We start from the raw sequence: 125000 nt of genomic DNA on the forward strand, positions 1-125000 counted from the left end.
TTCTGATTTTGGAAGGAAAGATAAGGCAGAAGCACGGGGTCAGGACATTGGAATGGGAGCCTGAACGAAGTCAGATGCTGCTGCTTCTTTGATTAAGGAGGTTATCCACCTTCCATAAAACCAGGAACTCCCAGTGCATCTGCCTCTGTTGGAAATATGGTTTGTCTAACAAAGCCTTTCCTGGGTAATTTGCATTAGCTTGTGCTGGAGTGTTTACCACTAGTGATGTTTCATGACTCAAACAGTGTAGAAGTGCTTTGATTACATGGTAATAAACTATATCTGAATGTCCAAATCAATGCAGGTGTTCAGCCACAGGTTTTGCATCTGGTACAAGAAAAAAAACCACCAAAACACCAGAATAGCATTTAAAAATTTGAGCATTTTATGACAAAATACAGGCTGCCTGAGAACAGCACTGAGATGGTGAGAAAGCAGCTTGCAATACTGGCATCAAACGGTATCAGTGGGACTGGCTGAAAAAGAACCTCCATGTATTTTAAATACATGGAGCATTTGTGCACAGTCCACTGGATTCAAAGGGCTTTTTTCACAGAAGCAGAAGTCACTCTTCTTTTTATTGATCTATCAATAAAATGGGAGACACTTAAACTGATTAGCAAAAGGGAAAAATGTTGGTATTTCCCACACTAAAAATAAATTTTAAAAAGAATTAGCAAAAACATGTGTTTCAAAATATTTTAGACTAATTGGTACATGCTAAAAACCTACTCTGTAGACACTAAAACAGAAACAAATTGCTTGCACTAACAAGTAAATATTCCTCAAATGAAAATTCTCATTCCATGTGTTTGATAAGATCTGAGGAGGAGAGGATTTATATGTCTGTAATGTGAGCCAGCCTGGATTTTGCAAGACTGCAGTTCTGACTGTGGGACAATAAATGAATATTTAGGTATATCTAAAAGTAACTTTGGAAATAGTGACAAGAGAGTTTCTCAGACACTAGGGCAGATCCCATATGAGACATGAGTTTTTAGAGATGGCATCTTAAAGATGAGGAATTCTTCAGTTGCAGCCTGTGGAGTTACTAAAGACCATGTCACACCTCTCACCCTCCATCAAAGAAATTAATGATATCCAATTGCTCCTTAAGTAAAATCTTTATTTTGTTGATGCTTTGGCTGACTTGTTCAGGGTTTTATCCTCTATGTGAGCTGATCTATTTTTTTTTTTTTTTAAGAGAAGGCTTATTTGTACATCAGACAGCCTCAGGTGTGATAGACTCACTGTGTGCAGACATCCCTTCTCTCAGTCCAGCAGAGTCTAGTAGGATCAGAGGTGATGTGCTGGAAGTATGTTCATGTTTGCATTTTCACATTGTGAAATTAATACTTTTGAAAAGTTTCTTAAGTTTCCCATGCTGATTAAGGACTGAACCTTCAGGATTTATTCAGCACTTTTTACATAGCAGTGAGTTGTTACTGGTACATGTGAAATGCCTTTGGTAGCTTGGATTTTTGAGTGTGGAATTTTAGCATATTTTCTTTCTTTAGAGAAATATTGCTTGATTTTTTTTCCCATTCACTTCACATGAGACAACACCAGAACAAGAATGCTACCTGTAAAAGCAGTCAGATCCTCATTCTCCATTCTCCACAAACTCACTGAAAGAAAGGAAAAATACACCCTTACTTACACAAAAGTAGAAAAGAAACCAGAAATCCTTCGGGTACATTTGGCTTAACACAGCATTGCAAAGAGGGACATTATACATTTGGCCTTTATAAAAGCTGAACTATGTAGTTTTGCTGCTTGCTGCTGCACAGAAGTCTCCAAAGAATGCTCAAGGTCTGAAATTCGACTTAGGGAATGGTGAGTTCATTTGTCCCCATTCCTGTTCTAGGATGAAGCAAAATCTTGCTGGTGCAGAACTGGATGTGAACTGAGATAAAACTACCTCTACCTTCTTAAGGTTTGAATTTTGCTCTACAGTCCACATTTTCTAGTCAAGTAGTGACAGGAACAGAGTGAGAAGAAGTATAAGAAAAGGGCAAGGTGAGGAAGAGGAAGGAATGGGGATAAGCATGAAGCTTCCACATTGCTTCAGTTTTAAATTAAACTTGTCATTCCCTGCTTTCTTACCCTCAAGTTTCCCTTGGCCATCCCGAGGCTCTGTGAGTTTATCTGAACCAGGTCTCTGACACAAAGCCCTGGAATGTTAAAGAGGTGTCAGTAGCTCTTTGCTTCTCCCAACTGCCTGCTCAGGGAAGGTCTGCTGGGCCTCCTTCCCCCTGGAACAAAAAGTGATGGATGTGGGCACACAGGCACATGTGTGCAGCCCTCTGCATCCTGCTTTGTCAGCACTTGGCTCCCTAACACAGCTCCTGGTGATCTCAGCCTCCTCCAGGCAACAGCAGTGAAATACCCCACTCATTTTTTTAAACTTACTTGCAAGTACTGTAAGGCAGGAGAAGTTATGGGTGCAACAATAGAGATGAGACGCGAATTTTCTTGTTAGCTCTTTGCAGTATCACAGCTTTGCCCCCCCTCCCCAAAAAAAAAAAAAAAAAAAAAAAAGGAAACTGCAGAACATAAATGAATAAATGAAGAATCTTGATCTCTTATTTAGGGTTGGTTTTCATGTGATACCAAGAAATTGCAAGAGTAAAAAAACTGACACTTAGAGAAGAATCTCTTTTGAGGTAGACACATCAAAATACATTGTGTTCAGTATCATTCTTTTCAGGGCTGCTCCGAGCCTTAGAAGAATTGCCACTTTTGCAGTCAAATCCAAGTAACATCTGCTCTATGCAACCAGTCAATATTGTGGAAAAGTTCAAAGAATGAAGATCATTAGTAGTGTCAGCTTTACAACCAGAAGGTAATGGCATTGAAGTGAGCAAGTATAATACCCAACAATGCCAGGCTCATTAACCAGTGATTTATCATGATGAAAAGACCTGTTTAACCTTTAGTCTTCACATGCTTTCTGTTTTCAACAAAAAGACCTATTATTTCTAGTTGTCAAGAGATAATTTGTGGGTTGTTAAAGGGATGTATTAAATTATAGTTCAAACTATTATGCACAATTACACAAATATTGCTTTTGGAATGGGATGAGTTGATGCTAAAATGATTATTATTTTCCCCTCCTCCTATAATTTTGTTCATCCATTTGGGAAGTGAAATGATGGCATTATATATATTAAGGATAGCACCATGTGATTTTTAGGCAAGTTAAATCAGATTTGATGGGTGCAGCAAGTGACAATGTTGTTTCACAGAAGTAGCAAAATCCACATAAAATATTGTGAGGGTTGTATATACCAGTGCAGAAAGCTCGTTCTCACCTCTGAATAAAGAGGTGCAATGGATTGTCTGTCCCATAAAACTAAGTTTCTTTTAAACCTATGTTGGGTTGTTTAATTAATTAATTTATTTTTTTTGTTGTTGTTTTTAAGAAAGCACTGCTGATTTTAGGCAGCTTTTGGCAGATGCCATGTAACCTTTTCTACGGAAAAGCAGGAAACACAACTTATTCTGAACCCACAATATCTGTGCCTTGCAAGCAATAAGCCTCTTGGAAAATGTCATGGTATCCAAATGTGTGTGAGGCAAACTGTGTGGTGACTTTTGTGATGTAGAAAAACATCCAGTAAGGGTTGGAAAGTCCACGAAACCCATTTTGATCTAATGAGATGATTTGTGGTCTAATTCAGACATGCATTTCAGGTCACTGGGAACATCATATTATCTCCTGTCTAGTTCCACTTTTTTCCCATCCATTTGGTTCTCTGTCTACCCTTGGTATAATGTAAAGTTAAACTGAGAACTGATTTAGTAATTCTCCAGATGTTTTTGTACACAAACAGACTAAACTAAAGCTGCATGAGCAGGTAAAATAGAATGATTGTGGGCTTCCCACCTGTATTTTACACCTACATTTTGAACACCATCCATCCAAAGGTACTGATGTTTCACACACAAATTTGAGAGAAATCGGCATTGAAGAGTTAGTAGGAACAAAATGAGAGGGCTTGACATGGTAGTTGAGGCATCATATGCAATATTGAAAATGAACAATTAGGAAGGATTTTCTAATCTATAACTGTGATTTCTCAGCTGGAGGGCAGCTTGGTAATTTACAGGCAATGGAGTATTTGGGACAGAGTTCTTCAGAAGTAAACACTCAATTGTAATACTTTTGAAACGAGCAGAGATGTGAGATGTTTTCTCTCCCTCCAGCTTTAACACAGACTTTAATCAATTATTGAGAAAATGTCTATGTACACCTTTTAAAATAACAAAGACTCTATAGATCTCTGTAGATCTTCTTTCTCTGCTTGCCTACAATACTAAAATATTGAGCTCTCTTTTCTACTGTGTTTTTGGTGTAAATTTTTAGGCAGGACACTGAGAATGTTTCATTCTTTGTGATGCTGATCCTCATCACATTCTTGATGATCACTTCCAGGTCTGAATAAACATTTGAAGATCTAGCACTGTCTACCAATTTGACTGTAAAATCATCTTGGTTGTCAAGAAAACATTTGAAAGTCTTGCTGCACTTGAGAAAAAGTTTGGACAAAAAATAAGTCATAATGATTTCTTTTAATCCAGTATTTTAGTAGAAGTGCATTTGTTCATATTTCCTGGAGTGCTGATTTTGTTATTCTCCTCAATGTGGTAAAAATCAAATCTTCGTCTTCCTTCTGCAAGGTGACTACCCCAAGCACCCCATGGTGAAGAGGGTGAGGTGAGCCTCCCCTGCTTCTTGTATGTGGTGCTTCACTATGCATTAAATAAATGTTCAGTGAGACAGAAAATGAAAAATAAGACTTGAAGAACCCCACGGTCAGGACACTGGTCTGGGAGAAAAGACACTCCTGGTGCCTTTGGAGCTTTTTGTAGCAGCACCTCAGAGACTTTCCTGAAAGTGGAGGATTGAGTGACCCACACACCAGGCTCTTGAAAGGGGCTGTGGACACACATCAGTCAGGATTTCTCTGCATACATGCTTTCTCTTACTTTTATTTATTTTTAACCTATGCTTCATTCTAAAGCATTTAAACATTTTCCCAAAATGTTTTTTTATATTTCTACAGTTTGTGTTTGATTAGCAAACTGAAAGCCCCCAAGAATCTGAACTGTCTGCTTCCATCAATTAGACTGAAAAGTCTACCACATACATATTTGGGAGGCTCAGGTTCCTACCCAAAAGCAGTGCTTTTACCAGGATTATTTCTCAGTGCTTTCCCAAGAATCTAGTGACAAAGGTGGATCCTTCCCTCTCTAAGCAGCAGTCTCTGATTTCTGCTGTTGCTGCAGATTGGGTTGAGTTCAGGCCTCAAAGAAATTTTATTCCTATAGGAGCAGAGTCTCAGCTTTTATGTCCACTGCTGTCTAATGGGAAGGGCAGAAAGACAGAAGTCTCTGAAGGCAAGAAACAAGAAAAGAAAACTGTTTGTTTTTTTGTTGTGTGTTTTTGTTTTGTTTTGTTTTGGGTTTTTTTAGTTATGAGATTTGAGTGATTTGCTGCAATATTTTCAAAAAAGAAAAGCCTCTCTCTCTCTTTCTCTCTCAGTTTGCAATTTCTCCCGAAATAGAACTTCCAATATGTTTTAGTCTGTGGAAAAAGCCAGCAGGGCAAAATGTGAATATACATAAGCTTGTAATTTTCCTTCAAAGACGTGGGGAAACACCCAGGTCTTGTGTTTGGCTTTCAAAAAATTGTGGATTATGTGTTTGTGAATTCTCACAAGGAGGGGAAAAAAAAACAAAAAAAACCAAAAACAAACGAGAAGGATTTGATAGACTCAGCTTTTGTTTGCAACTATTTGTAGCACTCTAGTGGTGACACCAGGACAGTTTCACAGCTGTGACAAAGACCTGCAGCCCTTGGATTCCATTTTGTGCATCCCTGTTCCGTCTCCTGTGGACCAAACATTTCAGGGTGTGTTGTCTCAGAGACACCTCACGTGCAAGGTCTGTCTCACAACTGGGTGGAAATACTTCCAAATATTCCAAATTTTTCCAAATCCAGTGAAGAAACTTGGTGTGTGGGATCAGAAGCAGCACAGTCCCCGTGGTAGGACTGCTTGGAAACGGGAGTGTATTTGAAGCAATGTCTGGACTTTTCTTTGGGGCTGTCTATGCAGTTAGGTGGACTTCTAATGATTTTGCAGCAGTGAAAAATGGGTATTCTATTCTTATTGGGGAAAAAGAAAAAGTTTAAGAGCTGATTTTATCTGGATTTCAGTCTTACTTGGCCTAACAAACGAAAGCAGTAGCACGAACAGGAGCAAAGGAAAGGGACTGGGAGGCTGGTGACTTCGAAAGACATGCCGAGGGCCCAGAGGCAGCACAGAAACACAGAGCTGGCTCCCCCAGCAGCAGCCTGGCACATCCTGCAGTGCACATCCACGCACATTAAAATGCACTTGCTCTCCGAACGGGCTCTCCCCGCTCCCTCCACCCTGCTCCCCTCCCCGTCCTGCCTCGCCTAACAACAAAAGCTTTCCCACAAAGGAAATTCTTCCTGGTTTGTAAAACAGTTGTGTAAAAGTCGGACTGTAAAGCCACAGCTGAGTGCTTTAATGTGGAACAGTTGGGAGGGTGGGGAAGGGCTGGCAGGTTGGGACAGGACACAGCCATGGTGCCCCTATTCTGTCGGGGCTCGACTTAGTCACACCACCTGCTCCCCCTATTCTTCCCGAGGAAAACCCGGCATGACAGGATGAACAGACGGATGTTTAAGCTCAATACCTTGGACACACTGCACCAGACGGGGCAAGGGAAGCCGAGAAAAGATAAATTGAGTGATCAATAAAGATAAGGGACCCGTTCAGCAGTAAATGGTGGGGACAGAGCAGACAGAACAAGGGGTGAACGTGTGTTAAATAATGCAAGCGTGTCTGTGGGCTCCCCAATATGAGCCTCTCCCAGAGTCAGTGATGCTGTTTGGTACTTGGCTGCAGGGTGAGGAAGGGGAAGAGAGAGGGGGCTGAGTCCAGGGCTGAGTCAGTAACCTATTTGCACCTCCCACCTCTGCCATAGCCAGGAAAGAACAGTGAGGAGCAATGAAGTTCTGATAGAGGACCAGGAGCTGTGCTTTGACAGCTGATTGAGAGTTAACTGAGCCAAAAATGTGGGCTTATTTTAATCAGCTGTCACAGTCAGGAACAATCTTTTGTTCTTTTTGCCTAGTACAGCAAAGGTCTTGATTTCAGTTCCAAACTTCTAATCCCATCTTTTCAAGAAGACCTAAAAATCAACTTGCAGTCACTTCCCATGACAATTGATCTGTTGACAGCTACAAAAGATGCCACTGATATAAATAATCACGCACAGCCCAAATGAGAGTTGGTTTTTAATACGAGCATGTCTCTGGTCATTCTCTAATGACCCAAAAAGGAGGTGCTTTTCTCTGTGAAAGGCTCAGGGTTGATGCAAGTACATTACTGCCATGTAAGTGATGGTGTTTCTTACTGGGCTGCAACTACCCTGTGCTAGCAGCATTCAAGGGAGCAACTACTCTGTGTTTAGCCAGGGGGAAAGGCACAGGGAAGGTGATTCTATGTGTTGTAGGTTTATAACTTTGCCAAGGTGCCCTGTTCTTGTGCTTAGGCCACCAGTATCACCCACTTATCCAGGAAATTGCACTTTAGGTACTACTGGTCATAGAAGGGTCATTCAGTTAGTAGGGATCTACAACAATCCTGCAGTCCAACACCCTAAGAATCAGCAAGCAAGGTGTTCACTGGACGGGACCTTTTTGCACTCTCAGCTCTCACATTGTGGTCCAAAACTCAAGGAATAATCCCCAGTCCAAGGAATAAACCCCAGCCCGTTAAGGTGATCAACCTTCTTTTCTGCTCGTTGTTGTCCCACTGTGATTACGGACATTGTAATTCTGTTTAAATAGATAACTACCTTATGGCATTAAATTGGTTTTCCTATTACAGAGGTCCCATGGCCTATGTATAGCTCCCATCCTTTCCATTATTTTGTTTGTATATCTGTTATTTAATGCCAAAATCATGATGTTGTAGAATAAATAGCAAAATGCTGGGAGTTTTTCAGGTGTCATTCACCAAAATGTCCCAGGGTGTGAGAGCTGAATCACAGTGGTACAATGGGTCAAACAAAAATCTGTTTCCATGTTATAAAGGTATTTTAAAGTTTATTCCTTTTCACTGGCAGAATAAAATGCAGATCCCTACAATACACTGTTAGGTAGGCAAAAGGGACAGGGAGATAAAGTCAATTCAAACAATTTAATCAGCCTTGGAGACTTGGTGATGGCTTGTAAATGCAGCTGAGCCTCAGCTGTTCTCTCAAGTGCCATCCTGAAGTGACACTTAGATATTTGTTTTGGAGCTGAAACGTTTCTCGCTGAGTATCCTCCACAGCTGATCCTTTGCAGCTGTGGGGACTTGGGAATCCATTTCCTGAGGGGAGAGGGGCCAGCACAGCTGCCTGGAGACAACTGTTGGGGCCGGGTGGTTCCCATCCTTGGGAAGGTGGGGGTGTCCCCTACAAACCACCCCAGCACTTCAGGACAGCCAGTCCCAGGTAGCAAGTGACAGGACAAGAGGAAAGGGCCACAGGTGGCACCAAGGGAGGCTGAATTTGGCTATAAGGAAACATCTTTGGCTAGGAAACATCACTGAAAGGGTTGTCAAGCCTTGGTACACAGGCTGTCCAGGGAAGTGGTGGAGTCATCAACTCTGAAAGTGCTCAAAAAAATAAGTTGGACTTGGGGACATTGTTCCATGGTGGGCTTGGCAGTGGAGGCTTAATGGTTGGATTCAATGATCTTAGAGAGCTTTGCCATCCTAACTGATTCTGGGATTCACAAACACCCCCACAAGTCTGGGGCAGTTCAGGTTAGCCCAAACTGGGAGCACTCCTGTGCTCCAGGCAGTGCTGTTGCAGCCTTTCTCTGGTGGCCACCTCAGGTGACACAGGTTCCAATGAGACCTTGCTGCTTAAAAGATTCCCATTAGGAGGATCCCTTTATTTTTTCTGCACGCTGTTTTTACTGATCACAAGAATTCCAATATAAAGGTGAAAAATTGAGCCAATCTGGGTAATGAGCTCTCTGCCCATTTTAGATGTGAGCCACAGGCTCTTTAGGGACACCTGGTTACATGCAATATGGAAAGCTGGATAAATGTTTGGCATTAGTCCAACAACTGTGAGAGTCAGTGTTTCTGGACCAACATCCAGATATTTTTTTTAGTATTTCCCCCTAAATGAGACAGTGAAGCTTTTTTTTTTTAAGGTGTTTCTTAACTGCACAGGATCCCAGGGCTCAGTTGTGCTTTGGAGAGTAGCCTAGGCTGGATTTTGTAATAGTGTTTCCCCTGGTTTTTCTGGGGTTGGTGATGGAGGGAGAAGGTACAAAACAAAGTAGGCCTAACAGAAAGAACAGCTTCTTGCAGTGTTGTTAACACCCCCTGCCATGTCACAGTGGTGTCGGGCGTGGGATGGTGATGTTGACTAGAAACAAAATAAACTGTCAAAGGTGGCAGAAACTAAAAATTACTAGCAAATATTTTAGTGCAAAATGTTTCCACTTTAAAAGGTGAGTTCAGTCTTCATACACAAAGGTTTGAAGTGAGGAGAAGGACAACCCACTGCCCTCATTCTGTACTTCATTCTCTCATTATTCACGAGCAACAGAATAGACAAAGAGGTGGCAGCTCTGTGAGAGTCCCCAGTTTATGAACTGCACCCTGTTAAGCTTAAGCATGCAATGAGGATGTTTTTGGTCACAGCAGTGATGTTGAGATGTCTGTATGTGTGCTAAATAAAAGTGACAGGAGAAGGTTCTGTGCAGACAGTACATTGACAGCACTGGGATGAAAAACACTGTTTTATTAGCATCTTATCCTTGTAGATACAGAGGGATTTCAGCAGCAGGCAACTGCTGTCTGCTCTGTGCAAAAAGAACTTAGTCTAACCACATACCCACAAACTCCATAAAACAGATCTCTGCTTTGCTAATTACCTCAATACATTCTCGGATTAATGGTTTTTATCTGTGGGATTATCATTCATGACGAGGCTGGCAATAAAGCTGCTTATTTTTATGAGCTATTTTATAAATCTAACTCCAAGAACAGCATGACCCATTAGTGTTGGTACATCAGCTAAATGTGTGTGCAGCACCATAAGATGATTCAAACAACTGGGAGCATTATTATGTGCTCTGGAATTTACCACAGTGCAGCCAGAGCATGATTCACTTGGCACCTTCTCCTACAGCTTAGTACAGTCATTTTAGAAAACTGTTGGTCTTTCTTCATAGAGAGTCAGCTCCATAGTAAGATGCATCCCATGAAGAAAGTGTGTGATCAACAACAACAGCAATAATCATCATCATCCACTCCAAAGATATTGTGAATTCTTAACTAAAACATGTTGGATTGAAGAGGTGCTGAACTCCCTTCACTTTGGGGATCAAAACCACCTTTGGTTTCCCCAAAGGTAATTTAAATTAATTTAAATTTGTTTCTCGAATTTGTTTCTCAAATTCCATGAAGTGTGTGTTCTGGATTTCAGTTTTTATTTTCTGGAAAGGCACATCCACAGCAAGGCCTGAGGGATTTCCTCCAGTGAGAGGACAACAAGACCCTTCTGTCATCTACAAAGAATGTTCTGTTGTTTGATTTGTTTCTGAAGTTGTCAGGCACTTTCATATTTCTCTTTCTCAATCTCTCACAGCCTGCTGATTTAATTCCTCTCCCTACTACCTCACAGACAGCAGCCCAGCTGGAAGGGGCCTTAAAAGATCCAGTTATTCCAACTGAAGGAAAGGGAACCTAGTGGGAACCCAGTGTTTCATGTTCTGCAGTATAATCAGCTGTAATATAAGAGGTTATGCCACACCACTCAGAGATAAATAATACCAGGTGGGATTTGGTGGGAAACACTTGCTAAAAACACGGGTGGTTATTTCATACTCTCTCCTTTTTGTCTAATCCAACAGAACATATTAACAACCTCATGTTCTGACTAGCTTGTTTACAACATCACTTCTCTTGCATGAAGCTATTTGGACAGTAATTTGCAGTAAGTGGTGAAAACATACCTGTGTGCTTGCTCTTTTATGAAGAAATAATATGGTCATTTTTAGATAAAAGCCCCAAAGGAATTTGATGATTTCCTAAATTATTTCTTACTTCAGTATAGGAACATCAGTCTGGAAGGGCTAACTTGAACCACAGAATCTGGCTGTCAAAGGAAACCTGTTCTCATTTTGCAGCAGACACATGACGGGTCTGACCCTCCAGCATTGCACCTAAAGCCCAACTAACTCACAAAGTATTTCCTTTTTCAGTGCCCATTCTTTCCTGGCAGAAAATCCATTCTTTGGGCCTATGTTATAATCTCCAACACAAAAATAATCTGAACTAAAAGCATCCTATTCTTGTGGGGAATGAGAGCCTGGGAGCTTCTGCTGCCTCCTTCCCTTCTGAAGATGACTTGAGATGATTTCACCAGCTGAGGCTCATGCAGAGCCTGAGGGAGCTGTTGAAAAGAGCACAGAGCACATAAGGAGCTGTTGAAACACCCAGAGTTCACCTCAGAACAGCCTCATTCCTCTTTGCCTCTTGTCCTGGTTGAACCTGAGAGTCTGGAAATGATAGACAAACCTGTGCAACCATCCCAGTTTCATTAATCATCCACAGAGGATCTGATTTCCCAGAGCCACGAGCTTAGGCCAGGTGTTCTAAGCAGCATCACCCTGCAAACCAAGCTGGTGCTGTCAGAGCTGCTGCAGAGGGCTCAGCTCCTGCAGGAAGGAGGGAAATAACAGAGGAAACACAGGAATTTGTCACCAGGAGAGGAAAGTGGTTGATTACACAAGCTGGTGGTACCTTGTGCAGCTTCCTGAAATGCCCACAAGGACAATCATAGTCTGAATTCTCTGTTCTTGGCAGGGATGAGTGGCTGCCACAAATGAGAAGCAGGTAAAGACATGGGGAATTGCTTGTTTTTTAAAACAGGGAGGGGATGGGGCACTCTCTGGACGTCTTCTAGGGTACTTAGATGAGGTCACTTCTTAAATATTTGTTTTTAGTAGGGGAAAAACAGGACCACAATTTTTGTAGATTTTTATTTGGTCTCCTGGCTGCTATCAACACTGTTTTAAATGAGAAACTGACAGAGCAGGAGTCCTTGTTTAAGCAGGAATATTGTAAATTATGTGGTTGTCACCCACTGGAGGTCAGTGAGGGCAGAAACTCAACTCCTTGGACTCCTTTAATCTTCAGCTGTCAGCCCCAGCTCACACCATCCAGTTTTCAGGAGTGTTTGAAGCCAAGGGTTCAGCTGAGCTCTGGGAACAGGGGGCTCTGCAGTTTCTGTGTTATGCTGTCACCCAAAGGTGATGGAGTCAATGCAAGCCCAGTTTGTGTCACCTTCCAGACAACCCCTCCTGTGCAGTTAGGCTCATGGTTTGTGCCTGTCCTGGTCTCCTGATGGCCTGAAGGAAAGGGGCTGCAAAGCTTTCCTGAAGGAAAGAAGCTGCTTTGGCTGTGTGTGCTCTCATGCCCTTGAGCTGCCTCACCTGGTCAGCTCACCAGCCTGGACAATACAGGGGTGGATGGAGTTGAGGAGGAAATGTTGGTCTGTCCAGAATTTAAACATTCTCCTTTACATCCATTTAAAAAGATAGTGTTGCTTTATGAAATTCAGGCAATACACGCTCACAGAGTCATCCCAGTAAACACTGATTTGCATGGAATCAGTGATACAGACTGAATCCCTATCTAGTAAATAGGTCCTGTGTCATTACAGTCCCATGCTGATAAAATTATTCCAGTAAGGAAATAAATCCTGGAGTAACACAGGGACGGATCACACATTATCTTCAATGCTGTATTGCTACTGTCCATTTATTGGTTCTAAAGTTTAGCCATAAATATCAGAATGCTTTCAGATTTCACACAACTCTAACTAAAGGAATGTTCAGTTTCTCTTATCCAAAGAAACAACTGCCATTGTTTAGGATAAAAACGTAAAGTAAGAAGGTGGTATAAAACAAGCTATCAAATTTCAGGGAAGTGTAATTAACAGAATGATGATATTCAGTTTTGGGGATGAAAATACTTTTTAAAAAGAGAAAGGATATGCTGCTTTGTGGGTCATCATTTTGAATAGCCCCATCTTTCCTGTGCCCCACAGCTTCATTCACATCCTAATTTTTCCAAGTTTTAGCTATCCTGAAGGAAAGAAAGCATCCTCCAAATCATTGTGGAAATGACGTGGCCACGTTAAATGTCTGAATTGTCTAAATAATGTCTGTTGATGATGTCTATTGCATGCAACTTGTCCCAGCCTGTCCCTGCCACCAGGTTTCCCAGAATTATTTAGGGTGCTTTCTTCCTGTTGTGGCTGAAGGTGCATTATTGGCACTATGAGAGAGACAGGCTTGGAATTTTTTGTTTTGTTTTGTGGTTTGTTTTGTTGTTGTTTCGTTTTGGGTTTTTTTTTCCTTTTTTTTTTTTTTTTTTTTTTTTTTTTTCCCCACATCATCAGTCACACAAAGTGATTACTCCAGCTGTACAAATAATGTAGGAAATGGATTTTTTTTTTTTTTTTGGGTGTTAGAACTATTGCAAGCCCAGCAAACAATCCCAACAATCGCTTCTTAACTCAGTGAAATTTCAAGCCATTCAGAGTTCACTTGTAAGGAGCTCACGGCTTCTTTGATGACGGCGGGTTTGTTAAGCCCGAATGTGGGAGAAACTAATAAAATAATAAAAAGGCTCCAGCCAGAGGTGTTTATAGATTTCAATTATCTCTCGGGGCTGGGCCGGGCAGGATTGCGCTGCCCTCAAGTAGCACTTGAGGCCGGGCCGTGTTTCATGGTGTCTGTCCCTGCGCTCTCTCCTTTGTGGCCGAGCCCTCGGTGCGGGCAGCGCACGGAGCTGCCGGGGGCTCCCCCACACAAAGCCCCGCGCCTCACAAAAGCCGAGCCAAAATTGAGTCTCTAGCACCCAGCTCCTGGGCAAACAGGCTAAACCTTAATGGATCCCGCTGCTGCTCCTCCCATCCAATTACCGCGATCCGGTGTGGGGAGAATATGGCGACGCCGGTTCACACAAAACTCTGACGCTCTTAATCCCTTCCATACATATAAACCTCACACTCATTCAGCGCCGTGGCTTCATTACCGAGCCACCCAGGCCGCAGCGTTGGAATGGACCCACCGGCTGCAAAAAAAACCCCCTGCCTCCTCCTCCAGGCCTTTAATCAGCTAATGAGGGCTATGCAAATGAGCAGCTTATGGGATTACGCCTTGTCTGACAGCAGCGCTAATACAGGTGTTAGTAAACTGCTCATTAGGCGCCGCCTCATTTGGGCCCATTCAGGCCGGGATTGTGGCGGCAGCCCCGCCGTTTGTGCTGGTGTTTGTGGCTCGGCAGGACATCGAATAGGGCTGTGGTGGGTCCGGGCAAAACCCCTGGCTGCTCGATATGAAGTTAATAAATCCTGTTGGTTTGGTTCTTTAGCCGTACACAAGGAGCCAGGGCTGATGTGGGGGTTTCTCCTCTCCGCCTCAGCTGCCTGGGAAATCGGCGCGGGGAGGGCAAAGGGGAGGTTTCATTGACAGTTGCTTAACATTGATATGAACTTCCCACATGCTTTTGGATAAAATGGAAAGCAGAGAAATATGATTAACCTGTATTTTCCCTTGGACACAAGCAGCCAACGCTCCCTTCCATGAAAGAACATGGAGCCCAGAAATACACAGTGAGAACAAAACATGCCGTGTCTGGGGATGAGCTGTCTCTCTGGGGGTTTGGCCATTTCAGTGCCCCATGTACATCTTTCTGCTGTTTAATTTTTCTTATCCAGTGATATTTCTTTAAAGAGTTTCTTCACCATGCAAACAATTCTGCGCTGCAGGGTGTTTACTGACCAGCTCAGTGGAGAGACACCAGTAAAGCATTCACAGAGCAGAGCCCACAATGTGAACACTCTGTCAGCTGCAACCCCTGCTGCTTGTTTGTCTAAAAATCTCCAAAAATACGCTCAAAAATATGTAAACAGCAAATATTCCAGGCACATAAACAAAAGTGCCAAGCCTGTAGCAATTTTCATTATTTCTCAAGAGGCCTTTGGTGGAAACTAAGATAAGGACTGGCAAACAATTTCAAAGATCTCCACTTTATGAACGATGAGATACAGAAACATAGCTGCTTCTGCCTGGCAAGGACACAGAACACAGTAGAAATCTACAAGGACATCATCTGATGAGTGCCAAAATTGATTAGAAGATGCCCAATGAATTACAGATTTTACCTCTTCCAGTCAGCAGAGGAAAGGTTGTATTTTAGAGTCAATCTCTGAGATTTTGCCAAAAAAAGATGTGGTGTTGTGGGGGTTTCTTTTTATTACAATAGTAATACCTCCCCAACTGCACTATTCTTCATTTAAATGCTATTTAAAATTGAAGGGCCTCATTAAAGTATTGAGATGTTCTAGTAAAAGTTAGAAATTCAGGGGCACAGGTAGCTTTTAATGAGTTCTAAGGTTGGATTTCATCTTTCAATCGATTAAGTTGGAATTGTCATCTTCTACATTGGGAGTTTCAAACAAAGGTTTAAAGGGCAAAGTATTCAAAAGTGAGTCCACGAATGTCAACAAGCAAAGCCTCTTAGGTTTAATGCCCACGTATCCATTGTCCTGTGTTTGCTCTGGCTGACCCTGACTAAATGTGTATCTTTAGGGCAAAGTTCTGTGCCGAGCTTTTCTTGTGCCTTTCGCTTTCAGATGTCTCAAAACCAAGTAGGGGTCCAAAATTTGAAAATTCAGATCAATGATCGACCTCTTAACCTCTAGGTAAAGTGAGGCTGGCTCATCTGCCCATTCATCACCTGTATTAAGGTTGCCTGAGGCGTTCTGTGGACATTTCCTGTCCACCTTTTGGCTTGGGATAACCTGCTGCTGTGTGTAACCAATTTGCCTGTGACACACGAAATCCTACACGAGCTAAAAAGCACTGGGATGAGGAAAAGCCAGATAAAATGGAATGGTTGGAATGGAGCATGTATTTCTAGTTTGTTTGTCATTCTGTCACCCTGCTCTTTGCCTGCCTCTCAAATAACCTGCAGGATAGGATCAGGAGAATGTGGATTGTATTGATTAGGCCCAGTGGAGTCCTGATGATGGAATGTTGTTGTGCTATTTACAGATAACAAAAGGATCACTTTTATTTATCCTTATGCTTTGTCATAAGGATAAGCATGTTGTTGCTCTGGATACTGAGAAGGTGAGGAAAGTTTAGCAAGTCTGGACCTGTTCAAAATCCCAGAAGCCAGAATCCCTGAACGTTCACAACAAACATAGATCCTAAAAAAAGATTAAGAAATCCTTTAGAACAATGGAAAAAAATTCTTATAATATTTCAGTTATCAGCAGCACCTTGCACTGTTTTGGTTGAGAGCTGACAAGGTGAAGGATATTAAATTTATGAAATGCATCATACCTAAGTCAAAAGACATGGTAGGAAAAAAAGCCTACTTGCACTTGGACAGACCATATCAGAAATAGTGTTGAAACAGTAAAGAAAAATGTGATTAGTTACCAGCACTGGTAGTATATAGGTGTATGTGCTGGTTTAGCACAGAAGTGATTTTTTAAATGGAAGTTACAGCAAAATGTTGATAGCTTGATTGACTAATTATAGAGTTGGAAACATTAGGGGAAAAAGAAAAAATAATTCCCATGAGTACTCGAAGTACTATACTAATTTTAAGAAACAAAAATTAGCAAACATAAAACCACTACAGTATAGAAGAAAGACCTCGCCCCTGATAAATCACAGCTGTACTAATTACCAAAGGAGAGGAACACAGCCTTGCCCTTAATGGGTTGCAGCTGTGACTAATAAAGGTGTGATAAAAGGGGTGGGTTGGCTGGTCAGAGGGAGGAGATGCTGGGGGGACCTGGAGGGAGAGGAATGAGCTTGAGGAAGGGGATACTGAAGGAGTGATCCTGGAGGACTGGGAAAAACAGGAGGGAGAATCACTGCTGTGAGGTCAATCTGGGGCTGCAATCACAGTCTGTTGTTGGAACCTGCAGTCACAGTCTCACACCAATCCCTGCAGTCACAGTCTGGCTGGGTAAAAGCTGCAGTCACAGTCTCACACCAATCCCTGCAGTCACAGTCTGGCTGGGTAAAAGCTGCAGTCACAGTCTCACACCTATCCCTGCAGTCACAGTCTGGCTGGGTAAAAGCTGCAGTCACAGTCTCACACCTATCCCTGCAGTCAGAGTTCAGCAGGGAATAACCATCAGTCAGAGGCTGCAAGGGAAACCCACAGCAGGAGCTGCTGCAGCAGAGTCAGGGAATGGTTGGAGTCAGGTTGGCTGAGCTGCAAAAAGGAATAAACCCAGGACTCTTTTCATGCTGTGATAAACAAGAAGTCTGTTTCTTGTTTTTCTACCCTCTAACAAGAGGGCTGCTGCAACAGCAGTAGTTGCCACAAGTGGGAACAAAAAGTTGTTTCTAAGAGTGTAGTTACACAATAATTTTTCTCTATATTTCTTTTTATCTCTTGCTTTTATTTTTTTCTTTAACACTGGATGATTACTTCTGGCACCTTGAGGAGACTGCATGCTGCATCCAAGAAAAAGGTTGCACCTTCATTGGTCAAGAAAGTATAACAATGCAGGGTTCAAAAATGAATGTGTGTGTGTGTGAAAAAGTGCCTAGGCTCCAGTGGAGAGAAACACACTGGCTGTGGGAATGAATACATGCTGAAGGATGAAAGAATGACAGTAAATATTAAATGAGAAGTTAATTAAATTAAGAATTCACTTGTGCTGGTTTCCACTGGATGTGACAGAACTAGCTGCCAGGTGATGTGTTGTCAGCAGTGCACTCAGGCAGCTGCCAGCCTTGCACACCAGAAGGGTAAATCTCAGAGGCTGGAGGAGACAGGAATATCTGCCTTCACTTCTGTCTAGGAACTATCAGCCCCTAACACCAGTTTAATTTCCCAGGTATTGTCCATTTCTCTCTTGAAAATGAATCCTTCAAATGCTAGGCATCCTTGGCTTCCACACAGGCTGTAATCCAAGGGCCAGTGATACTGCAACTTCAAGCATTCCACTTGAATCTGCTTTATTGAAATGCTCTTTGAAATCTCCTTCTTTGGCACTAAAATGGAAATACAATTATATGGATTCATTACAATTTTAAAGAGCGTCCTCTTCTAGATTTCAGGAAAATAGGTTTTTCAGCCTGGTATTTTACTTACTGTTTTTGTCAATAAAAGTTGAGAGTCTGGGGAATCATACACCTGTTTTGAGGAACTCACTGTAAAACGTTTATTTCCCATTTATGCAGGCTAAATAATAATTAAAACCAAACACAAACTGCCCTTGTAAACAGGACACAGAATGTTTTATGAATCAGACTCCCTAAGATTTTCAGGTGCTGGGATATATCTACAGCTGCAAGAAATCTAGCCTAGTAGAGTAATATAATCTGGGACCTATCTACATGTAAGTAATTTTAAAATTACTTCATGGGAACAAATATATTCCTAGAAAAGGGAATCCATTTTTGCCCTCCTTTACTATGAAGATAGTCCTTCACTGTGCTAAACAGAATTGATTATTCCCAGCCTGTCAGAACTATTGCTAAGAATGTTGTGGGACCATCAGCAAGGAATTCTATGCTGCTTAAAGAAATCCTGTGTTCTGCTCACTAAGACAGTAAAATAGTCCTGATGAGAAGAGATGCCTAATCAAGATAGCCTTGGAGATCCAGATTATGAATTTAGCCTGAGTCAACTGAGTTTTGTCCTGGGTTGTGTCTTGTAGTGTGGCCCATAAGCAGGTGGCAGAGAAACCTTCTGTATTTGCATCCATCTCACTGTGCCTTGGCCTCTCTCAATGTTGTGGCTTCTTTTTCAAGCAAGTTTCCATATCTGGCTGCAGCACCTATATTGGGTGAATTTGTTCTACATGATAATTTTCTATTACAAAAGGTTTTTATGGCATCTGTCTGGAATATAGCATTTTCTTCCCAGTGGCATGCAGAGGGCAGGTATATACCAAGCATTTCACTTTTCCCAGTGGATGATATCTGGTCTCTTGGGACAACTCTATTATCAGAAAGATCAGCTGTCAAAACCAGCTTATTCCCCATCCAGGGAAAGCAAATACAGCTTCTTTCTTAGGCACTTCTGAATCCTAAATTGTTTGCAACTTTTTCTGGAAAGAATTGTCAGTTCTCTCACTGCTAAATGGGATCACAAAATGGGGAGGAAAAAATGCACCACAAAAAGTAAGTTTGTTAAAATTCACGCTTAAGGAGTTATTTGCAAATGCAAAAAGATGTGAGAAAATTGCATCCAAAAGTTACCTTCAGAAAATCCTGAGGTCAAACAGCCTTAATGCTACTCCTTGTGTATCTTTACAATGAGAATTTTAAGCGGATTCCTCCTGCATGGCAGTACATGGGGTTAAAGGTTAACAACTGACCAATTCCTTGGACAAGGTGTTATTCAAAATCAGGTACTTAAGACATTTGCTAGAGGACTTAGCCATTATGGCTGTTTGGAATCAGTGCATTTTCCAGCAGGGAAAGTATTTAGGAGAACAAAAAGAGTGCAGAGACAGGGAATTCCAGAAAGCCTGTCACCATATAAACTAAAAACCACCATTTGAAGCTGAGTTCTCTTCAGAAAAATCTGACAGTATCCAAATAGGTTGTATGGGAATCATGGTCACCAGAAAGAGATGAGAGCATTCTCCACAAATACTTAAGCCTGGCTCTATTTAAGCTCTGTTTTCAATGTACACACGAGTTTTCTCTTCCCATGTTACTCTCCTTTGATGTAGTTATGCCTCTCAAGATCTGCCTGACTTCTTTTTTTTTAAGAGCTTGTAAAGCAGTAATTTTACAGTCAGGTCTGAATCAAAGGCAAAAGCTGTTGGAGGTCTCTGATCTAGCAATGTTCAGAGCAATATCTCATCAGGGATTGGAGTTTTCTTGGGGGAATCATGAAATAATAAAAAAATGTCAAAGCTGTGTTGTCCTGTTTTGGAGAGGAGTTTATAATGTAGGTGGCCAGAGATACTCTTACTGTTTGAGCAATGAGTACAGCTGTTGGATCTCATTTTGATCTGGGTTGCATGGTTTCTGCTCTAATTTTTGGGTTTTGTCCCTGGATCTTTTCTGGTTTTGAGAAGTTGGCTGTTACGGACAGCACAGCTGTTCCCTTTGTTGGATGTGAAGAAGTCCACAGTGGTTTGGAAAGGGGTTTAGGGAAGAAAAGAAGGTGCTCACACAGCCTGAAAGGACCAGTGCAGCTCTCAGGACTAAAACTCTGTGTGTGTGTAAAAGCAAATATGCTTTTTAGAACTTCGTTTACAGAAGTGTCACTGTTGGATTTCACAGCTGTCACGAGGGGGAAGATGTTCATTCCACCTTGCACTAAAACACTGGTTTGATTCAGGACATCAAACAGCTGCTGTGCTGCTGTTGCAATGTGGCTTTTCCATGGCACAGCCTCGTGGTGTGTAATAAAACAGCTTTTAGCCACCAGGCAATGGTGAGGTTTAAATCAAAGGCATCATGCTTGTAAGGAAGAATAGGAAGTGTTATACATAGATATATTTTGGAGAATGCAATACTGTGTAGCAATGCAACACAAATATTTTGAAGAGCTGAATTTAGAGATGGGTTCTTTAACGTGCTTGCTTTAACATACACATTCATAATCAGAATAATTCTAAAACCCCAATCAAAACAGCTGTGTCCCTAAAAAGAATATAAGAAGACTTGAGCTTTGAGCATGATTCAAAGACCAAGCAAAAAAATGATAGCCTTGTATAGTTTTCAAAATATTTTAATTTTTTTTTTTTTAATCTCAGACCCTTCTCACTGTGGAAATAAATTTCTCAATGCACATTTCAATGAGATTCTTTTAACCTGCTTATCTCTTCTGACTGCAGACATGAAAAAAGTTATTAAGATCTGCTGAGGTGTCTTTTTCTGCCTTGGCTAGCCCTGACACCTCAACAGTAAAGGGGGCGGCTCGGTAGCAGGGTGAACCTCACCGACCCTGTGAGTTCTTGCTTGGTTGAAGGAGTGAAGCAACGACGGCAGGAAAAAAGAGGAGGCTGTTCTGGGTTAACTGCTGGCTTTATTCATCAGGGTATCTGCCCCAGCAGACACCCCTCAGCAGAAGCAGCGGGGGAAAAACGAGGGAAAAGAATCTCCCTTTGAACCCTCCCAATGCAGCACCTTTTATTGGGGGGAGGAACTCAGGGATGGGTCTAACTGGGGACAAATCAGGGCCAAAGGGGCATGGCTCTCTGGATAAATGACATACATAGTAACAAATTAATAACTCAGGTGGGGAGACAGCTGAAGTCTTGTCCAATCACTTGGGGTTTTTCATGGAACTTTCCAGACTTTTGGGAGAGACCCCAAAGTGACAGACAAGGCCCAGGGGCTGGATAACTTCTGATTGACATAGAACTGGGGTTGGGGTGAAACCAATGAGGGTGGAACATGGATGGGGCAAACCATTATAACTTATAAAAATGAACTTAATACAAGGAACAAATACATACATAAAACTGATAAAACCAAACCCACACCACTACAAAGATCCTAGCCTTGGCTATGACATTTAGGAGCTGGTATTGTCTCTCTGGATATTTGTCAGTAGCCTTTTGTTCCATCCGATCTTGAAATGCATTTTGAAAAGAATAATGCCAAAAATGCTAGAGTGATTGGTTAAGAGAATGTATTCATGGGAGCATGTGAAATGGTGTTTAGCTTCATTTGCTCAAAACTATTTTGAAGAACAGCATATTAATCAAAGAAAGAGAAAGAAAAAAAAGCAGAAATGTAATCTATCCGAAGTCAGTGATGTAGAGATCTATCTCAAATTAGTGCTGAGGCCAGGAACAATAGTTGGATTTTACAATCTGTAACTTAACTCCTTGTCTAAACAGTTAGTAATGGTGCTGAATAAGATGAGTGTGCCCAGTCTAACCAAACACAGCAGAACAAGTAGGGGGAATGCATGTGGAGAAAAGATAAAAAGAACCTTCATTTAACAAGTATAAATGTTTTTAACCTATGAAATAGGACCCAGGTCCAGCTTCCCAAACTCAAATGACAATTTGGACTCCATCATGTAAAACCTTTTTATTTACTGTTGTAATGACTCGTCATTTGGTTGATATTTATCTTGCTTTTCTATGGAATGATTTCTAAAGAACAACCACATGTAGGATCAGGAATTAGAAACAGAGTTTTTAAATCTCTTTTTACTTCTTGAGTTGGGCAGATAATTTGGTGGGAATTGGGGCTGGCAGTAAAGCCTGGCAAGATCAGGTTAACCAGAATTTCTTCCAAAATGTAGCTGAGACTGTAAAAGATGTGTTTTTCATCTGTTGCTGCAGATGAATGCTCCTGGGTTGATGGTTTTGCTGTTGGCTCCAAAGAGCTAATGTGTGGGAATGATTTTTACTCAAGTGCTACTCTTCCAGCCTAACCAAGGTTTTAGCTAAAGCAAATTACAGCAATTGTGGTGATTTCTTAGAGGAGAACAGCTCACTCCACGAAAAGCAGGATTTGGCCACTTTTATCTGTCATGCAGTACATTCTGTTTTCCAATGAGACAGCAAGTTGTGGGGCTGGAGAGTGTGGCAGGAGAAGTGAAATGGTTTGTTTACCAAGGGAATGATGCCTCCCACTGCCAGCTGCAGGGAAGAGGGAGGTAACACATCCAGCCCTCAAATGTGTTAGATTATCTGGGTGTGTATCATCTGAACACCTTTTCCACTGATGGAATGGGTGCCTTCCCAGATGAACCTCTCCTTGCTTTTGTGTATTTGTTGTCATGGATAAGCAAGGCAGAAACAATTTACTATGTGGAGAACACAAACTAAAAAAACCCCAAGAATTATGCCCCTGTTTTCATCCGAGTGAGACTTGGATATCACTTCCCTCAGGAGGAACCGCTGGGGTTCTAATTGTGTGAATATCCAAGGTTTAGCTCTCCTTCAGCTTACCCATGCAGCCACTCCTTTATGTTTCAAGAGTGAGCAGGAGGATGTGTGGTCTGTGCTGCCCCAGCTCTGTCAGGGCAGCTTTGTCCTCACCTCACTGAGATGTCTGTGGTTCTGAGGCACCGAAAGTGACCTTTCTCTCACTCTGGCACTTCAGTCTGAACAACACACGAAGAGCAGCCCTACAGCCACTTTGCAGGGATGGTTTAGGCATTATTGTAGCTGTGGAGGCAACACACCCAGCCTAAATATCAAAACCAGGCAGATGGGGAATTTTATTTGACCTACAGATGCTTCCATGACATCTTCTGAACTCCCACTGCTGTTTTAAAGGGCTTATATACCTTAAAATGTTGAGTAATAGACCAGATCCTACTACTTTGGTCATTGGCTTCAAAAGACCTGTTGTGAGAAGAAATGGGAGACATTGCTTGTGGAGCTAAGGCCAAATTCTGAAATAGCTGGGCCAGGTTCCACACAACCCGTGCATGTTCTCCCTCTACAGTCTAGTGATGACCTTGATCAGTCTGGGCTTTCCTCTGAGCCCTTAGAATATTGTCTTTGTCCAGAGAATGAAGTATTTCCAACTGTGCTTATTATCAATACCATAATAAAGCATTTATTTAAATGTTTTAACAACATTTATCCTTTTGAGAAAGTGCCTTAATTTTTTTTTATTGGAAGAAGTAAAATAATTAAGGCAAAGTCAGTTTTCACCAGTTGGGTCTGGCAGGTATTTTGCCTACTTTTCCCATTGTTTTTACACATTATGAGAGGTATTAAATCAAGTCAAGAATTTGGTTTTTTTTCCTCATTCAGCCCCCTGACACAGCTACAAAAATTGTGTATTCTTTACTGCTTTCTAAGAAGATTACTAAGCCAGCTGACCCAAACAGTAGTGGGACCAATTAGACATAATTCAAAATTAATAACCACTACGATGATAAAAAAATCAAAAGATTGATTCTTTTGATGGGGAGAATCATTTTAATTAATTTAATCCTTGTTGAAAGATCAGCTGTGCACAGTCCTGCTCACCAGTGGGGCCCATTTGTCCCTGTCTGTCCCTGTCACCTAAAGCCAGTGAATATGATCAGTAGCCAGCACTTAGGGGACAATAAGAAACAGATTGTACTGTCAGGCTTCATTAAAGATCATCATTAGTATTCCAATTTGGAAACAGTCAATCTATCCTAACCTTTTACCAATTCTTTTCAGCCGCTTTTGTGAAGTTTGGTTCAGCTGCTAAACGTAAAAAAAACGCTGCAGAGGCTTTTTTAAAACAACAAGTTGGGTCTGGCTGATGCCTGTCAGGCTGCAGCTTAGGGACAAAGCTCGGGGGAAATACGGGTTATGCAACCAGGCTCTAAATGATATCATGTGCAGCTGCTTATGATCAGAGCATTTATGGAGCAATGAAACTTCCCTCAACTCGGAGCTTAACAATGCTGAATGGAAATGAAATGGATATGGGCACTCTCTTTCATCCCACTGCCGAGGGGTTTTGTGGTCCCAGGGGTGTTTTTGCAGAGCTGGCTGGCCAGGGCTCTCAGTGGGCTGCTGGGGGCATTTGGAGCATGTTGATGAGGGAGAGGGAATTTCAGGTTTGTTTGCAGTTCACTTTATCTTTTCCACCGAGGTCAGATTGCTTTGTTTGTTTGTTCATTCTTCATCCTGGTGGCTGGGAAAAAAAAATGATGGAGAAATGGATTCTAGGATTTAGAGGCATATTTCTGTATGGTCATCCTTTTATCTCAGCCACATCCTATGGCCATGCAGGGGATGCAGCTGGAAACTTAGTTCTCAAAACAGTTTGTCTGCCATGCAGTGAGCTCATTACTTTAATATTCTTGACATTTATGATTTGCTAACCTTTCCAGTTGTCCAGCCGTCTTCCTGAAGATATTTCAGGAATGCTCTGCCTGGAATACCAAAAGAAATGTACAATCCTGTCCTTTTGAATGACCTCCTTATAAGAGTGTTTTTTTAAAAAAGAAACAAGTTTTTTGTTTTTCAATGTGTTCTTTTGTATCAGAAGGAGTTTCACAGAGATCGCAAATGAAATCAGAATTAAACCAGTAAAATAAAGGAAAATAATAGATTTAACATTTCTTCTCACAGTAAAAAAAAAGAACAACTGTCTCTCCAAATTTGACCACGAATTAAACATGTTGTTATTACTGTAACAGAATGACCAAAAAAATCCCAACCAAAAGTACAAAGTACTTTTTCTTTTCAGATGCTTTTGTGTAGTTTGGTTCAGCTGGTCTCTGTAAAAGCTTAAATACTTTCCTATAGTTTAGTACTCTAACTTCTGAATACTTTTTACAATTCAATAACCCTCTTGGAAACAATCATTTGCAATAACTGGTTGCTCATTGCATAGCCATGAAGATTTCTGCTATTGAAATCCATGAATAAGTGGAGTTTTCTATAACAAAAATGATCATAATATATGTAGGTACTTCATAAGGATGATCCAGCCCAAAATCTAATTTTCAAGTGTTTTCCAAAACTAAGCAAGTATAGAGAAAACATGTTTTTTTCACCACAAAAGAATAGAAAATCCCTTAGTAAATAATTGCAGCTGAAACCAATGTTAATGAAGATTCTCTGAGAACTTGATAACATTTTCTTTAGTTTTATGCTCACTATCTGGGAAAAAAAAAATATTCAGACCTCATTATTTTTCTCTAAGAAAATAGAAAACCTAATTTGCTGAAAAAAATATTATAGTGCTGTAGCTGAATTTCAAATGGTTTGGTGAATGCTTTCTGCTGTGTAGAAGCTCTTGCATTATTTTTTTTTGCTTTGACAAGATGGTTTTATTCCAAGTTCCAAGCCAATTATACGTCTTACAGGTTAGAGCTTATTTATTGCAATGTTATTAGTTGTGTAAGTGGCTACACAGATTATATTAACCAGCAACATATATTGCTAATTGGTGAATAACATGAATATTGAGAGGAATGTAGATTGAAATTTCTAGCATCTCAATGAAGTGTGTCAGTCTCTCAGACTACTTACATCCTGGTGGTCCTTTTGTTCTAAAATTTGTTTATAATTTTCCAGTGACTGCTTTGATTATTTTGTCAGTTTTGCCCATGACAAGACTGTCAAAAAAGGAGAAGCAGAGGGAGCTGTTCCATAATTTTATATCAGTGCAACTGAGTTCCAATGATTGCAGATATAGTCAGTGACTTCTACAATTTCTGTATAACTCCCAGGAACAAATTCACCTGCCAAAAGGATCAAAGAGAAAAAGACCAGGAAATGCCACAAAAAATTGGGAATTGATGTTTCCCAGTTCAGAACTATTCCAGCCCCAAACCTTCTCTGCTGCAGCAGATTGGGTGAGATCTTGTGTGCTGTGCAGGGAATGTGGTGCTGCTGGGAAAATCTCATGTGGCTGCATGTTCTCAGTGGTTCTCAGCCCTGTGCTGGGATCCACACCTGAGCTTCTGCACAGGGCAAGAGCCTGGTGAGAGTCAGCATCCTGCTATCAGAGAGCTGGCTGTGCTTCAACGTGTTGTGGGGGGAAGGAAGTGTGTAAAAAACCAAATTATTGCACAAAACAGGGCCCCCTTTAACTGCACCAAACTGCTCATTTGCTTCAGTGATTATTTTGTTTTTGTGGCATTAGTCATTCACTTGTCAAAATGCCTTTGCACGAGGGGATCTGGTTGGAAGAACCCCTGTGAAATGAATACACTGAAACAGAACGTGACAGTGGAAATCCATTCCACAGAGGAAATTTGAATAAAGAGGCTGTGGCCCATCAGAAGGAATCCAAACAAATCTGCCAGAGTTAGCAGGTAATTTTTTTTTTTCCTTGAGGTGTAGCTGACTTGACGGTTTTGATGCCTTTGAGTGCAGCAGCTTGTGTATGTGTGGTGCAGATAAATGCAACAGCAACCTCGTTTATTTTAATCTTAAAAATCTTAAACCCCATCTACTACTCCCACTTTTTCCTCCCCTCCTTCTCCTTCCCTTCTTTCCCTTCCCCTCCTTTCTTCCCCTTTTCTTTTCCTTCCCCACGCCCGCCTCCTTTCTTTGGCAGTACAGATTTGCTGCTCGTGTAAATGGGGGGGAGGAGAATTTCCTTTTAGAAGTCGAGCTACAGGTGGGTTGCCGAGTGTAATCTCGAAGGAAAGATGAGGAACTCCTTGAACTGGAACTGGAGGGCTCGGGCTGAGCTTTGCCCAAGACCATCCGCCCCGGAGATATTCGAATCCAAGCTGGGGCTGCGCTGCCCTCCTGCGTTCACAGCGGAAAAGGGAAAAGTTTACGTTTCGTGAAACATCCCCGGGACGGAGGAAGCGCCTCCTTTAATGCCGAAGAAACAAGAAACACACATGATTCCTGTGCCCGCCTATTGAGAAGAGCACAGAACCAACCGGATTTATTGTGGCCGATCAGAGCAGATTCCGCTCTGGGGCTCACCCAGAACGTACAGAAAAGGTGGACAGCCCCAACCACTTGGAGGGTCTTTTCCAGCTGTGTGTTACTTCTCTAAACATTGTGGGAGTTTTGCAGGATGCTCTGCTTTTACAGGCAGCCAGTTCAGGCTGCAGGGAGGTCTTGTGTAAAGACTTGAGCAGTTCTGAAGGACACCTTGGAGCTGTTCAGATCCCAAAGCCACCACTGACAACACATCGAGCACTAAAAGGCTCCTAACACAGATGGAGGTGTCTCAGTTATTTCCTATGGCCTCCCCACACGCTGGGTTTGGCAGCTCATAAATTTCTGGGAAGCAGGAAAGAAGGGCTCACGACAGGGCCAGGATGTCCAGCACAAAGATGTTCAACACAAAGATGTGCACACAGCTGTGAGCTGCTGGAGCTGGCACAAACCACCCCAGGGCTGAACCAGGGCACTCCACAGCACTGGCTGGGCCAAGCACAGGGACAGGGGACAGCCCAGAGCCTGGCACTGAGCTGCTGGGTGGCACAGGGTGTCCCTGGGTCATGGCTGGGTGGGCTGGCTGCATGGGGGAGTTCCAGCAGCCCCTTGGAGAAGCACAGGATGGTTTGTGATGGATGGGACCTTCAGGGCATCAGCTGTTCCAGCCCCCCAGCCACAGGCAGGAACACTTTTCACTAGAACAGGTTGCTCCAAGCCCCATCCAGCTTGGTCTTGAAAGTTTCCAGGGATGTTTCTGGGCAACCTGTGCCAGCGTTTGACTATCCTCATTGTAAAAAACGTTTTCCTTATATCCCTTTTCCTTTAAACCCACTCCCCTTCCCCTCCCTCATCCTGCTTGCAGCAGAGTGGGTTTGCAGGCTCCTGGAGAGGTGATAGATGTGAGTGCTCCTGGCCCCCAGCTCCACACCAGCCTGGCAGCTCCATCCAACAGCTGGGCTAGAAATAAAACGGTTCCTGAGTTTTAGAGAAGCAGGCTCTAGAGCAATATTTAATGAAAGCCTAGGAATAAGAGGGAGAGCAGCTCATTTTAAAATGAGTCAGTGTGCTTAAAAAGAATCAGAGTGGCCTGCAAGAGCAATTAGGTATAATGGGAAAATCTGCGTCAATATACAGAAAGTTACACTGGCACAGGTTGCCCCAGAGAAGCTGTGGCTGGAAGGCCAGGCTGGACAGGGCTTGGAGCAAGCAGGTCTAGAGAAAGGTGTCCCTGCCCATGGAAGGAGGGATTAGAACCAGATGAGAGTTCAGGTTCCTTCCAAGCCAAAGCATTCTGTGATTCTGTGATTCTGTGAGAGCTGTTGCCTGTTACAGAGTGCTTTATACAAATCAGAGGTTCCCTGAAGGGTTACTCACTCACTCATTTGAGGTCCTCAACCCATATATTGTGGGTTATGCTGCTGTATTTTGATAATATCTCTTCAAAATGAGTTGGTTTTCTGAGGGCAAGAAGTGACACCTGCAGCAAACAGAACAGAAACAAAGCATGCAGGCTAGGAAAGCAGGAAACCAAACACAATTTTATCCACTGTGGCTGACAAGAGATAACCAGGACAGCTCCTGGGGGGGACAGATTTGGGATAACACAGCAAAGTATTAGTTCAGTGGGGTTGCACCAAGTTTACTGTAATGGTAACATAAAAGTGGCAATTGACATTTTTTGAAGACAGACCCTTTCATGTTTTTGCAATCACAGCTTTTTTTCTGGGGACTGAAAGTGAAAATAATATTGATAGAAGAATCATTTATTGTCAGGTTTTTCTGAACATGGAAGCTGGAAGTCAAAATAAACCACAGAGACTCAATCTTAATTTTAACTGAACTACTGTGCAATCAGATGAATTTGGAAATTGGCTGTTGGCTCAAATTCTACCCTGGATCTGGATCTAGACTTCTAGTCTCCTGCTTCTCTGACAGTTATTCAGTTCTGGGGCTTTGAAGTTCAGAAGACAGAATTTCAGCATGCAAATACGGTCATTAAAGAAACCAAGTTACTAATACCCAAACCCGTGCCTGATCAATTAATAGCAAAACTGCACAACTCTTGTCTCCAGCCAGCTCTGAACGTTGCCAGAGAAATGAAACAGTGGTTTGGAGAACTTGAGCAAAGCAGGAAATCTCCTTGCTTCTCTTGTAACTTGGACAGCAGCTGCTGGAGCATCTGCCTCAGCTTTCAGCTGTAGGATTTGGGTTCCAGTTACAGTAAACAAGTTGGGTGACCTCAGTTTGGTAAAAATGCATGAGATCACTAATGCTCAGTCTGCAGAGGCAGGCAACTCATAGCACCAAGTGAAATTCCTTTAGAGGAATTACTCTAAATTGTGATGATTTGTAATGATTCACGGGGATTATTCCCGTGGGGAAGAGCTCTTTGACAACAGCACGCTCAATGTGACAGCAGAAAAATATGATGTTTGCAGGGTTTCTTAGGAGCAGATCAATGAACAGAAGTGAGAAGATGCTGAAATTCTTACATCTACACACAATAAGTTTGGTCTTTCTGTATTTAAAGGGGCCTTATAAGAAAGATAGGGACAGGCTTTTTTGCTGGGGCCCGTAGTGAGAGGACAAAGCATGACGGTTTTAAATTAAAAGAGGGCAGGTTGAGACTAGGTAAAAGGAAGAAATGTTTTGTGATGGGGATGGTGAATGCTGGAACAGGCTGCCCAGAGAGGCTGTAGATGCCCCATCCCTGGAAACATCAAGGCCAGGTTGGATGGGGCCCTGAGCAACCTGGTCTAGTTGAAGATGTTCCCGCTCATTACAGACAGGTTTGACTGGATGATCTTTGGAGATCCTTTCTAACCCAAACCATTCTATCATTGGAAGATCAAGGGGTTTATAATCCAGATCACATTTAGTCTGGTACCCTGGATTCACTATCTGCACCACACTTGTGGTTTGAAGCAGTCTTGATGCCTTAAGTTTGAGCTTTCCTGTATTTCAGACTCTGTGCTGCCCAGGGGTGCAGTTCTGAGCTCACAGTCAGTGTCACTCAGCTCTGCACAGAGCAGGGACACAAAACAAATCCTTTTCCTGCTGAACACCAAGAACAACTTTCAGGCCCAAAAGCACAAACAAGGGTGGGCTGGAGGGAGGAACAAGAAGGATGGGACCTCACAGCCTGAAGCTGGAATTGGACAATTAAACCCCAATATGCAAATGGACCAAAACTTATAGAAATGTGAGACCTCATGACCATTTTGTGACCATTTTGGGTCTACCTTGGGTGTAGCCCTGTCCAGGCTCTGTCCTGCCCAAGGTGTACCCTAAAGGCCTTTCAATAAATCCCTACTTTATTCTCCAGCTCTGTGCAGTCTGTTCCAGGTCAGCCTTCCCAAGCCATCAGTATCAACAAGCAGTTCAGAGCCTCAGTTCAGCTGCAGAGGAAATCTGGTTGCCCCTGGAGTGGAGACTCCGCCTTACTCTCTAATGAAAAGAATCCAGTGTGCATCCACCAAAAGGGGTCTGCAGGTCCAAATGCCAAATCAGAAATGGGATCACTTCAAACCTCCAGTGCTGCTCCAACACAAAACAAAATGCTTTGATACATGAAGCCAGTACAGTCCTGACATACAGCTGAGGTTGTAACCTTGCACTAAGATAGGTTAGACAGAAAAAGTGTATCTTCTGCTTTCCTGAATTGTTTCATTCATTTACTAGTTCTTCCTATGAAAAGGATTAAAAGTAAAACATTGAGGAACTTTCAAGACAAGTAGTCTGAGCAGGAACTGAAAATCTTTCTGTCCGTGATAAATAAAAGAGTGGAGTTTCACGCTGACCTGGACAGACTCCTGTCCATACCTAAGCTGGCTTGCAGAGACTGCTGCAGTCTGGGCATACCCAGAGCCCACAGAGCAAGAGCTCTTCCCAATTTCCAGTCCTTACCACTACTTTATGATGAAAAAGAGTGTTTCCCACTGGGCTGTCAAAGAAAATGGTTCCGGTTTTATTCCCTGTATGTTTTCAGATGTTCAAATAACCTTTACGGAGTGCCTAGGTAACGATTAGGTATCAATGGCATTTCCCCCCTGTTATTACACAAAAATAATTCCATGAACAAGGACTCAACACTTTTTCTGCTTCAAACAGTGCAGGCTATTGCACAGTACATCTGCAGATACAATTAAAATTTCAATATAAAAATAACTCCATGATAGTTGCTGTGCAGAACAGCCAGCCTGACACAAAGTATGTGTTGCTTTATCCTAGAATTCAAGAGCAGTAGAGTTCTTCAGATCTTCAATCAACAATTGTTTTCTAAAGTTACCATCAGTGCCTTAGAAGGTTTGGAGAGGAATTGTAATCCACAGTAAATACTTACTTGAGTGAGTATTGATTTTAGTATTGTTTCCTGTTAATTCCTATTGTTAAAAATACAAAATTGAAATACATTCTTCAACATTTATACCTCTTTTTTACCACTGGCAAATGCAACAGGGTCATGCACATTAGCCAAATAGAGAGTGACAAACAGGTGCTGCTTTATTTAGGTTGGCAGAAAGTAACATGTCCCATTTAAAATGTCTGAGATTTAATAGGTCAACCTCTTTTGAAAATGATGAGTAGGTGTTTTGGGTTTTGTTTTTTGTCATTATGTTCCACTGTTTTGATGAGTATTTTTGATAAGATAGATATTTGTCCTGGCAGAAAAAATTGCTGAAAGAAGAGTTTGAGAAGAGCCTGTAAAACACCTGAGCTTATATGGAAGAATAATTTGAAACAGCCACTGAACAGCTATTTTAACAGTACTGTCCAAGTAGATATGCCTGCAGTAATTGTACTGAGTTTTGGAAGTCACTGATTTGAAATGTTTCTTCTGAGACTTCACATCTACAGTCTGTTTCAGAACTGGACCCTGTTCTCAAGGCTGATGACTTAGGAAATCTATGTTTTGTTTCAATAACCTTCCAGAGGATTTTATCAGCTGAAATTACTTCTCCCCTTCTACTTAAAACACAGTTTGGGTATGTTAAGTCCCTGCACAAAGAGCATAAAGTGTGTGTTAGTTCATTTTCACTTTTAGTTAACTCCTTCAAGTTATCAACAAGAACTTCTCAACTGTGTGGGACTGAAGAGTCAAGACCGCCCATTTCAAGACTTGTTTCAGGCAGGGGATGTGCAGCATTGCTGAGGCATCAGCTTCTCCATAGCCCTTCCCTCCTTGTTATTGCAGAGGGAGCACATCTACAGGAGCAGCTCTGCAGGGGTAAGGAGAGTAAAACCCAGACTAAAATCCAGACTTGCAAAGCCAGCTCAGGAGTCAGCATTGTGTGCCTGGCTGCTTCAGAGGCTCAGTGTGTGCCTGGGCACTGAGAATTTCAGGCTTTCTGTGCTGACAGGCACTGACCCCCAAGCAAACACTGCATTGGATCTGAGGGCATGGAAAAAGCTCCCAAAATTGAGTGACAGCACTGGGATTGTGGGTGTGGAGTGTGAATAGAAGTGTGTGATATCACAGGGTGGAAAACTTAAGAGTTTAAGAATTTAGAATATAGTAATAGATATATAAAGCAAGAGGGAGGTTTTAGGACAGAGGCCAGTCCTTCCTTTTCACCTTCTCCTCCATGGGTCTGGGTGGTGTTTTGTAATTGGATAGAAAAGGCCACATTGTGGGCCCTGGGTGGTTGGTTATTGGGTTAAAAGTCAAAATAATTGAGGTGTCATTTCTTAATTGGACATTTCCTCCTTAAAAGGCCTTGTAGAGAGAGGGATAAGGCTCCATTTTTAGTTTGTTAGCTTGAAGTGCTGTAGAACTCACAGCTTGTGAGACTGTGATGTGGATAAGAATTAATAAACGTCTGAGTCCATTTAGTCCCAACTCTGGCAAAAAAAAGATAAAATGCAACAAGTCCCTATCAACACTGCTTGTCTGCCTTAACCTTGAGTTATACTGCACCACCTAAGCAAAAAGTGCCACTGTATTTGAATTACAATGTATAATTTGAATTATACATTATAATTCATTGTATTGAATTCTACTGCACCATCTAAGCAAAGTGCCATTGGATCACCAGCTCCCATAACCAACATCTCCAGGGCAGAGGCAGGCAGACAGTGAGAGAGGATGAGTAAATCCCAGAGGACTGAACTGTGTTTGTTATGCTGTTCCCTTGTGCCTCACAGGAGATCTGTCTGTGAGCCACCATGCAAACACAGGTATCCCCCCAGCCTGTATCTGTGCCTTGGAGGTGAATTCAGCATGGTTCAACAGCTGCTTTGTTGGCATTTTATGTACTGGAAATCAGAGAAGTTTGCTCCTCTCACTCCTTAGTGCCCCAGCCCACAGACTAAGCAAGAATTTACCATAGTGCTGTAAAAAGAAAAGGGAAGGCTCAGGAGCTCTTGTGTTCCTAAATTTCAAACTGATGGATTGAAACTGGAGGAGCCAGTCAATGTGCTGAGGGTTTGGTGGCAGAGGTTTGCTCATGTTTAAACTGTGAAACTTCAGCATTTCCAAATGTCTGCTTAAAGGCAACATTAAAGACAACAGAGCTCTTTTGCTTTTGTGCCTTTGCTTACCAGCTACAATGTGCCATAACAGAGCGTGAGGGTTGGGAGGAGAGAGCTGAAATTTAGCAGCTTAAAAAAAAAAAAAAAAAAATACACCAAAAAGCCCAACCCAAGCGTTTTTAATCAGCTTGAGGCCTGAGTGGATTTGTGCAATGGTTTGGGATTACCAGGCCATTGATTGCTCATAAAACAATATTTAGCTTTGTGTGGTGAACAGCACTGGAGAAAGGTGTGGGCACCTTGTCAAGCAGGGGCCATTGAGGAGGGATGATGGGTGAAGTGTGGGGCTCTGAGTGGCAGCGTGGGTGCCCGGCCCTCAAGGAGAGCTTGTCACTTGTTCCTGAGGCTGCTGAAAGGAAGGACGCCGGCCCCTGATGGCTGGGCTGGTATTGAGGCAGGTTGGCTGACTAATCAGATTGGAGCAGTCCCATGGCATTTATGTCACTCGAATTTCCATCAAACAATCGCAGACGACAGCACTCTATTAAGAAGAGGCTGATCCAGAACTAAAGCTAAATAAATTAGGGTCTCAGTTTAATCAAATTATCCCTCTGCTGGCCTTGGATTAACCGAGGGAGACAGCGTCAGTCCGGGCACTTCTCATTGGCTGGTTTGTTTCTTCTTTTTTTAAAGAAGCTGCTACAAAGAATGGGAGATTTAACACACAGCTACTACTCATAATACCTCAAACAAGCACCTTTTAAAGAAACAGGAATTAATATTTATCAGGAAAATTTGCAGTTTGACTGAAGGATATTTCCATTTTTATGTTAGGAAGGGTTTTTTTTTCTGTGAAAATGAGGCTAAAATTTGTCAACAAAAATCTAGACTGAGAGAACGTGAAACAAGCTGGCACAGAAATGGAAACACTAGTTAGGTGTAATTAGCCTAATGCTACCTAATGAGTCCTAATGCTGGACCCATAATATTTTAGTTTACCTGCTCGAAAAATGCTTTGATTGCACGTTTAGATTTTGCTATTGTTTACTTACATTTTTTGTGCAGGGTAAAAAATTCTTTTTCATCCTCCCTACATTCTTTACACCTCTGGGTATAAAAATCTTTGAGGTATCCAAATTGTGTCTGAGAAAATCATTTTCCCAAGCTGCCTTATATCTTCTCCTGCAACGTTTTCACTACAAGCTTGCAGCAAGAGGAAAATAACACCCCATTCCCCACCTCCCACCTCCCAAATAAAAACCAAAACCAAAGACCCAACAACCCAAAACCTGCCCCTGCCCAGATGAAAGCTTTGTTTTCCAGCCCAGAGTTTCCTTTGGCAGTCTTTTCCAGCCCCACTCCAGCTCCAGACCTGGGCTTACCTTCTCTCTCAGGCTAAAGCCTAACCCTGCTCTGAGGGTGAGCCCTACAAAGGGTCTTCTGGGCTTTGCCCAGATAAAAAATACCTCAGTCAGTTATCTCAGTATACTGAGGGGAATATGGCCATTTATTAAACTTTTAAACTGACTGAGTCTTTAAATTCAGAACAGCAATTCTGCTTTCAATAATTCCATATTTTCCTTATGATAAGAATAAAAAAAAATCTTTTGGCTGTAGCTCCTTCCCTCTGCATACAAACTGGCACTCACATTTTTCTGATTTATTCTTCATTTAAATCTTTCCAAGCTTTTATTAATTTAAACAGAGTCTAAATTCATCCTTTGGCTGTGAGGGTAATGAAGGGGTAAAGAGCTCCCTGTCATTCCTGGTGTTTAACTTGCAGGGACACCATTCTGCACAAGGTGAGGTTTGTCCTTCTGCTGCACCTCTGCAGCTGAGCTTTCCATTGCTGTGTGAGGTGGGGAAGTGACAGCTGTGCCTATGGAGAGTTTCCATCACTAAATCAAGAAAAGTGCAACAAACTGGGGTGGGAGGACTGAGTAGAAGTGGATTTACTTTTGAGAGTGTCATTCTCTGTACTTAGCAGGCTGGCTTTAGGATCCAAGTAGTGGAAAGGAAAATTTCAGACAGTTTGGGCTTTCTAGATAGGAAATGGTTTTGAAAAATGGTCTTCAGTTTTGAGTTTCATGGTTGTGTGCTGGTGTCTGCTATGTTGGTGGTTAAAATTTTAAAAATACAACTTTGAATACACGACTAAGAAATAATTTGGTTTGTTAATATGAGTTTTTAAAACTCTGCTCTCTCCTTTTTTTGTAATATATTTTACACAGGGTAAAGTCATAGCCATTTAATAATAATTTGTTAAAAATACTTTTTTTTTCCCTGCACAACTTCTATTAACATATTTCTTTGCTTTTGAATTGTGACACAAAAAAGTGACGCAGGTAGAGGATAAAGTTACACATGCTTGGAAATCCAGATGAAACAAAGCCCACAAATGATATGCTGATACCATATTTTGTGTGTGAACACCCTCCCCAGTCTCCCCAATGTTGTGTTTCCAGAACTAGAAAAAAAGTTTGAAACACAGTAAAACCCTCCAGCAAATATTTGAAGTTTCTTCCCCTTGGCTCAGATGATGAAATAGTAATCCATGACATTGTAAATCTTCCTGTACCATGCAAATCCCTTTACAAGGATTAGGAGATGGTAACAAAGGTGATCATATTTCCAGAGGTACCAGTGCAAGTGATCCATTTCTGCTGCAGATTCCATCCAGTCCTCACCCAGCACGTCACACACAGGGGCCCAAACCAACAGGTGCTTTACATTTATTGAGAATCTTAATTCACACAACTGTCAAAAGAAGGCTGGTTCCAAGGCTGTGCAGCACATCCAGCCTGTGCTCTCCGAGGGGACTCCACAATAGCCGAGGGTGTGCAGTGGAGCAAAGACTCTGCAACCAGTGACCCCTCGGGGGCAGGAGGGAGGAGAGCAGAATTTCAGTAAAACACAAAGAAGTTGCTGTTTCTGCTTCTGCTGCCCTCAGCCTGGGTGCTGATGGCAGAGCAGAGCTTGTTCAATCTGCTGCTGCTCCAGCAAGGGTGGAGGGAAACTGTTCTACCCTTCTGCACCACTTCTGTTTCTCTTGGCGGGTTGTTTCCTACTTAGGGGATGGATATAAGGTAGAAGCATCTGGCTTGGCTGGATTTCCTCTGTTCCCTAAGGGAATGCAGCACTTTGCCTTCCTCCCCTCCCCTCCCCTCATTTTCTTAAGTGTTATTTGTGCTTTAATATTGATATGTTACTGTAGGTAATAACCCAAACAGTGACATATTTGCTTTCCATTGCAAGCAAATTGTTCTAAACTAAAACAGATACACAGGTATAAACCACAAATAATTCTGTGGTTTTTCACTCTAATCTGCCCCAAGGGATCTATTAACAAGAACCTGAGTTACCCTTGCCTTAAGGGGTGGGTCATAACATGTTCCATCTCCTATCCTATTGTGCTCTGCATTAATAGTCTTTCTATGCTTGTTTTTCATCCTACTATTGAAATAGACTCTACTAGTTGGCTTTGTTTGGTTTTTTAAGAAACACTATTTTTTTCCAATTATGTGACACATTCCCTGCTTTCAGTTCAAGGGAAGTTTATTTGATGTGAAACAGAATATTTGTCATGTTCTCAAAAATATTTGCTAAGAACATAAACTAAACATGCTGTAGGCCATTGCTTAGGATGAATATGAAGTACTTTTATATTTTATGTGTAATATTTCACATACTTGATCTGTAGTGTGTAACGTTATATATACGTTTTCCACCGTATATACATATGTTTTCCACAAGCTTTTGCCATAGTATACCTTGATTTATGTGCCTTTGAAAAATCTTGGATGACTGAAATGTGAATGTATTTTGTATTTACAGGTGCATTTTTAATAATAATAATTAAAAAACCTTGGTGGTTTTTTTAATGTCAGATGCTGCTAACTGCCCTTGAAATGAGTATAAGAAGTTACCTCAATGGCTAACATTTGGCATGTCTTGCTTTGATGAAACAAAGATTTAAAATATGATTTCCTCCCTGCTGTATTTACCTCATTGTTCTTTATCTCTCAGATCATTTCAATTACAGACTTCTATTTCCATTAATATCTCTCTCTGTGTTTCTGGGAATGAAATACAAATGTTCTAACATGAGTTGCAAACACCTCACCACTTACAAGTTTTATTTTGGCTTCATGGACAGTAGTGGGTCTGGACAAATACACCCTTAACTGTCAAAAAGACCTGTGGCTTTTTTACTATATAGTGCAAAAGTATAATGTGCTCATGGGGGAAGCCATCTTAGTTGGATTAAAATCTGTCTATAATGTGGAAAAATAGCAGTTATTTGAAATGTTATAGACAAAACTCCATGCAAAGTCTGTGTCTTGCAATACTTATGACTCCTCTGTAGATATTACACATAAAAGCCTGGGGACTGTATGATATTTTGTAAATTGTATTTTCCTCTTCAGAAGACAATTATATTTAAGCATTATTTGCAATCATCAATGTGGATAAAACTGCCTGAAGGGATGGGAAGGGAGTGCAGTGACTTCCTGGGCATTTTGGTGTCTAATGTAGGACAACCTAATCCCAGAAAAATCCTGCTTTAGACAGTCTTAATTCCTTCCATCAGTGGGAAGCAGCAGCAGCTCCCCCTCAGTGTTGGGTTAACACAGCCAGAGAAGGTGAGCAGTTGTGTTCACAGCAGCACAGCTCAGAGCACTGATGGGTTCTCATCTCCCCAGGAGTCCCAGCTGAAGGCTCTGAAGGAGACTGTGCAGCTCTGCCTCTCCTCTGTCCTGCACCATCAGCCTCCCACCGTGGATCCCATCTCTCCCAGGGCAGCTGAGGAGCTGAATTCCCCCAGCACAAAGGGCTCCAAAGCTCCATGGCCAGGGACAAGCACCAAGGTAGGATTTCTCCCCTGAGTGGAGTTTTTTTAACATCTTTGAAGGCTTGTCCTGTAAGAGCATCAGACTGAAACTGAGGAGGATTTCAAATTCATTGGAAGATTAGGACAAATTCTGAGGGTAATTCTAAGACTGTTTCTGATGTCAATAAATTGGTTTTTGGGTTGGAAGGAGCTACATTTTACTTAGTAACAAAATTCTGTCACTTGGTAAATGGATTGTGTCTGCACAACAAATCTCCAGTGCAGATGGATTTGCATTTAAAATCAACGAGGGTGTTAATTCATAGGATCATTTACCTGTCAGGCACTGATAGTGAGTTTGTGGTAATAGAGCCCTAAACAGTCATATGGGGTTTGCTTATCATGGCTTCCTTCAGAGGAAAAGAAATTACATAAAAACCATAAAATAATCTGGGACACCCAAATCAAAATTGCCAAAATGGGTCAATGGACTTGACAATAGGCCATAGAGAATATTCCAGGCTTGCAAGATGAGAAGGGCAGTTTCAGAGAAAGTGTGAGGAAAAAAAAAAGATGAAAAGTGTTTTGGGTCAGTAAATTCAAATATTATAATACAGTCAAGATTTACAGTGATTAACATCTGTCCTGGTAATTTCCATCTCCAGTGTTGCATTTTGCTCCTGAATTCAACTGATTCAGTACACAGATCTAGAAAAATTCTGTAATTTCAGTGAAAAGGAATTTTACAGAAGAATGACTGAAGGACACTTCAATGTTCTCCTTTCATCCCAAAACTGAAATAAAAATAGGAATTGCTAACTCATGGCCAATTTGTAATTTGTATATGGCAGCTGTTGGTATTCACTGCTAGTGCATAGGCTGAAGCCAAAAATTAGTCATCTTTCTACATGTAATTAAAATTAAAATACATTTTCAGAAAGCAAAAGATAATTCTAAAACTGGATATCACATTGCTACTCTTAAAATTATGATTGTTGGTTCCTTAATAACAGTTTTACAGGAAGAAATGATCATTCCCAAAAATTCTTCCCCTGGAAAAAAAGCCCTGTATGAATCAGTAGCAGCCCATGCGTGTGACATTTTGGGATTGCAGTTTTGAGAAGGCTGTTTGCCCACGGAAAGGGACCCCAGGGCACAGCAGAGAAGAGACTCCTCTCCCTGAGCAAACAGATCCACAGGGAAATTTCTGTGCAAAGCTCAAACAACAAACAGAAGCCGAGACAGAAATCCCAAGGTGAGGGAAGAATTTATTTATAGACCTGGGAGAAGGGATCAGCAAAGTACTGAATGTTACCAACTGCTGGGGGTGTGGGGGCCTCAGTGTCTGAAGAATGGCCATGGAAAGGTGGAACCTGGGCCTGTCAAACCCCTGAAATGGAACAGGACCAACAGGAAAGGAGGAAACCGACCAGAGGGGTGGATAATAAGTTCCAAAGGAATAGGAGAGGAGTGCCTCTGGCATTTAGGGAAAGAATTCTTAGATAATGTAGTACAAAGTTCCTGTAAAAGGTAGAAAGTTTATAATGGAACTTTCACAGGGTGGATCCCTGAAAAACCCACCCAATATTGGACCCAGGAGGTGAAAAAGAATTGTAAATATGAAAAGGAGACTAAATTTTTCTGGTGCAATAACCCTGGGAAGAATCCGTATAATGGGATCCCAGAAATAGCTGAAATTTGGGAAAACAGGAATAGCCAAAGAAAGGAATCCTGGAAAGCACCAGATGGCTTATTCTGGATATGTGGGCAAAGGGTTATCCAAAACTTCCTCCCCTAGGGAAAGGAAGTTGCACTTTAGGAATTCTACAACCAGGATTTTTCCTGTTGCCACACCAAGACGGGGATAATTTGGGAAAACTGGTATCTGACACCTTCAGAAAGAATCAGAGAGAATAATTGGAGAAATGGGGGATACCAAAAGTGGGGCAATGGAGAGTGGCCACCTGAAGGGACAATACAGACATTTGCTCCAGCCACCTGGGCACAGGATGGGAGTTGGGGGATATCAGAGCCAAATTTATTTGTTAAATGGCATCATCAGGCTCCCAGCAGTTACGAAAATCATAACTAATGAACCAGCCAGGCCATGGAATTAACAGTCAGCCAGCAAAGGCAAACTAGGGCTGCAGTGCTCCCAAATCACTTGGCATTGGACTGTTTGTTAGAGGAGAAAAGGAAAGGTTTGAGGGAAATTTAACACACCTGATTGTTGTCTACACATTGATGTTTCCAGTTTTGCATATAGTCAGAAACATCTAGAAAGTAACCTATGTGCCAGTCCAAAAATGGGACTCTATTATAAATAAAGGATGCTTAGATTTTTGGTTTTTGGATTATCCTGGTGGGAAAAGGCAGACTTTGTAGTGTTATGTGGAATAACAAGTTTAATCCTTTTTCCATGTCTGATCCCACGTCTTATCCAGTTAATTACTTATGTGGTTCAAAATATGCCAACAATGGCAGTGCCCACCCAGAAAAAAAGGCAGAAAATTGTGGTGGTGAGAAAAATGAAAGATGATCAAGACCTAGAGAAGGCATTTAGGATCTATGAAAGATATCAGTATGCCAGAGGTGCAGAGGTTCAGAAGTTGTAGCTCAAGCCAAATACCGTAAGACAAAGGGAAGGAGTTGTTAAAAATGACCCTGTAATGTTGCCTTTCCCATTTGTGTGTTAGTCTTTATTTGTGGTTATTGATTGTGAGTGTAGTGCAATTTATAACCCCCCTTAGCTGCTCACTAACCTATAACCTATATAACCTAATTTCTCATTTTAACTCTGCACCATGTGCACTACCACAGGAATAGCAGTGTGATAACTGCACTGTGTGGGTGTGTACACCTTATACCTTACAGAAATAAACTACCATAGGAATAGCAGTGTGATAACTGCACTGTGTGTGTACACCTTATACCTTACAGAAATAAACTACCATAGGAATAGCAGTGTGATAACTGCACTGTGTGTGTACACCTTATACCTTACAGAAATAAACTACCATAGGAATAGCAGTGTGATAACTGCACTGTGTGTGTACACCTTATACCTTACAGAAATAAACTACCATAGGAATAGCAGTGTGATAACTGCACTGTGTGGGTGTGTACACCTTATACCTTACAGAAATAAACTACCATAGGAATAGCAGTGTGATAACTGCACTGTGTGGGTGTGTACACCTTATACCTTACAGAAATAAACTACCATAGGAATAGCAGTGTGATAACTGCACTGTGTGAGTGTGTACACCTTATACCTTACAGAAATAAACTACCATAGGAATAGCAGTGTGATAACTGCACTGTGTGAGTGTGTACACCTTATACCTTACAGAAATAAACTACCATAGGAATAGCAGTGTGATAACTGCACTGTGTGAGTGTGTACACCTTATACCTTACAGAAACAATAATGTGATGTGTGTATTGTAGTGTAGGCCTTAGTAAGGTATTAATTTCTCTATAGATGGTTTAAGGTTAACTCCCGTACCCGCCGTGTCACAGTCCGGGTTTCGGACCGTGAGAAATTCCAACTGTGGGCCCGTGGGGTTTGAACATAAACCCACAACGTTTGTGTCTATCAATGGAACAATAAAGAGCTGAAAAGGCAAGACAAGGCGATGTGCACGAAGGCACTGGACAGGGTTCTGTGTGCCGGGAACTTTCCTGTCCCGGGCCGGGAAAAGCCGGAACCGGGATCGGGGCCGGGAGTGACATCGGGGGTTATCGGGGCGCGCTGCGCATGCGCGGGGCCCACTCCGCTCTCGGCGCTGCCGCCTTGTGGGCACAGCCGGTACTGCAGCTCCCGGCGCTTCCCGCGGCTCCGCCGGCACCGGGACATGGAGCCGGACCGGGACATGGAGCCGGACCAGGACACGGAGCTGCACCGGCACCGGGACATGGAGCTGCACCGGGACCGGGCCATGGAGCCGGAGCGGGAGCACGGTCCCGACCTGCCGTGCGGGGCTCAGGGCGGGGCCGCTCCCGGCACGAACCGGGGGCGCAGGTGCGGCGCCGGGAGCGGCGACGGCGGAGCCCGGGGGGCGGCGGGGCCGCGCTCGGAGGGGAGCGGGGAATGAACATTTCGGGGGTAAAATGTGAGTTAATGTGCGGGGGAGAGAATGAGCGTTCTGAGGTAAAAGCGAGGCGGTCCGTGGTGGAGGTGGAGGAAGTCCCAGAGGAGACACAATGGATTGTAAAACCCACGTGTGAAATCAGAGCTGTTCCAGCAGCTTTCCTTTCATTCCTGCCCAGGCGTTCTCCTCGTTTTCTGGTTTTCAGGAGGGAACGCAGTTTGGGATGACACGGCTTTGGAGAGCTCGGAGTTTGCCGTGACTGTGCAGAGCTGTCGGTATCTGGAGGCGCTCCCGCTCCTGCAGGAGGATCCCTGGGGAATGTTCTCCGGGGGAATTGAGCTCCTGTGCTGGGCTGGGATCCTGTGCCGGCCCAGGAGGATCCCTGGGGAATGTCCTCCCGGGGAATTCAGGATGGTGCCCAGCACAGGGGTGACATCCAGAGGTGCCGCCACCCCGTCCCTGCTGCCCAGCCCTGGGACCAGCAGGCTGTGACTGTCCCTGTGTTTGCTCTGCCGGGTGAGGGAGCCACCCGTGCCCAGGAGGAAGATGAGGAGCTGTGGCAGGATGGAGACAGCAGCCACCAAAGGCTGGGGGAGGCACAGCTCCAGGTAGGAGACGTTGCCTTCCAAGGAGAGGGACTTGTCTGTCCCTCTGGAATTTGGGGCACGAGGCCAGTGGAATAAAGGCTTTGATTCCATTTTCTTCCTCAGGTTCTCATGTGCCCTCAAAGAGATTTGTGGAATGGTCATTTCAGTGAGTTTGCCCTGGGTCTGAAGGAATGTGAGCCCTGGGGCAGAAATCTCTGCACAGCTCCTGTGTGCCCCCAGGGCTCCTCTGAACAGTCCACGGGCTGGGCCTCCTTGTTCCCTCCTTCTCCAGGCTCTAATGGATCCTTCTTTTCCCAAGGGAGGGAAAAGCCAGCAGGATGTGACCCAGAGGTGATGCTTTAGGAAAGGCCCTCCAGCCTGGGAAGGGGCTTTTGGCTCCAGACACATTTCCAGTCCCCGGGAGCAGCCGGACAATCTCTCACCTCTGGACATGGAAAATCAGCTTTTCATTGTTACAGCACCAGCTCAAGGTAACTATGAAGTGATGTCATGGTTTTTAATGCACATGGAGGAAAGGCACTGGAGCAACCAACACTGCTCCACCTTTATGGACAGCATTCTGGGTTTGGGATCCTGATTTGTGGCTTTGGAATCTCCTCACAGAATCCTCTGAGGCTGAAATAAAGACAAGGAACCTTTGGAGATGGAAAGAGCCAGAGCAAGTTGTTATGGGAAAGGAAAACTAAAGATGGTAAGTGCAAAAACCTTTGTTCTTCCCTCGTCCTGAGCTCTGTCCTCGGGAATGTGTCAGCTCTGGCAGGTTTCTGGAGACACTGGTCTGCTGAGAAGTGGGAAATCCCACTGCCAATTGCAGCCCCTGAGGGAGGGCAAAGAGAGCAGGACGTCAGTCTGGGAGTGTGGGAGAAATAAGGGAGGGCCAAATGTGTGGATCATTCTGTGCCTTAGGGCACCAGGAAGAGCCCCTGAGTGACAAACTGAAGTGTTGTTCCATAGGGAGCCCCTGCACAGGCCCTGGGAATTGGCCTCATCCTGGTTCTCTCCCAGAGCTGGAGGAACAAACATCTCCCAGTGCTGCTGGAGACATTCCTGACTGGACCTGAGCCCCACTGGGCACGTTCCCATTCTCCTGTGGGATGTGGGCCATGACAAGGGAATTGGCTCCAGCAGGGCCTAGGATCAGTGTGGGCTCTGTACAGGGACAACTCCCAAGGCCAGACAGGGAAGGGACCTTCACTCCACTCCCCAAAAGGTGAGAAGGAAAAACACCTTCCTGTAGCTCCTGGAGCTCCTGCAGCTCCTGCACCTCAGGGCCATGAGGGGATGGATAATGCCAGAATCATTCAGACGTTGAGAATAACAGACTTAATGGCATCCCTGGAGCCTGTTTAGGGCAGACTCCACCCCTTGGCCCCTGGTGCAGATGGCCTTGGAAGTGCTGGAGATGCCCAGGGAACATTGATTCGTGTTCCCTGGCTTTGGCAATAAAGTGCTCAGTAAAAATACTAATTGACCTTTTCCAGCAGGGAAATGCTTCAGCAAGAGGTACCAAAAAGAACTGGAGTTCCTGATTTGAAGTCTCCAATTTCAAATCCCCTTTGGATTGTCACCGGTCCAATTTTCATGGACTGGTCACCTTGGCCAGGAGTGTCCAATGCTCCTGGAAATGCACTGGCCCAGGATGTCATTTTCATTTAGGCAGGTAAAGCCCTTCTGGGTGACCCCCAGTCCCTGGAAGGACTGGACTGGGCTCCCAGGGCACTAATTCCAGGTATTCTATTTTTGGGAGAAGCACAGGAGCCTTTCCCTTGCCCAGAGGAGCATCCAGTGCCTCCCTTGGTCCACAAATCCCCAGGATGGAAAACAAAATAACAGGAATATGGAAATTCCCCCCACTGGGAGTTGATGGTGCTCTGGATTACATTTTGGATTTATAATGTTAAAGGGGGGGTGTGGAGGGGTTTTTGTCCCTCTCTCCTGTTCATTATTGTACTCACTGCTCTTATTGCTCTCACTGTTAATGACATCTTGTCATTGATATGAAATGGTTGTATTTGTCTTCATTTCCATTATTAAACTGTTCTGATCCCAGCCCTTGTGCCGGATTTTTGTCTCTGGTCCCTTCCTGGTGCCCCTGAGAGGGTGAGGGAGCAGCTGCTGGTGCCCAGCTGGGGCCTGGCCCTGGCCTGGGGCACTTGTGGGGGCTCTGAACCGACTGGAGCAGTGCTGGGCTCACAGAGAGAGGCAGGGCTGTCTTGGGGGCTCCAGTTGGGGCTCCTTTGGCCAAGGACAGACACACAGAGAGCCAGGGCTGTCTTTGGGGGCTCCTCTGGCCAAGGACAGGCACGGACAGGAAGTCCTGGTTTGGGGGGCTGGAAACCAGAGTCCCCCAGGCAGCATTTGGGGTCTCACAGAGATCCAGTTCTGCATTTCGGAGGCTTGGAGCACAAACCACGGCCTGTGTTTGGGGGGCTCAGCCAGCCGTGTCTGGGATTCACCAGGAGAGACGGAAGTGCCCCATTTTTGGGGCCGTGAGGGAAAGCCCGAATGCCGTGTGTGGGTGCTCCGGGCGGGCTCTTTTGGGCAGGGCCAGTCCGTGTCTCGGAGCTCCGAGCGGTGCCCCAGGCACGGCCCAAAGCCGGGCTCCCCCGGCCCCGCCGAGAGCTCCGCAGCAGCGGCTGAGCGCCGGTGTGGGGCGGGCGGCCGAGCCCCGGGGCCGCGCCGGGGTCAGCGCGGGCTGCCGGGAGGGTTCAGGGTTCGGAGCGGAGCCCGGCCCGGCCGAGCACGGGATCCCGGGGGCTGCCCGGAGCCCCGGCGGGTCCCGGTCCCGGCCCCAGCGCCCGTCCCGGAGCGGCTCATGACAGTCCCGGTGCCGGCCCCGACCGCGACCCCGCCTCGGTCCTGCGGGCCCGAGCCCCGCGCCCCGCCCGGCGGGGGAGAGGCGGCACCGCCCGGGACTCCCAGAGACAGAGGCGGGACCCGCCCGCGAGGCCCCGGCGCCGGACCCGATCCGGGCCAGGGGAGAGGGGCGGGGCCGGGAGCGAATGTCCCGCCCCCAACCCGGGCGGGGCGGGGCCGGGGGCGGACCCGGCTCAGGTGCGCAGGGCTCCAGTGCGGCCGCCATTTGCCCCCTCAGAGCTCGGGGTGGCTGTTGTCTGGCCGGGCTCCCCCTCTTTTTTTTTTTTTTTTTTTTTTTTCTTTTTCTTTTCTCTTCTCTTCTCTTCTCTTTCCCCTCTTTCTCCTGCCCTTACCCTCCTCCTTCTCCCCCCCCACCCATATCCCCTCTTTTCTACCCCTCCAGCTTCTTTCTCTCTCCCCCTCCCGTCCTCTCTGTCCCTCCTGCCCCCCCCCCCCGCCCTCTTCCCGCTCCTCAGCCTCCCCTGTCCTCTCTCTACCCTCCCCTGCACGATCCCTCCTGCTCCTTTCGGCCTCTCGCTCCCCTCTCCGGCTCCCCTCTGCCCCTCATCTGTCCCCCCTCTATTTCGTCTCTGTCCCCTCTCTGTCCGTCCTCTGTCCTCCGTCTGTCTCCCTCTGCTCCCCCTCTGTCCATCGTCCCTTCCCCCCAACCCGGCCTTTCCTTCCCCGCTCCTTCTCCCCACCCTATCCCTCCCTGACCCTTCCTCCATCCCCCTGTCCCTGTTTCCCCGCAGCCGCGGGGCTCGGGGACCGGAGAATAAAGCCCAGAGAGCCGGACCCGGCGCCCCCCGCGGTCCCCGGGAGCCCCCACAGGGGACGGCGCCCCGACACCGCCGGGGCTCCGGCTGTCCCTACATCACACCGGGGTGTCTCCGGCGGTGCGGGTCGGGAGGGGCCCCTCGTTAGGAGGGGTCCCGAGGGAGGAAGGGAGGGGGGCGGGCGGCGTGGGGGGGGCAGGAGGGGCGGGGCCATTCGTTTGTCCGGCGATCTCTATGTGCGTTCACGCTGCAGAGAGACATGACCCCCTCTGCTTCCCCCCAACCCCTCTCTCCCCCCTCCCTCCCCACAGGCCCCGGTCCGGGAAGGCGGTCCCGGGGAGGGGCCGGGGCGGGGCCCGACCGGAGGGGGAAGGTCCGGAAAAGGGGGCGGGGCCAGGGGGAACCACGGCCCCTGCCCCAACCCCCCCCCCCCCCCGCAGGGGGCCCTCCCTCCCTCCCTTCCTCCCTCCCTCCCTTCCTCCCCCCCCAGGCCCCTAATGAGGGGGACCCTCCCGACCCGCAGCTTTTTTCTTTGAGGTGTAGCTGACGACGTTTTTGATGCCTTTGAGTCCAGCAGCTTGTTTATGTGTGGTGCAGATAAATGCAACAGCAACCTCGTTTATTTTATTTTAATCTTAAAAATCTTAAACCCCATCTACAACTCCCCCCTTTTTCCTCCCCTCCTTCTCCTTTCCTTCTTTCCCTTCCCCTCCTTTCTTCCCCTTTTCTTTTCCTTCCCCATGCCCGCCTCCTTTCTTTGGCAGTACAGATTTGCTGCTCGTGTAAATGGGGAAGAGAATTTCCTTTTAGAAGTCGAGCTACAGGTGGGCTGCCGAGGGTAATCTCGAAGGAAAGATGAGGAACTCCTTGAACTGGAACTGGAGGGCTCGGGCTGAGCTTTGCCCAAGACCATCCGCCCCGGAGATGTTCGAATCCAAGCTGGGGCTGCGCTGCCCTCCTGCGTTCACAGCGGAAAAGGGAAAAGTTTGCGTTTCGTGAAACATCCCCGGGACGGAGGAAGCGCCTCCTTTAATGCCGTGAATGAGAAACACGAGAAACACAAATGATTCCTGTGCCCGCCTATTGAGAAGAGCACAGAACCAACCGGATTTATTGTGGCCGATCAGAGCAGATTCCGCTCTGGGGCTCACCCAGAACGTACAGAAAAGGTGGACAGCCCCAACCACTTGGAGGGTCTTTTCCAGCTGCGTGTTACTTCTCTAAACATTGTGGGAGTTTTGCAGGATGCTCTGCTTTTACAGGCAGCCAGTTCAGGCTGCAGGGAGGTCTTGTGTAAAGACTTGAGCAGTTCTGAAGGACACCTTGGAGCTGTTCAGATCCCAAAGCCACCACTGACAACACATCGAGCACTAAAAGGCTCCTAACACAGATGGAGGTGTCTCAGTTATTTCCTCTCACCTCCCCATAGGCTGGGTTAGACAACTCATAAATTCCTTGGAAGCCGGAAAGAACAATGTTTAAACTGTGAAACTTCAGCATTTCCAAATGTCTGCTTAAAGGCAACATTAAAGACAACAGAGCTCTTTTGCTTTTGTGCCTTTGCTTACCAGCTACAATGTGCCATAACAGAGCGTGAGGGTTGGGAGGAGAGAGCTGAAATTTAGCAGCTTAAAAAAAAAAAAAAAAACCACCAAAAAGCCCAACCCAAGCGTTTTTAATCAGCTTGAGGCCTGAGTGGATTTGTGCAATGGTTTGGGATTACCAGGCCATTGATTGCTCATAAAACAATATTTAGCTTTGTGTGGTGAACAGCACTGGAGAAAGGTGTGGGCACCTTGTCAAGCAGGGGCCATTGAGGAGGGATGATGGGTGAAGTGTGGGGCTCTGAGTGGCAGCGTGGGTGCCCGGCCCTCAAGGAGAGCTTGTCACTTGTTCCTGAGGCTGCTGAAAGGAAGGACGCCGGCCCCTGATGGCTGGGCTGGTATTGAGGCAGGTTGGCTGACTAATCAGATTGGAGCAGTCCCATGGCATTTATGTCACTCGAATTTCCATCAAACAATCGCAGACGACAGCACTCTATTAAGAAGAGGCTGATCCAGAACTAAAGCTAAATAAATTAGGGTCTCAGTTTAATCAAATTATCCCTCTGCTGGCCTTGGATTAACCGAGGGAGACAGCGTCAGTCCGGGCACTTCTCATTGGCTGGTTTGTTTCTTCTTTTTTTAAAGAAGCTGCTACAAAGAATGGGAGATTTAACACACAGCTACTACTCATAATACCTCAAACAAGCACCTTTTAAAGAAACAGGAATTAATATTTATCAGGAAAATTTGCAGTTTGACTGAAGGATATTTCCATTTTTATGTTAGGAAGGGTTTTTTTCTGTGAAAATGAGGCTAAAATTTGTCAACAAAAATCTAGACTGAGAGAACGTGAAACAAGCTGGCACAGAAATGGAAACACTAGTTAGGTGTAATTAGCCTAATGCTACCTAATGAGTCCTAATGCTGGACCCATAATATTTTAGTTTACCTGCTCGAAAAATGCTTTGATTGCACGTTTAGCTTTTGCTATTGTTTACTTACATTTTTTGTGCAGGGTAAGAAATTCTTTTTCCTCCTCCGTATGTTCTTTACACCTCTGGGCGTGAAAATCTTTGAGGTATCCAGATTGTGTCTGAGAAAATCATTTTCCCAAGTTGCCTTATATCTTCTCCTGCAACGTTTTCACTACAAGTTTACAGCAAGAGTTAGTAATTATCTTTGTAATGGTAATAATATTTTTAAAAATCCTGTGTCTATAGTTCTTTTCAGCACTGGAGGTGAGGCTGCCCCAGCCCAGAGCAGAGCAGGACAATTCATCCAGGACAATCCTCCCTCCAGGACAACCCCTCCTTGGACAATCCTCCCTCCAGGACAGTCCCTCCTTGGACAATCCTCCCTCCAGGACAGTCCCTCCCTTGCCTGGCAGTGCTGCTGTGGCTGCTGCCCCCAGGGCAGGGCAGGGCTGGCCCTCCTGGCCCCAGGGCACTGCTGACCCACATTCAGCTCTGCACTGACCAGGACCCCCAGGTCCCTTTCCCTGGCACTGCTCTCCAGTGTCTCATCCCCAGTCTGTCTGTACAGCCAGGGCTGCCCCATCCCAGGTGCAGAATCTGGAGCTTTGCCTTGTTAAACTCCACACAGTTGTTCATTTCCCACTTCTCTGATTTCTCAAGGTCTCTCTGCCCTCAAGGGAGTTGACATCTCCTCGCAGTTTAGCCTGGTCAGCAAACTTATTTAATGTAGATGTAATGTAGATTGGCTTCTTTTGAAAAACAAGATGGGAAGGGAGGAAACTCTCACCATGTCTGACTTGGTGAGTAGTGTGGCACAAGTGTAGCAAAAACATGTGGTGGTGAAAATCCAGTACCAGGTACCTTCAAGATTTTCACTTTGGGCCAGCAGCTGTAATTTATTCCTGTGTCTCAGCCCAGTAGTTTCATTTGGAAAAGGAAATTTGCTGTGTGGTGTGACCATGCCCAGCACCAAAACATATCGGCTTTTAAAGGATATGTTCAATCTCCCAAAGCGAAGTGCCAACACAAAGACCTGTAACCTTCACTGACTTTTTAACCTACCCATGGATAACCAATTTGATCCAAAAGCATCCAAAAGATGTCATTTAAAAATGTGTGATGCCTGGGGAGGCACAGCTGGCTAACAAACAGCAGGGATGAGATATGGGAGATTTCTCAAGTCCATCATGTTAGGGAATAAATGCTGCCCACCTCACTCAGAGCAGTTCTAGCAGGACACAGAGCAAACCTCTGCTCCTGCCAGACACGAGCAGGAAGAAGAGAATCTTTAACCAACAGAAGCCGGAATACTAGTTAAAGAGAGAAACTATGTAACTTGTAGCCAATGGACACAAATTCCTTCGCTGAAATGTATACAGAGCGTATGATGTATACATAGTGTGTAATGTATACATAGTGTGTAATATATACATAGTGTATAATGTATAAATGATAGTTTATGTGCTTTATTTGTGAAATACACAAGCCGACCACCCAGGCTTGGATAACTCTGAAATAAACACTCGACACCTCCCGCCTGTGCATTATTGGCTTGTTGCGCACCGGGTGATGAATCCCGAGTTTTGTGGACACTCTGGTTGACCAGGTGGTGTTTGCTCACAGGCCAGACTCAGAGATGACCTCAGAGATGTTTCCAGCCTCATCTCTTCTGTGACTCTGCGGCTCTGCTAAATAAAGTCGCTAAACTTTATTTAAAAGCCGCGCTGTTCCCTTCAACCCTCCCGTGGCGGTCGCGCCGTTCGAGAGGCGCAAAAAGCCGGGGCGCCTGCCGAGCGCGGATGGGGCATCCGTGTTCGAATTCATGTTCGAATTCGAACACCCTAGCGTGCCGGATGGCCGAGGGGCTGTCCCACTGTCCTTATGTCCCTCCGTCCCTCAGTATTTCTGTCCCTCTGTCCCTCCGTCCCGCCGCCCCTCTCCCCCGCAAGATGGCGCTGGCGCGGCCCCTCAGCCCGCAGCGGCCGGCGGCTCCGCCAGGGGGCGCGCGCGGCGACGCCGGGTGCCCGCGGCCGGAAGCGGCGCAGGCGGGGCGGCGGTGGCGGGACATGGAGCCTCACAGGGAGGGGGAGGAGGAGGAGGAGATGGAGATGCCCGCGCTGTCCGACGGCGAGGGCGCCTGGGATGATGATGACGAGGAAGAGGAGGAGGAAGGCGCTGCCATGGCCCAGCAGAGCCGCTGCCTCTTCTGTGACAGGTAGCGGGGCGCGAGGCGCTGCGCTGCGGGCGGCCGGGCTGGGCCGGAGGGAGGGAGGTGGTGAATTCCCACATTGTCACCGCGCTCTGTGGCTTGTTGGTCTCAAACACGGCCCCCCTGGAGCCAAAGGTGTGTTCGGTGCAGGCTGAAGGAACCCCTTCCCTCCTCCCGAAGCAGCGTGGAGGCTCTTTTTTTTTTTTTTTTTTTTTTTTTTTTTTTTTTTTTTTTTCGTCTTTTCCTCATGGCCAGTGTGGAGATGGGAGTTTTTATTGCAGTGCTTGCCTCACCCGCCTTTGTGTTGGTGGGGTTTTTAGTTATCGGGTTTAGCGCAGGTTTTGCGCTCGGGGAGGGTTTGGAAGTTTAACAGGGTTTTTGGTCAAGCGAAATTTTTGTGTCTGTTGGCTTTTGTTTTGAAATGTTTGGCAAACGAGGTAAAAGCTGCTTTGTGAAGCATCTAAGTCAGTGTGAAGCGTGTAAGTCAGTGCCTGGTCATCGTTTTTCCAAGGCAGGAAATGTGAGTTGCCCCGTGAGTCGGAACAGAGCATACAGCACTCCTAAGTTAGAACCTAATGTGTCAATTTTGCCTGTTTGTTTGTTATTTACAGGTTGTTTAGTTCTGCTGAAACTGTGTTCTCCCACTGCAGAACAGAGCATCAGTTTGATGTAAGTGCTGTGATCCAGAAACACGGTAAGTTTCATTCATGACTTATCATTTCCTTTTGTGTGTGAGTATCTCATTTAAAATAAATTGCAAATTTAACTTGTTTGTAACTTGTAATTTGTTTGATCCCCTTGTTTGCAACAGAAGCTTCCAAGACTGAACAAGATGAGCTGTTGTAGAAAAATGCTTATACATTCTCTTTATGCTGGCTGCTTCCTGTGTGCTTTTTCTGCTGGCAAAGCTCTCAACCAGTGACAAAAGTGAGATTGATTTCTGCTGGCTTGTGCTGCTTCCTCACTGCCTGCTTGATTGACCTGAGCCAGACACTTCATGATTGATCTGATCTGATCTGCTGGGAGCTCTTGCCTGACCACTGATGCTGGTTTTGGGCTCAGTATTTAGCAGAACCCCATGGCTTGTGCCCTTTGAGGTGATCACAGGAAGACTACCCTCCTGTGTCTGTTAAATTCTTTTTAGTCAAGTTTATGGTTGGCTTTCATTATATATTATACACTGTAAGATATAGTCTGGTCTGTTTTCTGTCTAAAATCCAAGAAGAAGCATCTTGGGTTTGTCTTTGCTGTTCCTGGGGGGAGAACACAGTTAAGCTACTGAATATTGCCAGGGTGGCAATTGTAAATCAATATTGGTGGGTGTTGTTGATGAGTAGCATCAGTTTACATTCTTTTAAGCAGAAAATTAAGAATATGAATGGGGGGAACAACAGCCTAAAATGTCAGCAGGATAGCTGGTAGGAGATAAGAGTGGCTGTCCTGATGGACTTGCTTGCCAAATGAATGAAATCCTAGTTCTCATTTGGATGTATTCCATTCTTATTTTGTGGCAAATGTCTTTGCCTTGAGGGTGAGGATTTCCTGGGCTAGTTCTAAGGAGAAGAAGAACATAGATGGCAAACTTAAGGAAGGAAGACTGCTCTGGATAGTGATGTGCACCCCAAGGGGAAGTTTGAAACAATTACCAATTGAGCAGGTAATTAGTATTCACATGAATGTAGAACATGACTATACAAATACTCTCTTCCTTTTTCTTTCCTCTCAGGACTCGATTTTTATGGATACATTAAACTGATAAACTTTGTCAGATTAAAGGTAGGTGTGCCACATACTGTTTCTGTGTTCTGACTCTGGAGAATGGTGCTGTGCTTTCAGTTTGCCCATTTTCTAATAACTGTGAGATTTTGTGTTGTAGTTTTAGAAAAAGAAGCCACAGGAATTAAAAGTAGCTGTTGATTGGTTGATTTGGATATAAGGCTGTTTTAATTTTAAATATATTTAATTAATGTGAAGGTTTGTTTTCAGAAGGGAATGTTGAGATTTGCACAAACCCTCCATTCTGTGTAGTATCATCTTATTTTATTAGGGTTTTTTGTGCCTTTTACTCTGCTGTTTCACTTCAGAAATGGGTTCACTTCTCAAGAATTGAAGTTTCTCAGTCCCTTCATGTGTGTTGGTGTAAAAGCCTTTCCTGAGGGTGTGAGCTGGCCAGACCCTTACTTAGTAAGGACAACACCCCATCCCTTAAACTTACAGAACTTAAAACTCTGCTAAAATGATCCCTGAGTCAGGAAAGCTAATGGGAACTTACAGTTTTAATCTAGGCCTTTGTATATTTTGTGTGTCTTGTGACTTTGTTCTGTCATTAATTCCCTAAAAGTTTAGGTTAAAACTCAATACCATCTTACCTTATTAAGTATTTTTTTACTTCAGTCTTCAAATCTTAAGTCTTCCAATAATACCTTGCATATTTAACTGTGAAAGAACATGTCTTTGCCTTATTTTCTTGAATGGAATTGAAGGGAGTGGTGTTTTCAAAGAAACTTACATATTCCTCTCCTGTCTAGAAACCAACTGGAGCATATTTGAGTTCTCTCAGCAGCCCACTGCCTTGGGAAGGAGAGGAATATTTGAAACCAGAACTGGAAGATGATCCCCTGCTTCAGTTTGGTAAATAACTGCTTCAGTATGACTCCTGCTTTGTGGGGTAAATGTGGTTATTGTCAGAGTTCATGGCATGTGAAGAATTGTCACTGTTACTCAATTGATTTACGTATCTGAGAAAGTCCACACAATAATTATATCTAATTTAATTAATAGTATCTAGGCCAAATGTCTCTTCTAGAAGTAATGAAACACTGGTGTTTAAGGAAGCCTGAATTCTGCATTTATTTGCCTTGACTTGGAGCTTGCTTCTAGCAAGAGTGGGAACAGCCTTGCCCCCACAGCTGGGTGTGTTAAAAACTGAGTTAAAAAGAAATATTTGCTTTTTCTGCCTGGTCCTGTGTTCTGTAGCTAATTGTCAAAAGGCACTGTCAAATTCAGTGCCTTTTGTAAAACAACCAGCTTGTACAAAGCATCCAGAGACAGAAACAGCTTGAAATGTTTATGATCTGCTGTGAAGCCATATGTGATTGGTGGGTATTCTTTTTCCTCTCTGTTTCATCAGACATAGAAGATCTTTGTGAACCTGGGAAAGTTTTGCCTCCCAATGGTTTGAGTGATCCCCTTGTGCTCCTGGAGCAGTTAAAACACGCAGAACACCGAGCCAGAGCTGCAGAAGCAGCCTTGGCCAGAGCACAGGATGACCTGCAGAAGATGAAGTAAGTGTGTGAATGAAATTTTGAGGTGTTTTAGATGAGATGCTCATGTTCAAAGAGCAGTAGAAACTGAAAGAAGTAGTAGAATGTAACTGTGGAATGAACCTTGGGGTGGGAGTGTAGTTTTGACTTGTTTGTTGTAGATGGTTAGTGAATGTGTTGTGGATGGTGAGTAAAAACTGCACAAAACCCTGCACAGGTTGAAAGAGCAAAGTATGCTTAGGAAAGCTAAGCAAGCACATCACTCAGAAACAGATATTTTCCTTCAGACTTCTCTTTGTTTTTGAGACACCTTTCTGTTAGTCCTTTAGATAGGAATTTAAACCCTGAGGGTGCACACACTGGAGAAGTAAGAGAGACTGACAAATTAAGTACAGGACTCCCGATAGGTTCAGAGCTGGCTTCAAACAGTAGTTGTTGGTAGAGTTCAGTTACAGTTTGGAGAAACTCTCAGTGAAATTAATAAATCAACTTTTTTCAGCTACTTTTGTTTTCAGTATCAGGTGAGGGTAGTATCAGTGCATCACAGTGAGGACATCCCTGTAGCTACTTCTAGATCTTGAAGTCTGCAAAATACGGATTGATGATGCTCATGGGTAATACAGAAATATAAACTTCATTTAAATCCTCTACAAACATGTCATTTCAAGGTCACACTGACTGACTGGCCACTGAAGAACTGAAATTGTATTTAAGAGACTTGGAAAAATAATCCATGTTCTTTTGTGTGAGAAGTTAATCAGCAAAAACCCTTGTGTTGTAAAAGACATTTGAGAGTTTGTTGTACGTTTTGACAGTACACACTTGGTGCTACAGGTAACTAAGTACACCAAAATAAATTAATGTGTTAAAGTCCTCTCAGCTGTGAACAATTATTTACGTCAAAAATGATCAGTTTTGTCTCCAGGTGAGTTTGAATTTTGTAAATTGTACTTTACAGTGCACAGTGCTTTTCTGCTATCTCTGTGTACCTTATGCATTAATTGATCACAAACGGTAAGAATGAAAGAAATTTGTCATTATGCTTCAAAAACTTGGGGGTATTTTCTGTGTGTCCTTTTTCCTTCTTCTTGTTCCATTCATTTTCATTTTAAACAGGAAAAAAACCAACTCTCTTCAGGTCATCAGTTTCTTTTGAGCCTTCAAAACTTCAGTGAGGCTTACAGATTTTTTTTTTTTTTAATTTAGTATATTGAGTTACCTGCTCTTATAAAAGGGAGCCTTTAATTTTTCTTTCCCAATGCAGCCTCTTCAAATCAGCAGGGATCAGCTGGCAGCAAAAATAGCCAGATATAGATGTGATGAAGCAGCACAGTTTTAAATTCTGGACAGATGAGCCAGTTGGATGGTAGTAGTCTAAGTGCTGTAATTCAGTGGTTTGTGCTGGAGGTTATTCCACAGAATATCATCTGCTCCCTTCCAGGTAAACCTCTGTGAAATAAAGACAGTAACATTTCTATAAATCAGATCACCTCTAGCATTAGATATAAGAACACAGATTGAAGAGCACAGCTTGTCTATGCTGAGTTTTTTAATCTGTCACCTCTTTAGAGGTGATGGCTTTTGTTTTTACTCACCTTTTTTCTTGATTAAAAAGACAGCAGGGTAGCTCTGTTTTTGGAGTTCCTTTGGTGCTTATGTTGCACGCATACATAAGAGGAACTACTGGCTTAAATAATCCTAAATTAAATAATTTAAATCTCACATGGTGCTAATTATACTTAATTGTATGTCACAGAATCCATTTTATGAAAGTTTAAAATTGTATTATCTAGATATTTGTATAAAAGTAAAGCAAATGCAAAGTACTTTGGTAAGAGCAATATTAAAGATAAGATCCAGACAGTTTCTATGTAAGCAAAAATATGAAGTTTCTGAAACTGACAAAAGTTTAAAAGCCTTTTGTCCTTGTCCTGTTATCCCATGTCCTTGTCCAAAGACCCTCTCCTTATTTCATGTAGCCCTTTTAGGTACTAAAGGACACAGTGGGGTCACCCTGGAGGCTGAACAATCCCAACTCTCTCTGCCTTTCTTAATGTGTGGTAGGAATGCAAGACCAGGGAGGAGGGAAAATAAGCAGCATGAAATGAAAGTAATAAATTGATTTTTAAGCTCTTGTTTTCTTTTCACCCATATGCCTCAGCTTTAAAGGGAGTCTTCTCCCTTCCAGTAGTCACCCAGTGCTGTGTGGACTGCAGTTCTTACACCCTTTGTATTGAGTCCGTATCTGCATTACACAGCCTGAAACACCTTGACACTGCAGTGCTGGCTTTTAGACCAGCAAGTGCAAAATACATAATTCTGCCTTAAAATTAGAACCTGCTACCCCCTAACATTTCAGTGCTGCTGGTGGCTTGCTGTAAGCAGGAAGCAGGGCTTGCAGCAGGAGTGTGCTACAGGCACTGCAGCAGCCCCGAGGAGCCTGCAGAGGGAGGATGTGCACATGTAAAGCTGCTGCCATTGTTGCCCAGCCCCTGGGCAGCCTGCATTCCTCCCCTCTCCCAACCCTTCTCCCCCCCTGCCCCTGCCCAGCCTCCTTCCCATGGCCCCATAAACACATAACACATCCCAAGGGTCTGTTTGCACTTGCTCCCAGGCAGTTTGCTCAGGACTTTGTGATGAGCACGGACGTCAGGAGCAGCGGGGCGGTCGCAGACCTGCAGGAGGACGAGGACGGCGTTTACTTCAGCTCCTACGGGCACTATGGGATACATGAGGAGATGCTAAAGGTCAGGAAGGCATCACCACTGCATTCTAGCAGGACTGGAGAGGAGAGGTGGAATGCAGTGGGCTCTGTTCCTATCAGTTTACTGCAGAGCAGCTGCATTTTTAACCCTTGGTGTCCATTGGTGCCAGTTGGGATCACAGATCATTTGTCAGTTTTATTTCCTTTGTATAAATTCTGTTTGTGGGAAGCACCAGGAACATAAAATCACTTACAGTTATGCTTGATATCACAGTACCTGTACCACGGCCCCACCTTGCCAAAAGCAGCTTTCTCCTGCTTGTTTAAAACAGTACAGGCAGTGAATATTTTCCTTTAGTTTTACATTTTCTTTGTAGTTGAAATTCGTTAGGCAGGACCATTTCTCAAATATTGTGGTTTTCTCTCGCACTAGGCAAAGTGAAATTGTTACTTTTGCGTGGTTCAGTGTATTGGTAACATGACATTAAACAGCTGGAGCAGTATGCTCCTTTCATATGCTAAAGGTAAAAAAATATTCATGCTTAAAACTTCTCAAAATAACTTTAATATAAGAAAAAACAAGTGCAAAGCCCAACAGCTTAAAATTAACTTGTAAATTAAAATGTCTTAATGCTTCCATTCAGAGAGAATGTCATAGTGGTGAGAGTTATAAGCAGTTTTATCATTTTAAGGCATAAAAATTATAAAATTCCTGTCTAAAGTTGAGGCAGGATACAGAGTTGTGAGGTGACTTTGTGCTTTCAGCTTTATAAATCATTCAGTGGCCCCAATGCAGAAATACACGGGAATCTGTGTTAAGAGTTGTATGACTGTGAGGTTATTATTAAGGGGAGGGGATTTTACAGAAGGATAGAGATGGCTGCAGGAGTAGAAGAATGTTTTTTGAAATGTATAGTCTGTAGAAATAGAACTGAAGTATGACCTGAATATAAATAAAAAATTATTGCAGCTGTATAAAGCTGTCATTGGGATAATGTCAGCTATAGGATGAGGCAGCCTTTCTGTTGGCTAATAAAGTTTACAAAAAATCTGCATCTCTGCACAAGGAGATTGGTACGAAATTGTATTGTACTGATTTAAGAGCAAGTTTATCAGAGTGCTTTTAAGAAAACTTTTGACTTTCCAAAACATAGGAAAAATTATTGGTTTTATTTTGTGCACATTGAAATTTTTTCTTTAAGTTAGGCATTCACTTTGATTTTTTTTTCGTGTTTTCCTTATTTACCTAAATATAGGGGCTTACTACATGGACATTTTTAAGAAAGCAGTCTTGCTGTCTGAATTTTAAGCCCATTTCTGAAACTGTTCAGTCTTGAAACCTTTTTTTTTTTTCATTTTCCTTATGCCTGGCAGTGGTAAGACAAAGTTTCGATTCGGGGTTTTTTTTCTGCAAATACTATAGAGGTGGAGCAGGAATATTGTTCACACTTGCCAAGTGACTGGTGCTTCCATTGCTCTACCCTTTTGCTTGAGAATTTCTTGGCTTTCATTTCAATAAATTTTTGTACTATTTTATTTAAACCAAGAAAGCATTTCATGGCAATGTCAAGTGGGAGAAGAGGATTAATGATTAGAAACCTGGCTACAACTGCATTGAGCTGGGCAGTGCTGGAGCAATGTGAGGGGCAGGATGCAAGGCTGAAAGCTTTCCAGCTGGCTGCTTCCTCAATTGATTATTTATTTTTAGACTTTTTTGGTCCTTCCAGCCAATCCTGTTATATACTGCAGTAGAGGTGAAGTACTAAAAATAGTTGTTCTGATTATAACATCACAGCAAACCAGTATGGCTTTAAAGGGTCATGATTTCTTGTTATTAATGTTAATTATGCAGGATTTTGGAGCAGGATTTTCCAAAATAAACCCCAACTGCTTCTTTGGATTGTGTGTCTGATAGTACTTCTACACCTAAAGCTGGATTTGATTATTTTCAAGCCTCAAAATATTTTTTTTGTCTCCAAACTTTTTATTATCATAAAAATGTTCTCAGTTACTTGTTTTGATCTTGTGCTTTTATTAAAATACACTTTGTTCTTTCTCACTTTGTTTCTCTGTTGTTTCTAGAAATTCTTAACTTGCTGTAGTAGAAAAATCCCCTAGAGTTAATAAAATCAGTGGGATTTTATGCTTCAGCATTATTTGCACAAGACAAAAAATTGCTGATTTTTTTTTTTTTTAACTTGTCTGTAACACTTGAACTGCAACAGCAACTCCAAATCCTATACTTGGCTGTCAATTTGTGGACCTGCTGATGCATGTGAAGAGAATCAATGTTTTAATAGATTACCTTGCTGGTAAACTGAGCTGTGCTGCAGGCTTTTATATACTAAGATACTATATTTATTTTGTTCCAGGCCTGAAAATATTCCAGCTTCTCTGGCCCTGTTGTGTTTCAATCAAACTTATTTACTGTCTTGGACTTCCATCAAATGGGCTGTATAGCCTGAACTGGTAGCTTGTCATCAGGATTGCAAATTTGCAGCTTGTTCAGAAATAAATTTAATTTGATCCATAACTTTTTTTTTTTTTAAGAGAAATCTCTGTGTCATAGGAGTGTCACAGAGAACAAAATGATGAAAAATATTTTATGGGCTTGTGATTCAAATTTTCATCATTGTATAGGAGGTTTCTGTTGAAGTTGATGGGATATTGTCACTCTGCTGTTCCTACTCAGGGATGAGCAGGTATTAAGAACTTTGAAACATTCAAAAGAAAAAGCAGAATCTGGAAACCACAGAAAAGTTTCTTATTTTTTCTCCAGCTGAGGCAGCTGGCTTCATTTGCTGCAGTAAATTCTGCAATATTATCATACAAAAGTGTCACGATTGCAGGGCCCATGGAAGTGCAGTGTGTGAAAAGCATCCTTAGGCCAAGTTGAAAAGCAAGTTGTTCAGCATTTTTTGAATTTTCTGCTGGCCCTGAGTGGAAAAAGTGACCCCTCTTTATTCTTTGATAGGATAAAGTCCGCACGGAGAGCTACCGCGACTTCATCTACCAAAACCCACATCTCTTCAAGGACAAGGTGGGTAAAACAGCTCAGGAGATGCAGTCAGTTCTGGGCTTTCTTTTCTCACAAATGGCAGAAAAGCTGCAGGTTAGCTGCTCTGCAGCTCTGGGGAGGATGGAGAGTCACAGTGCCAGGATTTGATTTAAAGTGCTCTGGCTTTATGAGGTGATGGAGAGCTGCGGAGCTGCTGGAGGGTGCAGCGTGCTGATAAGAGCAGTGGTGATCTCCATTGTCATTGTGCTGTGTGCCATGGCAGGGGGCTCATTAATTATCTTGGCAGGGTGAAGTTGAGCCTCTCTTGTCGAGGATATTAGGTGGAATCTCTCTGAGGGCTCTTTACCAGGATTAAGTGGATTTCTATGTATGCCTGATACAGTAAAAGCCTCCTGGAAGCCCTGTGTAATTAGAGCTGGGAAAGAATTCATGTGGAACTGATTTTTTTTTTTTTTGAATTAGTGCTGTTTTGTGTCTCCAGACTGGGTGGTTATTATTAAAGGGCTTGGAACTGTGAGCTAGTACTTCATTTGCAGTGAGGAGGGATTTCACTAATGAAATCTAACGGTGCTTATGGCCCCTGTACAGTAATAATCCTCTTGCTGTCTTTTGTATTTCTGCTGGCTGTTTCTGGTGGGTTTGGTGTGTTTTAAGCTTACAGAATCATGCGATGGTTTGGGTTGGAAGGGGCCTGCAGGATCATCCAGTTCCTCCCTCCTGCCATGGGCAAGGGACACCTTCCAGTGGACCAGGTTGCTCAGAGCCCCATCCAGCCTGGCCTTGAATGCTTTTTTCTTCAGGAATGGGGCATTCACACCTTCTCCGGGCAGCCTGTGCTGGGGCCTCACCACCTTCGCAGGGAAGAATTTTTTCCTAGTATCCTATCTAAACCTGCTCTCTTTCATTTAAATCCATTCTCTCTCGTTCTGTCGCTCCAGGCCCTTGTAATTCCTCTCTTCATCTGTTTTTTGTGGCTATTTTCAGGTGCCGGAAGGTGACAATTAGATCACCCCAAAGCCTTCTCTTTTCCAGGCGGAACAATCCCAATCCCAATTTCAGCCTGCCTTTGTGAGAGAGATCCAGTTCTGTCTTGGCAGAAAGTATTTCAGTATTTGATAATGCCTGTTCTTTGTATGTCTTACCTCAGTTTTCAGTTCATTTTTTTTCCAAAAAACCCCAGGAAATAGTGCTCTGTAGCCCTGGTTCATGCCTGACATGTTTTGGTTTCTGCAATTCCTTTCCCAGGGAATTTTTTGTAAAGAGACTTGTTTTAGTCATGGCAAGAATGTTTCCATTCTTTCCCTAGGAGGGACTTCTTTTTGGTGTCCCTCTGGTCTGACCAATGTGATTGAAGATATTTGTCTTCTTGTCACCAATCAAATTGGTCTGTGTAAAACAGTATAAAAGGGAAGACATTTTCCAAAAATAAAGGAGTCACTTTTTCAGCCTTCTTAAATCAGAGTCTTTGTGATGTTGTAGTGAACTGTAGTGACAGTGTTCTTCCCTTTTTTTGCCTCAATTCATGTCACAAGCCTGTTTCTACTAAGCATTTATAAACTCTTTGATTTTAGTGAGAGAACAAGCAGAAGTGTTACAGAATTATGCTCTCAGCCACCTAAATGATGCAGATGGGCAGCTCATCTAACAAAGCAGAAAGCTCAATAGAGGAAGGAAGACTTTCCTAAGAGAAATTCAGTTTCAGAGATGCCCCTAGAATGGATAACTGCAGGTTTTCACAGGGTAAGACTGATCTGAAGTTACACACGCTGGGAACATTGGAAACAAAATGAGGAGCAACTATTAGAGTCAGTGTTGCTTCAGCCCCAGGAGCAGATACACAAGCTCGGGAAACAGCCTGGGCACTGTGTGTGCTTAACTCTGTTGTAAAAGCATTCAGCTTGTCTGAAGAAGAACTCAACTACTGCAACATCTACAAACTCATCTCTGCACGTGGTTTTACAGCAGGTTTTTGATCAAGGTCACCTCAAATTCGTGGTGTATCCAAACCCATCATGGTGTGTTGAGGTTGAGCTGGAAGACAGAATCTCGGTTGATTTGAGTTCCCAGTATCCCCCATCCATGTGACCAGTGCCCTGCTTAACTTGTGTGTCTGGCCAAGTGATGTAGCTTTCTTTTGGTGCACTCTTATGGAGAATACAGGGAGTTTTCTGCAGAAATCTGGCTTTGAAGTGACATCAGTTAGAGACTTCTGCTGAAGGAGCTGTGTAGGATACTTTGCTTGACTTAATGTATTGTGTAATGCTCTCAGAACCATACTAATGAGTGAAAATTCCAAAGGCTGTGTTCCCTTAAATTTTAATTACAAATTTTTAAAAAATGAGAAAAAGCCTGATACTGTATTTCCTAGAACTCCCTTATGGTATCCCTCCCTAGAAAACACATACTGATGCTTTTCGGTTTTTTCTGAATGGACAATTCTGAGGTAGTTTGGGAGGAGCTTGTTCAAAGAGCTGAATTTTTATACTCACTTTCGATGCAAGTATCCTAGGATACTAAAGAGGTGTGATTGCATTGTGATAGCTGATAACAGAGTATCTAGATTTGTTCATTGTGCGTATTTTATTCAGCCAATTTGTTTGTTCTGCCTCAGCTTTCAAAATAAATTATTAAAACTTGAATGAATCCTGCTTGCTGCCTTTCTTTTCAACCTGTCTGATGTATTTGAGATGAGAATGGGACAATTCAGATTTCCTGACAGGAGTAATGAAGGTGGCTGTACTCAGTAAAAGGAAGTGTGGTCCATTTTACCATGAGAGGATTTTGGGGTGGAAAAATAGTTTAGTAAAGCACTGTTGCCATGCTTAGTTTTTGGCTGTAAGACTGAAGTCTGAGGCAAGCATCAGTGCCCTATTCAGGGAATAAAATGAGCTTTTAAATCACTTTCCTACTAAGAGTTCATTGATGTAATGAATTTAATTGGCCAAAGTCCCTGGCCTTCTGTTTTTCTGAGTTTAAAGTGATTTTTTTCTGTCACTGAAAGTAGGATATCAGTTTTGCTTAGGCTGCAGAAGAGGATGTGAAGCTGCAGTGTGCTGTTGTGTAGTGAAATTGCCAGTCCAACTGCTCCAGGTCTTTGGTGAGAGGCCATATGTGATCTCTGCAAGAATGTGTGGGCTGTGGACCTTTGTCCTTAGGCTAATTTGTGATCCCTCTGCTTGTCTTTCCCTTCCTCACACCTATTCCAGACTGTGTTTTCTCTCCAGTGCCTCTTCTCTATCCCATCCCCTGCCTAAGTCTAGATGAGTTCCATCTGGGTTTTTAAGTGACCAGGGCAGCTGTCCAAAGCGGTGTCTGTTTTGATTTTTTTCCAATTTGTGGTGATTGCTCTCTTCCCATGCAACTGTACATCAAGATGGTTCTTTCACAGTGGTTTATTTTTGGCTGTGATTTCCAGCTGTCATGGCTCAGTGATTTTGTTAACTACCACAGGTGAAATGTTAGAGCAGGTGATGTTGGAGGGGGTGAGATTTCAGCAGCTGCAAGATTATTGATTTTTATTTTCTGTTCCCCTCTCCAGCATGTTCAGTTTAGGGATCTCTGTAGCCATATCATGTTCTCACTTAACTTCTGAGTTGTGGAGTTGACTCCTTTTCAAACAAAGCTGCAAAAGAGTTGCAAGGTGGAGCAAGTAACTCTGTCCACAACTTCCCTCTACACAAGCTGCTGTAAAAGGTCACCATACTGCTGTTAAGTCTGTTTCCAGGTTGTAAGTGCTCTACTGAGACAGGTGGCAGTCAATTCTTCAGTCACTGCTTCCCAGAGCACCCTTACGCTGCACTAAGGGTAAACAGCTGGTTTTATTCATGCTGGTTTCAGGGTCATTGTTCTGTGTCCGTCATCAGGATGTTTGGAATTGTGTACAAGGAAGGCAGGCAGACCTGAGGAACAGAACATTCCTGTACTTGCTGTGCTGCTCTTTGTCAGGTGAAATGCAAGGTTTTGCTGTGCCAAAGCAAGAGTGATCAGTGGCTTATAAGCTGGAAAGTGCATCAGCAGCAGGGTGCATTACTGCCTTGAAATATTTTGTAAAGTGGGGTTATGGTTCTCAAATATGGGATTGATTAGCGAGAGATTTGATGCCTTCTTTGGAAAAATGTTTAATGTAATGAAAGCTGAGAGGGCAGGTTTTACAGGAGGAGAAGAGCCAGTGAGATCAGTTTTTCTTTCTAATAAATTCCTGCCATGGCTGGTAATTCTGACACAGTGTTCTTGTTAAGTGTAAGTCGTACTTACTCTCATGTTTAAGTCTTAGGTATGGAAAAGTAAGTTCTGTCTTTACAGTTCTGATTCTGTTCATTCCTAAATGGTGTACATGATATGAGTGGCTCTACATAGTGTTTAGAAAACTTACTTTGATTTTCAGACTTCAGAACATTCTTGGTTTAGTGTTCAGAGTTTTTCAACACCATTAGTAAAGCTTAGCTCTGTTAGATGTGAGCCTAACAATAAGACCATTGATGATGTGGCCAATGCAATAAAATACACCCTCAGAATCTGCAGAGATGCCTTTCAGCCCCAGTAATTCTGTGAAAACATCCAGCCTGGAACTCAGCTTAAAAATCTATTTTACCAAATTCATGAGGCTGAGCTGTTGAGAAGTTTCCAGCCTTTAGAAGAAATACACAGTTGTGATAGCAAGGCGTGGAAAGGGCTGCTTGGTAAAATCTCTCTGAAGCTTAGAACTGCTGGCAGCTCAACTCTGCTTAGTCATAAATTTGCTACTCTTTCCTTAGTGGCTTCACATTTTTTAACTTTTCAGTCTTGCTATAGTAGCTGATATGTGATACACAAACCCCCAGGCATTTTCATGGATCTTACTATGCTGAGTGTACTTTTTCCATCTGTAGTGGTGAAATTCATGAGTTTTCATGAAAACTCTTGGGATTCCATCATAACTGGATTTTTTCTCACTCTATTTTGATTGTAAATAGTGCTAGAAAAAAAACATTTCCGGGTGTCAAAACTGTGCCAGTGACTATTTTAAAATTAAGGAACATCTTGAGCCATGGCTGTTTTGTGCCACTATGGTCATGTCTGGCAGAGGAATCCTAAATAAAGTTTCTGAATAGACTTTTAATTAGTAACTGAAACTAGAATATGTTTTCTAGGTTCAATTACTAGTGATTCAGTGCTTAAAATTGCTCAGGCTATAATTCCCTTTTTCTCCTCTTCATGTAACATTTCAGGTGCTTCCCACATCATTGCTTGCTGTTGTTTCCCACTGTGACTGTGTTAATCTGCAGCTGGAATTAGTGATGGGCTTCATTCTGTGCCTGGAAAGGTGGTAGAGTGGGGGGTTAAAACCTCCGTTTGGCTTGGATATCTCTGCATGTAGCAGTAAGAGTTTGTGCCTTCTGTTGGGATATGGTATCTCATTGATGTAGAAAAAACACAGCAAGGGAAGTAAGATGGTTTTGCTTTCGTCTATTCCATTCCAGGTGGTTTTGGACGTTGGCTGTGGGACTGGAATACTCTCCATGTTTGCTGCCAAAGCAGGTGCCAAGAGAGTGATTGGAGTTGACCAATCTGAAATCATCTATCAGGCCATGGACATCATTAGGTAGGAGAAGTTGTGGTTGTTAGTTTTCTGTTTCTTTCTAGGAATTTTGAGTAATTTCTATAATTTGTCTGGGTAACAGAAAATAACATTGACCTCGTTCATTTATCCACTCCACATGTCACTATTTGCCTATGGAGGATATTTAGGGAGGCTGAGCATATGTAAAAAAATCAAGCCATGATGTCTGAAGACTTAAAAAGGATTTTCTAGGATGAATAGGAGGAGTATAAGTGTGCATGTGCACTGTTGATAGATGAAGCTTGTAGGTTTTTTCAGTTAGGTTGATTTTATAAGAGCAGATGGGAAAATAAAATCCAGGTAGATACTGAAGAATTTGGGAGTGACTTTTTTTTTTTTTTTTAGGCATGCTCAAGTGGCACAGCAGTAATGTCTGTGCAGAATTTGTTAGGTACCACTCACACCTCAGTGATGCAGCACTGCACTCTTGGGTGCTGTAAAATTACTCAAATAAATATATCTGCTTGGGAAAAGCACCATGTTAAACCTTAAGTGCATGTTTGACTAAAATGCTTTTCTGGCACAAAGACTCTCCTTAAGGAGAACTTTTCCCCTGAGTCCCTGACGTCTTCAGGGTGGTTGCAAATGTGAAATAGTGTTTTATATTTAAGGTACTAGATTACAAACTTAGGGCTGTTGTAACTTCCAACAAGTGCACAAAGTCCTTTGTGTGTTATTTATACTTAGGGGAGAGTAGAAGTAACAGTCAGTATATGTTATCTTTGGGGAGGAGAAGGGCAGGCCTCTAAGAAAAACAATGAATCAAAACTCTTAAACTCTTCAGAGTGACGAATTGCCACTCGAAGTACACAGCAAGTCAGGCTGCACATTTATAGGTACTTTCTGTTGTAAAAGGTTCAATTCATATTAAAGTCTCCAGTTCACATCAAAACAATTTATATTTGTCTGGTTAAAGTTAGTTTCCCTAAAGGAATAAAGCTGACAGAGTTACAGTGGAGTAACAAATATTTATTGGAACACTAAACAACTCTGCAGCTTCAAAAATGGCAGTTGAGGAACACTTCCACCTGTCATTCAAGAGTGTGCTTTTGTCCTTCCCAGAATTCAGATTAAGTTTTAGTGTGCTAATTACTGGAAACAGTTCAACCCATGTGTGTAAGTGAACCAGAAGACATAGCCTGAGTAGCCTTAAAAATAATCTTACTTTAAACTAAACGATTGCCTTTTCTTTTTCTTGCTGTGAATGGTCCCTGTAAAATTTCTAGCACAGTGAGTGGATTATTGTCATTCATCACTGTTAAGCTAGAATAGAAGGTTGAAGTAGACTTCTTAAATAACATCTCAAGTTTTCCTACAATATGTAAACTACATTGGTTGGTTTGGGTTTTTTAAAGCATTATAATTGAAAACAAATGTGTGGTTAATTAATCCTTTTCCTCTCTGCTGTTTTAAATCGTGTCCTTGGATGTGGTCACTTAAAAGAGATCTAAAGAGAACTTTCTAATCCTTCTTCAATTATTGTTGTGCGTAGTAGCTCTTTAACATTCCTCACTTTGAACTTGTATTTTTACTTCTGTTCAGAAGTAATGAACTGCTATCTTCTAACGGAAGACTGTCTTATGTAGAGGATTTAATTGATTTTTGCACCAGCCCCACGTGTTCAAGGAGCCCTTTGACCCTTTCCTTTCCCTCCCTTCATACTGATGGTTCTTCCATTGTCTTTTAGATGGAATTTTTAATGTCATTACTGGTGTGCATTGAAAGCCAGACAGAATGTAGGAGTAAGATATCAGGAGAGGGAGGGAAGGGGCAGAGATAAGAGCCTGTGGGAAGATAAATTTCTGTGCTGAGAATACTTTTCTGCCTTCTGTGAGAATAGCCATGGTAATAAAGATATGTGCAAGAAAGTCTAATATGGTTTGCCAAGAAGGAAAAGAGTACATTTCAAGCATTTACACACTGCATGATTTCACTGCTGTGCAGTTCTTGTTTCAAAACCTGTCCCAGTGCCTCCCTCCTTGCAGGATGGGTTGTACCATGACATGCACATGAGGCAATCCCTGGTCAGTGCAGGCACTGAGCACTGCAGATCCTTTTGCCCAAATCACAGTGGGGAGGGTGCCTTTGCTGTGGAATAACTGTAGTCCTCATTTAGAGGGAAGCTTTGTTCTCAGTGACTTTGCAGCTGATTTGGTTAAATAAAAAACCAAGCCATGCAAAGCAGCTCTGTAAGGAAGTTAATTTCCATTGCTGTCCTGGTGTGGTGAGTAGGCTCTGATTGCTGTGGAGGTCACAGGAGGAGAAATGGAAACAAGCAACTTTTAAATAAAGAGGAGCAGCAGTTTTAAATTGCCTCCTTCTCTGTTTTCCTGGTTTCTGAAGCTTGCACATTTGCATCCACGGCACGTTGGATGTACACAGATCTACTGCCTGCCATCTTCTCCTGGCACTTAATCTGCTGCAATTTTTAGCAACTTGGAAACGTTCCCCCTGAAATATAACTGAGGGGTAGCACATTCTAGTGCTTCTTGATTAGTTAAACCAAAAAGTTTGTGAGAGGAGGAATACGAAATACAGATGTCAGTATATCTCTCTTGACAGCGTAAATTGGAAATAGAAACTAATTTGTTTATGTTTTGACTTGCAGATTAAATAAACTTGAAAAGATTGTTACGTTAGTCAAAGGAAGAATTGAGGAAGTCGATCTGCCTTTGGAAAAAGTGGACATAATTATATCTGAGTGGATGGTAAGGTGCATGGCTATTCTTTGCAAGTTTTTTTCAGGAAAAAGATGTGTTTTCTTTCATTTGAAAAGTTATTCTATAAGTGATGCTATTTTTTTTTTTTAACCAAAGCATCTATCACGGTTCCAACAATATCTTTGACAATGTCAGAGATGAGGTGGCAATCCTGATTATGTGGTACTTGGACACAATTCCTGGTCCCTCTTGGTCAAGCTCTTTCGAGCCAGGTTTCTCTTAAGTACAATTGAGCTGCTTTAGGTGCAGCAAATTTCTTTCACATGGTTGGTTTGGAAATCTTTAAAGCACTCAGTCATACTGTTGTGCTGCTCAGGTGAAGGTAATGTAGAAATATTATATTAGTCATCCAGCCAGCTCATTCTGATGGGTAAAATACCTTCAGTCTGCAAATTCAGCTAAGGACTCTCCTGACTGTGCAGGAAAGGTGATGGGGAGGGAAGGTGCTGCCTCTGGAAATCTGCAAATACTGGGGGAGTTTGAAAACAGTGTTGCCTTTCATTGCTGAGTTTTAGCATAACAGCAAAACCACTGATTTTAGAAGTACAAAATAAGTGTGATGGGCAGCAGTGTCTAAATGAGCCGTCTCCTGGAATCCACTGGATTTCAGCTGTTGGCCTGTTACCTTCTCTCATGGGGTGGCTGATAACTGTTACACACCTCTCCTTGCTAGCTGTCATCAATCCTAATAAAGAAATCTGTGTTATAAAACCCAGTGCCAGCCTGAGTTTCATAGTGACATAGGAATGCCTGTTCCCTGTCAAGAATGTGGTAGGAAACATCTCTTTGAACTGTTTTTCTTGTGAACTTCTGCTGTTTAGTATCCTCATATCACAGGCCTTCAAAAAGCACTTCCAAACACAGGTTTTCTTCATGCTGCTTCCAGCTGTTGGGACTTCCTGAAATTTAAGATCAGTAATGAAAACTTAACATTCAGTGTTAGTTGTTTCTGTGTGGGGTTTGTTTTGTTTTTTAACAAACCGTGGTTGTTCTGCTGTATAAAATCGTCTTTGATGGGGGAGGTCACACACTCACTGTGAATCCTTATGTTTTTTCAAGGAAAGATGAAAATAAATTGGTTTGCCTTTTAAAAAAATATTTATTTGATATTACATGTGTCAGTGAACTAGAAATCTGCAGTTTTTCCTTCACTGCTGTAGTATACATTGTTTGAAGCACGAGCTTAATTTAGTGTTGAGGTCACTAGTTTCAAGGATAGTTTAAGCCATTGGCTTAAACCAGTGCTTTAAAAATAGCACATTATGGTTGGTGATTTCTGGCGGTGTGGTGTCTTCACTAGAAATGTAATTATAGGTTTTTGCAGGGAAACTTCAGATCAGCTGCCTAATATGTGCACCAAGATTAATGTTCCCAAAATCACATTTCTCTTTCTGGAGCCCCAGATTTGGTTTTAAAGGGAACATGGACAGGTGAGTTGAAGTCATGTTGTAAATCAGTAAAGGATTTCAAAACTCAGCTCTTGTAAGAAATGAAGTATTGAATGTTGGATATTTTTCTTTTGTGTGCTGATTTACCATTTGATGTTGTAATTACGTAGCCATGTGCACTTCACTTAATTAGGTATTATAAAGATTTAGGAACGTTAGGACTTTTATAGGTTGCTGCATGACAGAGATAAAGAGGACAATGCTGTGGAAGTAAGATTGATAGCTGGATAGTGTACACACTGTTCCAACACTGTCCTGAAAGGAACATTATGTTGCCTAATGCAGTGAAGATTCCTCTTTGTCTGGCATTCTTGTGTGAATTTGCTTTTTCATTTCCTTCCCTACATGATACAGTGTGAAATCTGTTCTTAATATGTGAATGTAAGTGCTTGGAAATGTTGAAGCATGAGAGCAAAAAAGAATTCATTATATGTCAGATTTTGCCTCTCATTATGCAGAGAATCTGTATGGACTGGCAGGAAAATTCTCACATTTTTCTTTGTAACAAAAATATGAAAAGTTGCAGTTCTGTTTAGAAAACAAACTGCTTTTAGATCAATAAATGTCAAACTCTTTTGTGGAGCCATAGCTTTGTTTTGCTTGGTACAGAATGCTGCTTAAGACCAGTACACAATAAGCTTTTTTTTTTAAGAGCTGTGTCTGGAACATCAGAAAATTAGACACAAGTATGAGGCAAGAGAGAGGAAAAACACTGCATTCCCCCAGGATTGTTTCTAGATTAGGCTTTCTGAAAAAGCTGTAGCTGAAAATGCTGCAGCATTGCATTATGAGCATCTCAATGTGATGGTTTCTGATGATCATTTACTTAATTGCAGAAGTGACCTACGACTGCCACAAACTGCTTGCTCTTCTCCTCTCTCTTTCATTTGTAAATTTGTTCCCTTTAATTATGGAAAAATGGGAGAAGCATGTTAAATATTACACAGTGGGCAGTCGTGTGTGAGTGTATGTGTGTGTGTCTGTGTAGAAATTTGTATTTGAAATGCATGCTTGCCATCTTCCAAAATACTACTTTCCAAATAATACTTCCAAAATAATACTTTATTCCAAAAGTAATAATAAAATTTAAATTCCTCTGGATATGGCTTTTTTCATGTTCCAGGTTTAGAGGCTGAATGAAGAGCAAGCATATCTTCAGTGGTTTTATTTAAGCCAGTGAAAGAAATTAGCAGTGGGCTTGTTTGTAACGTACTAAATTCAGTTTGTGACATCTAAAGTTGGTGTGTTTGACAATGTCACCATCAGACACAGGACATTTCTGTGATTGTGTTCAGTTCAACCCACTGTGTAAAACACAGGGGAAAACAGTGGGAGGTGTGGAGAGCTGTGAGCTGTTCTCTTGGTGTCCTTTTAAGAGAAGGCAGGTTGTTGAAGATTGAGGGCCCCTTGGGCTTCCAGAGGCCCAGATGAAGCTGTTCAGGCTTTCACTCCAAAGGCAGCTGGACACAGTTTTTAGCAAAACTTCAGTGAAGTCTGCAGCCTGACCCCAGGGACTTGTTGTATGCTGTGAGCCAGGAGCACGAGGGAGAGCAGGGCCACTTCACCCAGGGAATCACATTGCCTGAGAAAGAGAACAGGAGTGGCCAAGCAACTGTCTGTGCTAATAACCAAACAGGTTCTCTAAGGAGAAGATCTGTCAGTTCTTGGAGAAGGGTTTTTTGGATGTAAGAATGAGTGAATTTTATATAAAACACCACTACTGACCTTATTTTTGTGGAGGTTTCCATGTCCAGGACTCTTTGATGGTTTGTATCTGGCTGCAAGCTGCTGATGCATCATCCTGCTTGCCTGCCTAGAGCTCTGATGTGTGAAATCTTTACAAACCTTAATTTGTGTAACTCAAAATTTGTATTAAGTACTCCCAGGCTCTCATATTCTATTATTTATCTGCTTGTATCATAAGTCACCTACAGATAAATCCCTTTCTTCTTATTCAGAGTGTAGACTTACATGGATTCCTGGGCAGGAAAATATGACATACAAAAATGACTGAATTATTTAGGTTGGGTAATTGTAAACTTCACAGGCTGCTTATTGAAAAGATGAGTGCAGAAAGCAACAAAATGTATGTCACAGTTTCCTGGAATGTTCTCGCACAGCTGCAACCATGTGCAGATTTTTCTTGCCATCAGTATTGCTTTTGCTTCCTTTCTTCAGCTAAAACTATAAAGCTGAAGGTTTTATTCACTTGAGAATATCTGCCTTTCTTGTTTGTAAAGGAGCTGTACTGTGAGAGACAATTGTCTGAGATGGTTGTCTCAAATACAGTGTTAGTGTACAACATGTACTCATAAATTGCATTTTTTATGCAGGGGATTGTGGTGCTGAATATGCAGCAGAGTTATACAAGATAAAACTGGGGAAGAGATGGACTGTCAGATTAAAATCCACTGAGGATACAACCTAGTACTTGTCTTGTAATCATGTCTTTGGTCAGATAGCTAATATTTTCTCCTTTTTTTCTTACTTTTGTATTTATTTCTCTTTTTTTAAAATAATTTTGAAATTACATGAGGTGGGCTGTGAACAGAGGCATTCAGGACCTAGGGAAGAGGAAGAGTCTGAAACACTGTAAACCATCTCTCCTTCCTCCTTTCCCCTCTGTGAGAGATGCACAGTTATTTCCTTGGATGATTTTTTTTTTTTTTTTTTTTTTTTTGGTTAACACCAGTAATGGGGATCACCTTTCTACTCTTTTATTTGTTTTATTTGTTCTGTTTGTTTAAGGAAACAACAGGGTGTGCATAATGACAAAATCAAGCTTAAATTGATTCTTAAAATTTACAAGCTTGCTCTGTCAGTAATGAATTGCTTCCTCTTTTTTTCCCTTTATTTTAAATTAAATTGTCCATGGGAGGTCAGCATGAAGGCAAACTTAGCATGTGGGAGATGTTGCTGCAGTGTTTGTGTGTAGCTGCTACTTGTCATTTGAGTGTGCTGCAGGTTTGGAGGGAGTTTTGTCAAATAACATGTAATTTTTCATGGCACAGCGTGTCATCAGTTTTGTGCATTTGTTAATGCAGGATGAAATGTTGTGTTAGAGATCAGAATCTGTTGTCCAATGTGTGTTTTAAACTTTCTGTAACTTGCTTTACTGTGCAGGCCTGTGGAAGTCCTGGAGTTAGAAACTTCAGTTTAAGAAAATAATGCACTTTTTAATACCATTAGGGATTAAAAAAAGATCAAATTGACTCTGTGGAGCAATGATTTGATAACTGTTTTTTGTCTCATTAAAAATCCATCCTTACTGAATCTGGAGAACCAGACCAGGTTCAGTCATGTTACAGAAAATAATAAAATGCATCTTTGGTAGCAAGTGGAGGGGAAACACAGTGCTTATTCAAGTAGTTAAACAATTCTTCCAAATTTTATCTTTACATGGCTTTTTTCCCCCACTGTAGCAAAAATTCTGCTGATTCTTGCTATTGTAAACACGCTAATCCACTTTTTGATGTTTTTAAAGAGCTTAAACTCTTTGTCTCCATGAAGATTATCATGCAAATACTGAAACACTAAAGCTAAAAGAACTTCAATACTTACATTTTGATCAGTTGGTAAAATATTTTTATGAAGCTTTGAAATAAAATGAAAATGAACATGAGAATGCTGTAGTATATTTGAATAACAGGAAAAAAATTAAGAATGCAAGATATTAAGGCATCAAAGATTGATGAGCCTTTTATAACTCTGTCAGGAACACAGAATACAGATATAAAGGATATATAAGAACTGTAGCAAAATGCACATTCCTGTGGATTCAGGGGGTCTCCTTGGGCAGAGATGAGGCAGGGCAGGGGTGAGCAGAGTTACTCACAGTGCTCTGTGTTTCTGTTTCTGTCCCCATCTCTTTAGATGGGGCTTTGTTGTTAGCTGGAGAACATTTCATTTCAGCTTTTCATATATAAAAACCAAGGAACTTCATGTTCCTTCTGAGAAGGGAATGGCCAGCTTTTTAGTAGAAAACGTGTAATGGGACAGCATTAAATTTAAGGTGTTCCGTGCATCTTTACCAGAGAGTGTCGCCTTTAATGTGACTCAGTTTAGCCACCATCAAAGATTGCACTAATAATATGCAGCTTACAGATTTGTATCACAGAGATCTCTTTGCACTGCTTGATTTTGAGGCTGTCACCACATGCTTAAGGAAAAATAAACCCTGGACCGTTTTTGGGGGTGGAGCAGGATATCCCTACAGCATCAGGGGGAAAAATGTCAGGTGTAATTCCCTCTACAGGCTGTGAAATTGTGTTCTAACTTACACTACAGATGAGCACAGCACACTGAGCCAAATGTTTTGGTGTAAGTAGTAAATTACTTGTTTCAGTACCACTGATGGCTTATGTAACTTGCAGGAATGCTATAATGAATTGGGGAGGAGAGAGAACTGGGAGTGGAGGGAGAACCAGCAGTGCCAGAGTGGAAAGTCAGGGAAAGGATGGTGAGAATTTTCCTGTGTTTCTCCTGAGAGAGTATCTTCTAGCTGTACTTCTTGTACAGACATAGTGGGCAGAAAGAAGGAAGTGATCCATAAAGATGTCACTTAGTGAGTTACTGACTCTTGCTAGTGACTAGTCTTCAATATGTCCTAGAGCTTACCTTTAAAATACTGTGAAAACAACTCATTTTCAGTTAAAGGCATCTAAAAATACTTTTTGTGAGGTAAATATATTCTATTTTTAAGCCATAACAGTATATATTGAAAAAAAAAAAAAGAGCTGTGGTTCCATGCTGTGCTTTTGGCTTGCTGTGGGCAGCAAATTATCCCTGCCTGACGCAATTGGATTGTTTTCAGCTGTTCAGCAAAGCTTGTAAAGCCCTATTGCTCACCAAGCAGTAATCTTCCTTCTGGGGCTTATTCTAAGGATGTAACACAAGTTGGGCAGCAAAGCAGAAGAACAGGCAAGTTTGAAAAGTGAGGTTTTCAGTGGAGCACTATTACCAGAACAAACGGATTGAGGAAAGGACGAGGCCATTATTTTCACACTGTGAAATAACTCTTTGAATACAGATATGCCATACTTCAAGTTTCTCTAAGGTTTTCAGTTTTGGTTTTTGGTTCTGAAGGCTGCAGAAAATGGCATTTAGAAGCAATTCTGAACTTTAAGCATTTTTTTGACATCATTGAGTCCAACCCAGCCCTTCAAAGTCCAGCACTAAACCATGTCTCCAAGTGTCACATTCAGCGTGACTTTTAAATCCCTGCAGGGGCTGCCCTGGGCAAACCTGTTCCAGTGCTTGAGAACCATTTCAGTGAAGAAACTTCTCCTGACATCCAATCTGAAACTTCTCTGGTGCAACTTCTGAGCTTTCCTTTGGTAAATTACTGCTGACTGGACTTCAGTCATCCATTTTATTCTTGCCAGCTGGATCAAGGCATGTGGCTAGGCTGAGTTTTAAGCAAAATGAAAATTAGGTTGCTAAAACGAAAATCCAAAATCTTTGTTGGTATTTGTCCTAATTGGTTTGGTGTTGTGAGCATGTATGTGAAATATGTTAACAGTATTGAGTAACAATGATGCTCAAACTTGGAGGGCAGAAAAGGTATAAAATCAGTATATCAATTGGAAAACAAAGGGCTGTATATCTCATAAATGTGGAGTTTGTTTAGAAGTAGTAGAGAAAGTGGATGTTCTCTATAAAATGTTAATTTTATTTAATACTGCTATTTCAGCTTTTTAATATCTTACATATTTAAATAAGGAATGTTTCCCTGTTTCAGCATAAGACTCCTTGAAGTTTACAGTAAGTTCTTCTAAACACCAATAGCATTATGATTAACCTGCCATAAAATCAATTCCAACCCAAAAAAGCCATATGGAAATCTGGTTTGTAACCATTATTACCCTGGAAATTCTGCAAGTCTGAGTGCTGCTAAATTATGTAGAGCACCCAGAGAACCGATGTTTTGTACATGATTTATTTCCACCTCTGTCAGTGAGCACTGCCCAGGGTGATGGTTGCACCACGAGGTTGCAAATATGAAGAAGCAGAGACGCATTTCATTTGGCCTTTCTCTGACAGTAGTTTCAGTGTTACTTGCAGATCTGAAGGGGAAGGGATTTTTTTTTTAAATAATTTATTTCTATTTTTCTTGGAACCTATGCAGTTATTACTAAAAAATCAATACATGCTGCTTTTCACTTGCTTTGAGTTGAATTTGATGTTTTGATGTTGTAGAACTCTTTTTGGGTAATTATTGGTGTGGATGGCATACTTATTTTCTCTTTGGCATACTTATTTCCTCTTTGCAGTTTGGGAAATTAAAGGTGATACTTTATATAATAAGTTTTGAAGTGACAGTGCTGTTGTTGAGAAACTCCCTGGGTGTATGGGCTTATAATGTTCTTAAACTCTGTTGATAAAGCCTTTGTGTAGAATGAATAATTATAAGAAACACAATGATTTCTGAATTCTTTCCCTTTTCTGTGAACAGGGTTATTTCCTTCTCTTTGAGTCAATGCTGGATTCTGTCATCTATGCAAAGGACAAGTACCTGGCAGAGGGAGGCTCAGGTTGGTGCTCAATTCTTCTAATAAATTTAGCTCTGGGGGGAAGCTAAATGAACTCAGAGACCTAGAATAAGCTATGCATGGATGAGAAAGTTGCCAGTCTCAGTGAAAAATGTTTCCATTAGTAGGAGCTTCAAGGCATTAGTTTACTGTATGGGCAATAGAAGAACCTTAGATGGGGTACCAAGGTCTCAAGTTAATAGTGTTTTTAAGAATAGAGGGGGCTATTTATTCTTAAGTACAGACTAAATTTTTCCTCCCTAATTCTTCCCACACATGTGGGCATTTGTTTTCCCCTCCTGAAATCCAAGTTTCTGCCTAACTGTGAACAGAGGCACAGAAGTTTTATCCTGTAAGATGTGATATGTTTGAGTAAACTATTGTGGATTAGAGGAAAAGTATATGGGGTGTTTTCCTTCCTGTGTGGGAAGGATATAATTTCAAACACATTAAGTAATTAATGGAATTAACACTGTTTCAGTTTAGCATATTTATCCTGATGGTAATAAGCTCTTTATTTTTGTGGCTTGAGGGTAGGGTTGTGACAAAACAAAAGGATTTGCTTTGAAGTCGAGTTCTTTTACCCATTTAAGCAGCTTAGCTAGTGTCATCTTTAGCAGTGTTTAAATGCCTGTAAATATTTATTCTTCATGTGATGCAGTTTTGTGCATGAGTCCTGCATGTGCTTAATTCCTTTGTCAGTATTGTATTTCATATTGACCTTTCCAATCGTATTCATCAGTCTGGGGGGGATTTTTTTCCCCCTTTTGTACTAACCATGCACACAGTTCCACTACACTGACCTAATGATTGGATTAATGACTGTGTCACAGTCATTGCTGCAGTGCTTCCCTCTGGTTGCAGTGGGCTTTTGTGCTCTGTGGAGTGCAGCAGGAAAGATGGGGTTTATGCAGTTGTTCACAAAGCTGAATATGCAAGTCAGAGATGTCTTAGAATATTTAGTAGCCACTTGAGCAACGTGACGGAATGAGTTTTTTGTTTTCAGTAGTGTAGAGTAGTCCAGCCACATCAGGAACACAGGTGTGTGCTCTGTGTAAATGTATGCTGATAATTTTACACTGCAATACAATTAAATCCAGGCACATTCCCTAAAATCATAAGGAATTCACTTTATGTTTAGCTACTACTTCCAAAGCCGCCTGAAAAGGGCCAGAAATTCCCAACCTTTGTTTGAACTGTGTTTTTGGTAGGTTTGCTCTTGGTTTGTAACCTCCAGAGATTCCTTGGAGAGGTGAGCTATCCTGGTTCTGCAGTGCACTAATCCTTTGGGGCCTGACAATGGTCTTGGGCCCTGCTTTGATTCTTGACAAAGCACAGAGTGTTGTGCAGGCACTGATGGGATTTTAAGTTCTGTCAGCAGTTTCATTGAGGTGCCTACAGGTCCTGCTCCTCTGCCAGCTTGGCCAGCAGGTGAATAGCTGTGCCCTGGGCCCAGGAGAAGGGTGCTCAGCAGCACGGACTCTTCTGCAGTGCAGCTGAATTGCACATCCAAATCCAGATGAGCCAGAACTAAAGTTCACTCTGAGGTGAAGCCTTACCAGAGAAACTTCTGAATCTGCTTAATTTTGTCTACAGCCACTTGGTACTATTGAGCCCAAGATCATTATCACAGGGAATGTTTGAAAGCTGAAAAAACCAATAGCAGCAGCTGCAATTTGAGTGATTGAAGCGGGAATAGAATCCAAATTTCCAGATATGTGTTCAGTCAGTCATATCATCATTACTTCAGCTCAGCCTATTGGCATGGAGTGGATTGTGCCAAACTGTCTGGGGTAATGTGTACAGTATAGAAGAGCTTTATTTGGGAACAGAACATTTTTGCTGCCCAGGGCCCATCTGTTTGCTCTTTAGAGCTGCTGCTCAAGTAGAGATTTTTTCACACCCTTGAGTCCAGTTCTCATTGTTGAGGGGTGACAAAGGTAAGGTGACTCAAAACATAATACACTCAAAACATGATGCTCCTTCACATCAAAATGATGATAGTGGAGTTATTTCTGTGGATCTGGAGGACTGCTGTCTTCCCCTGCAGCCTCCTGCAGTTTGTGAGGCATTGCTGAGGGCTGAAGGATTTCCCATCACATCCTCCCCGGCACGTGAGCTGTTGGTGGTGACGGATGGCTCGTGGGCACCGACTCGAGAAGGACACAGATGGTCAAAGAGATGAATCTGGGAGAGCTCTGAGGAGTCTGTGCTTTTGTCCAATCAGCATTTTGCTCATTTCAACCTGTGAGAAGGAATAATTACTGAATTATGGGCTTAATGGGGAAAAAAATGACGGGTCTGTCAGGATCGTACAGGAAAGTGTTACAGAAAGAGCAGAGGATTTCCAGGGAAATAAGGGTAATGGGGAAATGGCAAATGCATTTTTATGCAGGTGCTTTTAAATAAAAACTCCACAGTGTTTGGATGATTTAGGCTGATATTCAGATAACATCACTTACATTTTCAGTCAAATCTCAGTGTATAGGAGGGTCTGTAAATTATTGAATCGCTGCAGTCTTCTGCCTGAGCCCTGTTGGTAGAGCACTGATTTCTTTTTGTGAAGTCTGAATAGAATTGTCTACTTTTGCTACTATTAATAGTCAAAATTGCAGATTAAATTGGACCATTTTGTGTTTACATTTTCCCTTGTTCTTGAGCACATTGTATAATTGATCATGGGTTCCACTGCTGATTCAAGGATTTGCTGTAAGAACAAAGATTTAATAAAAACTGATTATGATCCAGTTCAAATATTTTATGCTTGATAGAGGTGATTCAGTTTCTTTTTGGTTTACAGAATGTCCCAGAAATTTGGCCTAGTCAGAGGAAGGAAGTTTATAAAGCAGTTGATCACGTTTTGCTGTGGGTTTAATTTTCATTTCCAGTGGCGCTACAACACTCGTGTGTATTCTGTATCTAGGGACTGCCAGTCTTTTCACCTCACTTCTCCCCATACCATTGCATCCTATGAAACCCACTCCTCTAAAAAAGAAAAAAGAAACCCTCCAAGGCTCTTGTCCCTTGCTTTTTTTTTTTTTTTTTTTTTTTTTTCTTTATCACAGTTTTTTGGAATGTTGAAGGTGTGAATGCTGTGAGGTAAAGCCAGGTACATACACACTGTAAAACAGCAGAGGGACACCTTGGAGAAACAGGCTTCACTCAGTGGTGGCTGCAGAAACTACCTGCAGATACTCCCAGGTGATGTTTTGTGCTTGTGTGGCAGCTATCAGGTGTGCTGGAACCAGGTGAGATGTTCTGGACAGAAAGGTTTAACTGTCCTCCTCTTTGGATTCTCATCAAAGTGTCTTTGTACTGCTGGATTAATTGTAGGCTGTTCCTGGAAACACCTTCTGCTCCAATTTCCTCAGCTGCAAAGTAGGGGTGATGTGAGTTTACCAATGGGATTCCAATTTCAGCTTGCTGGTATTTACTCATTCTGCTTTAAACAGTCAGCAAGTGAGAAAAATGTCAGTGTGCTGACTTTAATGTCTTTATAGAAAAAAAAACACCCTCCTTTAGAGAAGGTTATTCTTTACAATCACTATTTATAAGAATATTTCCTTTGGCCTAAAACTCTTCTCACTATATGAAAAGACTAATTTCAATTTGCTGCCTCTATCTTCAGTTTTTTGCAAGGTAGAAAATACTGCTTTTCTGACCTGCCATGCTGTGCCAATGATTAATTCTTTTTGATAAAGTATAATTTCAAGCAGAGCTGAAGATGAAATTAATTTTACAGTTCACCAGATTTTGGGGAGGAAGAGAGAAACTTGGCTTCAGTTGTATTAACACTGGCCACTTCATGTATTAATATAAAATTAAATCAAATAGGGTGTTTTAGTTGACATTTTGCTCTGAAATCAGGTCAAGAATTCAATGATTATGGCTTTAGAGGCTTTAAAACTCTGAAAAGAAATCTAGCTAAATATAAATTGAGCTGCATCTACTGTTTGTTAGGGTTATAGATAGCTGTGTACATAGCAGCTCTTCTTTGTGGGTTTTCCAGTCTGTTGAGATTGCCAAGAAATTGAGTGCTTTGTTGGCAGCTGTTAAAAAGGCAAATGTCAGTCTTGCACTAGTATTTGCAAAAGCTGTAAATAGTTACTTGTTCTGAAGATGTTCTTGGAAGAAGGAAAAGCACAAATGTGAAAAAAGTGTAAAATGGTGGTTTTATTCTGAAAGTGAGAGGGAGGGAATCCATGAGGTTCTCTTCTGTCTGGTGGGTCACTTCCTTCTCCTCAGGTGCAGATAGAAAAGTGGTTATTTCCAGTACCCAGAAATAATTTTTTTGGTTGTAAGGTAAGAATCAGGCAGAGCTGATAGCAAACAGGAATAAAACTCTTGAGTAAGAATATATGCTCTTTTCTGAAAATAAGGTTTTTTAAAGAGGTTTTATGTTATTGCAAAGCCCTCACCTGAATTTCTGTTTGAGCGTCTGTCTACAGTTATGAAATATATTTTAGGTTAGTCTCTGTATAGAAGCCAGAATAGGCTGTTCCAAATTACTCTCTTCAGACATCAAGTATCCAGTCATTTCCTGGTAGTGGGGTTCAACTACAAAGATATTTTGTTGTGAATAGGAAATACCAGAGTAGTGTATGAAAATTAAATTTTTGTGTCTAGTCTCTTCTGTGGACAAATGGGACTCTAGAAAGTAAAGTAGCAGAAAAAGTGTCTTGTCCAAGAGCTAAAAAAATTCTTGTTGAAAATCTTTTGAGATGTTAATAGCTTTTAGACAAAAGAGAAAAAAAGTCCTCTGTGTGTGTGTAAAATAAAATGTCACTGCTCTGTCTGTTGTTACAGTTTATCCTGACTTGTGCACCATCAGTCTGGTGGCTATTGGGGACATGAATAAACACGTGGACAAGCTGCTTTTCTGGGAAGACGTGTATGGCTTTGACATGTCTTGTATGAAGAAAGCTGTCATTCCAGAGGCTGTTGTGGAGGTGCTGGATCCAAACACTCTGATATCTGCAGCCACTGTCATTAAGGTACCATGTCAATTAATGATGAGAAATTTCCTCCTTATGGAGGAGGGGCAAAAATTCACATGGCACACACAAACTTCGGTGTCTTCAAAATTAAAGAAGTGCAGTTAGGTTTTTGCTGGTAAGACTGGAAAATTTGTATTAATTGCTTTTTTTTTTTTACCAACTTTGAATAAGGTAATTTTCCCATATTTAGGCTGTGATTTCTTCTATCTATTTCTGTCTATTTTCTATGATTTCTTCTATCCAAAGCCAAATTCACTTTGGCAATGCTCTCCTGGTAACAGTGAATGCATGTCCCTCTCTAATCCATGCTGTCATGAGCAGTCACTGTCCAGCTCAGATGTGGGGACTTACCGGATTTTGATATTGCACAGTATGTAGCATAACTGTTGTGCTGAATGGCTTTACACTCATTTGTTCTCATTTAGCCATCATGTTTTTTAAAAGAACTTCAAATCAATGCATGTGCTTGTTTGCTGGAGTTACAGTACAAAGTAGTAAAATTAATGAGTTGAGGAACAGTGGCATTATAGGTAAATTGTTTTAATCAATAGCTATCCCACAGAACAAATGGGTTATATTTTGTAGGGAAAGTTTAAAAATGTTCCCATTCATCATTATGATTATTCCAGAAGGTACTTTGGTGTGTTTGCTCACATCAGGTGAGCTGCTTGTTCTATATAGTTCATAATGGAACTTTTCAGGAAGGAAAACACGCCCTAAAAAATGACAAGGCAGCATAAAAAAATCCTAGAAGGCTTTGGGTTAAAGATCATCCAGTTCCAACTCCATGCTGTGGGCAGGGACACCTTCCACTGTCCCAGGGTGCTCAGACCTCAGCCTTGAACGATTCCAGGGATGGCGCAGCCTGTGCCAAGGCCTCACCACCCCACAGTAAAGAATTTCTTCCTGATACCAAATCCAAACCTGCTGTCTCTTAGTTTGAATCCATTCCCCCTTGCCACTCCATGCTCTATGAAAAAGTCTCCCTCCATCTTTCTTGTAGGCTCCCTTCTGGTGCTGGAAGGCACAGTTAGGTCACCTCAAAACCTTCTCTTTTCCAGGCTGAACAATCCCAATTCTCTCAGCCCCTCCTCACAGGAGAGGTGCTGCATTACCTTGGTGACCTCCTCTGGACTCACTCCAACAGCTCCATGTCCCTCTTACTGAGGGCTGGATGCAGAAATCCTGCAGAAAGGAGGGAAGAATAACCCCATGTATCAACAGAGGCTGGGAAACAGCATTGCAGGGAGGGATTTGGAGGCTCTGGTTGTGACACCAAGCTGACCATGAGCCAGCAGCACACTCCTGTGTGGCAGAGGCAGCCAGCAGCCTCCTAGGCTGCATTAGGAAGAAGGCTCATCACCAGAGGTGCATCTTCTCTTGCAGCCCAGAGAGCTGGCTGTACCCCAGGGAGACAGATGACTTCTGGAGTGCCATCCCCAATCTCAGGTTCCCCAGTGCAGGAGTGAGATGACTGTCCTGGAGTGAGTCCAGTGACAGACTGCAAAGGGGCTTCTCCAAAAGTGTTGGACCTCTGGGCACTGAGAATTTCAGACTTTCTGTGCAGACAAGCACTTATCCTCAACAAAACACTGCATTTGGCATGAGGCCTTGGAGAAGGTTTCTAAAATTGAGTGACAGCACTGGGATCGTGAGTGTGGAGTTTGAATGGAATTGTGTGATATCACAGTGTGGGAAACTCAGAGTTTAAGGTTGTAGTATATATTAATAGATCTATAAAGCAAGATGGAGGATTCAGGGTGTTTGTTAAGTTCTTCTTGCACCTTTTCTTCATGGGTCTGGGTGGGATTTTGTAATTGGGTGAAAAGGTCCACATTGCAGACCAGGGGTGGTCAGTTATTGGGTTAAAAGTAAAAACAATATAGATGTCATCTCATTATTGGAGTTTATCCTTGAAAGACCTTGGAAAGAGATAGACACAGAGCCATTCTACCTTGTTAGCTAGAACTCACAGCTCATGAGACTGTAACATAGACAAGAATTAATAAACACTGAGTCTGAGCACAAAACTCCATCTCCCAAGTATTAATCCCGGCTGTAACAAAAGAAAAGAAGATAACAAACCCACATGAAGGTCTCTTTCAACCTCAGTTATTCTGTGATGGATACAAAGCCAATCTGGCAAATCAAACCCTCTTCTCCTTTTAACCCATATGAGGTTAATGCTGTAGTTTACATGAACAAGGGGTAAAACAGGTCAAGATGCCTGTGGAAGCTGCTTACTCTCAACAAGGGGCAGCTGCCTTCAAGGAGCAACTTTCCTGACCAGGATGAGCCACTATGTGTAGTTCCATACCACTGCTGCTCCAAGTGTCTGTTTATTTGGGCATATGAGGAAGAGGAGTTTCAGGTGTTTTGTCACATGGGGTTAGGTAGTTTTTTAGTCTCTTCCCGTTTTTTGGAAAGCTGAAATAGCATTGCCTTGTGAAAGTTATCTCATAATGAGAACAACTGAACAACCTTTGTCTAAAGGGAGATCTAAATTAACATTCCTTACTGTTCCTGACAGAATTTTATTACCATTTCTGACAGCACATCGACTGTAATTCTGCATCCATTCCAGACTTGGAATTCTCCTCAGATTTCACCCTGAGCATCACAAAGAGCACACAGTGTACGGTAAGACAGTTCTAGTTTCTTCATACATGGTCAGGATCTCATTGACTAAGAGACAATCCATTAATTATCCCTCATTTATCATCAGTCCTTGCCTTGAAACGTTCATTTCTGCAGTGCAGAGGTGTCAGATGAGCTCTTTCTGTAAAGAGAAATAGAGGTAAAACTCCACTAATGGTTTTATGGGGTAATTCAGGTAGGTGAGGAAAGGGAAGGGTGAGGAGCTTTAGCACTGCGATCTTGCTGTTCTATTCTCCAGCCCATTTTCTGAAATATCAGAAAATCTTGTGTTAGCTTCCCTAAGTAATGCATTGAGCTTTCAAACACTACATTATAAGCAGAGGCAGGATTACCTGATTTTTGCAGTAATGTCAGTAATTTGCTTTTATATTCAATACAAATTATAGGTGATTTCTACCAATTTATTAAAATACCATCATCGAACTTGAGAAAAGAGCATTGCACTCTGAAATCAGTGGTAACACCTGAAATTTTTGCCCTCTGGAGTATTGTGAAACTTCTGGGAGTTTCCTGCTTAAGTCACATCACAAACTCGAGTGTAAAGGGGTGATTTTTAGCTTACTTCTCATACATTGAAATCAATTCTGCTCCAGCTGGGTTGTTGGGGTTTTACACGAGTATACAAAGAAGAGCTGCAGGTTTCCTCTGATGTGGACACAAAGAATATGTTTCTGTGTGAATGTATATAGTTAAAATCGTTATAATTTTTAATTAATAGGTGTGTACAAATACTTCATCTTTATTTGTCAATTATCACCAAATTAGGTAAATGCACAGTAATGTTTTGGGGTTTATCATGTGGAAATCTGCATATTTTACTGTGCAGATAAATGAAACCCCTCCTGTTTCAAGGTATCATACGATAATTCTAGTTGCCTCAGGGCAGAGTCAGGTTTGATTTGAGATCAAGCTCCACTGCAGCCCTGGTTTAATTTTTTTTATATGGCCACATTTGAATAACTGATAAAACAGAAATCTTTACAGAATGTTGGTCATCTCATCTTTCTGATGTTTGGGTAAAGTAAAATAGCTTCTTTTATAAACATTGTTTCCCTGGGCACTAGGCTCTAACAAAAACTTCATTTCTGTTCTGTGATTCTCTAGCATCATTGGCATATAAATCAAGATGTATACCTGCATTTTATGACTTCCACAAAGAAGGGGAGGGATGTGGGGGAAGAGCAGCATTTCTGAAAATTTGCAGTGAATGCAGGTTCTAAAAAATGATCAGAATGCTGTAAAGTATTTTGCACTTCATCATTTGAGTTTATTGACACTTGGAGTGAAATTTCCACAGTTTCTATGATGGATTGTAGAAGTTTAGCTGCAGGTTGACAGTTCATCCATCATATCAGGCTGCCTAACCTTGCAGTAAATGAACAATAAAAGTCCATTATTTATGTTGAAATTCTTGAGGAGATGCTTTAAGATTGTAATTTGTCCTTTGAAAATAATATTTGGTGTTTTTCTTGTTTGCATATGTTTTGTTGTTCCTAGTGGCTTTTCTTTTTCTGCACAAAAAGAGAAAGTTGCCTACATTTCCCAAAATTTTAGAGTTTTGTACTGGCCTCTTAGGATTTTTCTGGAGGGTTTTAAAACATGAACATTTTAAAATACCTTTACTTTATTTATGAAAAACATTCCACAAAAATGGCAATTTGGAATAGCTTCATATGTTTGTATTTCATTTTCAAAGCAGCTTTTTCCTCGGCCATGGGAGTGTGGAAGCAGATTTGGTTGTCTTATTCCTGGTGTTGCCATCAACATTGCTGATGGCAGAGCAGTGTTACCATCAGAACCAGAGCTGGCTCTGTTGAATAATATGTCCTTGGAAACCAGGCAGGTGGAAAATGTGGGGGCACATGGTTCTGTTCTTTGTTCTGGGGATGCTCTTGCAGGCCAACTCCTGGTTTGCAGTGTCCCTGGCTTTACGGGTGGCTTTCCATGCTCTCTCCCAGGGCACTGTGAGCATGCAGAGCAGCGTGAGGCACACATTCCTGCACTGAAGTGTGGCAGCAGCATGGAATGCACAGCTGCTGTTGCTGGACTTGGCTTGCAGAAGCTTTGCAGCGATGGGAAGTGGTTTAGCAAGTTGTTAGAGAGAAGAGCTGTGTGCTCTCCTGCTTGGAGGGTGCACCATAATGTTAATGGTTGAAGAGCTAAGCTCTCAGCTGGCACCTCTAGGAGTAACAGCCCTGTCAGTCTGCTTCTTCCTCCCAACAGCTTGTTTGCCTGTCTGTGCTAACAGGACAGGATGCTGGAAAAGCTGACAGGAGTCAGAACCACAATTGCAGTTTTTTACCAACTCATTGCCACATTTGCTCTGGTATTGGTTTGGAACACCCCCAGGATCCCTCAGGCAGGAGGAGCTACCCTTCATGGTTATGTGGCAAAATCATGGAATGCTTTGACTTGGAAGGGATCCTAAAGATCACCTAGTCCAACCTCCTGCCATGCCAGGGATCCCACACCTTGGGTCAGGCTGCTCCAAGCCCTGTCCAGCCCTGGCCTTGAGCACTTGGAGGGATCCAGGGGCATCCACAGCTTCTCTGGGCACCCTGTGCCAGGGCCTGGCTATCTTCACAGTAAGAATTTCTCCTAACACCTAATCTGAATCTCTCCTCTTTTAGTTTAAAACCATTCCCCTTTGTCCTGTTAGCAGGACATGTAAAACAATGTTAAATTCCTCATAAATCTGTTTTTCCTCAGCTGATTGGTTTCTGGGTCTGGATGAAAGTCCTAAGGATGTGAAATGCCCACCCATCGTGATGAGCTTGTGTAAAATACAAAAGCTGTGCAGTTCACAGAACTAAGAGCATAGCATTGACACATCTGATTTGTTTGTCCTTCCACCTATTCAAAACTACTCTCATACTCCTGTGTGACCAAAAAAAACCCCAGTAGTGTATTAAGTCATGCTCATAAGACATGAGCCTCATGTCTTACTGTAGGTGCATCTTGAGGGTATTGCAGATGCTTCTGTAATGCATTGAGCCATAGCCTTAAAAAATTACTAAGGCTCTAAATAGTTTTTTCCCCTAGATGTTTAAGAAATTAAATAAGAAATAGGTTTTTTTCCCCCTAGATGTTTAAGAAATTAAATAAGTCTTGCAAAAAAAAAATAACTCTAATACTCATAAGAAATACAAAATGATTGAGCAAAAATAAACATTTTAAATATGACCTTTTATGTGCTGGTTATTCTGTTAGAAGTCCTGAGACAGGATGTAGGGGTAGTTAAGACCTTTCTCTGAGAATATATTGCTTCTGTTAATTTTTCCTTCATTCCTCGCATGCTTTGCCACAAAGAAGCATTTCTTAGCCTTAATTTTATATATCATTATTTTAGCTTTCAAAGGCTGAAGGTTTTCAAAGCATGAAACAGTTGCATGGAATCATTTTATGAAATTGTTCCCAAGCACTTTTTATTGCAAGTTGACTTGATTTCGGTCCTACAAAGATAATAGCAGAAAAAAAAATTAATTAGCCTGCAGAAGTGCATTTTCCTACTAAAGAGCTAGGGTTTGTCACCGCTGATTTTAATGAGACATCTGGCTAATATCAGTTAGTAGATGCTGCTAGAAAAATACTCAATTAATTGTATTCTAAGTTGATCACTGTGTGAGCTTTTGAGATAAAATATAATGGTGATTACCCTCAGTATAAAAATCAATTGACAAACTTTCCTCTTTTGTTTGTGAGCGTTTCCCCGTGAGTCCATCAAGGTTGATCTTTCCTGGCTGAATAACAATATCCCCGGAGAGGAAAATGGCAGTATCTCTTCATTGCTCCCAGGAGAGCTTGTCAAAGAGCAGGGGATGTATATAAAAAGTGGGAGGGAGGAAGGGAGTGAAAGAAGGATAATGAACTAGAGGACGTGACTGATGTATTAAAACCTTCAGGAGGAAAAAGGAAGTTGAGTTGACTAGAGAAAATCCTTACTTGTTAAAATTTTCTTAAGTGTTAGGCAGTTTCATTTCTTAGTATCCAGTCTTGCACTTGGGAGCCAACAAGAAGTATTACCATGTGAATCTTTGCTTCCAACCTTAGGTGAGAAACGAAAATTTTTAAGCTAAAAGTTAGAAATCTGGTTTGGGGACCACAGTTAAACCCATCTGGTATGTCTGATTTGAGTAAAGGAAATGCTGCTCTGCCATGTTACAAAGCAGGTTTTGTCCTTCTCATCTGTTTACTTCTCTGCAGCCTCCTCTGCAGCAATGTCCAGATTATTAATCTTTAAACCACAAAACTGCTGGATTTTAATTGCCAGGGGTTTCTTTTCCCTGTGATAAAAAGGCAGCAACTCTGCTGTGCATGAATGGCAAACATTCCATCTCCATGCTTGGATAAACTCCATCAAAAGCACATTATCTCCCACTTCTGTGGCCAGCTGTCTAATTGTATTTGTTGTAGCCACTCACTGTTGGAACATGATACTAGTGAAGAGCAAGAATGATAAATTACTCACTGTAGGTGATAGTGATGATGATAATTTTTAATTTCCTCATTCCTAAGTGAATTGGTCGGGCTGCCTTTGAGTTCTCACAAGGAAATGAGCAGTCTCATTTGTTTTGCCCTGTTAAAATGCTGCGCATACAGCCAGCCATTTTCTTTAGGAAAAAAGCCTTAGTATTCAGATGTATTTGAATTAAAATTTAGACTTTTCTTTCCTTTTCAGCTAAAGACTCTTGAGTGGAAGAGTGTAAATAATGTGTGCTGATACTCATTTATTGTACGTTACAGCTTTTTGTGGTTTTATTGTATTTGGTACATATTACATAAATAATTGGGGAGAAAAACAGTCTTGAAATAATTTAGCTAGCAGTTTGGAGAGAAGTGAATCTACTAGCAGGACCTGCTTAATTTACAGGTTTTTCGTATGTTTGCATGGACACCTTAGAAACCCTCAGTAATGCATGAAGACCTTAAACTGCATGAGCTCTTCATCAAAATGTGGGGTTGGCAAAATTGGGTTGGAGTTTGTGGCTGCTATTTTCATTTCAGGAATATTTCATTCTTAGCTGAGTGAACTCTTTGTTGGCCTTTGTAGGATGTTACTCTGCAGTCTCAGTAATGTGCATCTCATCCTTTATGTTTCCTTCATTCCTTATTTGGCCACCTTAGTTCCCTGGGTAAATACATTGGCTTTGTTTTGGGGTTGGAGATTTTGTCCTCATAGCTTGCCTTTTCTCCTGGCAAGTCATTTGAGAACAGGAAGAATAATATTTTGGTAGGGTTTCCTAATATTTACTGTCCTTTGAGGCTCGAGCATGTGTCAGGCTGGAGTTGTAGTTATTTATTACCAGTTTAGAAGTCATTATTTTTGTTTTCCTGTTTCATGTTATTCAGAGACTGGCACTTGAAAGATTTTTCCAGAGAAGGTTTACATTCTTACTGATTAGTTGTAGGTGAAGTTGTAAATGAGCTGTCAAAAGTGTAGCAAAAAGATGAGAGAAATTGCAGTAGGAGAAAGAACAGCTATCATTATGCTTTTTTAAAAAAAAAAAAAAAACAAGAAGAAAAAGAATCCAAGGCAGTAGTTGTAAAGCATCATTTAGAATTTATGGGGAAGTTATTTGCTTGTTATTTTTCTTTAGTTTGACTTCTTCTAGAAAAAGATGTCACCTTTAATGAAAATCTGACCAGCCCTATGTTTCATTTTAATATGCATGTGTCTGATTGCTTGCTTCTAGTATGCCACTTGTAATTTTTTTTTTCTTATATTTTCCTGCATGTGATAAATTAAACAAGAGGGGAAGACCAAATCTTCCTTCAGGTTGTAAACATTAGAAATACATTTCTTTGTAGCATTGCATATTTAATAGATGCTTGTGATTATTATAGCTACTGCAGTTTGGGATAGTGTTCAAAAGTGAAGTGAAAGGAAAATATTTTGAACTTCACTTTTGCAGAAGTATTTCTCTGAAATGCACTTAAACACAAAAGATATGTAATTGTGCATTTCAAGATAAAACACCAACAAGTTACAAAAAGAAAGAAAGGAAGGTATAAGTTCCTTAAAAGAAGATAATAACCAAACCCACAATATTATAGCCAGTATTTTATTATCAAGTATTTCAACTTTGATTTGTGTCAGTTTTTAGATTTGGAATATCTTGTAAATACTCAGGACTAGTGATTGTAGATGATAAAATTGAAGAAAGCATCATCTGCCTGTACTTTACTTCTACCTTTTTTCCCTTTTCCCCAGTACATCCACGTGGGGCACCAGATCATTTCTGAAGTGGTGCAGTGCTTGCACTAATACAGCCTGAGAGTGATGATGGTTGTTTTGCTTCAGGGGTTTTTGGAGTGTGTGCAAGCAGACCTGTGTGATGCTGTCAGAGATTTCGGTTTTGCAGAGCTCTCTCAAGGAAGACTGATCCATTGGTGCTCATGATGCCAAGGTTGAGGGGTCAATCCCATATGGGCCATGAGCTCAATGATCCTGGTGCATCCCTTGCAACCCAGAACAGTCTGTGACTCTCTGCTTCATGTAAGAGCAGAAACTTTAATGGTTGTTTCAAAATACTGAGGGGACAAATAATTAGAACTGTGTTGTGCCTTTGTATCCTTCAATACTTTTCCAGAGGATTACATACAATTCTTTAGAGTGGAAAAGACCTTTAAGATCATCGAATCCAACCTCTCACCCAGCACTAAACCGTGTCCCCAGGTGCCACATCAGATGACTTAAATCACTCCAGGGATGGTGACTCCACTGCCTCCCTGAACAGCCTGTTCCAATGCCTGACAGCCCTTTCAGTGAAGAAATTTTTCCCAATATCCAATCTAAACTCCCTTGGTGCCACTTGAGGCCATTTTCTCAGGGCCCTTTTTCAGGGAGTTGTAGAAAATGAGAATATCCCCTCTGAACCTCCTTTTTTCCAGATGAAACACCCTCAGCTCCTCCTCATCAGGTTTGTGCTTCAGACCCTGCCCCAGCTCCATTTCTCTCTTTGAAGCCTCTCCAGCATCTCCAAGTCTTTTTTGTGTCATTCTACAGAATCACCTGGCAGGTTTTGGGAAGGCTGAGTGTGCTCTTTGTAAGGAGTCTGTAGGTATCTGTGTAGCTGCCTTGAGAGATCTCTTTGGCCTGGGGCAGACAAAATGTGATAAAACAGCTCAAAAAGCAGAAAGATCTCAGAGTGCTGACAATATAATGAAAATTTTAAGCATAGCATTGTGTTTGAATGAGCATATATGGAGGACAAACTGTGGAGGACCATATAAAACAATCAGTTTCTTGAGAACAGCTGGTGAATTTAATACCTCCTATAGGATGTCTGTTCAGAAATAAAACTGAACTTACTTCGTGAAAATAAGGCTCAATTTGGATGAATTGAGTGCCTTTCAAAGTGGTGTTACTGGCAGGGCAACACATGCAACCTGTCACAGAAAATCTTCCATGTGGAATCAGGGAGAGGAAAAGAAGGGAGTTATGTAGGCTGGAGTTACTGGGAGGCTCTGGCATAGAGTTGAGATGGATATTATTTCCCTGGATATATGCAAATTACTGTTTCTGCTCAACAGCAGGTTTCAACATTTTCAGTATTTTATTTTAAAAGGGTAAGCCACAGGCTATGTTCATCAAAATGGGGTATATTTCTTCAGTGCTTTTTTTGCTTCCTATATTTCCTCAGCGATAATTGGCTTGTAGAATATCAGTAATTGGCTTGTAGAATAGCTGTCATAGGGAATATTAGACAAATTTTGCAAGTTGTCAGTAACTACTGGGTTTGGTATTAGACTTCATATTTTCCCAAAGGTTTAAAATATGAGAGATGGAGATTAAACACACTGTTGGTAAAAACAAATTGCATAGTTGTAACCAATTTCAGAAAGAAAATCATTAAACAAGTGTATGTGGTTGGTTCTTTTAGTTGGCTGAAAAACATTTTGAAAATTATTAATGAAAGATACTCGTTAGGTTTCTCAATTGCAATATGTGCTCTTACAGTTAGTTTTCAAAACATTATTCAAGCTCTCCCCTCAATGTGTTTAGCTTAAAAAATATAATTTCTGTTCAGTTAAACAGATCTGGAGTTATCTCTTGACACAACTCACCAGGGAGTGTGTTTCAGTTTTGGGTGAAACTGCCCAGTTTTTGGTGACAGAATTTTGGGAAATGCCCAGAGTTGTTCACAGGAGCATATCCTCGGGAACTTGAGCAATAATATTTTTCTATTTTTTATTTCTTTTGGCTCGGTGATTATTTCAGTGCTCAATATTGAAGGACATCTATCCATTTTAGAACATAAACAAGGAGAAATGAATGGATCAATGTAGAGCTCTTGTTCTCTGTAATCCCTAGAGCTCTAAGGCAATCTTTGTGATGTGTAATAATTATTATTACTGCTGGATGAGCTATTCAAAGTCAGTGTTTCAGGTTGTTTCAGGTAGGGAAACCACTGATACTGTAAAGAATAAAATAGCTATTTATCTAGTCATTTACAAAAGGCACAAATCCTGTTTCTCTTAACACAGAGGGGGCAGCAGGGAATGCTTTCTTTGCTTGTAACTGAGTTTCTTTTCAACCTGAACTTGACCCCAAAAAGTAGATCTCTGGAGCCTTTTCTCAGGGTAGCATTTCTCAGGGTGTTTCTGTCACCTCTTGTTACCAAGTGTTGGATACTTGCATCCCCCTTAGCTATTGTCTGTCTGCCTAGAGCTTTTGGCATTTTGATCCAAAATGTATCTTGATTGTCTTGTTTTCTCTGGAAGCCAGATTTTGTTTTTCTCCTCACTGTATTTTTTTCTTGTCACAACCTTGTTTTCCTGCAGGAATCATGTCCTAGGTCTTATTTGTAAGTATACCAGCAGTATTGAGCTGAAGATTGAAAAATATTTTGTATGACTTGCTAGATCTCTGACTAATGCCCAGAAAAGATTGTGCATCAATAAAACTAGTCTGATGGGTCAATAGAACTTTGTCAAAACTTTCTCAGTCTTTACTCAAAAGGCATATTGGAGACAAGGCTTTAATTCACTTGGGAATGAGATTCTCAGACTGAGTGATAGGACTTTACTAGAGGGCTGGAAGAGTCACTGTTCCCACTATCTGATGCTCATTTGTCATGAAGGGTTCTCAGTGTCTCCATAGTTTGTTTTGTATTTTAACTCTTTAGCCACCTTGGAATTTGGAACTTGCCAGGCTTGTGTGGAGTGCCCTTTGTTGAAAAGCAGGTGCTTTAGCATAGTTTTACTGTTTTAACACATTGCATGTTTTGTTTGAATGCGCTGCAGCTGGTGTGGGGAGAGTCCCTTCCTCCCATGGCAGGGATGGAGACATTCCCCAGCTGAATAACTCCAGCTCACTGTGGTGGTGACCCAAAAGCTCTGTTTGGGTCATTTCTTCAGGCTGATGTGACAGGGAAGCACAGCTGCCTTGGCACCAGGGTCTGATGTGCTTTAGCCTTTTCACAGGACAGGAGGAGGCAAGTCAAGCTGAGCATGGACAGGATTTCACAGGTGAAACCGAAGCGGATGTTTTATTATCATCTTCTAGTTGTCTATTTGGGTTTCTGGGACTCTTACAAGCCATTTTTTGTCAAAAAAGCAGTCCAGCATTAAAAGACTGAGTGACTGATAGTGTCAATATGCTGGTTTGTGTGTGAACATTCCATATCTATTAGTGTTAGGAAGAAATTCTTCCCTGTGAGGGTGGTGTGGAAGTGGCACAGGTTGCCCAGAAAAGCTGTGGCTGCCCCAGCCCTGGAAATGTCCAAGGCAAGGTTGGATGGGGTTGGAGCAACCTGACTTGGTGGAAGTTGTCCCTGCAAATCGCACAGGGCTTGGAACAAGATGATCTTTTAGGCTCCTTCCAACCCAAACTGATTTGTTTTCCTATTCAAGCTGGATGAAAAGTCCCACTAATGAATTAGTGGGAGCAGTGAAGAGAGAGGCTCTTGAGGTGAGGAGTGGGATGGCAGGAGGGACAGAGAAGGAATCATATGGAGAGTTACAATTAGAAACCATTGCCTGCTGGAAGGGCCAGCAGGAAGCTTTTGTGGATGCTTTTTCTTCTCTGTGTGTAGTAGAGGAAGAAAAGGATTCCCTGCCTGGTTGTGCTCTGCCTCTGTTCACTGGGAGCTCCTGTGGAAATTCAGGAATAAATCGTGCAGGATCCCCTGTACTTGGTGTGTGTTTACTGAGGTCATGGACAGGACAGGGACTGAGTTTGTGCTTGTGGGTTTCCACATCTGAAAGGCTGTTTTCTTGTAAATGATTCTGGTTGCAGTTAAGGTGTGTGGGTTGTTTTGGAAGCTCATACTAAAATCTGATGTGTAATAAAATGCAGTTACAGTGGGCTGAATATTCTCAAGTAGAGCAAAGGTGTAATGGCAGCTTCATTTGTTATTTTTTTTACCTAGGATTTCAAGCATACTTGAAATCTTGTTCCTCTTGGTAAACACTTGAAAAGGAGTAGAAATTCCAATAAATGCATATGTGAGTCACAGAATTTTTCTTGAGTGTCACTAGTATTCCTTTATCATATTTACATCTTCACCTCTTTTTTATAGGCAATTGCTGGTTACTTTGACGTATTTTTTGAGAAGAACTGCCACAACAAGGTAAAGATTTGGGGTTTTGCATTTTAAAAATGTCTTTGAGAGGTGAGGGTTTTATTTTGACTCAAGGTGTTTGGCAGTGAGTCTATTTTGCTGTAGCAAGGACTTCATGTGCATTTGTGTTCGGTAATTGATTGATGTGGTGTGATATGAAAAAGGTTGTTTTTAATCAGACTCTTGAACTCTCCTGTTGCAGGTCTTGTTTTCAACTGGTCCCCAGTGTACCAAAACACACTGGAAACAGACAGTTTTTCTCCTGGAGAAGCCAATTCCTGTAGAAGCAGGTACATTTATTTAAATTCAGTTGGGGTGCAAGAATGGTTGTGTTGTAACACCACCATACAGGACTGTTACCGTTAAGTGTAAATATAGAATACTTCAAAAATGCCATAAGTTGCAAAGAGAGCTAGTAAATAACTCTTTTAGCTGCTGTTGAAGGAATTTTTTTCTCTCATCAAAGCAGGGATCTGTGTACGAAATTCTTGTTTAAAATCACACATAAATGTATCTGTAAGTACCTTGTAAGTGGGCATATATCTTATACTTGTATAGCTCCATGGTGGAATTTTGGTGAGAAAAGTTCTGTATCAAAGCATTTCTGATGCAAAAAAAAAAAAAGTAAGACCAGAACACTGTAAATTTTTATAAAATGTTTAAGTACTGTAATAAGTTTCACCTTGAATTTGATGCAAGTAAAAAAGGTTTTTGTTGTCATCAGGAATAAGCAAAAATCAGATGACAAACTGCTGAGGTGAGGTTTTGAAGACTATAAAGTGATGCTTGTTAGTGGTTTAATTAGTTCTATTTGTGAGGTCTTGAAAGCACATTTTATACAAGTAGTCAAATATTCCTTGCTTTACAGACACAAGTATATCCATGGTCCTCATAGAGTGGTCATGCAAGAGGTTGGACATGCAACAGGTCAAGAATTATAAATCTTTAACCTCTTACTCCTGTAGAACTTTTTTTCCGGCTCTCACAGCCTTTTTGTAATCCAAGGAAATGAAGTAGCTCCATTTTTATGCTTTTGTTTTATTTGTGTTCATGTGGCCACACGATATTTACTCACCACTGTTGAACCCTCACCCAGTGATGAATCAGTTGTCCTTGAGGGCCCCTTTTCTTTACACAGGGCCAAAGGAGGAGCCTAGACTGGTGCTCATTTCTGCTGCTCAGTTAATAAACTCATGGTTTATTAACAGTTTGTAAATCCATCAGACATACTGGGGGAAAAGCACAGAAAAAGTTGTGTGGATGCTTCCTTTTACAGTTGCCTCTTCCAATTCCCAGACATAACAACTTTTTACCAGGAGCTTCTTTCCTAGAGGCACTGAGGTTTGTGGTATCTGACAAATCGTTTCTCTCTTTCATGCTTGGACTTTATATTCTTAAAGAATTTTTATTTGCACTTTCTTAGGTCCTGTCACTTCTTGGGGTGCACCCATGCTTTGGTGCATTTGTACTTGGCTTGTGTTCTCTTCAGATTCCCTTTCTAGACAAGGCTGACTGAGATCTCCTTGCTGCTGCTCATTAAATCTCAATGTCATCGAGTGGATTTTTTTCAAGTGCAATGACATTTGTTAAAATATGCACATTATTTCATATTACAGAGATCATTTGACATTTTTCAGCTGTGTGAAATGACTGGGAGGTGTGCCCCAGCCTCGAGTCCTGGTCTAGGTGTGGCGACTTTCTGAAGGCAGCTGCAGAAATAATGTGCTCTGAAGCAGTGAACACAACCAGCTTAACCTTCAAGATCACTTGTGCTGTAACTCCTTCCTTCCTTTTTATTAGCTCGTATTTCTTCACATTGTTCCCATAACAAATCTTGTTACAGCTGTTTTTCTTCCTTTCTGCCTGTCTCCTTCTCTTTGTAATTGTTTGAGTTTCCCTTTCCCATCCTTTTGCCCATTCTGTCTGGTTTTATAGCTTACATGAAATTACCACTTAAATCTAGGATTGTCTGCCTTTTGCTTGTAGCATTAGAGAATAGAAACTCCTGATGGAATTTCCTTTTCTTTTGTAATCCCAGTCTTAATTTCTGTGGGATATTTGTTGCTCACTGATGACATAAGCCCATCAAGCAGAAGGTGCTTCCTGATATTTATACAGGATTGTATGTTAATTTACATGATTTTTCTGGAAAAAGCACTCCCTCTGACTTTGATCCTTCTCTTTCATTGTTCTAGAAATCTTTTTCCTCAAGATATGTTGTTATTAGTACAGATTTCTCTAACTTCCTTTTTTATATTCTGCTCCAGAGCCTGCCCCAGTTCAATTCCCTTCTCTGGGCACACTCCAGCACCTCAAAGTCTTTCTTGTAGTGCAGGACCCAAAACTGACCCCAGGATTTGAGGTGGATGCCTCAGCAGTGCCCAAAACAGGGAGATGGTCACTGCCCTGGTCTTGCTGCCCACACACTGCAGATCCAAGTCAGAATGCCATTGATCAAGACAAACTCTGCTCCTTTTTTTAGTAAATATCAGGAAATAAACAGAAATAATGCAGTTTGGGTCTTACAGTAATCTGACCAGTGTTACCATGATGGCATTCATAGATTTTTTAATAGGTTGTGAAAGAAGAATTTGCTAGTGGAAAACACATTTAAAATGGGGTGGTTTTGGTTGTTTTGAAAGCATCTTTTAGACAGGGCAGTGGCTGTTTTTCCCCAGTGAAGAAAAATGTTTCCCTCAGATTTTTAGTTCCAAGTAAAAGAGTAAGGCTAAAAGTCCCTTATCAGATGCTTTATGGCTTTTGGGGCCATGCCTGAAGTGGTTATAAAGCACTGATTGTATTTGGTTTTGCTCTGTAAAAGAGGTTGAGCTTACAGATAGCCAAACCTGCTGGGTGTTTAACTGGAAAATGCTCCTTTATGCCATGGCAAAATAGTTTTGTTCTGCAGTGTGAACCAGCTAATTTTCTCAGCTGTTTGATGCCAGGGTATTTGTTGTAAAAATAGATCTATTTTCTCAACCATAAAAAGGACTGGATGTTTTGATCTATTCTAATGATAGCAGGATCAAGCAGTTGCAAGCCAAAGGATGGGTCTTGGAGCTCATCCTGCCTCTTTTGCTGGTCCTGCACTCCATGTATGATGTTTGTGCATCTCTGGGATGAAGTGGGAGAGGTTAATTCTGGGTCCAAAGGCAATAAAATCTGCACCTAATTAATACTGATTATTTGCTGCTGAGTTTCAGCTTGATACCTGTGGTAGATGGCTTTGTGTATAATGGCTATATGCAAATGGATATATTTAATGGCTAATTTCTGTTCATTTCATTTAGATTTAATGTGTGAGTGGGGGATAGCCTTTTACTATTCATGTGCTCTGAAAAACCAGTTTTCTTCCTCATGGACTGTGACAAGAGACTCGAAACTGATTTTCAGTCAAGTAAAACAAAATAGCATCAGCATGTTGGATATGCTTTAACTGTTCAGCAAGCAATTAAAAACAAAGAAAGAAGCAATATATTCTGGGTTTTCTCAGACAAAACAGTGATGTATTGTGACTCCCTACAGGGCATGAGCCTTCTCTTCAAGCCCTTTTAATAGTTTGAACGTGTCTTTATTTTGAAGATTGAAATTGAGATGCCAAAGCAGTATTTTCTTCTACTTAATGGTCCAGGAATGAATCTCTTCCTTTTGTTGTTTGTTGAAATATTCCTGCCAAGCAAACAAAAAAATTACGTCTCTCTCATTTGGTTGTCTCAAGAATTTACTAAATAAATCCAATACTTGCAAAAATTATTTTAAAGGGATCACAGAATCTTTTCAGTGACAATACATTAAGTTAAAACCCAGCTCTGTATGCAGGCAAATTCTATTAGCAATAAACCAGCCTATTGTCAGCATTGTGTGCTCTTCATACTGCCTTGCAGTGAAAATAAAACCTTGATTTGTTTTTCTCTGGTGTTAAAGGGGCTAGCACAGCAAAGCTGGAGCAGAACCCACATGACTGAGCTCCTGTAAAATCCTTGATTGTCTTTAGCTCCCCAGTCTCTGTAATTGGAAAGCTGTTTGTAAATTTGCAAACTGAAAGAGTGTTGATTTGTCTACTTAGACAGTGCTATTAAAAGTAGGAAAACAACACTGGCACGATTAATCTGTCTGAATGTTTTGATCCTTTACTGAAATACTTCAATATTGTGCATCCCAGTTGGATAATTTGGCTCCTAATTAAGATTTTAGTGTCTGTTTTGCCTGTCTACAGCTGCAACGTGGTGTCTATAGAATGCGGTCTCTGGTTTATTTACCACCCAAAATGATGCAAAATGTTAAAACTTAAATTTTGAGGTCACACTAAGTCTGGCAAAGTCTGCCAAGTCTCATGTTGTATTTATCAAAATCTCAGTTTTAAAATGATCCTGCTGACTTTTCAGAAATATTTTTAGGTGTGTGTTTCAGGGCACTAAATTGAGACAATCTTTTCTCATGGCTGTTGAAAGATAATAGAAATCCCATATTTAGACAGGAAAGCTTGGATGGACTGATGACACAGATGTGCCATTCTGGGTTGCCTTCCTTTGCAAGTTCTGCAGCTGCAGAGGAATGTGCTTCAAACAGCAGCAACAAGTTTGAGGGAAATAAATGCTCTTGGTTTGAGGGAAATAAATGCTCTTGGTCCCACCGCAAACGGTTGCAGTCTTTTCTTGCTTTCCAGTGTCAGAAGATAGGTGCTCTATGGAAACCACTTTCTGCCCAGAGTAATGCTTTTGAGACTTGCTGGTTTTCCTCTTGCATGTTAGAACTCAGTTTTGCATTAGATGGTGGGTCCAGTTATTTAAACTAGATGGTGTTTAAATTGTCAGCTTCCAGCAAGGACAGCCTTGTTGTGCAGGTACCAAATCGAACTGGGTTTTGACTGGGAAGGCACAAACCCACTCAGTGGTTCTTTACAGTGTAGGGGTACAAATTTCATCAGCAGTTCAGTAGTTTAAGTGTGTTTAGCCCAAAGCTCACTGCAGTTTTCTAGCAGCTCTCTAAAGAATTCCAGTGAGCTCCTCTGTAAGATTCTTAAATTTTAATGGTGTCCAGAATAACTAATGGTTTGAGTACTGTGCTCTTACTTGTCCCCCTGTTAGCTTCATAAAACTCTTGCAGGGGAAGAAAAGAAGGAAACCTGAAAGACCTTGATTGCTGGCTGCCTTTAGTAACTCTTTGAGTCTTTTTTGGGATCAGAGAGGGAGGGAGACACCAAGTTGTATTGAAACAACTCACATTACAAGCTCATTGCCATGGGTCATTCCAAGCTTTAAGTGGATGTTATGGATATGAATGCAGGGGCCTCTGTAGAATCTTTGGGTTTGATCAAATCCTTTCTAGACTGAAAAACCATGATTTGTTGGGCCTGAATGCTCTCGGTGATAGAGGATCTCTGCACTGGGAGAGACTTTGGCTCACAGACTGCAGGCTGGCCCCGTGTGTGATTGTATTGCAGACATCAGTGACAGATGCAGCTGCTTACAGTTTTACTGGTGCTAAAAGTCAGGATCAAAATGAACTGGTTCCAGTGTCCAGAGCACAGGGACTGCTGCAGAGCCTGCAGTCAGCCATGCAGTTTGTGGCAGGGACTCAGTATGGACACAGGGATATCTTTTTTTCCTGTGCTAGCCAAGCACACACAGCACTTCTCCTGCATTATTTTGCTTTTTTTTTCATTTGGGGGAAAATTTCAGGCCTCCTCAGGGGATAATAAAAACACAGGGAGGGGATGGTAATGGATTCAGTTTTGTCCTAATCAAACTGCAATGGCACCGTGTGGTTTGCTTGCATCCAGCTGAGCGTGATAAGAGCAAGGTGATGCAGCTGAGTCCCAGGGACAGCTTCCTCCAGGCAGCTCCTAGGACAGAGAGTGGGGGAAAACATCCGTCATTTTCTATCTCCATGGCATTGATTAATTGTTCAGAGCTGCCTCTGGGTTACTGCTGTTGTTTGCTTCAGCCCAGAAAGGCACATTTCGTGTGGTTACAGCATAAGGAACAGGCATAGGGAAAAAAATGAATGGGATGCTTTGTTTCCTTAACTGTCTTTACAAACAGAATCTGAGGGTTCTGTTCTGTGAAGTCAGCTATTTATGAAATGATGTTTAAGTTTTTGCTTCATTTGTTTTATTGGTTTGCATTAATGTTTTAAATGGGAAGATCGAAGTACAGGTTAATTGAAATCATGGAATTTTAGTTCTCAGAGGCTCTTTAGTCTTACTGAATTGTTATCACAGGGTGTTAAAATAAATCAAATGGGTCATTTTAAAGCAGTTTTGAAAATCTCTATGTTCAGATCAGGTTAAATTTCCTAGCTGGAGTGAGACTATCATGCCCTTTTTTCTTTATCTTGTCCTTCTGTCTGGCAAAGCTGTCTCTGAATAATCTGTGAAGCCATTTTCACAATTCTCTGCAAATTGCATTGTGTTAGGTCAGTCTTTTGATTCCTAATAACAAAGCTGCACAGGAGGTGCAGTGGAATCTCCAGCTAACTGTTACATGATGAAAAAAAACCCAAAAAAATCAAAACTTTTTTTCTGATCCTTGGTACTACAGTCATTCTTGCTGATAAGCCTTCTTTGATATTTGCACTGCAACCTTTAACAAAATGTCCTGCTTTTATAATTTGGACTTTCTGTCAGTTTACTGTTTGTGGATACAACTGAGAATTGTGCCAAAATGCTTCCTGAATCTGAAACCAAATCATGAGCTGCTTTAATGTGTCCAGCAGAATCATCTGTGAGGATGTAGCCCTCCTGGGTTTAAAATGGTGGGATGAGGTGGCTCAACAGTGGTCTTCCTAAATGTACACATTTACAAATGTGTCTGTCTCTATTTTGTGGGTTGTATATTCCTAATTTACAAATATTCCTTAAATGGAAGGTCTTAGTAAGGACTGAAAAGAGATTGAGGTTAGTTTTTTTTCCTTCTGTGTAAAAGCATTTGCTCTGGGTGTAACTGAAGGACATACCTGACACTTTGTAAAACAAAATCTGCAATTAATAATATATCTACTTGAAATGCCATGAAGATTTCTGTGGAAGTTTCCTGCCAGATTACAAGAAACACCTGGTCAGAACTTAAATGAAATGCAGTGCAAATACAGAGCACATGGCTCATACAGCAGGAAGGGAACAGGCTGCTGCAGCTACATGGTTTTAGTCCAAGATGGTGAATTTATCCAAGGGATGCAGTGGTTTTCCCCAGCCACAAGTGAAATATTTGGCATATCAGTAATTTGGGTGAAGCACCAGCCACAGTTCAGCACCTCTCCAGGTTTAACTGCAGCTGGTTTGACTTGGGTTTGTTGTCAAAAGCTTTGAAAAGTTAAACTTTTGTAGACTTCTAAAATTTTGATTAACTGGGGACAGCTTCTCATTCAACATGGATGCAATGCTGTTACTGTGAGTGTAACCAGAGCAATTCCCTTGTTTTTTTTCCAGGAGAGGCCCTGAGAGGGAAGATCACAGTGCGCAAAAACAGGAAGGATCCACGGTCTCTCCTCATCACCCTCTCAGTGAGGGACATACAGCAGATCTACAGCCTTCAGTGAAACTCTCTCCATGCCTGGGAGGGCTTCAAATTCCAATGCTGCATTTGGCTGCTGATAACTGTTCTGAAATATCCCAAAAAAATGGTAAACTCTTGGGTTTGTGTCTCAGTGAAGGACACACAGCAGACCTACAGCCTTCAGTGAAACTCTCTCCATGCCTGGGAGGGCTTCAAATTCAAATGCTGCATTTGGCTGCTGATAATTGTTCTGAAATAGCCAAAAAATGGTAAATTCTCAGGTTTGTGTGTGTGTGTGCACACACAAGAATATGGACAAGTTACCTAGAGCTGAGTTTATGACAAAATCAGATTCTGCTGCTTCACGTGGTGTGGGGAAAGCAAGAAAGATGGGTTTGGGTTACCTGAGGCTGCTAGGTGAGAAAAAATGAGCCTAAAGTCTTGCTGTAAGGAACAATAAATATGATCTCTCAATAATGTTTTATTCTTCCATTGGCAAAATCCTTGTCTAGTATTTTTTTATGGAAGAAGCAACTGAATCACGTGTCAGGGCACCTAAACAGCAGCTGGAAAACCCCAAAGGGAATAATTTTGGAATTCCAACTGCAAGATTGCAGCAACAAAGACAGTATTTTTTACTACACTTCTGCAGTTTAAAAGTTGTACACATTTCAGTTACATTTGTCTAAATAAATGAACCCAGTGTGATATATAATGCAGTTGCTGCTTTCCTTGTGTTCTGTGTAATTGGAAATTCTGTGTATCCTGTGATGGCTCATTTATTTGTGCCTGGAGTTTTTTCTCTGCTAGCTTGTTGGGGCACAGGTGGATGGAAGTGTGTGTCTTAGCAGCTTTAGGAAAAACACAACAGATAAAACCAATTGCTGGAAGGGTGGGTTTGGGTTCTTACAGAAGCACTGGACACTCAAGGATTGACTCTTCAAGGGAGAGGGGTGTGCATGTAGGAATTAATTCCCTTTAGGCTCCTTTTTAACATGTGGATGTTCAGGAGTTCAGCTCACATAACAGGAGTGCTCAGGTACTGATGTTACATCCCTCAGTTTATGCAAGTGAGGCTGCACACAGTTCTTAAATCCTATCTGTTTTCTGGATAGGGTTTATTCCAAAAAAACTCCATAAAAATGAGACAGTTGCACACAGAGAAAAAAATCCAAGATGCAAGTTTTATTTCCCAGTAGTATCTGCAGAATGGGAATGCTCTACAGTGATAAACATGTGTGAGTCTCAGTGAGCTGCTGACGCTTGTCTGGCTTGGTGATATATATTCATTTTGGATATTGGTATCATTTAACCAGAAGAGAAATGTTCTGAAAAGATTTTCATTAATGTAAAGCCGGAAGAGAGTCATTTAATAAAGGCACTGTATTTTCAGAGAGCTTCAAACACACAAGTGAGCATTGATCCAAATGGTGAGTATCTCACAGGATCCTGTGGAAATAACCCATCCATTATAGGGGGCTTTTTTCAGTCCAGCAGTTGAATAGTAGGAGATTAATCTGACAGAACAATCAGCTGTTTACATTTCCTAATTGTAACTCTAAGAATTAAATATTGTAGGAAGCAGGTAATAAATAACTCACTTAAATGGATTCTAATTATTGAGTCTGAGACAGGAAAGGGGGAAGTAACTATTTGGAGTAGAAGTTCCCTTGAATTTGTCCAGTGAGAGATAATAATCCTTCATACAAATGTGATCCTTTATTCTAAGGCATATGGTCAATGTGGCCAAAGATGCAAATAATCTGAATTTAAAAAAAACCCAAACAAAATAGTGTGGAAATAGCTGATACTCTGCACAGTTCATGGAAATGAATTCCTTTCTCCATGTGATAGGAACAACTTGTTCAGCAGCCGTAGGTGTATCAAATATTAAAATATTTTTAACAATTGGGGTAGTCACAATTTCAGAGCTAAATTTATTACTTTCATTGTGTGCTCCTGTATTGAGAACAGAAAGAAAAAGAAAGAAAAAAGTAAGTTGTAGAGAGCCTGAGTTTCACTTATCATCTGACAGCATTTGTCTGTTACACCAGCTCATCTAAATTCACCTCACAGGATTAATTTCTTTAGCTACAATGTCCTATGTGGCAAAATCTTTATTTTTTTTTATTTTCCCTCACTAAGTAGTATCAAAATTATATATCCTATGGGTACCTTTGAAATTCAAATGAGGCATTTAGTTACCTTCCTCTCTTAGAGGTCTGTTTTCTCTTCTTCCTCACCGTCCTTCCCTGCTGCTGCTGTGGACAGATTCAATTCTGATCTTGATTCTGAATTCATCTTGGGAGAAGCCCCAACCCCTGTACAAATCTAATCTTGGCTTCAGCCACCAGTGCTGCTCAGGTACAGACAGAGGGTTGTCACGGGCATTGAAATGTATGAATACGTTGTTGTTGCTAATGGAGAACAGCCAGAGCAAGTTTAAAAATCTAATTGGGTCTGTGATGCATATCTTGGAGGATATAAAGAGAAAATAAATACAATTTCAGGTTGGTTGTCAGATGCGTGAAGAAATAAAAGCTGGAATTAGGAAACCTTCCTTCATGTGTCATTTCATGCCTAAACAAAGCCTTTCCTTTGGCCTCAGAAAATTCAGCACCCTTAATTCACTTTACAAACTCGTTCTGTGAAAGCTGCACTCAGCAAAGGGCAAATGAATACATGGGGTGGGGGGGTGTGTGTGAAGGAATGGCTGTTTTCCAAAAGGATAAAATGTGCCTGACCCCAATTGCGGGTGGCAACCACAAATTTAATGAGAAGGTGACTTCATTTGCAAAACCAGGGAAGCTGCGTGGTAGGTATTATCAGTGTCATGTAAGTTTGTGTATGAGAGTGGTTTGGGGGGGGGGTCAGGGGGGTTTTTTTGGAAAGTGTGTTTTTGCCGTGGCTAATAATGAACTCCAGCACTTCTGAAGAACACTGCTTGGACAGAAGTTTTTAGTGTTTAATCTCACAGTTAACCTTTTCCTCAAGGAGTGTCCTTTAACCAGCAGTTATCAATCTCTATTCATGCTGAAGCAATTTGCATTATTCTTAGCCCACAGTCAGAGGAGTTCAGATTGACCAGTGATTCATAGAAGTTCTTTTAATATGCAGATAAAACCTGAAGGTTGGCCTGCCTTCTGCTTGCAGATCTGTGCCCAAAGTCTGTGTGCTTGAAGATAAATAACCCACCTGAAAAGGGTTATGGGTGCTCACAACTCTACTTCTTATTTAGATGTTAATGATACGTTGGGTTTTGGTGTTTTCCTTTTTTTAAAATCTTGTCTTCTGCAGTGCTTTTACGTGTTTAGCTAAGCTGTAAAATTACCTTGCTGCTTCTGCCCATCAGAGAGCAAACTTGGAAGCTTCTGGTCCTTGGTTTCTGAATGACTCTTCAGTGAGCACCATGCTGGGGTCTCTTAATAGGATTTTTGTGTGTGCACCTCAGTTTGACCTTCTAAATTCTGTCCTGTGGGGTGTGCTGTGATGAGACAGATCCAGCTCCTGTGACCCAGAGAAAAAGTCTCAATTTCCACTAAAGCTCTACAGAGGATTTGCAGAGCTGGTTTGGGAGATACAGCTCCTAACTAAAAATGTAGGCTGCCAGTGAGGTTTGGAGAGTTTTATTTCAAGGATGTTTCTCTGCTCTCTGTTTAATAGTGCCTGAAGTTCCCAGCAGTAATGACTCTGAGCATTTTCTGTCCCTGGTTTAAATTATCTGAAGGAAGAATTGCAGCAGTGTGTCTTCTCTGAGGTTTGTGGGATGACACAGCCCGGCTATGGCCGGCTGGAAGAGGTAGGAGGGGGATGTGGAAGATCAGGGGTTGAAAATAAAGGCTTATGTGAAGACTAAAGTGATGATTTTAATTTTAGAAATCAGGTTTAGAGGTGCAATTTGCTACTACTTGGATTAACTTTAGGGGTTTTCAAAGGCAACCAAAATTAAAGCCATGGGCACAAACTTTGAAAGGAACAGCAAAAACGTTTTACACTGTTTTGTTTATCCAGGCATTGACAGATGTTAAAGCTAGTGAAGTAGTGAAGTCTCATTAAAGGACAAATACCTTGTTACATGGAAAGGGAAATTAGAGGGAAAATCTGGTTTTTAATGTTATGAGCACTGCAGAGAAATTTGCAGAAGGACATTTTGTGTGGTTAAATAGGTGTCAACAACGTCCAGTTTGAATTGCCTTTATGTGACTGGACAAAAGCCTGGAGATGGTTCAGTTTTCCCAGTTTAGTAAAAGTTTAAACACATACTATTTGATATAATTTTTGACCTTATATTAAATTCATAGGTTGAGAATTAACTTTGCAGGGAAACGTGGTATTGGTAAATATCAGTTTAATGGTATTGTTGAGCAGCAAAGATGGAAGGAGGAGCTGGTGAGGTCCCATGCACACAGCAGTTATTAATGGGATATTTTAAAAGCTCATGCTTTTTCAGCACCTGACTGTAACGTGTAAATGTCTGTTCCCTGGCTCAGAATTTTTATATGCTTTGCTAATTCCCAGATGGCAAAATAGAAACTTCATTTCTATCCCTTTCTGAATGGCAACGTTGTTACTGGGGTTCTTTGAAATACTAATTCCTCCAGGTTCCAGCACTCTCTGAACTCCTCCATGGTCAATGGAAAGGCCTCACTCATCCCATGGAAAAACTCCACCCTGAAACCACTGATTTCTGGATTTATAACATTTCTATTGCTGCTCCTCTAACAATTAACCAAAGTAAAATAAATGACTCTTAATGACAGCGATAACAAATTAAAGAGGAATAAAGCTTACTCAACATGTTAATTCTATTTTCCACTTGGGTACTACTCCAAACATCAGTGCAAACAGAGTGAGAGCAAATATGTCCCCTGGAAAGCAAACTGGCTGAAGTTAGCCTTTCACAAGTAAGAACTACAACCCAAATAAAATTATTCTCCTTGGATTCAACTGGCAGATGCTGAAATAATCCCCCTTCACATGGTGATTTGAGAGGCTTTTCAGGTTATTTTGTTTTCTTCCAAGGAAAAATGAGTGAAACAGGAGGGGTACCCATTTTTTTCAGGGTTTTTTTTCCCTTTCCTTTCTGGCATCTTGATACAGGATCCCTTCCTCTACAAAAGGGATGAATTTTTCCAGAGTGGCTTGCATTAACTGAGGGAGATCCCATCTGCAGCCCAGAGTAATGTGCAGTGAGGAACAAGGTGTGGATGATTCAAGTGCTTAGAGGGTACCCACATCCAGCAAATTACCACTGGTGAAAACCCTTCTCATGGGCTGCATTTTTTTCTTCTTTTTGCCAGAGTTGGGATTAAATGCTCCAGAAGGTGTTTCTTGTTCAGATTCAGATGTTTATTAATTCTTATCCACGTCACAGTCTCACAGACTGTGAGTTCTACAGCACTTGTAGCTAACAAAATAAAAATGGCCCCTAACTCTCTCTAAAAGGCCTTTTAAGGATAAACTGTCCAGTTAAGAAATGACACCTCAATTATCTTGACTTTTAACCCAATAACCAACCACCCATGGCCTGCAATGGGGACTTTTCTATCCAATTACAAAACACCACCCAGACCCGGGAAGGAGAAGGTGAAGAAGAAGGACTGGCCTCTGCCCTAAAAGCTCCACCTTACTTTATATATATATTACTATATTCTAAACCCTTAAACTCTAAGTTTTCCACCCTGTGATATCACACACTTCTATTCACACTCCACACCCACAATCCCAGTGCTGTCACTCAATTTTGGGAGCCTTTTCCATGGCCTCAGGTGAAATGCAGTGTTTGCTTGGGGGTCAGTGCCTGTCAGCACAGAAAGCCTGAAATTCTCACTGCCCAGGGTCCCAACACTCGTGGACATCATGCCAGTGCTACCAGAATAGAATCTGTGCCAGGTGTGCTTCTCTTGGCATCACTGCACCTGCCTTAATGTGCTTGCCACTTCAGCAGATGATATTCACAGACTAGAACTAAAAATAAAATAAATAAGCAAATAAAAATCTGTAAAATTGACAGAGCTCACCACTATTGTCCAAACAAATTATTGCACATCTGCTTTGCTCTTTGGAACCATCACTCTCTGTTTGCAGTACTTTTCATGATAAAGTCAATCTTTGCTAAGGATTTTAGCTTTTGCCTCTGTTTCCCTGAGTGTTGCAGACTGCATGGATGGAAGGAAGAGCTCTGTGGGGTGACAGGCAGAAAAGTGAGCTGGTGGGAGACACACCAGAGGTCCAAAGGTCCTGGGAGGCACAAGGAGCTCCCTTGAAGGAGTGCTGATCCACTTTGGGTAATGATGGTTTAGGTAATTAAGCCTGAAATACAAGTAGGATCCAGTAAGTAGAATTGAATTTTGATTTAACCTTCTGATGGGTTATGCAAAGAGAGGAGCACTGAAAAGAGGGAATTTCTTAATAATATTGACTCCTGTCACAGCACTGGACATCCTTAGAACAAAGGCTACTCAACTGGAAAATTGGATATGAGGAGGAGGAGGAGGAGGATTTCTCTGTGACTCAGATGTTAAACTGGGCTGTGCTGCTTGCTTGGGAATTAACACAGAGCCTTGCACTGAGGACAAAAAATCAGTGCAAAGTTTCTTGCCTCACATTAATACATGCACTGATGTTAATTTTGGGAGCATTGTGCCTTTAGAACAGCCACAGCAGCCCTTGTGTCTGTGGAGACCCCACAGTGGATTTGGCTGAGAGAATACCAGATGTGGTGTGCTGTCCCCAGGAGTGGAAATGGTGCTGTCACCATTGGTCTGCAGTGACTTTGACGTCCTTTGGGGTGCCAGGTGACAGTGACCTGGGCTGAGCAGCCTAGTGGGGACAGGGATCTGCAGTATTTTTAGCTCCTCACCTGGAAAAAACCAACGTCCTTTGTAAATGACAGCAAACCACAGCAGGGATCACACAGCCAGCTGACGAATATAGAAGGAGAGGGGGTTTGGTTAACTAAGGTAATTTAATGTAGTCAAAACCAGAGGATATTGAGGTAAAAATTACAAGCTGCTTTAATTATTATCGAACTACTCAGCTCTGATCAAAATTTTCTGAAATAACTAGGGATTTTAATTTTTTTTAATTATTCTGATGAAACTGAGATTTGCATTTTCACAAAAGTTTGCCTTTCTGAATGCCAGCCCCTCAAAAACCTGAAGGCAACCTCCTTTGTAGTGCCTTCAGTGAAAGATAATTTAAAATTGCTTCCTCTAAAACAGGCTTCCTGAATGTCATTTCTTCAGAACAGCTCTATCTATGTTTTAATATTTTAAAGATGTCATGCTTTTTCTCCCCTTCCTGTGTTAATAAAAATCCCCACAGGCAGATGATGTGGTATGAGGGTGGGAGTAAATACTCCATCTTTCATGGCCTTCGAATTGCCTTTTAATCCATTGCTTTGGTCAATTCTTAAGTTAAAACCTATATGCAACATCTGGCTGAGGAATACACCATGGGGTTGGGCTTGAGGCTGAGCCCATCCCTTGATGGAATTTTGTGCTTTCCACACGGAGCTGTTTTCCTGAATCAGACGTTTCATGCCTGATTTATTCACCCATGTGACAGTTAATTACTTTTGAAGTAATTGAGACGTTATTGAAAGGAGTGGGTAAGAGAGCTGTCAGCAGGAAAACCTCCACCAAATCAATATTATAACATCATCTGGCACAGGCTGCCCAGAGAAGCTGAGGATGCCCCTGGATCCCTGGAAGTGTCCAAGGCTAGGCTGGATGGGGCTTGGAGCAGCCTGGGACAGTGGAAGGTGTCCCTGGCAGGGGCATAGGAACAAGATCAGCTTTTTTGTCCCTTCCACACCAATCCTATGATTCTGTCATCCTCTAGTTTGCTTTTGTTGTTGCCACCTGAAAACTTGGCTTCAGTCAGTGGAGTGAGCAAGAAATGGCTGAGCTGTTACCCCAGTCCCACCATATTTCTCTGCTTACATGGATTTATTACCAGAGAGAAATTGTCACGACAGTCTACAGAGAAAAGACTTTCAAAGAACTTAGAGGGGAGTTTATTATGTTTTTGATAAAATGCTACTCTTTGATATGCCTGCCAGGAGATGGTTGTTTTTCCTGAGTTCTGTCTTTGCTCCTCTGAGACCACTCTGTGCTTGAATGTTTTTAATAAATTCTGTGTTTGTACCTTGTGTTGGAGCACTGAGTGCAAAATGAAGCCATTCCCATTAGTCAGAATGAAGCCAGCTAATAAATTACCAATAAACCTTGTTTTCAGCAGGTCATTGCCAGTCACCCTGCTCTTCAGCATAGTCTGATGTTGCTGGCTGTGTTTTTAAAACATTGAAGTGCACTGATCCTTTGGATGAGTACAGATGCATCCTTTCAAATCTCCTTCCCCACCTACATTCACTGTGTGATATGTGCAGCTGCTGTTATTGGGGGAGGAGGGGAAGTGCTCCAGCATCAAACTTTGATTTGTTTGAGGTGTGCTGTGCACTAAAGAACACTTCACCAATCTCTTTGGAAAGGTGATGTGGTGGAGAACCAGAGAGGCTGAGGCACTGGGTAGATCTATCCTGTGCCTTTTTGTATAAAATATTATAAATACAGAGTCTCTTTCCAGAGTACCTCTACCTGTCTCCCATAAGGAATAAAAACTTAGATGAGCTTAGCCAAGCGTAAATTACCATTTCTCTAGAGATGAAGCTGAATTAAGGAGAGGAATGCACAAGCCTAGCTGGTAACGGAAGTGTAGGTGACAGGAAAAGTTAATAAAAGGCAATAAAATACCTACCTGCATCTTGATAAAGTAATTACCTCAACCTAGAGCAGCGTGTGCTTTAGGAAAACATCACCAGATCCTATTACATTTTCCTGTGCTTCACAGAAACCTCTGCAGGTCATATTTCTCTTCCCTCCTCACTCCCTGCAGCCTGTTGCAGCTCGCACCGTGGAGCTATTTTTCATGCTCAGCAGCATGGAAGCAGAAGGGAGAGGGATGAGCTGTCACCTGCAGGGTTTTTGCAGGAGGGTTTTTGCAGGAGGGTTTTTGCGGGGGGGGGGGGGGGGGTTGCCGGAGGGTTTTTGCAGGGGGGGGTGTTGCAGGGTGGAGTTTGCAGGGGGTTGCTGGTGGAGCTGATGCAGGGCCAGGGGAGAGATGGTGCAGGTGACATTTCATCTTTCTGCAGCACATTCCAGGGACTGTGGTCTGCTCCAGCCTGCTTCCCTCTGACTGTGTGGGATTTGAGAGGGAGGAATAAACCCCAGGGGTTAATACCATGTTTGCCAGGGGTGTTAATGCCATTCTGCCCCCGCACAGGAGCTTTCTGTGCTCCTATATTCAGTGATGATCACACCAAAAGCAAACACTGTTCATGCACAGGCCCCTCTTTCCTGCCTGCCACTGTCCAAGGGGACGCCACATATTCAAATCCTCCTGCCTGTTGTCTCTAAATCTGAGTTTTGAAGCAGGTTGTTGTGGCCTTTCTAGCCTAAAAAAAAAAAAAAAAAAAAAATAAAAAATTAGTGGTTGTGGATCAGCCCTGTTGGAACCTGCTGAGTCTGACAGCTGATATCAGGAGCTGCTGGCAGCTTTCAGATCATCTCTGCAGAAGAAACAGTTCTGATTTGCAGACCTCATTACTTACTGCTTGTCCTTGGGCTGCACATTCATTTCCAGTCTGATTCTGGTTGGATTTTTTTGTTTGTTGGTGTTTTTGGTTTTGTTTGTTCATTTTTGTTGTTATTGTTTTGTTAGTTTCTTTCCCTGTATCTTACACCTGCTCCCAAACTGTGATTGTCTCAAAGTTTCTTTTTTGGGGGAGTTCTTTGCTTTCCCCCAGGATCAGTGCTTTGTGGTACCTGGAATTTGCTCCTCTGCCTGCGCAGACCAAGCTGACTTCCCTCCATGCCTGAAGAGTAACCACTAATAATTGTCAACCCCAGCAGAAAGTTGGAGAAAGGAACAGCTGGCCAAGTTTGGTGAAATTCTCCAGGCTAAAGCCTGCAGACATCAAAATCAATTTCATTTGTCTGTCCAAATGTTATTGCTCAGTTGAGTAATGATGTGTTACTTGAAGATGAGCAAATTGGGTAGAAAGAGGTAGGAGCCATCCTCCAGATCTAAGATATCTCTGTGTTGTCAGGACTGTAACAACTCCTGCAAAGCAGTGAAAAATCTCCTCTGACACTGGAGAGATGAGAGTGCTGACACTGAAATAATTGGTTGGTCCGGGTGGTTGTTACTGCAGATATCTGGGGAGCAGAACTTGCCTGGGGTTTGTCCCTCTGGCTCATCATCCCCATGGACATTCCTTTTTTGGGGACTAGAGTGGGGAGAAGGCAGCTCAACCCCCCTCAACACCACCCTCCATGATGAGGTGTCAGAACTGAAAAGCAAATATTTCCACTGGCAGAAAGTCTCTTCAAAGGGAAATCATCTCAGTAAATGCCTTTTCCATCCCTCTGCCCCCTTTCAATTAAAGAGGGGTGAGTTTATGGTTGTGAGAAGGGGGTTATTGTCACAATGCAGGTGTGTGGACAAAAGGCTTCTCTCAGCTTTTGGTGTCAGCTTGAAGAGGACTGAGGGTTTAGCCTCAAAACACTTCAAACAGAGAGAGTGAGGAAAGGAGAAGGGAAATAAAAATGAATAAAACCAGAATTCTTCACAGTGGCACTCAGTGAACCACCACACTGGGAGCTGCAATCCAGAAAGTCCCAGTTCTCCAGTAAGGGCACCTGGCAATGCTCAGCTGCCAAGTTTCAGCAAAGTCCTAAATGTGCAGGCTCCAAGAAAGGAGAATCTGATGCAGTATCTTATTTCCTTAGAAACTATGCAAGGTGGGCTGGAAGCCATCACAACCCCAGCACCACACCTTGTCAAAGGACAGAGTTGCATTAAATTATTCTTTTTAGGTGAAACATTTATTAAAATGTCAGCAGTATCTCCCATGGAAATAACTGGGAGTTTGGGTTGAAGTATCACAACTGGTTTAAAAAGTATCATGGGTAAGAATTTCTATTTATCACTATTGTGGATGATCTTTTATGAAAGACAATTAATTAAGAATTAAAAAATTTGAAGAGTCTTTCAGTTTTACAGCCTCTGAAATGGAGGACACATATGCAGAGGTACATGAGAGAGGAAATCAATCACACCCCAAGCCAGTGGTGCCTGTCAAACACACATCACCAAGTAAGATTTTTCTAATTTCAGAATAAAATCATACAGAGAAAGTAAACCTCCCATGGCATAGCTCTATGAAAACACAGGGTGCAATAACTACAGCAATCACGTTGATGAAATATGAGAATTATGCTTCAAATCTTTGAGTTTTGACTTATATTTGAGTTTGTTTAAATAATATGCAAACTGCTGATTGCAATGGATAGCACTGCTGTCTCCCTGAGCCCCAGAAAACTGATTTGCTTATACATCTGCTAAGTTCAAACTAAAAATAGACAGTTAATTATTACAAACTCATGTTATTACATGTATTTTTAAGAGACAGATATCTAAAATAGTAAATCTGAGGGATTTACTATTATTTCAAGGTTTTTTATATTATTTCAAGTTTCATTGTAAAGCTTTGTTTGGCATTAAGATGGATTTTTAAAATTTCTAACTTAGCACTGTTTGATTCTAACCCCACTCAAAAGCCTTTGCATGCTTTAGAAATTGTATTTTATTTTGTGTTCGTAGGCAGTGATGTGGAAGTGTCTTGGGGCATATTTCAGGAAAAGATGGAATGAGGGGGTGTGGAAAAACAAATATGAGCAGAGACCTGGAAAAGCTGAACACTGGGGAAGCAAGGAGTAGGCTGAGGCTGTTGTTTTAGGGTGGGGAAGAGTGAGGGACATGAAATTTTACACATGACTTAAAAAAAACCCCAAACAAACAAACAAAAAAAACACCCCAAAACCAAAACAACCCAAAAAACCCCAACCAAACAAAACAAAACAAAAAAAAAACATAAAAATGAATACAAATCCATGAAACTTTGAGAGCCTGTTTTGGGGTGTTTGGAAGGGAGAAGTTTTGCTTTCTGGATGTCTTTATGGTTTTGCACAGAGGTCTCTTGTGGAAGTGAGCCACCTGTTTCCACCTTTTTTCAAAAGGGCTTGTTATCTTCTGAAACCACTTAGGGAGTTAATATAATTGTAATGTCCCAGGCCTAGATTTATGTACCTTCTGTGAAGGAAAATTGACAAATTTAGGCCTTGTTAAGTGTTCAGGGGTTTTGGGGGGTTTTTGGTTTTGTGGCTTTGTGGGGGGGTTTTTTGGTGTTTTGGTTGGTTGTTTTTTTTTTTTTTTTTTTTTTTCTTTGTTTGTTTGTTTGTTGGTTTGGTTTGGTTTGGGTTTTTTGTTTGGTTTGTTTGTTTGTTTGGTTGGTTGGTTGGTTGGTTTTTTTGCTTTTGTTTAAAACTAAATTTACATATTCATTAAATGGCTGTTTATTAGAGAAAGTTAGCTGTGTGATTGTAGCATATTCCTGGATCCAGATAGTATTGATGCATGAAGTTCTTATAAAGTCATTTAGTTTTAAGATAATTATTTCATTATGCATTCCTTTGGTCATATTAATTTATTATGTTATTTTATTAACTAATAAAAGTTTGTTTATATATGTTCATCTCTGGTGATGGAATTTTTTTTTTGCATCTCTTACCTTCTCACTGACAAGAACAGGAATGAGCGGAGAATCTTGATAAGAAAATGATCTTGATGCTGAAGTCAGAGTTGGCTTTTCCATTATCTTACACAGTGGATCACCTTGAGTTTCTCATATGACCAAGGCATTAAGTGCTTTTGGAAGTCCTTGCTGAAGCCATGCAGAATTTCAGAAGATTAACCAAATGCTCATTTAAACCATGAATCTTGTACCTTGGGAGAACAGTGTCATTGTAACTGGAAATTTATGCTCAAGGGAATGCTTAAACCTGATTTCAAGTGTATAAACTGGTAGGGGCTTACTTGCTTTTTTTCATTTTTTAAGCAATTCAATGTCTATGATTGAAATCAAATACCCCAAGTGGAATGCACAGATCTGTTGTGTTTTATCTTCTTTTTTTGCCAAATAGCTGAGATGGTATTTGGTGTTCAGACTCAGATCTATTAAATCTATTTATCACTGGGATCACAGTTTTGTTCTCTCTGTATGACAATCACCCACTTCACCCTGCTGGGGGATTTCCCCTTTCACAGAGAAAGAGGAAAAAAAAAATTAATGTGAAGGAGCTATGCCTAAACAAAGTTAGGATTTCCCATGAGAGACCGCAGGAAATGTTTAAGGTTTGTAGTTTTGGGGTTTTTTCCCAATCAGAATCCAAATGACTGCCATGACTTGCCTTGTGAAACACTGAGGCAGGTACATTAATATGTTTATTTTGTTTTTTTCTTCAAATGGGGCCACGTAGTCGGTTTTGCTGACCCTGGAGAAAGTTCCCACAGCCTCACAGAGGTGCAGGCTGAGATTTTTCCTTTTGACTCAGCAGTGAACAAGGCAGAGAGGGAAAGGTGCCAAAATGGACTGGCTGTCTGCTAGAACCTGGTCAGTGGGTGGTGTCCTCGCAGGATACCGCTTGGAAAACCAAGTTTCTCTCATTTTGTGGCATTTGTGATGTTTTCTTTCCAAATTTATGACCAGGAGTTCAAACCCCAATGTGGTATTTTTATGTTTGCGGTGTAAGGACAGGTGCAATTTTACCTGAAGAGGGGGATGTGTGTGTTCAGTGACTGAGCTGAGCTAAGTCTAGAGATCACTGTGGACAAGAAAAAAAATATCCTTGACTTGATTGCTTACAGGTAAATCATGGAAATATATTAAAGGCTCTAAATAGCATCTACTTATCTTTTTTATTATTATTATTATTTTATTAAATACATGTTGGTTTGTTGGTTTTGTTGTTTTTTTTTTTTTTAATGCCCTGTCCTATTTCAAAGTGCAAGTCCAAAGCTGTGGTTATGATGTCCTATACTGAGATTATGCCCTGTGATTAGGGCAAATGTCCAGACAAATGAAGAAACACATATATCTGGGGGAAATAGATAGAAATATCTGTTAGGAGCATAAATGCCTGGCCAGTGGTGCAGAAATTTCCTCCAGGTCCTGCTTTCCCTCCTCCTGAACTCCCTTTCTTTTGATTCTGTTATTTGCAGTGGTCCTCATAGAAGGAGTTAAACCTCTCAGGGAACTGACTCCTTTTACAATAAAGGATACCAGACTGATAATTATCTGAAGATGTAGGGGCCATCCAGCGAGTTATGTGAGTTAAGGCAATTGGAAAGTGCACAGCAGAGCTAATAAATAACAGGATGAGCCCGAGGCATTTCACGGGGTAAAAACAACAGGTAATTATCACTTGAAAGATTTTCACAGTCTCTTCGTTATTTGAATATAATTAGCTGAGAGAAGCAAAATATTTCAGCCTGGTGAGGTGAATCTTTGCCTTGAGAAAGGGGCTGTGCTCTTTGCAGGGAAAAACTGCTCAGTGGGATTAAGCCTACACGCAATTTTTTTTTTTTTTTTTTTTTTTTTTTTTTTTTTTTTTTTTTGCATATAGACAGAATTAAAAGGGAAATACGAGAAATTGCAGCGTCTCTTGGCCATGTCTGGTTTATTGACATCTTCTTTTGCTGGTGTATGTTCTTAAGGGGAAAAGAGTGTAAATGGAGAGGCCGAGGAAAGGAGGGAAGGAGGAAAGCTCCCCTCCCGAGGGGTGCCTGGATTAATGTGCTGTGGGAATTGGGATTAACGTGCTGTGGGAATTGGGATTAATGTGCTGTGGGAATTGGGATTAATGTGCTGTGGGAATCGGGAATTGTTCCCCGGGACAGGCTGTTGGAGGTGGCAAAGGCGGAGTGTGCAGGTTCCTGCTGCTGCTGCCTCCATCCCTTTCAGGCAAAACTTTCCAGCGGGAAGGGAGGAGGAAGATTTAACATCACTGTCTGCAGCGCTGAACTCCGACATAAAGAAACCAGGGCGGGGGATTTTAGCGCAGGGATTAAAACCTCATGGGCACCTCTGGGCGTGTTTGCGGTGTTTGTGGAGAGGTGTCACCGCCCGCTCCTGTCGTGACTTGGCTTTTTCCCACCGAGGCGCGGCACGAACGCGGCACAAAGCCAGGAAAGTGTCTGTGATGGGGGAACGGGGGGGGGGGTGAGAGAGACAGAGAGCATCTTTGGAGCCCGGGGCTCGGGTACAGCCCCAGAGCCTCTCCCGGGGCTCCCTTGGTGTGTGTTCCTTTATCTGCAAAGAAGGGGCAGGGGAAGAGAGGAAAAGATGGGCAGCGAGGGGAGGAAAAAGGAATCAATTGCTATTTTTCATCGCTGACAAAGTAATTAAGGCTCTCCTGGGCCGTGGAGGGGCCGGCTTGGGGCAGCCCTTCCCCAGGGGGAGGCAGAGCTCGCAGGGGTCCCCAGGGGAACAGAAACCTCTTCCCTTCCCCTCTCGTCCCCTTCCCCTTCCCCTTCCCCTTCCCCTTCCCCTTCCCCTTCCCCTTCCCTTCCCTTCCCTTCCCTTCCCTTCCCTTCCCTTCCCTTCCCTTCCCTTCGATCCCTGCCCTGGAGCAGCTCTCTCCCAGCTATTCCCTTTGGGAAAAAACCCAGGGATCATCCCTCCGGACAGTGTCACGTCGAGGGTGGGTGACAAGCCCAGAGCCCCGAGGGAAGGTGGGAGCTGCAGAAGCTGCTTTTCCCTGGTGATTCCCTGGTAAATCCCTGGTAAATCCTGGTACCCCGAGTGGCTCGAGGGTGGTTCCCCTGCAGGACGGGCGTCAGGCAGGAACGGTGACAAGGAGCCCGGAAAAATCGTCTGAATGAACCCGGCGGCTGCTGAACCCCCACCCTGCAGGGAGATGCTTTGGGTTTGAAAAGAACCGTAAATCCAAACTCAGGGTTCGGTGTTTCCATCCCAAATTCCGTGCGAGCGGGCACGGCCGTGGGGAGCGGGGCTGTGCGGCCCCGAGGGCAGGACAAAGGGAGATGTGTAAAATCCCAGCCGTGTTTCCCCGTGGGTCCTGGCTAAGGACGGATCCTTGGCTCCGGGGCTCAGCCAGAGCCTCCGGCCGTGCCCTCCCAGAGCTCTCCCCGGGCTACAGGGGAAAGAGAGGTGCTCTGGGCTTTTCAGGAGGGAAAGGAGATCGATTCCCTTTTTCCAGGAGTGAAACTTCGATTTCACGTTTCAATGCTGATGGAGAAAGCAGAAATACAGTTTGGGGAAAAGAACGCGAACGAGTGAGTTTTTCAGTTTTTGAAAAAAAACAAAATAAGTCAACCCAACGACTCCAGAAGACGTTTAGGGGTCTTCCCGACCAAAACAGCTCTCGGACTAAAAAGCCTTGTCGCTTTTAATTCGGCTGGTGCCTTTGGAGGCGTTAATGTGAAGTGGAGGTCAGCACGGCTGAGCTCTGCGGCTGGAGGAGGCTCCGAACGCTGCAGAGCATCGCCAGCTCCTCCCCATCGCTCCTAAAGCCCCTGGACCCACCGCCAGCTCCTCCCCATCGCTCCTAAAGCCCCTGGACCCACCGCCAGCTCCTCCCCATCGCTCCTAAAGCCCCTGGATCCCCAGAGAGCCCCGCGGGGAGCACAGGGAGCCGCGGAACGCCTTGGCTTGGGAGGGATCTGGAAGTTCATCCAGCCCCACTGCGCTCCTGCCATGGGCAGGGACAGCTCCCACGGGACCAGGCATGACAGAACAGGGGCAGAAAAGTGACTTTAGAGACAGGAGCATACAGCAATCTACTCTGTGTGTGTGGGTGTAAAAATACCTGTATGTGAATACAGGAATTATATACCTATGGTATGTTTTATATATATATGTGTGTGTGTGTGTATGTATATATGTATATATGTATATATATATGTGTATGTATCTATATATGTATATATAAAACACATATACCATAGATTATAGATTTTATATATAACATACCATAGATATATAGGTTGTATATATATATAATCTAGATATAAAGTATTATATATATTATTTCATATTATATAAAATACTATATAATAATAATATATTATATATGTAATATAATACAATATAAATTTTTTAATTTTTAAAGTTTATTTTTATTTTTCTATATGCCCCCATGCTCCGAGATGCACGAAGCCACCCCGCAGGTGGAGGCCAGCTGCGCTGCCAGCCCGCCCCGCAGCTCTGCTGGGAGCCAGCAGCCTTTCCCATCTGACAGCCCGAGTGATCTTTGGGGTGAAAAGCGCTTTTGGCCGTTCTGCTTTGCTGGCCCGCAGCTCCCCGGCTTTGCTGGGGCCCGTCAATAGCCGCGGCCGGGCGGTGCCGAGGGGACAAAGCCGCGCTGTCCCTGCCGGGGTGACTCTGCAGCACCGCCCGAGCCGCTGCACAATTTTTCATTTGCTTCGCCCGCCCCAAAAAAACCCCGCTGGTAACTCGTCAAACGAAGGACGCAGGAGAGACGCGTGTGGTGGGGCGAGCTCAGCCCCTCCCGCCCCCTCCCCTCCCCTCTCCTCCCCTCCCCTCCCCTCCCCTGCAGAGGCGCTCGCTGCCCTCGCTCCGGCCGGGACGTGCAATCCCTCCCGAGGGCTGACACAGCCGCTCCGGGCGGAGGGACAGCGGCGCTGACGCGGAGACACGGGCAGCGTTGGGGAAGGTTGCGTAGGGAGCATCCCCCTTGGCCAAGGCGCTTTGTTCTTTTTTTTTTTCTCTCTCTTTTTTTTTAGCGCCAACAAAATCGGCTCGTGCTCCATCGACAAATCCTTGAGAAAGCCCCTCGAGTAGCAAATCACCCCGACGAGAGGCGATCAGGTGTGAAATACTTGGTTGTCGAAACGATTCCCAGCTGACCCCTGGCTTTTAATGACGAATAATTCCCCTCCCTCCCCTCAATAATCAAACAGAAATTCTCTGATGGGTGAGGGAAGGACACCAGCAACTTCAGGGTTGTTGCCGTCATCTTTGCTCCCACTTCAGACGGCTTTGAGGAAGGAGAAATTTGCTTTATTGTGTGTATCGTTTAAATTTATTCAAAGTTCCCCTCGTGAGGCACAGCAAAAATAGAGGACACAGCGCAATTTTCGAGCAAGAAAGACACAATTTAAACGCGTTTGTGTGCTTTATACACAGCGAGAAAGACACAATTTAAATATATTTGTGTGCTTTATACACAGCGAGAAAGACACAATTTAAATATATTTGTGTGCTTTATACACAGCGAGAAAGACACAATTTAAATGTGTTTGTATATACAAATATACAAATGTGTATTGTTTATGCATAGCGAACGTGTCACTCCGTGTATAGGTGTGTGGTTAGACACAAAGCTGTCATTTTTTATATTTCTATTGTTTATAGTTATATTTTTATATTTATATTTTTATACTTTTATTTATATATTTATATATAAATATAGTTATATTTTATATAGTTATATTTTATTTTTATACTTATATATTTTTATTTTTTATTTTGTATTTACATTTTAAAATTGGTATATGCATGTATATGGATAGACATAAATTTATATGGATATATAAATTGATAAGGTGTATAAAGGAGCTGTTAGAACACCTGGTCTGAGAACTGCAGATTTTAAAAGGGGAGCCGGGACTGCGCTACCAAAGAGGGAGGAGGCAGAGGAGCAGGAATGGCGGGCTGTCCCCCGTCTCTCCCCCGCCTTGGGTGCAGCAGGACGTGTTCCTCACATGTCCCTGGCTCCCCTTAGGGGCAGGAAAGTTCCGCCGTGCCCGGCGGGCTCTGCCGTAGCGCTCAGCCCCCACATGAGTCACAGGGAACACGCAATGGCACCGCCTGAGTGACAGCCAGCCGCCGCTCCGGCTCCTCCGAGCCCCTTTAAAGCCTCTAAGCCAAGGGGGGAATGATTTATCAAACCCCCGTTATCAACAAAATGTCACGCCAAGGGCACCTTGCTATGCACTGACGCAAAGCCGCTCTTTCCCAAGGAACTATAGAAAGCTTTGCTGGGAACTGAGCGAAATCCAGTCTGCCAATTGCCCGGGCTGCTCTTTCCCACCTCTGGGGATATTTAAACCATGGTAAGTGCTCGATTTTCTTCTCCCGGGTGCCGAGGAGGGGCTGGAGGAGCGGAGCGCAGGGGGAGCTGTCCCCGGTGCTGCCGGCCGGGGCAGGGATGCTGCGGGGATGGGGTACCCACGGTGCTACCCCAAAATACGCTCATTTAGTGTCCTAAACGAGCTGGCTTTATCCCTGCCGCCCGCAGAGTGGGGTTACGATGGAGGGAAAACTTACTTGTGGAGGAAATGGTGACCAGGAGCTCTAGTAAAAAAAAAAAAAAAAAAAAAAAAAAAAAAAAGATATTTGCGAAGCTAAAGTTAAACCGATAGAAATAGGTAGGGCTCGCCTGCAGGTTGCTTAATAATGGAAGTTAACGTGAAAATACCTTTATAAATGAAGATACTTTTAAATCCTAATTTCAGACCATAGGGAAAAGTAGAGGTGAGTGTGGGAGCGCCGTCAGATATCTATTTAACAATTAGGTGAAGCTTAAATAAATTCTTCAGCATTATGCGAGTCAGAAAGATAAGAAAAAGACTAGGGGAAAGCTCCTGTCAGTGGGGTTAATCCCGCTGTGGCGGCGCCCGTTACATTTTGGGGTTTTTTTGCATTTCACTCTCTCGCTGATGGGCTTTGGAGCGTAGCAGCAGCTCAGAAATGTTCACCAGCGCTATTTCACTCTTTTTTTTAACATCCCCCGTTGCCTACAGGGCAGCTTGTCTCTCGCTCGTATATATTAAAAAAAAAAAAAAAAAAAAAAAAAAAAAAGAAAGAAAGGAAAAAAAAAAAAAAGAGTCGATGTGCATTGTTGAATGACAGAAAGGAAATGGGGCGTAAAATTAAAGAATCTTTCTACACTGGTGATAGGGAAGGGAGCATCCTACAGCCGTGATGTGAAATCTAACGAGGTCTGGCGGCGCAGTGCCCTACAAATACTCACTTAAACTTGAATTACGGCTTTGCAGATGCTGACGGTGGTTTTTTGTTTGAGGTTTGTTGTTTGGGGGTGTTTTTTTGGGGGGAGGGTGGGGTGGTTTTTTTTTGCGTACTGTACTCATTTTTTCCCCCCAGAGTATTAACGCTGAATGGGAGGGCAAACAGGGGAGCCGTGGCTCCTGGAAATTCTGCACCACCTCTGGATCCTGATTTTCTGGCGCATGCGTTTAAAAAAAAAAAAAAAAAAAAAAAAAATTCGTAGAATCTCCGCAGCGCCAACACTTTTTTTTTTTTTTTTTTTTTTTTTTTTTTTTTTTTTTTTTCCCCTCTCTTTTCCTCCTTTTGGTAATGTGACGTTCTCATTTTAGGATTACGCCAGCCAGAGGGATATGAGCAAGCAGGTGGTGAACACCCCCGAAGCCGTGGCTCCCGGACCCAACGAAGGCGCGGGAGCGGCGAGGAGCAGCCCCGAACATGAGGAGCAGAAGGTCCCCCCGGCCAGGCTGCCCCGGTCAGTGTCGGACCACAGCAAAACCCTCCCTCCCTCCCAGGAAGCCAAACCCGCCGATTTCGAGAGGACCAAAGTGGGCGTCTGCAAGCTCAGCAGCAGCGCCGCGGCTCAAGCCAACTCCGCTCTCCGGAGGGAATCCCTGCAAAGCTTTCCCTGCAATCCGGGCCCCGGGGCAGGGGCGGGCGGGCAGGCTGCCATCCCCCACTGCAAAATCCCCGCTCTGCAGAGCGCGGACGGGGACGCCGCCCTGAGCCTGGGCAAGGGCTCTCTGGAGCACAACAGCGCCTGGGTGACCCTGAGCCAGAGCACCGTGGTGCTGGGCACGGACGGCAACACCTCCGTCCTCCCCGGCAGAGTGGAGGGGGTGAGTGCTCTCCTCACGGCTTCTCCTTGCCCCGCCGCAGCTCCTGGATTTGGGCTTTTGCCTCTCCAGCACCGATGCGGGGTGGAAGTTCTAAGATCGGTTCTAAAATCAGGCGCAGACGGGTCGGGGGTGAGGCTCGGGGCGAAGGAAGGAAGGAAAAAAGGGGAGAGAGGGTTTTAGATGCGATGCCAGGGATGCGACAGCCCGTGTAATCCCGGCGGGTTCCTGAGCCGTGCCTGCAGGGGAACACCCTCACACACCCTCACACGGCCCAGCATCAGCTCTGCTCCTGTCCCCAGGTGTGAAGGCTGCCTTGTCCTTCCCCTCCCCAGGCTTGTCCTCCAGCCCAAACCCGCGGGCTCTGCGCGCCTCGCACCCAAAATAGGGCGAAATAAACCAGCCCAAGGCCATAAGAGGCCCGGGGGAGGAGATGCCCCGCGGGTTCCAGGCCGGGAAGAAGCCGCTCCCGACGATGCCCTTGCCCTCCTCCTGCCTATCCTCATTTCCCCGGGAGTTTACCCTGGGAGCGGGCTGGTGCCGGGGGGTAAAAGCGATTTTCACCTCTCCTGGATGTGCTGGGAACCGCCGGTGGGTCCTGACCCTCCAGAGGCCACCGAGGACTTCCAGCCCCAGGGGAGGAGTCGGTCGGGTCACCCCGAGCGCTCTGTGGAGCTTTAAAACCCTTTTTGGTGTATTACTATTATTATTACTAATAGTAATAAAGGAGAGGCCTGGCAGCGGCTGCAGGGGTGAGGGCCAGGAGGGTCTCGCTGCTCGCAGGGTCTCCCTCTGGTGCAGACGTGCGTGTTTGCTATAGTGTTGTTTGTTTGGTTGGTTTCCCATCTCTCTGTCTTCCCCCCTGTCCGTCCCCCCCTTTTTTTTCCCCCCTTCTTTTCCCCCCTCTTCTTTTTTCCCTCCTCCTTTCTTTCTTCTTCTTTCCCTTCTTCTTTTTTCTTTCTTTTTCCTCCCCTTCTTTCTTTTCCTCCCTTCTTTCTTTTTTCCCCTCTTCTTTTCCCCCCCTTCTTTTTCCCTCTTTCCTTTCCCCTCTTATTTTCCCCTCCTTTTTCCCCCTCTTCCTTTCCCCCCTCATTTTTCCCCTCCTTTTTTCCCCCCTCCTTTTTCCCTCCTTCCTTTTCCCCCTCCTTTTTCCTCCTTCTTTTTTCCCTCTTCTTTTCTCCCCTTCTCTTCCTTCTTCTTTCCCCCCTCTCTTTTTCCCTCCTTCTTTCCCTCCCCTTCCCCCCCCATTCTTTTTCCTCCCTCCTTTTCTTTCGCCTCTTTTTTTTTTCTCCCCTTCTTCCCTCCCCACTTCTTTTCCCCCCCTTCTCTTTCCATCCTTCTTTTTTCCCCTCTTTTCTCCCCCCCTCCTTCCCCCTGCCCGTTTTAGGAAGACGATGTGGGGGACGAAAACAAAGC

General features: G+C 42.5%; 2 protein-coding genes and 1 long non-coding RNA gene across 4 annotated transcripts in view; all 3 read left to right on the forward strand.

Moving 5' to 3' along the window:
- Nucleotides 1-42827: 42827 nt before the first annotated feature.
- On the forward strand, nt 42828-45065 carry LOC310911174. Of its 2 annotated transcripts, none has more exons than XR_014590459.1 (4): nt 42828-43436; nt 43539-43906; nt 44040-44127; nt 44918-45065. It is a non-coding gene; the product is annotated as an uncharacterized lncRNA (long non-coding RNA). The 2 variants fall into 2 exon arrangements; XR_014590460.1 differs by having other exon boundaries at nt 44921-45065.
- A 6571-nt stretch (nt 45066-51636) lies between these two features.
- On the forward strand, nt 51637-103509 carry PRMT3 (protein arginine methyltransferase 3). The gene is made up of 15 exons (XM_083864399.1): nt 51637-51801; nt 52407-52489; nt 53522-53571; nt 54324-54426; nt 54926-55079; nt 57673-57805; nt 60737-60802; nt 66241-66362; nt 68989-69088; nt 77003-77081; nt 81885-82072; nt 84629-84715; nt 95257-95307; nt 95501-95588; nt 102728-103509. The coding sequence occupies exons 1-15, from the start codon at nt 51653-51655 to the stop codon at nt 102835-102837; spliced, it is 1563 nt and encodes a 520-aa protein (XP_083720525.1). The 5' UTR covers nt 51637-51652; the 3' UTR covers nt 102838-103509.
- Nucleotides 103510-122798: 19289 nt separating this feature from the next.
- Nucleotides 122799-125000, forward strand: part of SLC6A5 (solute carrier family 6 member 5) — a 30609-nt gene continuing 28407 nt past the window's right edge. Inside the window, exons 1-2 of the mRNA XM_083863422.1 lie at nt 122799-123587; nt 124972-125000. The exon at nt 124972-125000 is cut by the window's right edge and continues 110 nt beyond it. Of these exons, the coding sequence (XP_083719548.1) occupies nt 123102-123587; nt 124972-125000 (515 nt within the window). The 5' untranslated portion in view covers nt 122799-123101. The remainder of the gene's footprint in view (nt 123588-124971) is intronic.

The sequence above is a fragment of the Zosterops lateralis genome (genome assembly GCF_965231275.1).
Source record: "Zosterops lateralis genome assembly, chromosome: 6".
Classification (NCBI taxonomy): domain Eukaryota; kingdom Metazoa; phylum Chordata; class Aves; order Passeriformes; family Zosteropidae; genus Zosterops; species Zosterops lateralis.

Bases quoted from the DNA above. Each gene is read 5' to 3' on its own strand.
- PRMT3 (XM_083864399.1), top strand. From the start codon at position 51,653: ATGGAGCCTCACAGGGAGGGGGAGGAGGAGGAGGAGATGGAGATGCCC. The intron at 84,716-95,256 runs GTAAGACAGTTC...TCTTTTTTATAG, and splicing joins CAAAGAGCACACAGTGTACG to GCAATTGCTGGTTACTTTGA. The intron at 95,589-102,727 runs GTACATTTATTT...TTTTTTTTCCAG, and splicing joins GCCAATTCCTGTAGAAGCAG to GAGAGGCCCTGAGAGGGAAG.